The sequence below is a fragment of the Sorex araneus genome, chromosome X (genome assembly GCF_027595985.1).
Source record: "Sorex araneus isolate mSorAra2 chromosome X, mSorAra2.pri, whole genome shotgun sequence".
NCBI classification, from domain to species: domain Eukaryota; kingdom Metazoa; phylum Chordata; class Mammalia; order Eulipotyphla; family Soricidae; genus Sorex; species Sorex araneus.
In genome coordinates this window covers 14,734,845-14,879,023 of record NC_073313.1, presented here as the reverse complement: position 1 = coordinate 14,879,023, position 144,179 = coordinate 14,734,845, and the positions used below count along the sequence as shown (strand labels likewise).

General features: G+C 42.9%; 2 protein-coding genes across 2 annotated transcripts; one reads left to right on the top strand and one right to left on the bottom strand.

Moving 5' to 3' along the window:
• Window positions 1–25,026: 25,026 nt before the first annotated feature.
• On the bottom strand, window positions 25,027–78,570 carry MOSPD2 (motile sperm domain containing 2). The gene is made up of 15 exons (XM_004612201.2): window positions 78,464–78,570; window positions 78,262–78,331; window positions 58,895–59,050; window positions 57,243–57,329; window positions 54,660–54,814; window positions 51,152–51,212; window positions 49,116–49,154; window positions 44,936–45,060; window positions 39,585–39,761; window positions 38,702–38,799; window positions 35,851–35,947; window positions 34,809–34,905; window positions 33,861–33,990; window positions 27,960–28,062; window positions 25,027–27,453 (listed from the first exon to the last, which is right to left on the bottom strand). Exons 1-15 carry the CDS (start codon window positions 78,470–78,472, stop codon window positions 27,316–27,318), a joined length of 1,542 nt encoding a protein of 513 aa, XP_004612258.2. The 5' UTR covers window positions 78,473–78,570; the 3' UTR covers window positions 25,027–27,315.
• Window positions 78,571–78,879: 309 nt separating this feature from the next.
• Window positions 78,880–106,513, top strand: FANCB (FA complementation group B). The gene is made up of 9 exons (XM_055121866.1): window positions 78,880–78,983; window positions 82,667–83,684; window positions 90,291–90,443; window positions 91,505–91,597; window positions 97,451–97,579; window positions 101,265–101,428; window positions 102,101–102,528; window positions 103,224–103,461; window positions 104,223–106,513. Exons 2-9 carry the CDS (start codon window positions 82,761–82,763, stop codon window positions 104,635–104,637), a joined length of 2,544 nt encoding a protein of 847 aa, XP_054977841.1. The 5' UTR covers window positions 78,880–78,983; window positions 82,667–82,760; the 3' UTR covers window positions 104,638–106,513.
• Window positions 106,514–144,179: the final 37,666 nt, after the last annotated feature.

The following is a 144,179-nucleotide window of genomic DNA, read 5'->3' as shown; positions in this document are numbered from 1 at the left end:
CCCATCACCACTGACTACACCAATATTTTTTAAAATTAATTAATTAATTAATTTTTATTTTAGTTTTGCTTTTTGGGTCACACCTGGCGATGTACAGGGGTTACTCCTGGCTCTGCACTCAGGAATCACCACTGGCGGTGCTCAGGGGACCATATGGGATGCTGGGAATCGAACCTGGGTTGGCCGAGTGCAAAGCAAACGCCCTACCCACTGTGCTATTGCTCCAGCCCCTACACCAATATTTTAGAGAGAAGATGGAGGTGGAAGTACAACCAATCCTGATGAAACGAAGAAGCCTGTTTCATGTACATGGACAATATGAGAGACCAAAAGTAACCAGTAGGTGAAGGCATGCTTGGAGCATGGCCAAGAAGATATAAAAAAATAGCTAAAAATTAATAGAGGTTTAGAAAACACCAAAGATACAAGTTGTTAAGAAAACTGGTCATCAGGTCTGCTCGTATCCTTAAGTAACCTGGAATCAATATTGCAAACCATTATGATTCTGCAGTCAGATACTTTTAAGACGGAGACATGGACATCCACAGTAATTTACCTTTGCCAGTCTAGAATCTGACAGAAGATGACTGCGAATGCTGAAATGCTCATTAACACAAAACACAACAAAGGCTGTCTTTGGATGGAAATGTTAGTTGAACTTTATCTCACTGAAATTCAGAGTTGTCTAAGCCCTCCCAGTGAATCTGTCTGGCTACACTGGAATGTCGCAAAGACCCATAAGTCAGCTGCATACGACGTGTAACAAAGGACAGAATTCTAAGCAAGTAGAATTTTGCTTTCGCAAGCACCAGTCAGATTCAATCTACCTTTAAGAAGAAACACTTAGTTCAGTGGTTGTCCAACTTGAAGGCACTTAAGTATTTCAGATGCTAACAGGCTTCCTAATTTCCTGGAGGATTTTGACTCACGCAGCTTAAGTGGGGCTTGATGAGAACACCAAAGGGATAGGTTTGTCACAATGATTCAATGAGCGCGTGCTTAGAACAGTACCTGGCACAGGGTGAGCACTCAGAGTATTAGCTCTTGTTTTTATATCATACAACCCGAACACTTATTGTGGAAATAAGCATTATAATCAGTTGAGGGGATAAAAAATCTTCCACTCCAAAATCTGTCTTTTGTGAAAGAGATTTATTTCACAGGAGGAGTTATAAAAACCTGGTGGAATTTGTTTTGGGGGAAAGGTATTTATTTACATGTAACTTCCCTTAAAAGAGTTTTGCTTGGGTACACTGAAGGCCGAACCACCTTACTTTTGCTTTGGAAGGTGGAATTTACATGAGAACTTTTGCTTATAATGTCTTTCCGGATAACCTCCCTAACTGACCTTCCCTTTCATTTTCCCCAACGACCCCTGTCTTAGCTGAGATATATACCTCTGTTGCCAAGTAAAATGTGGGAAATCAGCCCCCTAACAACAAGAGACCCAGCCCAACCAAGGTTGGGATAGTCTCCTAGGTGAAATAGTTTAGGTCTTAGAATAAAATGCATTTGCAAAGTCTTAGAATACAAAGGTATACTCAGGAAAGAACAGAGTAGATAACAGGGCAAGCAAAAAAAATGTCCCAGAAAAGAATAGTATAATCAGTTCAGGGTCTTTCAGAAGGCTGAGGATTGGCTATGTGAAATACCCCCTGACTCTGCTCTTCATGTGCCTATCGTATGCCAACATGCTCACTAACTGTCCTTAATGTCTCTCTCAGCAATCCCGTTGGGAGCTGAGGTACGGAGAATGATGCTTGTATTGTTTGAATAAATGGCCTGCCTAGGAGAACACTGACTGACGGCTGCCCAGGTCCCCTTAAAGCCTGGTCAATCCACATGTGTTTGTCTCTTTCTCTGAGACTGACTTCTGCTGGGTGGAGGTGATATAGCCCTCATCAATTAAATTCCTAGTAAGTAATAGAACAAATTGTCCCAAGACTGCAAAAAGCCCACCCCACCTTTTGAGCTCCGAAACTAAGGCCTGATAAGATTTTTTCACTTAGCACTAACAGACCCAGAGAAGACTCGACCCACCCTCTGAGAGAAGCTCCAACAAGAACAAGCACTGTAGCACTGTCTTCCCGTTGTTCATTGATTTGCTCGAGCAGGCACCAGTAACGTCTGCATTGTGAGACTTGTTACTGTTTTTGGTATATCAATTATGCCATGGGTAGCTTGACAGGCTCTGCCGTGTGGGTGGGATACTCTCAGTGGCTTGCCGGGCTCTCTGAGAGGGACGGAGGAATCGAACCCGGGTCGGCCGAGTGCAAGGCAAACGCCCGACCTGCTGTGCTATAGCTCCAGTACAAAGGGCACAGAAAGGAATTTTCAAAGACAATCAACCAATCCCAACTCCACCCCCTTGGCAATCACACTAGCAATGGACTTTTACCTAGCTGGAAAACCCCATATAGGACAACTTGGGAAAAAACTTTTAAAAGCCAACTTGAACAAAGGAAGGGTATGCATATGGTATATGTTGCCCAAGCCCATGTGCTGTATGTATTCACGTGGCCAAGCACATGTGGCACCAAAGCATATGTGTTACCCGCATCTCCCCTCTTGATAATCATACTGGGGCTCAGTCTGCCTTTGGAGAAGCCCGCGTTCTCTCTTGAGCACGTTACTCTCTCCATTTCTCTCCCTTTCCTTTCCTCAAAAAGCTCCAGATGAAATCTGTTGATACTTCTCTGCTCCTGAAATTATTTCCTGTGAGAAAGACAATGACCCAGAAGCTCTGGGTAAGGCCAAAGACTGGCTTTCTTTTTTTGCAAAGAGTAATTCCTCGTTCCAGCCTGAGTCCACGGCTCCCTGAGAAATTGGGTGGTGGGGATTAATTTCTGTGCTATGTAGATCAAATGGGCTTGAGGTGTGGCTTGACGACTCCCCAGTGGGACTCCTGGTCCATGGGACCTGTGGTCCGTGCTGAAAAGGAGCTCAAAGCAGACTTTATCACTCCTAGTCTTCCCAGCCCGTCCCGGGGGGACAGATGTGGACAGAGGTGAACGTGGCCGTCTCACCTAAATCACCCATGGCAGCTCACCAATTTCAAAGGCCAAAGGCGCCAATCTGATAGGCTTCAGACTGGAGAATGACGCAGCTTTGCTGGGCCTTCTCCCGATCTGCCAAAGGTATTTATATTATTAAATTTTCTTCAGATTTGTTTCTCTCACCTTTCTTGATATTTGTTTAGATTCTGACCAACCCAGAGAGAATATGATGCTTTCCTAGGTATCCTGACCACCAGGTGCTTTTTAGTAAATCAATGAAGCAAAACATAAAAAGAATCATTATAAAAACATACCAACACTTGAAAACTCCTGGGTATAGCCCTGGTGGATCCTGCTACCATTGGATCTTAGCAACAGCACATAGCATTGAGTCATTTGTTGAGTATTGCGGGGAGGAACCCCTAACCCCCCTGAACACCAGCTGGAAGGCCTTCCTAACCAAAATACCAGGCAACAGCAGGAAAAGGAAAATATCTTTAAGAATAGCTTTAACGTAGATTGAAAGATCCTATTTAAAAGGACATTTGGAAATATATTGGAATGAAGTAAATTATTCAAATTCACTTATCAGCACAGATGCCAATGAGCATGTTTATGTTCAAATAACCAGTTGACCCTGCCATCAGTGAAGAAAAACGATCAAGTCATTGGGTGAAAACTAGCTGAAATTAAATGATTTCTGAAAGCAATAAAAATGCAAAGAGGCATAATCAGTGGATACATCACTTCGTATTTTTCTTTAGCACAACTTGTTAGAATCTATTTACATGTGTATGAAAAATTATTTTCCAAGAAGATTGAATACTAACTTCAAATCTAACAAGAAAAGAGTTAATTTAGTCCTGTTAGAGATGATTGCCAGAAGGGTGAACACGGAAATTTTTGTCATGTGCATTGCTTTCAAATTAGTGCTAGCCCTATTCTAAAATACAAGATTGAGAAACCAAAGAACTAGCTGTTAGGAAAACTGATGATAGGGCAAAAGAGTCATGGGACCTTGTAAATCCCATGATGAGCAAAATTATCATATCATCCTTTTCTTTTTGTATCAAGTATAGGGGAAGAAAAATCATTGCTCAAAGGTGAAGAGCAAAAAAGATTTTATCAAGTCTGTGTCACGTGAATTTTGTTTCTGATTCTGACAGGAAGAAGTAGCTCATTATCTGAGAAGAGTTGAAAGAGAAAAATGTTTTTAACCCTAAAGTTGGCTGAAGGTTCTGGGTTAGGTACATCGAAGTTAGACTTTCTCTGGATCAACGCTGTTGACAAGCTGGATGTTCTGTAATATTGGAGCTGTTTTGTGCACTATTGGCTTTTGAGCAATATCTTTGGAATCTACTCATTAGATTTTAGAGGAACCTTCTCTGACCCTCGGCATTGAGAGGACAAAAATGTTTCCAGACGTGGACAAATGTTCCATGTGGATTGAAAGCACCCCTAGTTGAGAACCACTGTTTTTTTTTTTGCTTTTTGGGTCACACCTGGTGATGCTCAGGGGTTACTCCTGGCTCTGCACTCAGGAATTACCTTGGGGCGGTACTCAGGGGACCATATGGGATGCTGGGAATCGAACCCGGGTCGGCCGCGTGCAAGGCAAACGCTCTACTCGCTATGCTATCGCTCCAGCCCCGAGAACCACTATTTTCCCCGAGAACTAATTCAATTTAGAATATTGAGAGCACTGATTCCCAGGTAAAGCCAGCTTTAAAAAGCATTATAATCCACTGTCAACTAATACATATTGAAATACAGAGACAAAATACCTAAGAATAGTCACAAAAGGACATGAAATATAATAATTATTAGATTCAAATGAAATAAGAATCTTCTGGAAAGTTGGAAAAATATTTTCAATTATGCATTCTCAGTTTCTATGGGACCAGTAGTGAAAATGGACTGCCCTAGTACTCAGTAGTAATATTTGGAGAAAATAATATCAGACCCCAGGTTGTTTGACTCTCAAGAAATAGAAATTTTCAAGAGGCCAGAACTTTTTTCTTGAAATTTTATTAGAGAAGGAGCTTGTGGAAGTGTGGAGCTGATGCCAAAACAAGGGAGGAAGCTCAGGACTGAGTGTCATGGGCGCAACCCCAAAAGGAATTTGGTCAGGGTTTTTAAGTTCTCTCTAGAGATTTGAAATCATTCTTCTAATCCACCAACTCCCTTTGTGTTGCCAGGAAATGTTGCACTCAGCCTTCAAAACTGTGCATGGCATGTTGGTCTGCACATGCATGATTAGGTTCTGCAGTGATACACGACACTACGGACAGTGCCTGCCTAGTAAAGATCAAGACACAGGGCCCAAGATGGCAGAGTTGTTCCTTACTTCCAGCTCAGGAATGCCAAGTAGTGGACTGGTTGTGCAAGAACCAAGACTTAGAAGGCTCCCCTACCTTGGCTGGGAAATTTGTCATCAACAAAGTGTGTTAGTTTCCCCTGATGGATTTGTAGACTGGGCAGTGTTTTGCAGCGAGACAAGGTCTCTGAAGAATTTAAAGGTTGGGCTCCATGACTGGCTCCATGATGGGTTCCATGATTTGGCTATACAGTCTTCTTTCTCTGTCAATTAAACTTAAAGAGAGGGAAATGTGTTCAATCAAGTAATACCTGTGGTCTCATAAGAAAGGCTGTGTTTTTTGCATCTTATTCAGTATTTTGTCACCTTTAAATGATATGATTTAAGTTAGCTTTAGTGGTTTTGTTGACAACCTCTATTTAGTTTCAAAAAGGAAGTAAATGCTGTCGGAAAAGCATGACAATATTTATAGCTGTTATTCACAGGAAAGCTGACAATGAAGGCTGAGATACTGCATTTGGCTATACATCATTGTATAGTACATCATGTATTTGATTGTCTCATTGATTAATCAATTCGACACGAATTTGTCCAATTACCTGCTGAGTGCCAGGCATTGTGCTGGGCCCTGAAGACCCAAAGGTCATTAAGGAAGAAATGCTACTGATGAAAAGGGAAGAGAGTGGCGGCCAGAAACCTTGCAAGAAGAATTGATGTTCAGATGATGATGCCCATGGAAAGAGTAACAATGTACATCGAAGCTGAGGAGGCTGGGGGCACATTTCAGCAGAAGGTACTGTGTGGGAGACGCTCAGCAATTAGTCATGAGTCTCTTCGGGAGAGGAAAGTAAAAACAGGCCTGAAATGCCAGGACACTGAAATTGAAAGGGGAGAAAGATGGATATGAGATGATTCTGTCAAAACACTGCAAGGACTCAATCATGAATCCTCTGACTTTCCCTGTGATGCCACGTATGAGGCTAAGGAATAGCAGCACTATGGTTACCTGGGATCTTGTCAGAAACGCAGGGGCCCTATTGCAGCCCTAGAGAATCTGAATCTGCATTTTCCTACGAATCCTAGGGAATTCCTGTGCTTGGTGGAGCTTGAGAAGCACTGCTCTGAGTGACATGAATTTGTTATGGGAACTTTTGCCCTAAGAGATATTATCATAAGGTTTATAGGCATTGAAAGTTGACTAAAGTAACACGATAACCAGGTACTTGCCTGCTTTGCCCTACGTACCAGGTGACAAGAATGTAGCTGGCTATTAACTTTTCCAGACCTCCTTGCTACTGGGAACAGTGCAAAATATCTCAAAATACACTGGGAGAAAAGCAATAGTTTAATCACAAGTCCTTCTTATGCCTACATGGAGGAAAACCAGGAAAACTGAGTTACGCCTCCAAACAGCCCAGACCATCACCTTAAACAACATCTTCAGCAAAAACAAAAGCTGCTGGAAGGGAGGAAGGGTTTGTGTGAAACTATCAGGAAATGCATGTCAAGTTTGCAGACTTGGCCCTTGCCTTCTTCATTAGTGTCTTTGTTTTCATGGCACTGAGAGGAAGGCGCCCTTCTAAACAAGATTTCCCTTATAAATGTATATATCTTCCACAAAAAAGAACAGGGTCTACTGTTTTTTTAAAATTCTGCTGTCTGCTGTTTCTTAAAATAGACAACTCAGGGGCCAGAAAGATAGTAAGGCAAGAGTTAAGGTGCTTGCTTTGCACATGATCCACCCTAGTTCGATCCCTGGCATTGCATATGGTCTTCTGAGGACCACTCGGAGTGATCCCTGAACACAGAGCTGGGAGAAAGCTCTGAATACTCCTGGCCAACCCCCCACCTGGGCTCATAATAACTAATGCCATAGAATCACCGTTGAGCTGTCTCCCATCTACTAACAAATGCAAGTCCAAATGGGAAAGCTCTTGTAAAACTTTGGGTTTATTATTATAGTTCATTGAGTAGGTAAACAACTACAAGTATTTGAGTCTTGACTTTGATGAATTTAAAAAAAAGAATTAAAGCCTATCACCTTTTGTTGTTGCAGTAAAGGCAGATCACACGTCAGGTTGTAGTGTTCACACACTTGGTGCTCATCGGGTTGCATGTCTTAATTGTGATGCTTGCACATGCACACACTTGGGATGACATTCTGTAGTTGTGGTGCCCATGGACATTCTAGTTGTACTGCTGCTGGGTGCAGCCATACACGGGTTTTCCAGGGCCTGTACTTTCTGATTGTGATGCATGCCCATTTTTACTGGAGCTCTTGGGGTCATATGCTTGTTGTCACGGACCCTGATGCACCCATCCCTAACTGTGATGAGCTAAAATTTGCTTTCAGTGCCATGGATCCCAGATAGCAGAGCTGCCAGAATCACCCACAGTTCCTTTCGCAGCAACAGGACTTAAACTTGCTACCTTACTTTTGTGTCGCAGGTACTTTAAGCCAGTAAATATTCCCCAGACCCCATTCCACTGGTGTTGCGTGAATGTTCTGCAATCGGAGGCGCTGAGATAGGAACGCGGAAGAAATGCATTGATTGGAGGACTAAGGCTCGCTCTGGCTCTTAGCAAAGGCAGAGGGCCTCGTGGACCTCCTTTTATTGATCATGGTACCTCTAAAGGGTGCAATATAGTGACGTCACCAAAGGCATCAAAAAATGTTACAGGGAGAACATTGAGACAATGGAACATATTGTTTCCTTGTATGGGTAGGCCTATAGCCTCCGGAAAAGAATACAGAACTGAGAAGGGAAAGATACAAAACCGAAACTGAAACCTTCTACAGGCACCTGGATTTACATCCCAAAGACAAAGCTGGGCCTGCACCTGAAATCTACAATTTACAATATCAAAGGTCAGGCCTGGCTAACGCCATCTGCATGTCAAAGACCAGCCAGGCTTCTGTGAGAGAAGGAAAAACTGCTCTTTTCAGTGTTCTGAAATTATTTTTCTGAAGGCAGCTTGAAAGGGGGAAAATGTTCAGCTTCATCCAAACCAGTCAGGACACACGAGAAATCTCGCCCATTTTCATGGGTCCCTATGTTCCTGTCCGTAGTACGGTACAGTATACATGGGCTCGCCCTGGTAGCTCAGTCCAGCCCCAACACACTGGTGCCTTTTTGAAGCAGGAAGATAATTAAATGAAAACAGTCTTCAATCAAATCATCTGCTTCTTGTCATGTGAGTTCCCTCCCTCTTTCTTTCAAGCTTCAAGTTCCTATCCCATTTTTTAGATAAGAATATACATGTATGTGACTCTATATCCTTATATACCATGGAATCCATATCTATGCAGCGTACATAGACAATTTGGTCTTTCTTCTACTAAGCTGCCTTGTGTTCATTGGGTTCTCAGGAAGATTGAGAAGAACACAGAAGGGTAGGGAAGAATTCTCCACTCTTCCCCTACACATGTATAGGTGACAAAGAATGTTACACTCTTCTAAGTTGTTTCACATACTTATTTGATGTTCGTGTGTATTGGAAATTGTCATCAAAGAGTCCAGTTTATGTTTGATCCAAAGCAGCTGCACAACGGCCAAGATCCAGAGACTATAAAACAAAGCTCCCAGAAGAGAGTGGTGCAGAATCTCACATGGCAGAGCCTGACAAGCTACCCGTGGTATATCCGATATGCCCAAACCAGTAACAATAATGAGCCTCATTCCCCTGACCCTGAACACCACAGGATGAATGGAGACGTTACTGTCGCCCGCTCAAGCAAATCAATGAGCAACAGGATGGACTACAGTGATATAGTGATATAGTGAAGATCTGCTTTGAGATCTGCTGTCTTAGCAAATTTTGGTATGATTAATTATGGTCACCATGTTGTACACTATACATACCCCAGGACATATTTATTTCGTAACTGGAAGCTTATGCCTTTTGATCTCCTTGATCACTCTCTCTGGCAACCACCAATCTCTTCTCTGCATTTATGAACTCAGTAGCCTTGGAGTTTTAAATTCTACACTTTTTGAGTTTCACATATAATGGAGATTCTACAGTATTTGCTCTTCTTGTGGTCATTTCACTCTGTGTAATGCCCTTAAGGTGCACATTTTCATGGAGGGCAAAATTGCAGATTTTTAATGGTTGAATAATATTCCAGTGCACACATATATACCACCTTTTTTGCTTAATTTTTGGATTATTTTGCTTTTGCGGGAGGTATGGGCACAGAGAGCAGTGTCAGGGAACAATCTTGGCAGCATTCAGGAGACTATATGCAGTGCCAGGGATCAAACCCAAGGCAGCCTTGTGTGAGACAACTAAGTTCCTTATTTCCTGTACTATCACTTTGGCCTTCACATTTTCTTTTATTTTTTTCTTTTTGGTTTTGGGATATACCTGGCATGCTCAAGGCTTACTCCTGACTTTGCTCCCAGGGATCACTCCTGGTGGTGCTCGGGGTATGGGGTCCCAGGGCTTTGCATATACAAAGTATGTGTTCTACCACTTGAGTCATATCCCTATCTGCAACTGGAATTTTGATAGAAATTTCACTGATTCTATATTCAATTGTTTTGGGTAGTGTAGTGTGGAGATTGTATCAACATTAATCCATTTCATAAGACGGAATATATTTCCATTATTTGCATCTGCAATTTCTCTCATCAGTGACTTGCAAATTTCATTGCCTTGGCCAATATCCTTGGTACATGAAAAAATTCTCATTAAAGGGGCTGGAGCAATAGCACAGCGGGTAGGGCGTTTGCCTTGCATGCGGCCGACCCGGGTTCGATTCACAGCATCCCATATGGTCCCCTGAGCACCTCCAGGGGTAATTCCTGAGTGCAGAGCCAGGAGTAACCCCTGTGCATCGCCGGGTGTGACCCAAAAAGAAAAAAAAAGAAAAAAGAAAAAAATTCTCAATAAAATTTAAAAATAATTTAATCAGTGATTTACTAATGGAATCATGTGGAGGAGCTAGAACATACCAGAAGTAATTGGAGCTTACTTCTGGTTCTGTCCTCTGGGATCACTCCTTGTGGTGCTCAGGGGAATCATATGTGACTTGGGAACAAACTGGGGTTGGCCATGGGCAATGCCATGGGCAAGTGCCTGAAGCAATATACTGTCTCTCTGGCCCCATTCAAAGGATTTTACACCAGAAGCAAGTGGTATTTATTCCAAGGATGCAAGGATGGCTTAACATTACAAATTAATGTGACATACTACATTAACCAAAAGGAAGACAAAAATCATGGGATCATCTCAAAGGATACATAGAAATCCTTGGAAAGTTCAGTATTTATGATAAAATAACTGAACAAAATGGCTATAAAGGAAAGTCAAAGGTCTTTCCTCTAAGTTTGTTTGTTCATTTGTTTGTAGAATCCTTGTATCAATAAAATTCTGGCATTATAAATTGACCTTGATAGTATTCCCTGTTCTCCTTGTTTTATTCTCCTGCAAGTGAAATTTATCTTATAATTTATAAAGTCAAACTGTAAGATCCAGGTTCAATCTCCAGCACCACATATAGTCCCCTAAGTACTGCCAAGCATGATTCTTTAGTGAAGAGCCAGGAGTAAGCCCCGAGCACTGATGGATGTGGTCCCCAAACCAAAATAAATGATGTAAGATTGTTGTCATGAAGCAATCCTTTTACTATATGTATTTTAATCTTTTCTTTATTAAAACTAAATTGTTATCGAACTTGTTTTTAGATGTCATAATGTGGCTTTGAAGAGTTATATGTTGTTACCTGTCTTTGCATCTCTCTTCCACTGTTGCTTTTTCTCCCTTGCTAAATTACTCTTCTAGAAGCCAGAATTTGCATTTATTGCAAGATTCCAATGATTGCTGATGATCTCCTCTTCTCCAAGGCACTTGTTTTGAATTTTATTTGACAATGCTTCTAGAGTGAAGCCATGCTGCTTTCTGTAAAGGACCCTGACATTTTAGGTTCTAACATTTTTTCATTATTATCTGCCAGATAGATCCCACAGGTTGACACTTCTGTCACTATTTAGAATCACCTGAGAAAGATCAAGGAATTTCTACCACTCTATAGTTTTCAACAATCTGTACATGTTTTGATTCTACTTTTTAAAAATTTTTGTTTAGTAGGTCACACCCAGTGGTGCTCAGAGTTTCTTTCCTGACTCTATGGTTCAGGGATCACTCTTGGTGCTTAGGGGTCACTTCTGGCAGTGCTTAGGGGACCATATTTGGTGCCAGAGATTTGAAGCAAGGTTGGCTACATGCAAGGCAAGAACCTTACCTCCTGTACTATCTCTATGACTCTATTTTAATTCTTGATGATTAGCTCCTAATTGTTGGTCATTCTTCTATACTTTTTAAAGAATTGGTATTGATAATTGAATGGCAGTTGAATTCACTAGTGAAATTGTCTGATGCTGGATTTTTATTTGTTGGAAGAGTTTTTATTATTGAGTCAATTTCCTTATTAGTATTTGGTCTATTCAGATGTTCTATTTCTTTCCTTTTTTGGCGGGGTCACACTCAGCAGCACTCTGGGGCTACTCCGGGTTTTGTGCTCAAGAGGCCATGTGTTGTCAGGCATTGAACCTGGGCCTCCTTGCATGAAAAACATGCACTGGCCTGGTAAGCTCTCTCTCTGGCCCCAGGTATTCTGTTTCTAATTTTATCCTACTCAGTTATGCTAGGTAACATGTTTCTAGGAATGTTTCTATTTATCTTCCACATTGTCTAATTTGTTGGTGTATAATTGTTCACATTCTCCTGAATCCTTGCGTTTCTTTGGTCTTCATAGTAGCATCTTCTCTCATGTCTGAGTTCTATTTTTTTCCAAATCTAGCTAAAGGATTGTAAATACATTTTGTAAAGTGCCAATTTCTAGTTTTGTTGGGCTTTTCTATCGTAGTTTTTAAAAAAATAGGAAAGATGGAATTTATGCAATATTATGAAACACTATTTTCCTATATTAATTTTAATATATATTAAAATACAAAAGGTAAACAAGAAATGAAGGCCACTCTGTCTGTGCTGGGTGGGACCTGGCGCAGGTCTCCCGATCAGGACTAAGTAGCACCTGCACTAACGCAGCAGTAACGCTGTGCAGGTGGTGTTGGGGTTCTGCGTCAGTCTCACTTATGCCAGCCAGGCACGCGCTCTCCCAATGCACTCTCCCACTGAGCTCTCGCCTCTGCCTTTTCAATTGTATTCTTCGTCTGTATTTCATTTTTTGCTACTGCTATATAGGGGGTGGGGCGATAGCATAGCGGGTAGAGCATTTGCCTTGCATGTGGCCAACCCAGCTTTGATTCCCAGCATCCCATAGCATCCCCTGAGCACCGCTGGGAGTAAATTCTGAGTGCAAAGCCAGGAGTAACCCCTATGCATCGCCAGGTGTGACCCAAAATGCAAAAAAAAAAAAAAAGAATATTGCTACTGCTATTTCCTTCCTCCTATTAACTTGGGCTTTGTACTTCATTTTTTGTTCCTTGAGGTGCAAAGTCGGTCGTTTACTGGAGACTTGTTTCCTGATGGAGGCATTTATCACTGTGATCTTCCCTCTTAGAACTTTCCTCTTGGATCCCCTAAGTCTGGGTATGCTGTATTTCCATTTTTCTTTCCCTGGAGGTATTCTTTGATTTCTCTTTTTTACTTTTCCTCTAACTTGTTGGTTGATCTAAAAAAACGTTTTAAAGTCTGAAACTAAAACTATCTTAGGAGGGGCTGGCATGATAGCACAGCGGGTAAGGCACTTGCCTCACACAGGGCCAACCCAGGTTTGATCCCCAGCATACCATATTGTCCTCCAAGCACTTTCAGGATTAATTCCTGAGTGCAGAGCCAGGAGTAACCCCTGAGCATTGCCAGGAATATACCCCAAACAAATAAAAATTACAAAAACAAACTATTCTATTAGGTCACAATTTTTAAAATTTGATTTTTATAATCATCAACATTTTAATTACAAGTTCATTTTGAAAAATGAAAATTGGGAAAAATGGAAAGAACTGCATACTACACCATTAGAAACAACTGTTGTTAATTCAGTGTATTCCCGCTTTTACTCCTCGCTGGAAAGATTAAACATTTGTGTTTTCTATACAGTTATGGAGACTGCGATTTCACCTAACTATAATTTTTCCTTTAATCATTATGGGACTGGAGCAATAGCACAGCGGGTAGGGCATTTGCCTTGCATGTGGCCGACCAGGGTTCGATTCCTCCCTCCCTCTCGGAGAGCCTGGCAAGCTACCGAGAGTATCTCTCCCACACAGCAGAGCCTGGCAAGCAATCATGGTGTATTAGATATGCCAAAAAGAGTAACAACAAGTCTCACAATGGAGACGTAACTGGTGCCTGCTGGAGCAAATCAATGAATGACAATGGGACGACAGTATTACAGTGCTACAGTGCATTATGGGATCTTCATTTGCATCATTAAAAACCTTATTATTAGTGAATCACCGTGAGGTACAGTTGCAGACATACAAACTTTCATGCTTGCGTTTCACTCATACAATTATCTGAGTACCCATCCCCCTACCAGTGCCCATTTTCCACCACCAATGGTCCCAGTATCCCTCCCCCGACCCCCACCCCGTCCTCTCCACCCCAGTTCAAAACAGTTTTGCAGATTTCTGGAAAATGCCTGGGTTTGTTTGCACAGGCATGTGTAAATTTCACAGTTTTTTTTTTTAAATTTCCTAATCAGGAGAGAGAAATCCTGACACTCAGTGGGAATTTGAGGGGGCTGGAACAATAGCACAGCGGGTAGGGCGTTTGCCTTGCATGAGGTGAACCCGGTTTGATTCCCAGCATCCCATATGGTACCCTGAGTATCGCCAGGAGTAATTCTTGAGTGCAAAGCCAGGAGGTAACCCCTGTGCATTGCCAGGTGTGACCCAAAAACCAAAAAAAAAAAAAAAAGGAATTTGAACCCATGAGCCTCTTCCATTATAACCCAGAACATTCCTCAATTTGGAAGAGAAAAGTCTAATCTTTGTATTGACAGCAAACTCTGGGAATAGGTGCTTTCTTGCAGTGACTATTTCTAGAACATATTTGTAGATGCAAACTTGCCCTTTTATTTTTTTACCTTACAAGTGTCAGACAGGGTTGCTATACCACAGAGAAACTCTTCATTCTCCGTCTGCCTTCCAGTGACATTTTTTTGAGATAAACCATCATCTAGGAGTCCAGCTCTTCTCTTATTGTGGGGATACTTTTTAATAGAATGAAAATTAAGGAGGGAAGTTAGTAGAGTTATAGGTATTCTAAAGGAATTGAACATGGAATGGAGTGATTTTTGTAAATCTAGCAAAATAAAATCTATTCAATTAGCACCCAAGTAAAATATGCTAGTTTAATAAGGTTGATTGCCAAGAGGGAATTGGAATCATTTTTTCTACTTCCAGGAAGTTGTGGCAGAAAGTTGTAAATGCACCTTTTGAGGTGCGTCTCATTCCAATGTGTTTTGGAGAGCTTCAGAATGTTGCATTACTGTCCCCTTGAATGAGCTGTTCTGCTAATGGGTTTCAAACATTAAAGTAATCCATTAATTCTTAATAGAACATTAAATGTGCAAATTCATTTTACAAAATGAATATTTAAAAGTTTTTGACATTAAAATACACTTAGAACATTTATTAAAGGTGCTCACAAGTTCGAACAACTCGACTCGTGTGCTCATCATTATAAGTGCCCTGAAGAACAGCTCAGGAATATGTTTGGTTAGTGTGCAAGACTGTTTTTTCTGGGGCTGGAGCGATTCCATAGCGGGTAGGGTGTTTGCCTTGCCATGCGGCCGACCTGGGTTCAATTCCTAGCATCCCATATGGTCCCCTGAGCACTGCCAGGAGTAATTCCTGAGTGCATGAGCCAGGTGTAACCCCTGTACATTACCGGGTGTGACAAAAAAAAGCAAAAAATAAGACTTTTTTGTGTAGATTTATGTTTGCATTCATTCATTCATTCATTCATTCATTCGCCAAGCATGTATTTAATGTGTACCTTGCTTCCGATGCTGTATTTCTAGGATGAAGTTTGATTAGGCCAATTACTTTTCTACAGAGTCCTTTTCGAAATGTATCAGACCCATTCTTCCTCTGCTGAGAAGCCCACAACTGACCTAGCTTCTCCTCCAAGCACAACTGAGCATAGAAGGAAGGCCCTAAGCAATTCAGCCCAGCTATTCCCACCTGGATGGAGAGAGAGGAGGGAAAGAGACACGAGCAGTTCTTGTAGATTTGATGGTCTTTGACAGGGGGGTGTCCTTATCCATAGGACGCTTCTGTTAGGGCCTGCCAGATCTGAACAGGCTTGCTGATGGTAAATACACATGGAATCCATGGAATCATAGGACAAGGCTGGTTGGAAAATATCAATGTTCTCCTTTTAACATTTCGGGTCAAAGAGAACTCCTTTTAAATCACACACTCCACCACTGCAACATGATGGAGCTGGAGAACATCCTGTTACCTGAAATAAGTCTGAGGAGGACAAACACCAGGTGATCTTGCTCATCTATGAAATGAGAGAGGCAAAATAAGGGAATAGACAGGATCAAACAGTGGCAAGCCCTGGGCCTTGGGCTACAAAACCGATTACCAAGTCGGAGAGGGGTTTAGCGGGGAAATGAAGATCAGACTAGCTCTGACATAGGAACACTGGTGGAATGTCATGGGCACTGTGGAGGTGGTGGGGTGCAGTAATGCTGTACATCAATACCATAAACTACACCATTATTGTCACCACCTAGCCTAAACTATTATTTAAGAAAGACTCCTTTTTTGGTGGTAACCCCCAAACTGGGCCACAGCTGCCCCACCAGAAGACTTCTGAGGAAGGAAGCCTATTCTATTCCACCTTGTAGCACCGTGCCCTGCAGGGTGCACATCACTGAGGGAGAACCCAGTATGTGCTTAGTTGACTTTTAAAGACTACACAGGCATAACTCACACAGTACTTAGCTAGCAGCATCCGGGAACAATCCACTTCTAATTGCAACTGTTGTGGCCAAAAGAGTGAGAAATAGCTTACTAAACTGGGAAGGCAGTTCAGAGTCAATGCCGCCTGATTCAGCCTTTTTGGAAAACAATATGGACGTTTCTCAAAACACTAGCTCCCATTTGACCCAGCAATACCACTTCTGGGAATATATCCCAGAGATGCAAAAACAAAAATACAGTAGAAATGACATCTGCACTTGTATGTTTATTGCAGCACTATTTACAATAGCCAGAATCTGGAAAAACCCCAAGTGCCCGAGAACAGATGACTGGTTAAAGAAACTTTGGTACACAATGGAATACTATGCAGCTGTTAGAAAAGATGAAATCATGAAATTTGCATATAAGTGGATCAACATGGAGAGTATTATGCTAAGTGAAATGAGTCAGAGAGAGAGGGACAGATATAGAATGACTGCACTCATTTGTGGAATATAAAGTAACAGAATCGAAGACTGGCACACAAGGACCAGATAAGGGCCAGGAAGATCACTCCATGGCTTGGAAGCCAGCCTCACATGCTGGGGGAAAAGGCAGCTGGGATAGAGAAGGGACCACTAAGTGAATGATGTTTGGAGGGCTCGCTGGGATAGGAGATGTGTGCTGAGAGTAGACTATTGACCAAACATGATGGCCACTTAGTACCCATATTGTTAACCGTAATAGCCCAAAAGGAGAGAGAGAGTAAAAGAGCATGTACCTGCCACAGAGGCGGTAGGGGGGATGGGATGGGGGTGGCAGGAGGGAAACTGGGAACATTGGTCGTGGAGAATGGGCACTGGTGGAGGGATGGGTACTCGATCATTGTATGACTGAAATGTAATCATGAAAGTTTGTAAGTCTGTAACTGTATCTCACGGTGGTGATTCATCAAAAATTATTTTTTTAAAATTGAAAAAGCCAAAGGTGGGAGTCCTTTAGCCAGTACTTCTGGCAATTCACTAACTATGACTGTGAAGTGCCTGTGGGTCTGGACATCTTGTGATGGCCAGATGTAGTTGAGCTCAGAGTGTCCTGGACCGAGAGTCTCACCTGAAATCTTATTCCTCACTATGTGGTCCTTGCACCGCGCCATGGACAAGACCTCCGCAGTTTGTTCAAAGGGCGTGAAGTTTAGTCTTGCCCCAGTCTTAATCAAATTCTGCCTCCTTTTTCTTTCATTGATTCCTGGTTCCTTGGAGTGCAGTCTTTGAGAAGGTCTAAATCTCCTTATTAAAAACGTTATTTAGGTTCTGGAGAGATAGCAAAATAGTAAGATGCTTGCCATGCATGTGGCAGACCTGATTTCAATCCCCAGCACCCCTTATGGTTTCCTGAGCCCCGCTAAGAGCGATCCCTGGGTGCATAGCCAGGAGTAAGCCCTGAGCACAGCTTGGGTGAGGCCCCAAAATAAAATTAAAAAAAATAGTTTAATTTATTTAAATTTTTTCCTTTAGGTTCCATAGTTTACAGTAATGCTCATAGTAAAGTTTCAGGCGTACAATGTTCCAATACTACACTCACCACCAGAGGACCCTCACCCCTCTACTGATGTCTGAAGTTTCCCTCCCAATCACCCCATCCCATATTCTTGGTAAACTCAGTTCTAAAACCATAAACTATCGACTTTTCAGTTCACTTGATTCAAGTCATGCTTCTTTAAGAACTGCCTGGCAATAGTTTAATACTATTATGCATATTGTTCACCAGTGAGCGAGAAAATACAAGACTAAGTGAGTCCCACGGGTAAGAAAAGGAATGTGCAGACTTCACCTGAAAATGTCTCAAAGGACATTAGGTTCAGTGGGTCTAGAGTGATGTTAGTGGGATACAAATAGAGCATTTTGGGGGTACATATCTCAACGTCATTTTCCCTTCCTAAAACTTTAATTAAAATGTCTATTGATTAAAAGCCATGACATGGAAGGGTTTTATAGGTCCAATTAACCAAATATCAGTGCCAAAGCCATTGAAATTCAAAGATGTAATCAGGACGAAACTACTGGAGCAAAATACTAGCAGAATTTCTGTCTTCAGAGAAACAGCAAGATGATAAAGGCTCAAAATTGAAATGTCAGTGATACACAGAGAGGTCTCTGAGATGAAGGGATTGTACTCAGTTCTCTCCAAGTTTGTCACTATTTAGATGACGACACTAAATGTAAGCATAATTACATTCAGTGCCAGTGATGAAATCATCTAAGTTACGCATTTCGTTAAGCCCCAGAGGGTACTCTGGATTTGCTCTTTGTGAAGGCAAGCTGACAAAGGAGGTGTGTTTCCCGGAGGTGACAATGGTCTCACAGCAATGAACCCAAGCTTTAGATGCTGCTGCCAAGTTTGGCCAACACTCTGCTGAGCAAAAGCAAGAACGACCAGCTTCTCTGCTGAGGTTCCAGCTCCGCGGGTCACAAACATATTTCACATGTTTAACCGATCCCAAGGAAAGATACAGCAAGTATGGGCCCAGATGGAGATTAGAAGGGAGAGTCTGATGTGGACGATTGGCCATGACTTGACATATGAAGTAAACATCATTCGGACATAGAAATGCAAAGCCACAGAGGTGTCTTAGGGATTGCATGCTATTTTCAACTCATTCTACAAACACAATTTAGAAAAAGAGAATATAGTCTCTGCTGGGCTTTATCGGTCTCCCCTGCTTTCTAAGTAAGTACCGTGGCATTATATCATTTATTTCTGTGGTTTTAAAATGTATTTTTTTACATTGAGGAAGCGTTGGTTTTATAGCACTGTGTATTATTTTCGGAGTACAAGTTCAAGTTCACACCTTCTGAAACATATGTGGCCACATGGCGTACAGTTGAACATGGGGTTTTAACCTTCGGCTATGACTTCAGTTCCCTATCAGAGGCTGCGCTGACAGGTGTAAGGTTCCATTCAACGTAGGTGAAAATTCCCACCACGATGTTTTCCCAGGTGTGTTCTCTGGGTACTAGTCCCAAAGTGTACTGCTTTAGAAAAGAGAATTTCACACTTTTATAAGTTTGAAAAATATGACCTAGTAAGCTCAGGTATTTGTCTTTCATATATATATATATATGCACATATATATATGTGCATTAAAAATTCTGAAAAATTTTGTGGGGGCGGACTTCAACTTTGTTTAACACAGTATTTCTCAGAATTATATAAATTCATTGGGTCCAAAGAAAGCTGTGAAATTAGTGTTGGAGCTTCTTGAAGAAATGCAGCTTAGAGACGAAAAATAAAAATAATCCTTGAGAAACTGTTCTGAAATGTTAATGGAGCCACGTGAGCCAGGTAAGAAAAATAGGGCAGTGGACAGAGGGAGAGTACAGTGAGTGAGTAGGGCATCTGCCCTGCACATGGCTTACCTGAGTTCCAACCCATATGGTCCCCCAGGCACAGGCACCAATGATCCTTGAGGCCAGAGCCAGGAGACTACCCTGAGCACAGCTGGGTGTGGCCCCCAATCAAAAAAAAGCAAAAAGCCAAGCCAAGCCAGGCCAAGCTCCCTGCTCACTCATCACTTGAGTGATCCCAAACATTATCCTGCTCTAGTGAGTGCTCAGGGGAGAGAACGACCCCACTGCCCTAATTCCTCGCCTGACTGCAGACCAGCTGTTTCATGCTCTTGGAGCACAGCCACTGTCTCTTAGATTTGCTGTTTTTCTTGCAGTTCTAAATGAAATGCTTTGAAATTTCTCTGCACTTAGTTATTAAAATACTAAAATACAGAAATCCAAAACCACGCGGCCGTTATTGCAGCTGCTCGACCTCATATCTCTTCATTCTCAGCAATAGAAAACAAATTATCAAATGCTTCCTTTTCAGCAGGTTCAACTTTGGGGGGAGAAACGCCAAACAATAATAGTTTTTTGTTGAAATATTAAATGTAATCAAAGTAATGTGAAAGTAAAGTGAAATTTATCAGCTACACAGGCAGGATGGGGGACTGGGGGGTTGGGGGGCTGGGGGGGAGGTATACCGTGATTCTTGGTGGTGGAATATGTGGACTGGTGAAGGGATGGGTGTTCGAGCATTGTATAACTGGGACTTAAACCTGAAAGCTTTGTAACTTTCCACATGGTGATTCAATTAAAAAAAATGAAATGCTTTGACTAAAGGATACTTTGTACATCTGTTTCACCTTCCTTCCTTTCATTTATTTTTTAACTGTTTTTCTTTTGGGTGCCATCCCATGGCTGTGTTCAGACCATATGTGATGCTGAGATCAACCTGGTAGGCTGCTAGTGCCTTACACCTGTGCTATCTCTCCTGAACACTTCTTCTCTTCTTCCTTTTCCTGTTCAGAGCCTCAGACTTGTGAGGCATGCAATTTGACACTGAACCACACCCCCAATCCTTCTTTGACCTTCCCTTTTAAGCAACTTAACAATTGAGCCACATTTTTCAAAATTACATTAGGTCATACTATTGTTATTGGCCTTAATATCCTCTTCCTTCTCTGGTCCCCAAAAGGAAGTGGCTGGAACCAGAGTTAGGCTATTGGAAAAGTACCTAAAACACACTTTGGCTGTTTGGTTTCTGACTGAGTAGTTATTTGGTGTTTGACTCAGGTTGTTTGAGTACAGTTGTGGGCTGTTGTGTGAAAACAGTTAAGGGCAAAGTTCACAGTAAAACGATCTCTTGAATTTATCTGTACGATAGCATGAAGCGATTGCCTGGAACAGGAATATAGAAGCATTGCATTGTCAAATACAAATGATTCTCTTATTTATAGTCCCAAATCCATCAATGGAGGGCTAGACAGGGTATTCATTTTGAGATTTCTTGCAATCAAAAATGAGAATAAATATGTAGAGGGGAGGTGACTCAAGTCTCAATTTGTGGGCCAAGAGCAATGAATGATAATCATAAGAGGATAGTTTTGGATGACTTCCAAAAATGAGTCAGGACATTAGAGAGGTTTTACAAAAACCCACACATTCAAAGCTCTGAATGACTGAGCAACCTGCAGAGAACTTCTCTATGTTAACAGAATCTAAGACATTGGAATTTGATCAAGATAACTGGACAATGCTGGGAAGTCTGATGCAGGTCTTTGAAAGAAATATTTTTTTCCCCATTCTTACTATTTGTGTAAATACCTTTATAGAACATATTCATGTCCAAGAAATGGATTTGAAATGAACTAATTGAAGTGAGTTATTCTGGGGGAAATGGGAATGTTTTTTTTGTTTCTTTTTTTGTTCTTTTTAAAATTTTTTAAATTTTTTTGTTCTTTTTTCTTTTTTTGTTTCTTTTTTAATTTTTTTCTTTTTTTATTATTTTTTTCTTTTTTTTGTTATTTTTTATTTATTTATTTTTTCTTTTAGGGAATGTTTTTTTTAAACAAAAAACATCTTTTTCACTCGAGTTTCATTTACAAAAGCACGCAATTCCTGGAAGTCCCCTGCCCTAGTACATGAAAATATCATGAGACTGTCTCAGTGGTTTTTTTATGATTGAACACATCTAAAACGTTGGTGCCATACTTCCCCTTAAGAGTTTATTTATAACAGTAGCAGTGTGAACTGAAACCATGGTACCAGAGAAATTCAAGTGTGATAGAGACCAACTAAACCCCAGGCTTGCCATTTGGTACCTAACACAGCAACTGTCGTTTTCCATGTTCAGCAGATCCTATTCAGTCATAAGAATGAGGAAGGAAAAAGCCATGGATGTTTGCTGGAATTGCTGTGTGGTTTTGCATATTCTTCTCATATCTGTGTAGGTTTTCTCCAGGACTGATTTCCTGGGGACCCCCCACATTCCAAAGGTATGACATAGGGTTCACTGCCTTGAATTGGTTGTGCAATGGAACGGCGTCCTGTCGGGTGGATTCTTGCCTTGATCGTAACTGACTTAGGGAGGTTTTGGCCACTGGCCACTGTGGACTGGAATCAGCCGGTTGTGAAATGAATGCTATTTACTGCTGAATATTAGACGTTTTTAAAGCAGTTTCCTGATTTTTTAGTACCTGGACATATGCTGTAGTAAATTTAACTTGTTCATATCATTGCCCCCGGTGAAATGGGTTTTGTTACATGTAAAGTTGGTTAAGTGAGAACTTCCTGTACAGGACAACCAGGATTGCAAAGCAATCAGTGGACAGAGAGGAAGACTGGGTTCTGATCCTTTGTCTATAAAAGGAGAAACGGATAGAATGGTTTTATAGATCCCACTTAACACGTACCCTCCATAGCTCTCTCCTCTTGAGGAGGGCTAGTTATTGGGGTAGAGCTCCCATAAAACAGGAGATTTAGCAGACATAAAGTTCCTTAATGTCAGCAGGATGGTTCTGACCCAATCAGAAGAGCCTTTAAGGGGACCTGAATCCTACTGGAAAGAAAACATTTGAAATGGAAGCCAGTTGTGTCCTGAGGTGCCGATGTGGGGTGGGGGGACAGCAAGCAGGGAAAGTGGGCAGGTAGTCAATACCTGAGAGTGGCTTCTAGGAGTTGAACATAGTTCCTGGCCAATAGCCAGTGAGAAGCCAAGGTCCTATGGCCACAAGAAAAGGAGGCCTGCCATCCATCTGACAGCACTTGCATCAGGGAGGATGCAGTGGGCTGACACCTTAGATTCAGCCTTCTGAGACCCCGAGCCCAGGATCCAGTCATGCTCATCTGAGATCAGCCCTTGCAGACAGTAGATGCTATTTGTGGTCCTTTGCTAACATGGCAACAGAACACATATATATTCTGATTTCATTCAACACACCAGTCGTTGTGGTTTCTAGGAGGTGGCTGAGTAAGGTGCAGTAGGCTGCTCTGAGAACTGGTCTTCCACAGTGATGCTAACCCATTCGGAAGGCTGATGTTGTATACTGGAACTGCCAGCAAAGCACACGGACCCATCCAGTTCCACCCTTCCTCAGGTTCTGCCTGTAGCTTAGAATACTAGGAAACCCACCTCTGAACTGAGGGTCTGGAGTGGCTACCACACCTTTTAACTTCTGCTTCTTAAATATTAGAATGCCATTCATGCTATTTGGTGGGGAACGTGCTCTCAGACCTGTCCATCCAACTGTTTTTTTTTTTTGTTTGTTTGTTTTGCTTTTTGGGTCACAGCTGGCGATGCACAGGAATTACTCCTGGAGGTGCTCAGGGAACCATATGGGATGCTGGGAATTGAACCCAGGTTGGCCGTGTGCATGGCAAACGCCCTACCTGCTGTGCTGTCACTGCAGCCCCCACCCAGCGTTTTTACCTGTTAACTCAGACGTGGTCACAGATGCTTAGCAGTGGAAGTAAGTTCAACCCTTAATTCTGAAACCACCTCACTCTGTGACCTCAGGAAAGCATGTCTTGTCCATGAAACAAGATGTTCAGAATGGAAGCATAAATAACGTGTAGTTTCATACCCCTGGTGGCACCATTCCTGGCTTAGGGCAAAAGGAAACTCTCTTTGGACATTATAGGAAGACAATTTTATTCAATTTGAGAGAGCTTAGAGGAAGAGCTAAGAAATGCAATACTTTTATCAAGTTCCTACAAATTGAAAGGGACATTTCTGAGGAAATACTGCTAGATGGACTCCAGGTGAGCAAGCATCAGAAGGTAGCATGGGGGGGGATGGGTCAGATGATGGAGCCAAACTTCTGGCCAAGCCTCCTCAGACCGGAAGGAGGATCTTTTGCAGGATTCCAGGGAGCCAGGCATCACTGGTCCTCTAGCTATGACCTTCACCTTGGCTCCAGACTTGAGATGCCCAGAAGGAGAGAATAGGGGGATATGAAGGCGGGAAACATTTGGAGAACTGGTGTTGGGTTCTGAATGAGGTGAGGGGGTTCAGAGAACTCTAGGGCTACGCGCAATGTATGCAGTTCTCTCACTCGGACCAGTACTGTGACTGTACGATGATGGAGCCTCACTTCCCGCCTGGAAGAGGTCACTGCACCTTCCCAAGTCAGACAGGTGGCAAACAGCAGAGTAGGGCATTGGACCCAGGCAGGCAGTCTCTTTAGAGCACCCATTTCTACCCACTACCATTGCCTCCGTGGGAACAAACAAGCTTTCTGTTGTGTTCTTGGGCCAGGGAGAGGAGCGGGGGTCATGCTGTTCTGGCGTCAGGAAACCTGGAGATGCTGGTGACCATTTAGGGAAGAGGGAGCTGAAGGCTGCATAAAGGAAGCCATCCCTCCCCTCTCAGCTGCTGATTTCCCTCTGGGGGTTCACCTCCTAGAAAATTGTATCCGGCCCTGGTGCGTCCTGGGAGGTTTCCTCTGTCTGTCTGGCTCTGTTCCGAATTTCTCTGATGAGGTTGTATCTCCACCTCTTTTGAGGTTCAGGAGCTTGGACCTGTCCTACTTGTTCTCTGAGGGAGTGGAGTGGCTAATCTGGGGGTGTATGTTGTTCCTGATGAGAGCGTCCCACCCACAATAATCCTTAGGGACTCTTCTGACACCTCCCCAGGCTTCTCTGCCACTTCTCCCTGAGCACACCCTAGTGCTCTGGCCCGCAGGGGGCCCAGGTGGGATTTCTCTCAAGGCTGCAGACTCCCATTGGGCTGCTGGGGGCATGTGAGTCCAAGGGGTGGGTGTGAAGCAATCGCCTGCGGGTCCAATGGTCAGTCCACGACACGGAGAGCTGCCACACCTTGGCTTGGTTCACTGAGCGCAGCAACTGCCTGGGAACCCTGAGTCTTTGTAAAGTCTTATGAAAATGCAAAATGGGGCCAGAATAAACACATAAAACATCCTTAGCAGGCCAAACAGAGTTTGCATATGTACTTTCCTTAAGGTGCCTTATCAATTAGAGACCAGAGATTTTTCCTGATGATATTTATTTCATAAATGTAATTATTTTTCTAAAACATATTAAAATAGAAAACATGTTCTTTTGATCAGTTTATACAAAGAAAATACCAATATAGTAATAAAAATACTGAAAAAATATGAAAAGCACCAGAACATTAGAGAAATTACACTGGCAACAATCCTAGGAATATATTTTTCTTGCAATTGTACAATAAAGTGCTATTAAGTCCAGTCAAAATTAGTGGCAAGATATAAAACGTTATGGTATTATGAACTTTGAGGCTGAGTTAACAGCAATTGGTAGTTTTTAGATTAACTTGCAGATCAAGCTAATGACATTTCACGAATGTTTTTGTGAAAAGTATTTCCATTCTTGGTGAAAACAACTCAATTTTTGTTGGTCCTTGGTAATTTGGTCATAAACAGGCAAATGATATGATTAAAATTAACTTAATTGTACATATTGTGACAAAAATCAACTGATAAACAAGAATCAAATCAAATTTAACAAAAAAGATCAGTCAAGAGATATAACAAAAGTTTAAATGCTTTTGATCTATAGTTCATTTTCAGCAATTCTGTTTAGTCACATATATTACACACAACACCAATGATAACATGACATTAGATTCATTTTGCCAGACAGCAAGGAAGACTTGTGAGTTGCCATATTTTTATATAAATCATTAAAAGGACACTGTTAGGACAAGTACATTCCAGTATTGACTGTTGCCTTGTTTATTTGCCAAGGAACATGAAACACACAAAGACCTTGGGATTCGATGGTACAAAAGCCAAGGATTTTAACATAGACGGGAAGCCCTGTGCAGTCACAGGGAGTTATTACAGATATTACTTAGGGTGAACTTCAGTCCCTTTCCCGTCTGGAGTTGGCAAACTGAAACAGAAAAACCCAAAGGAAGACAAAAGATCAGAGCAGTGTCCTTTTAAGGTTTTCTTTCTGAGGTTAATTTCAGAGGGATGTGACTGTATTATTCATTTTTGCATAATTCAACTTTGGAATTATCAGCCTCTCAAGATGAAAGACACCCAAACTATACCTCAGAATAAAAAAAAATCTCCAAACATAGCTCAATTGAAACTCAGAATTTATTTCACAGCCAGACTATATATTTTTTTGTTAAATCAGAGATTTACATGTGAAACCAGTCATACTAATGAGAAAAAAACTGATTTCATGACTCTGTGTTCCTGCCATGAAGTCCTTTTTAGGAATTTGGCCAACCTTTTCAATGTGATTAAAAAGGCTGAGTATCCAGCATGACAATTAGCCCTGATCTGAAGGGTTTACAGTCCATCATGAGTTCAATTTTTCTCTCTTTAATGGAGAGCTGACACTTGAGTCTCGACTCTTCCCCACTCCCTATAGATACATCATTCTTCTGTCAAGTGTCCTTCTCATGTGTGAAGTTAACAAGAAACTGAAATGAAAACTATATTGCGAGGCCTCTCAATAACTTTTCCAAACATCTTCGAAGTCTTTTCATTCAGAAAAGATGGAGGATCGAGCCAAAGGGGCACTGTCCAGCCAGTGAGCAACAAGAAGCTGAGGAAGAAGGGGAGACCCAAGGCTTCCCTTCTGGTCATTATTAACAGAATTCAAGGAAAACCCAACCAGACTCTTGGCTTTCCAAGTTCTACCCAAGTGGGTGTTCATGAAACATCTGAGATTAAAAGGCAGGCTATTAAGGAATACGGATAAGAAACAAAGGCTGAAAGTGGTTTGGCATTGAATGGTTTTACATTCCCAAAGAATATTAACTATCACCTGGAAGTAATTTCAAAATTACAAAGTCATGACTTACTTAAATTAGTCTATTCCCCCCCTCCAATGTACATGTTCTCTATTTACATAGTATAGTATAGAAAAGATACTAAGTTGGCTCCGCTACAATAATTCTACCCAAAAAAGCAGATTACATTTCTTGGCTGCAACAAAGCATGTTACTTATACTTTTCCATTTGGCTAACGTATATACATTACAAAACGTAAGCTTTACGACTACTCAAAAGGAAAAAATAAATTATATTTAAACAACTCATTCACATAACAAAAAAAAAATGCCTTACTAACTAGCCTCTGAAATAATCGGCTTCTTTAACATTTCCTTATTCTAGCAGATTATTGTCAAGACAGGTCTCGTTTCCGTTCTAAGTGGTTGCTCACACTTCCTGGTGGAAGCACACATGCGCAGCATGGTTAGTAGCATGGTGGAGTTTTGGCTCTGTTACTCTTTCCAACTAATGATCGAGGAGTCTTATTTCTATGGAGCACCACCTTCTTTAACTGTGCGACAAATAGAAGAGAGAGATGACGAAAGCAAGCAAGAGCACTGTTACTGAGAGCAACAGCTGCTGGAACCAGAGACAGCGCTGAACTTGGTCTTCAAGCTTCCTACTACTTTCTAGTATACGATTGAGCTAAAGAGGGAGAAAAAGATGAAAGATTCGAATCAATACAATGGTAATTATTCAGGTGAGTCACACACAGAAATATCAGAAATAAGAATTCCTAATTTTCCTGTCTGAAGGTGTCTCAGACAGGAATATTAGGAATTCAAACATTCAGGAGATGCGGGTCCTTCTACTCTGCAAGACTGGTAAGAGGAAATACAAGGAGAAATTAGTGATCAGAATGTACTTGCTCTCTCTGACATTCAAAGGCTCAGGAGATTAAATTCTTTGATCATCCCCCAAGCACCATATGCTTTTCTTTCCTGGTCCAGAGAAAAACTGGCTAGAATTCTGGCAATGTCACATTTCTAAGAATAACTCCAGCTTACCCCTGCTGAGTTGCCTTCCCTTCACAGAGAAGTGAGCACTTCTGTCATGTCTGTGTCAAAGGTTCTTCTTAAGTCAGTGTGAAAACTCGAGTTCTGGTGTCGATTAGCATGAACAACTTTTGGTTAGGAAGGAGGAGCACTTACTTGTAGAGCTATGTCTTCACTGGTTTTATCTGACCGGCCGAAGGAATGGTCTTTTAGTATGAGAGTGTTAGGCTTACTGCTCTCGATCACGTGGCATCTTAACCTGTGAAAGGAATTCCCAAAGGAATCACACTGGGTTTGGAGGGGGGGCACTTAAAGTAAGCACTCCAGTCTTTTAAGCTATTTTCTTTGAGTGAAAGTCAACTTCTTAACGTTGGGTGCCCAAGAGGTCCCAGAACCCCTTCCAGTGATTCGTAGCCAAAAAGGGTTGTTGGTCAAAGGCAAGGGCCTGAGTAACATACCATGGACCCTGTAGTGCCAGGGATTACCCAGTCTACCCCAGGATCAAATTGGGATTGGCTGCATGCAAGGCCTGCACCCTAACTTTCTGTCTCTGATTTCTGAAAAATTTTACTGTAATGTTTTTTTGGTTTGGTTTGGGGGCCTGGTGGTGCTCTGGGCTTACTCATGGCTGTGCCCAGGCATCACTCCTGGCTCTGTGCTCAGAGAACACTTTTGGCAGGCTTGGGGGACCTTATGGGGTGCCAGGGATTGAACCTGGGTCGGCGGCCACGTGCAAGGCAAATGCCCTACCTGCTGTAGTACTGCTCCAGCCCTTATTGTATTTTCTAATAGTAGTCAAATATTAAGATAAAAAGTTAAACAGAACTATATGCAACAGGAGGTGAAAAGATTCCTCTCCCCCTATATACCTGAGCTGCATCAAGCTTAGAGGGAAAGAGATCAGAATGTAGTAAGTAGATTATGCCTTCTTGATATAAGGATTATCTTGTATTTATCTATTGTAGGGTTTGGGGCTACACCTAGCAGTGCTTAGAGCTTATTCTTGCCTTTGTGCTCAGGGATTATTGCTGGTAGGGCTTGAAAAAGAATATTCAAAGACCTTGGCTGACTGCTTTTATAAGACTTTTAAAGGCATATTGCACGGAACCCAAAGCTCCAGAGCATGAAGTCATTTTGTTTTGTTTTAGTTGGAAATCTTCCTGATATCAAGCAGATCTTTATTTAAGGTGCAACACACTCTTCCCCAGATTAAGATGATGTAACTCACTTACTGGCTTCCCTCTCCTGAATCGTCTCTCTTTGGCCACTATTTTTTACTATAGCTAGGGCTGGGGAGAAGGCTCAAAGGGATGAGTGCACGCTTTCTACGTGGAAGTTCTGGGTTTAATTCCCTGCAGTGAACATGCTGCTCCTCCAAGTTCCCCCATAGGCTAAACTGGGCACATAGGTGGTGTAGAAGTGAGGTGTACCCAAAAAAAAAGAAGTGAGGTGCACATATATATCTAAGCCTCTGTGAGTATGAGACCCAAATGACAACAACCAAACTTTAATAAGTACCTGTTAAGGAGGCGGGGGAAAGGGGACCTAGGGACACCGGTGGAGGGAACTTGACACTAGTGGTGGGGTTGGTGTGGGAACATCGTCTACCTGAAAACCTATTATGAGCAACTTTGTAAACCAGGGTGCCTTAATAGAAAATTCTTAAAAACGATGTTGTTGCATAAGCAATCACTCCCTCAGTCCCCAATCAGGGCAATATTGGGATTAAAAGCAATTCTCTGTCTTGAAAATCTTTACAAAACCAGAAATGGAGCTCAAGGATTAATTCAAAGCCCACCTCGCTTTACCACTCCCCAAGCCCCCGCACTTCATTTCAAAATCCTTAATTATATTATAAAAGACCAGGACATTGAGAAAATAACTATCCGGCACTTACGTATAAAAGATAAATGTAAATAGTAATTAACTCAAAGTGTTTGATAATGAGCAACTATACCAAATACTCTTAGAAGAAAACCTGGATATATTCTTGTATCTTTTAAATATAAATTTTCCCTTTTTTACGTTTTTGGCCACATCAGCTGTGCTGAGGGCTTACTCCTGGCTCTGTGCTCAGGGGTCACTCTCCAGTCATTCTGTGCTCTGGGGACCTGGGGACCATATGCAGTGCCAAGGCATGGACTATATTAGCCATGCACACGGAATGTACCTATTTCCTATGTACTATCTCTCCAGCAACAGAAACATACAATTTCTTTTTTCTTTTTTTTTGTGTGTTTTGGGCCATATCTGGTGGTCCTCAGGGTTAACTTGGCTCTGCACTCAAGGATCACTGTTGAGAAGGCTGGGGGAACCATGCAGGGTGTCAGGGATCAAACCTGGGTTGCCTGTGTGCAAGGCTAGCACCCTCCCTGCTGTACTATTTCTCCAGCCCCTGAAACATAAATTTCTAGTCTCATTTTTTCTAGGTCCTAATATCCAGCTTTCTGAAATATGAACTTTTGGGAAACGATGCTCATCAAGGAACTATTTGAAAATGAGGCAAATGAAGAAACAGAAATAAACATATTATTTAAAAATAAAAACTCTAACCAGATGAGTAGGTAAACTTATTTCAACTGTCAGAAGCACAATTTATATCCAACCGTTCTTTTATATTAGTGAGTTGTGATTAATATACCTAATTGACGGCTAACATTTAGAGATGTGAAGTCTCTGTTTGTATATTTTTCTGTCTGTATATGTCATAAACGCGGTATTTTTCCATTTAAGGATGGTACTGCTAAAAACTTCAAAAGCTCTACTTAATTGGCTCCAAGAAAAAGAAGTGCTTATCAAATTAAGTAGTCCTAACCCTCTCAAAAAGACAGAAATTGAAAGAAATAACAAAATCTGAGAAAATCCTTAGTAAATAAAAGCTTGGTTAAGATGGCAGGATAAATTAAAATAGGCATGTCTATAGGGCTGTCAGCATGAGAAATAATGCAGACGTGCAACTTGAATCCTGGCTGGACTTCTCAATGGCAAGATATAAAATAAATTTTTGTTTTATCTGTCAGCAAGAAAAACAGCTTAGGCTGAAGGGGTGAATTTTTTGTCTGCTGGGACCAAGTGATTTGATAAAGGGAGATGCAAATCAAAACAACAATGAGATATCATCATATACCAGAGACTGGCACACATCAAAAAAGAACAAGAACAACCAGTGGTGACGTAGATGTGGGGAGAAAGGGACTCTCTTTTATTGTTGGTGGGGATTCCGACTGTCCCAGCCTTTTTGGAAAACAATATGGACATTCCTTAAAAAAACTAGAAATTGAGCTTCTGTATGACCGAGCAATACCACAATGGGAATATATCCTGAGGGTGCAAAAAGCACAGTAGAAATGACATCTAAACCTGTATGTTCATTGCAGCACTGTTCACAATAGCCAGAATCTGGAAACAACCCGAGTGACCAAGAACAGACGACTAGTTAAAGAAACTATGGTCCATCTACACAATGGAATACTATGCAGCTGTTAGGTAAGATGAAGTCATGAAATTTGCTTATAAGTGGACGGTCATGGAGAGTATCATGCTAAGTAAAATGAGTCAGAAAGAGAGGGACAGACAGAGAATGACTGCACTCACTTGTGGATATGAGACTGACACCCAAGGAGAATAGAGACAAGGGCTGGGAGGATTGGTCCATAGTTGGAAGCCTCCCTCAGGTCCTGGGATAGAAGGCAGTTGGGAAAGAGAAGGGACCACTAAGTCAATGATGGTTGGAGGGATTGGTGGGGATGGGAGAAGTGTGCTAAAAGTAGATAAAGAATCAAACATGATGGCCTCTCACTATCTGTATTGTAAACCCTAATACACATAAGAATAGAGAGTAAGAAGGAAACTGTCTGCCATAGAGGCAGGGAAAGGGGCAGGAGAGGGGTGGGAGGGGGAGGCAGGGATACTGGGGACATTGCTGGCAGAAAATGTACACTGGTGGAGGGATAGGTATTTTATCATTGTATGAGTGAAACTCATGAAAGCTTTTTAAGTGTGGCTCACGGTGATACAATAAAAAAGGTAAATGGGACAAGTTTTTTGTGAAATTTTCAGTCACCATGTTTTATGGTATGTCTATGTGAAAAAAAATCCAACTCTCTGGTAACTTGAAACCTTAGTATTGCCAAGTTAAATGAAATTGAAACACTATCTTCATCATTTTTAAATAGGTACTTAATCACTAAGCAGTTATCTACTCTGGTTTCTGATTACAGAGGAATAAAGTATCTTGTTAAAAAACATCTCTTGGGCCAAGTTGAAAAATTACACGAAGAGGAAGCATCAACTTTTAGAAAGGGGCCAATTTATCAGCACATTTTATAAACTAAAGAATAGTGGTGTGGGTTATTCGAAGTCTACCTGAACACCCGAGGATATTCATCAAAGACCTTCAAACTGCAAGATACTGTGACTCTGACAAATCTGGAAATTTGAGGCTGGTGGCCCTCATGCCAGGCTTAATGCTCAGCTTCCCTTCTTAACCTTAGCTTTCATGTACTTTGATAAAAACGCCTTACGCTATCCCTAATGTTTCACCCAGCTGCATCACTACCTCAGAAGTCAGATATAACTCCTCAACTGGCATTTTCAGGACCGAGACTAGTTCCACGATAGATGAAACACTTTACAAACTCTATTCCTGGCCTGTGACAATTCTTAGGGAAGTGTAAGGGGTAGAACTGGAGTAGAATTTGCCACCCTTGGCTATGCTGTGGCAGAAAGACTATTTTGAGTTGGAAGACGATCTTTTTGTTTTGTTTTGGGGCCACACCCAGTTGTGGTTTGGGGGAACCACGTGGTGCTGGGGAATCAAAGTTGTACTGAGGATAGAACCAGGGTTGGCCGTGGGCAAAGGAAGTGCCTTAAATCCTGTTCTATCTCTCCAGCCCCATTAATTCTTTTTTTTTGGGGTCACACCCAGTGATGCTCAGGGGTTATTCCTAGCTTTGCACTCAGGAATTAATCCTGGCGGTGCTTGGGGGACCATATGGGATGCCGGGGATCGAACCCGGGTCGGCCGCGTGCAAGGCAAATGCCCTACCCGCTATGCTATGGCTCCGGCCCCAGCCCCATTAATTCTTAATTACAAATTATTTTCATCCTTGAGGGACCACTTTCTAAGAACTTCAAATTAATTTCCATCTTTTATACCAGTGTTCCTTAAGTTTTTTTTTTTAATGAATCACCGTGAGATACTGTTACAGACTTACAAACTTTCATGCTTATGTTCCAGTCGTACAATGAACGAGTACCCATCCCTCCTCCTGTGCCCATTCTCCACCACCAATGTTCCCAGTATCCCTCCCACCACCCCCCTCTCAGCCTTTGTGGTGGGTGGATTCCCTTTTACTCTTTCCTTTAGGGTGTCGTGGTCTGCAATGCAGGTATCAAGTGGCCATCATGTTTGGTCTATAGTCTACTTTCGGTAGTTTTTCAATATTTTCCAAGCCATGACTTTGATGAAAATCAAAGTGAATGAATAAAGCAGGCTCTCTCTTCTCATCTGAAATTTTAAATCTGAACGTATCATCTAAAAAAAAAACAATTCAAATCGATCCCCACCTCTTATCCCTTGAGCCGTCCATGTGGCTACCTTCATTTCTGTATCTTGCAGCCTCCCCTTCTCAAAGGGCCCTGGCTAGAGTTGGATGTTCCAATCTCACCCAATACAAACCCCGAATCAAACCACCTTCCACCAATAGCACACCCTTCCCTCCCTAGGAGACCTCAGGCCCTCCCAGTGAGCACTCTAGGAGTTTCACGCTCCGTCTTCTCTGCATCCTGCTCTCCAACACAGAGCTCCTTGCCCCGGAAATGCTCTCCGTAAGGTCATCAGTGAGCTCTGTTGAACTCGGGCACATCCTAATTTGTGCCCTGACGAGTGAGCTTTATGAGGCCATGCCAGGCCCTGTATTCACCCCGCACTTGCTGCCTCTCACAGCCCCAGCCCCAAGGAGACACGTACAACCCTCAACCCTACCTAATGCGAGAAGGCATAGCTGCTTAACCATGGGGGTCTCCCTGTTTAGCCCCCGCGAGGAGAAAGCATACCTGTGCTCCATCACTTTGTTCCTTGGGACTTCTTTCCAGAAATTGCTCAGCTCAGCTGTGCCCGTGCCACATGGCTGCTCCATTTCCGCGGCCATGATGAGGAAGCGGTCTTGGGCAGAGACCGTTAAACCTGTGTTCCAAAAGCAGAGTTCATGGTGGGCCCGAGAGAAAGCCCTGCAGTTCTGGAGCTGGCCCTGTTCAACGCCCCGCAGCACACGGTCTCCCGAGCACTGAATCAGGAGTGGCTCTGAAGCACTGCTGTGACCCACCCCACAAGAACAGGGATCTTTCCGAAGATTTAGATATCTAATTTAAGGCCATCTAGAATGTAACGGCAAGGGGAAAAGGATATGGAATTACCTTCAAAGGGAAGAACCTTGGGGCCAAAGAGATCGTATATAGTACGGTGGGGAGCTTCATCCCCAGTGTCACTTGGAGTCCCCTGAGCCCACTATGAGCACTGCGGGGGATGGCTCCCACACAAAATGAAACTGAGAAAAGGAGAAACTTCTCCACAGCAGGGCTTTGCTTTCAGCTATCGTTGTGGTGCCAGGGATCGACCCCAGGGTCTCTCCTGCTGAGATAGACGCCCACACCGAGGAGGACTTGATTTTTAAAATTCAATTTCTTTTTTTTTCTTTTCTTTTTGAGTCACACTCAGCAATGCATAGGGGTCACTCCTGGCTCTGCACTCAGCAATTACTCCTGGCGGTGCTTGGGGGACCCTATGGGATGCTGGGAATCGAACCCGGGTCGGCCGCGTGCAAGGCAAACGTCCTACCTGCTGTGCTACCGCTCCAGCCCCTTGAAATTCAATTTCAAGTGGCATCAGTTTAAACAACTGTATTCCTTCAAAACGTTCTGACTGATTTTCCTGCTGCAAAGGCTTTGCAGAAGCTCCAGCCAGCCCTTCCCCCCACCCCCGCGCCCCCGCACGAGAACACGCACCCCCGTGGGGAGACACCACAATGTCAACTGACGCTCCAGGGTCACAGCTGCTGTTGCTGGGCTTGACTCGGTATTTTTCTGGTGCAGTGGTTCTCACCTGTTTAGAAACACAGTGCTCACCTATTAGCCTTTCTGCTTGGGGAGAAACAGCCAAAAAAAGAACTTCAAAAAAGCAGCCAGTTCATAACATTTATAAATCAAAGCAAAACCAAAACCAAGCAAAGGCTGGTGTAGGGGTTAAGGCACTTGTCTTAGGTATGGCAGACCTGCTACCCTCCACCCATCCCCGCCAAAACAACAACAACAACAACAACAACAACAACAACAACAACAACAACAACAACAACCAGAAAACCACTTTTGTGAGTCCAAAGAGAATGTGTCCTTCCCATTGAGAAGAAACAGGGCTCTCTATTTAAAAGAATTTGCTCTCAACTTAATCCATCTGGGTTAAATATTGTGTTAGCTAATTGCCTCCCTTTAACAAATGAAAATTGAATGCACATTAGAGTGCAAACTACAGAATGTTCAGGAAAGAAAAACAGTAGTTTAGCCAAAGGACATCCTAGGTAAATCTAAATTAGCTTATTTAAGGAAGCAGCACCTATGGTAAAGGCTCGTCTTCCTCCACTTAGCACTCAGGATCTGGTTGGTAACCAGTGGAAACTAGACTCTGAATATTCCACCGTTGGAAGAAAGTAGAGCTTCAGTTGTTACAGTTTTAGCTTTCACTGTGGTTGTGAATTAAATTATCCATTTAATGATGAGTGATTTTCTTTGGATTTTTAAATTATAACGAACATTAAATCGCTGGACTAAATTGCATATTTGCATAGTACTATGCATTAAAAACTGAGATGTTTATTCTAGGGAAAATTTTAGGTAAGCTACACTCCCCATGGTTAGAACTAGCAGGCAGTATAACACGTCTAAATAAAATCACAAATAAAAGCAAGTTCATAAAGGTTAGTCTTTGATTTAAGTGACATGTTTTAAAAATCACTTTCCATGTCATACCTCCATACATCTTCCAGATAGTTACCTTAAAAGCCACAATATTTTTAGTCACATTTGTCAATATTATTAAAGTTTTCTTCTCTCCAGAGTCTGCACTTCCAAAATACAATTCTTCCGCTGGGCTAAGTCATGACAAAGACATAAGTCATTTATATTACTCGAAACAAATGACAGTGTAATCATTTACAGACTAATACTCATGTTCATTTGTATACAGAGATTTCATCAAAGAAGAGAAGATTATAAAACAACTACCTAATATAGTTTGCCTCTTAATCCTATTGATTCAATGCCTGGTATATAAAAAGTCCTATGGCTTCCCTGAAGATCAAAGCAAAATAGGAAGGAACAGACAATAAAAAGATTTTGGATTTGGTCTATTATCAGCACTTTTCTCCCAACCCACGCCACTTTTATTGCAGTATTGTCTTCATGTGGCTAATTTATGAATAAATCTTCATCGCAGGTCAGTATGTATAGTAAAAGCCACGGTATACATAAGGCTCAGGACTGTCTAACGTTCCAGGCACCTGCTGGGGTCTTGGAAAGTGTGTCCCTATAACACTGCACTTTTAGAGCCGCAAGGACACTCCAGGGACCAAATATCTTTAGACTTTACATCATAGAGTTGTAGAGCCCATGAGACTGACATAGCCATACACTGTGACAAACATGTTTTTACATGTTGATATGATGATGCTTAGGAATTCCTTCTAAGATCTGCTTCTCTACGACCTCCTTGCTAGTTACTTGGAATTCTGTTTTCCTGCATCCTCTACCCAAACTTATAGCAATATCTTAAGCTTCATCAGTTTAGCTCTTTGGTTCCACAGGTAACGAGTCAGAGAAGGACATACCCTTATTTCAACTTTATCTAATGACAAGCAGATTAGGAGCAGATTTTCATATGCCAGCAGAGTGTCGCTTCCAAAGGAAGTTCATTGGAGGTATATTTAAGTAACAATTTCTTACTATCTAAAGCTATTTACTAACTGGGAATGAGAAAATTAAAGACAACAGTTGGGGTGGAAGAGTGCAGAAAACCTCATCAAAGAGTGAGTCTCAAATGTAAAAGTCACTCCCGGCTGCTGTAATGTCTGACCAAAAAACACAGTGAAGAGCCTCGAGCTGAGTTTGGAGAGCTGAATCACACTAGCCAGACTGGATCAGCTCTTTTCACACAAGGAGAAGGTCGGGAATTTCCTTTTAGACAGGCAGAGTCTTCAAGTAGCCCTTGACTCGGAAGTTCCCCTTGAAATAGATGCGCTTGGTATCAGGAAGGTGGGCCTAAAGGAGGGACTTATTCAGCCAGATCCCACTTTCTCAGGAGGGTTCTGGCCAGCCTTGGAGAGGAGGGTCACTCGGCATGTTTGCTGACTTCCTTCTCAGAGAGATCAAGTGGTTACAGAGCTCAGTAACCGGCAGAGACCCTGTGCAGCGCTGGGGAGACAGATGTTGGTTGGGCTGCGGAGCGTAAGAATCTGCTCTGGCTTTCCCTGGGGTGGTGACAGGGAGCAGCAGGGCCCAAGGTGCTGCCCCAGAGACTGTCCTGCCTCTGGCTTTCCCCAGCTCGACCTCACCCTTTCTAAACCAGGAGTGATGGTTCTGACAGACCTCCAAGGGCAAAAATGGAAGAAGCAACTTCCGCGCCAGTAGGGGGGCAAAATATATTTGCATATATTTATTATGCATGCACTATAGTTGCTTATATAAACTCTATATACTTGGAAATAAGCAACAAAGAAAACTTACAAGACAACAAAGTTTTTCTCTAAGATTCAGTTTTTTTAAAGTGTGGCTGTATTGTTCAGCAAAGACAAATGGGACAAAATTACATAGAAAGGTTTCAATATAAAGGATGAAATAATACATTCGGTTGTCACTAAATAAAGCTGGTATGGCAACAGGCTGAATAGATTACCCAAAAGAAGCATCATTAGCAAGAAAAAGGATCTTTACATAATGACAAAAACAATGTAGAATTTTTTTTTTGGTCAAATAACCTAGAAACAAAAATAGAGATAGGCTGAAACTTGAATTGAATAAAAACCTTTTTTTCCCCCTAATTCAGTCTTGGCTTCTGGAAGGTCAAATCGATAAATGCCATTTCTGGCATCCTCAAATTTTTGCAAGACTAATAATATCAGTAAAGAGAGAAATGGCATTTAGATTTATAGCTAATAATGAATATTCACTTTTATTGCATAATGTAGGATAAGGGCCCTTAAACACACTTAATGGAATGAACACCTTAAGTATCTACTATGTCTGGAGACCAAGGTAAATCTTCACATAACCATTATGTTTGTATTTCCATTCTTTAAAAAAAACCAGTACTGTGGGGGGAGGGCGGAGGGTAGGTAAGATAGAAAAGAGAACAGTATGACAATAATAGCTGGAAATGATCATGTTGGACAAGAACTGAGTGCTAAAAGCAGGTAAAGAGATATACATGACAACGTTTCAGTATATGTATTGCAAACCACAATGAGAGAGAGATGAGAGAGAGAGGAGAGAAGAGAGAAAGAGAGAGGAGACAAGAAAAGAGAGAGAGGAGAGGAGAAGAAAGAGAGAGAGAGAGAAGAAAAGTGCCCGAATTAGAGGCAGGCAGGGGGTAGGGGGTGGGGGTGATGGGAGGGAACCTGGGGACACTGGTGATGGGAAATGTACACTGTGGAGGGGTGGGTGTTGGAACACTGTAGGACTGAAATCTAACCATGAACAGCTTTGTAAGTGTCTATCTCACAGTGAGTATATAAAAGAAAACCTTAAAAAATAAATAAAAATTGAAAAAACTACAGAGGTTTGCTTGATTTCAAGTTCTTACATGATGGTAAAGTTATAAAAGCATAGCTAATAACATCCTTGAGTGTTACCTGATGTGTAGTAAGGGCCCTTTAAACACACTCAGTGGTTTCTTGAAAGTTTTCATTTTGGAATCAACTTTTTCGCTTTCTTCTTTAGTTACGCTGATCTGAAGACAAAACATGAAGGGAAGAAATTTTGTTTCACAATAACAGAGGAGTGAGTTATTAGGTAAAAAAGCAAATATAACAATCGGTTCAATGCAAATTGCACTCTGACAAATTTATTGTCTCAGTTACATGCTTAATGAACTTTATCATGACCATTCACATAGTTGAGAGCCTTTTATAAATAGGTCACTGTAGAAAATACAAATTGCTCCTTTCCTAAGGAGTCTTTAAATGCATTCTAAATTATATTTATTAAGCAGCTGATGATTCATAGAATGATGAGAATTAAGTGCTTATTTTATAAATGAGAGGGCTGGGATTTGGCAGGAGTGCTAAGAGCCCCACTGGGAGTTGCCCGCCCCCATCCCGGTCCCAGTTCTGTGGGTCCCCTAAAACAAAAAAAATAAATAAGAGGAAGTACTTGAAAGTAAAGTTCAGATGAATTCATTTTTCTTCTGCATAAATAAAAAGTATTTTAGGTAGAATGATCCCGTGATACCTGAATGATTCCAGGTACTTCCTGCCAATCTGATATGAGAAACAGAATCAGGTAAAACCATCCCCTCCATGTACTTCCTGGCGATTTTTCTACCGGGGATGGAATCAGTCTTCAACACTCTCGGGCTCTAGCGGCCACCAACTGCCATCTTCCTCTTTCTTGATACAGAGGCGAGGAAGGACAGCAAGGAAGTGGCTCAGCCCCCAGTGGCTGAGCCAGTTAAGTGGGAGGACTGGGGGCTAAGCCACATCATTTGGCTTAGTTTCATTTTACTGCCCAAATTACCTTTTTGGTAGCTGATGGTGGTTCTTCATTAGAAGCTGTTTCCAAGGTTTCTTTACTATCACTCTCAGTGTCTTCTTTACTGGATCCTTCATCCTCACTGGCGATCGGCCCATTTTCACACAGGGGGGTCTGAAAGTCGTCATCTACTAGGGGAGGGTAGCTGTATTTGAAAGGGTCCTACAAGAAAGGAATGTCAGACCGGCCTAGTAAGGAGCTGAGAGAGAAATCATCCCCTTGCGGAAGTTAAAACATATTCCATCCGCCAAGAGATCAGACTCGATTATATAGTGACACGTCAAACAAGAGGAGCATTTTCAAGTGGGAAGGACAGTAAGCGGTACGGGGACACAGGCCAACCTTTGGGGGAAATAGAAGTTGAATCTTTAAGCTCACTCTTTTTTTTCTTTCTGGGTCATACTCAGCGAAGCACAGGGGTTACTCCTGGCTCATGCACTCAGGAATTAGTCCTGGCAGTACTCAGGGGACCATCTGGGATGTTGGGAATCGAACCTGGATTGACCGAGTGCAAGGCAAACGCCCTACCCGCTGTGCTATCGCTCGAGCCCCTTTCAGCTCACTCTTAACACTAAAAAGAATTCCAAGAAGATAAAAGCTTTCAATGGGCATGTGCTTTCGATGTGCTTTCAATACAACTTGTATTGAGGGGGCACCCCTGGTGACGCCTGGGGGGGTCCATGTGGTTCGAGCAATCACACAAGGGCTCCCTGCCTACAAAGCATGTGCTCCAGTCCTTCAAGTGAGCAATGTGGTCCCTGTACATGTGTATGTTTAAAGCCACATAAATATAATAATGCTACATAAAGCAATTGAAGAAACAGTGGCATAACTCAGTAAACCGAATACCAACAAACTAAATACTCCCACTAGCTGAAAAATATTAAAAAGGACAGACAGAGTGGCCTGGGAGATGGCGCCAGGCGATAAGCACATGTTCTGCATGTGGGAACTCTGGGTTCGAGCCTCTGGTTCAATCCCAGGCAATGGTACCACGTGGCCATTGGAGCACTGCTAAGTTTGACTCAAAGAACAAAACTAGAAAGCAAAATATTGTGTTTTTGTTTTAAAAAAAAGAGCACAAGTGAGAAAATATGTACCACACATGCCAGGAATAGAAAAAAACGTTTTGTTAGCAAAAATGACCCTTAACCCATGAAGGTCAGGGGCACTTAGGGGTGCCAACACTGGCCCAAATATCCACATGCAAATTTTGACTTTCTTAAATCTTAAGGACAGTCACCCCTTGCAACTGCAGGGGATCGGTTCAGGACCTTTTTGCACCTATGGCTTCTAAGTTACCAATATTCTTGGTTGGCTGAGCCCATGATTATAAAACTTTCCTATACAGAAGACTGTAGGTAGCACTGTAGCACTGTCGTCCTGTTGTTCATCGATTTGCTCAAGCAGGCACCAGTAACATCTCCATTGTGAGTCTTGTTGTTACTGTTTTTGGCATATCGAATACACCACGGGTAGCTTGCCAGGCTCTGCCATGTGGGCGGGATACTCTCGGGAGCTTGCCAGGCTCTCCGAGAGGGACCGAGGAATCGAACCCGGGTCGGCTTCGTGCAAGGCAAACGCCCTACCTGCTGTGCTATTGCTCTAGTCCAGCAATACAGAAGACTACTTGTTGAAAAAAAATCTATATATGTGACTTGCACAGTCCATACTCAGGTGGCTCAAGTAGTAGCTTTACAGACAAATCGACCAAAGTCATAGATAACAGAACCAGGAAAAAAGAAATAATGAGTTTGTAGAAAAATCAAAACTTGTCTTTTAAATTATTTTTTAAACCCCCACAATATCGCTTATGGGAAATGTAAATGATTTTATTTCTAAGAGCTCATCTGTACAAACCACCATATGGGTGTACCAAGAGTTACTTACAGTGATAGTCATTTTGGCACCATTAGTAATGGCAAAAGATGAGAAAACAACTGATGGCCGTTGAAATGGAATTCATAAAATACACTGATATAGCCTCAAAGTTGAATCTTCTCCCACAGTTAAAAAAAAATCAGGTGCTGGAGAGATATTATAAGGCATATGGTGTTTGCCTTGGCTGAAGCTGGCCTGGATTTAATCCCCTGCACCATCCATGGTTCCCCGACCACCGCCAGAAATGATCCCGGAGCACAAGTCAGCAGTAAGACATGAGCATCACCAGATGTGACCCCAAAACCCAAACCAAAAAGAAGTCAGAAAAACAATCCGACCTCAGCTGGAGAGAGAGCACAGCGGGCCGGGGGCATGCCTTACATGCAGTGGGCCTCGCTTGGATTCCTGGCACCACAGGGTTCCCCGAGCACAGAGCCTGGAGTAGCTCTGAGCAGGACCAGGTGTGACCCCCCCCCCAAACAAACAAAAATCAGACTTCTAGAATCAAAATAGTACACCCTAAAATAAAATATGATCAGGACACAACAAAACAATATATGGGGTTCACTAGCTATTCTCGAACGAAGGAACAGTTAGAAAATCTCTGGGAGGAGGCAGAGCAGTGGCTGCCTGTAGGAAGTGGCAGTGCGGGGCGGGCTCTCACTGTGCGGCTAAACTGTGCTCATGCTTCGTTTCCTAACAGAGGCCACTTCTGGCAGTCCTGGACGGCCACGTGTGCTGAGGATCAAACTCAGGGCCTTAAAACACATCCTCTAGGCTCTGTAAAACATTGTGGGGTATCCTGCAAGCTAGAGAGCTCCTGGGCTCACCTCCTCCTCAGACACAACAAAGCTGTGAGTCTGTGGGGGGAAGAGAGAGAGAGACAGAGAGAGACAGAGAGAGAGGGAGAGAGAGGAAAGAGAGGAGAGAGAGCGAGGAGAGTGAGGAGAGAGAGGAGAGAGAGAGGAGAGAGAGAGGAGAGAGAGGAGAGAGAGAGGAGAGAGTGAGGAGAGTGAGGAGAGACAGTAGAGAGAGGAGAGAGGGAGAGAGAGAGACGAGAGGAGAGGAGAGAGAGGAGAGAGAGGAGAGAGAGCGAGGAGAGTGAGGAGAGTGAGGAGAGAGGAGAGAGAGGAAGAAAGAGAGGAGAGAGAGAGGAGACAGAGAGCGAGGAGTGAGGAGAGAGAGGAGAGAGAGTGAGGAGAGAGGAGAGAGAGAGGGAGAGAGAGAGGAGAGAGAGAGCGAGGAGAGTGAGGAGAGACAGGATAGAGAGGAGAGAGAGGGAGAGAGAGACAAGAGGAGAGGAGAGTGAGGAGAGAGAGGAGAGAGAGTGAGGAGAGTGAGGAGAGTGAGGAGAGTGAGGAGAGTGAGGAGAGAGAGGAGAGAGAGGGAGAGAGAGGGAGAGAGAGAGGGAGAGAGAGAGGAGAGAGAGAGGAGACAGAGCAAGGAGAGTGAGGAGAGAGGAGAGAGGGAGAGAGGAGAGAGTGAGAAGAGAGAGGAGAGAGCGAGAAAAGAGGAGAGAGGAGAGAGGAGAGAGAGAGAGAGAAGAGAGAGAGAGAGTCATCAGAAAGGAGGCCCTAGAGCTAGCACAGAGGTTAAGCCTAGCAGGAGGCTGCAGAAGTGACCCCCGGCCCCGAGCACCGCACTGCAGGGCACGGAGCCCAAACAAAAACCACAGAGCGAGCATCTGTGGGGAAGGAAAGGCTGACCAGCATCTTGCCACGCCCAGGCACAGAGTCCCCCCTCTCTGGGGACTGCGGGGCTGGTTGGCACGGTCCCCTCAGTGGGGCAGTGCGCAGGACTCAGCTCTAAGGAAATGTGCGCAGACCCCTGGGCAGGATTGACACAAGACAAGGAAGGAGGGACAGGTCTGCCCCCAGAACAGCGACACTGCACAGACACAGCTCAACCTGGCTGAAACATGGGAGCAGGGCCCTGTCCCTGCACTGTCTGTGGTTCGTAACCTGCTTGGGGCTTGGGGGGACCCCTGCATCTGGTCTGAGCTCCCTCTGAGGTCTGCGCGGGGAGCGCTGGTCCACAGCATCCCCGGAACGCCCCTCTCTCCCGCAGCTAGAGGCTCCATTATTCTAGTCCTGGCCTGCAGAAGCTGTGGGTCAGCCCCAGTCTGCAAAGGCCAAGGGAACGCCTCCCTCTGCAGAAGCTGAGGCCCGGAGCTGATGAGAGCTGACAAGAGCGTGCAGAGCCTTTCAGCAGCCCCTGGGGGGGCTGGTGCCCAAGGCACCCTGCAGCCAACGCCTAGGTTCCTGCAGCTCTGGAGGCTGGCTTCTCGGCAGCCACAGGGTGCTCGGGATTCAGCCTCCATAGCAGCAGAGAGACCAGCACGGGGGCCAACAAGTCAATACACCAAGAATGGAAAAGAGAGTGGTTTCACAGGACCCCTGGGAATAGAGTGCCAAGACAAAATGAGGGGACAGAGGTAGAAAGCCCAAATGACAGAAGGAGACAAAATCCTAGGGGGAGTTCCGAGGCCAAACAGAGACCATCAGCAGTGTGCTTGGATGAGCTGAAAAAACGAAGGTCAACTTTCTGCTCTGTACAGGAAGCCATCCAAGAGTCCAAGCAAAACACTCAGGACTGAAAAACAATCCTAGAAGCAAATGGGTACAAGATCCGTAAAAAAAGAGACTTGAATTAAAAAAAGTAAGAAGAAATATGGATGGATGTTGTATGTAAAATGAAGGGTCAATTCATCAAGAAGATACAACATGCGCTACTACATATTTACCAAATAGAGCAGTGTTGAAACATGTAATTATTAACAGAACTAGGGTTACTGACAATACCCAAGTAATAGGGTGTTGAACATTGCATTTAGATCAGGGGAACGTCAGCCAGACAGAAAACTGACAAGGAAACAATAAGCAGATGGACTGAGCAGACATATATAGAACGCATATGTGTTCACATTACACATTTATGATTCACTTCTAGACAATGAACTACTATACACAAGAGGAAGACAGCCTCTCACAAATTCATTTGAAATGCTAAGACAAGTTGTGAAGACAAGAAGATTTGCCAGATCACCTCCTGCTTATGAAAGATAGGGAAGAAAGGATACATGTATTTGCTTATATTTATCATGCAGGCACTACAATTGCTTCTATGGACAACCTATATTCTGGAAATAACTCTGAAGAATGGAACTTGAGAGAGGAACTAAATGTTTGGGAGAGCAGCAGAGAGACTTTGCCAAAGATGTGTTTCAGAATATTGGACACTTTTCCATTTAGAACCATGCAGATGTATAATCAATTTCAAACTGAAATGTTTAAAACAGAAACAGAATCTGTCAGTAACATTGCTTGCTGTGATAGAGTATCTGTGGTCTTTGTTTGCTAGGACACTGGTTTCCCTTTTCCCTTGAACGAAGGATACGGCCAAGACTGCCTTGTTAGGGTCTGACTTTGAAAAGCACTTCCCAGCACTCTACTTACAGTTCCGCCCATGTGCGGAGGCAGGTACTCAACGCTCACGTAGTCCTGAACTTCGTTTTTACCCGTAAACTTCAATAAACTCACTGCCTCAGGACCCAGCCAGGATTTCACAATTTTGAAAGCAGCTGAAGGGGGAAAAAATGTCACTTCATTATATTCTTTTCATTCATCCTTTTGCTTAATTTTTCCTACACGTGCCCTAACCCAAGTGCCCTAAAAGGAATTTTGTCTATACCTGTGTTTCTCTAAGGCTCCATACTTAGCACGCCACGGTTCCGGCGGACAGTTAGACTGTGAATGCTCCTGATGGGTTACGATTCTTTCAAGAGGATGGAGGAAGAGCCAATTACCCTGATGCTCATCAATAAACGAAGGCATCAGGGGTTTGGCCTCTGCTCAAATCCTTCAGGGATCCCACAGCTAAGATTTCCAGAAAATGAATCAAACTGCATTGTGATTTCAGAGAACAGTGATATCATAGTAAGCAAAGAGTCATTGCTTATGCTTCTCATACAGCCCTGATCTGAAATACCTCAGATGGGAGGGAGTTCTCCCTTCTTCTGGGGGTATGAGCAGGACCCAAACTTCTGTTCTAATGCTAACTTCTTCCTCTAAGCTCGGCAGTTTATGTAAATGTAGGGGAACTTTCAGGAGCTGCAGGAGGAAACTGTCTTCAAAGACACGGTACAATAATTTTCATCTCATTCTGTCATGCTGTTTCTTATTTCTACTTATTTTCTAAACCTTGGTTCCATCCTGACAGTCTAAGCCCCTTCTAAGGACATTAAGAGAGGAACATTATATTGCATTACATTTGTAAGAATGTCACTGGGAAAAAAATCTGGGGATAAAGTAGCATGATAAGCATTAAATAGTTCAGAAAATTGCCTTTTAACTTTAGCTAATCATGTTTCATTTTTTTTTACATAACACTTAACTTGTCATTTATTTCAATTAAAGTCTGCAAATTGACATGTTTGAAGCTATGCTACTGGAATAAACTAAAGTGTATAATTACATTTCTTAAGTTTTGAGATATGACTTGATTTATAAAATTCACCCTTTTAAAGTACATACTTCAAAGGTTTTCAGTATATCTGCAGAGTTCTACAATCTTTACTGGTATCTAATTGTAGGCAGTTTTTATCACACCAAAAAAGAAACCTTCACCCACTGGAAATCTCTACTTATTTTCCCCTTCTTTCATTCTCTGGCAATCACCCATTAATTTTCCATCTTGATGGGATGTGCCAGTTTTGGTTGGACATTTCATAAGTGGAGTAATGAAATATGTAGTTTTCCTAACATGGTTCATTTGATGTGTTTTCAAGGTTCCTGCATGATACAGCAAGTATGTATTCAGTTCATTGTTTTTTGAGGGGCCCACAACTGGTGGTGCTCAGGGGACCATATATAGTGCCAGGGATGGAACCTGGGTCAGTCACATGCAAGGTAAGCACCTAATCCCTATTAATCTACCTCTCCAGCTTTCAATTCTTTGTTTATGGCTGAAAAATATTTCATTTTCTTACTCTACAGCATTTGTTTATCCATCTGTTCATTGATGATCATTCTAGTTGCTACTACTTTGTACTTTTATGAATAAAGCTGCAACTGTTTGTGTGTGTGTGTGTTTATACTTTCCCTACGAGCATACCACAGTGTCCTACACTTACACTTAAAGTTCTAGAATGAGTTTTAAAATTAGGAAGTACAGGTCTTCAAGTTTTGTTCTTTTAGAAGTTCACTTTTTACTATTCTGTCTTGATTTGCTGTATAGATTATGCCACATGCAAATACAGATTTTATTCCTTCTCATCCTACTTAGATACCTGTTTTCTTTTGCTTCCTTCGGTGTTTTGATAATACAGATAACATTGCCATCTAAAATCTTAGAGCAAAAACATTTAGTCCTTCATTCCTAGGTAAGCATGGTATGTATTAGCTGTGGTTTTCATAGGTACAGTATTTACATGCATGCCCTTTATCAGGAGGGAGAAGAGAGCTTCTGTGAAGACTTAACCTTGCTCTAAGAAACATCTGCACTTTGCTTTGACTCCTGGGAAGTAATCTTCAAGCCTGGCGAAGGTGTCTTCGTTGCCTGGAGGTACAGGACCACACAGGAACACCAGGATTTCTGGTGAGGCTTTGGGTCACACAGCACCAATAACCCTCTGGAAAGGCTGGAGGCAGGAGATTTGCCATGTGGGCAATCCTTTGTTCATGCTTGCACCGTGGGGGCTTATATAACCTCTCGTCGCTGAGCTTTCTGTGAGCATCACTACAAGAAATATTCCACGCCTACTGCCACATATCTAGTCACGGGCTAGAACGGTGCTCTATTCTGTGTGCTGATGTGGATTCTGCCCTGGGTTTTCTTTCCCTCGGCTCAGTTAATCCAAACCCTTTCCTGTAATAAGCTATAACCATGAATCTGACAGCTCCCACTCAGTAGTGAGGGAACTGTAGGGGGTCTTAGAACCCCCAAACTTGCAACTGGTCTAAGAAATGAATGTATTTCTAGGTGGACTACCTTGGTCCCTCCAGTTCTGTAGTTGTTCTAACTGTTTGCACTTTATTAACAGTTTCTTGAGTGCTTTTGCTGTGAGAAGAGTAATCGATTTTGTCAGGTGTTTTTTTTTTCTGTGTCTGTTGAGATGTTCCCATTTCTTTTTTTCTTCAGTTGATTGATATACTGGATGGCCCTGATTCTCTTATACTGAGAATCTTTGCACTCTTTGCATTCTTCTCCTCAATTCTACCTGGCCCAAGCTGATAATCCTTTGTCTATGTTGCTAGCACTTTTCTAAATAGTTTGGTGGTACACCTACATTCATAAGGGGTACTGCTCTTTAGTTTTCCCTTCACGGCATCCTGACATCAGGGAGAGACTTGCCCCATGGGTTAGCAAAGGTTTGTTTTATTTTTGTGGCGGGGATCCCCAGGAGTACCATCACCTGGGGAAGTGGGGCGGGGGGAACTCTGTGGCGCTGGGGATCAAACTGGGATGAGCTACCTGCAAGGTGCGCACTGGAGCCGTGTACCATCTCTGGACCCTGGAAGATACTTTCCAGGGTCAGTGCTGATGCATTCTGTGTTTTATAGAAATTATGAGTGCAGCCCTTTGGCTCTAGATCTTACGAGAAGTTTTTAGATTATTATTTCAAGGGGTTTGTTACATACATTTAACTTCCTCTAGAATATTTCAGTAGTTTGTGTCTTTCAAGGAATGTCGATGTTAAGTCGATCATCTGTCACTTGGCATACATTTGTTCATAGTATTCCCTTATAAACCTTTTTTTAACGTCTATAGAATCATGAGTAACTTCCCCTTCTTTGACTCTTGGTTCTGGTACATCTTTCCCCTTTTTTTGGCTGGTTTTGGGGCTGCCTAGCAACAATAATCCCGCCTCTGTACTCAGGGATCACTCCTGTCAGGGCTTGGAGGACCACATGGGGTGCTAGGACGGAAACTGACTCAGCTGTGTGCAAGGCAAGCACCTCAACTACTGGACTATCTTTCTAGCTCTAAGTCTTCCGTTGTTTTTTTCTTGATTAGTGTCGGCTGAAGTTTAGTCCACTGTGCTGAACTTTCCAAAGAACGAAACTTTGGTTACATGGGGGTTCCCTGCTCTTTTCTAGTATAGCAACTGAATTTGGTAAACATAAAACTGTATGGTCTGAACACAAAATAAAATTTATAATCACATTAAAGTTAGCCAAGAATACTTTTCAATCCTTTAGACAAAGTTTTTTTCCCCAAAAAACATCATGACTGTCATAAGGATTATGTGACTTGAGATTTGGGGTACAATTTGGATTCTACCTGCTTTTTCAACACCTAAAGCCCAGAGAAAGCCTAGCCAAAGGCTGCATTTTGTGACATTGCTCATCTGTGGGTGACAAGCTGAGGCTTCTGGCTCTAGATTTATCTGAATAATTAAACATCTTGAAGCCCTTTTTAGAGAAAACTAATGGGGTTCTCAGAGCGTGCGGGCAGAATATTAGCCCGGTTTACTTAGGAGCAGCCGCGGTGCTTCCTGGCTTGGCCTCCGAGAGTGCATGCCAGTCATGGGAGAATCATTCAAAAAACAACAGCACATAGGAGCATGGATGGCTACATTGAGGAAATCAGGAAAGAAAAGACATTTTTAAAATGAAAATTTCAGTAGTTACTTACCATTCATTATCCAAGGCATATCATAGATCACTATTTTTGCTGAAAGATGAAAAAGATTCGTTGAAAGAGATTTAGTACCATGATCGCACTCTCACTTGTATCTGGCCTAGAAAAAAACTGGCGATCTAAATGTAACTAGCGACCGCATTGGTCGACTGCGCTTTAATTAATTCTGAAGAGTGAGTGGTGTTAGAATGAAATGAACTCCTTCGAAACAGTGAGGAGCCGACCCAGGCGGGTGGCTCTTGGAAAATGAATAATGTACAATCACCATCTTTTGGCAAACAGCCTATTCTTTGTTTTTTTTCCAACATTCCTAGCCCCAGTCTACTCTTTTGTTCATTTATGGCTTCTGCTGTTTTCAGAGAGGAACAAAATGAAATAGCTAAGTAGGTGAGTGAGGCCTTTGAATTTGACGTGTCATATTACTGAATTCCAATGAACTTTAAAACGATTTTCACATCATTTATGTTCTCACTTATAATTTTCTAGAGAGTCTACTGTTAAACCACTCACAGTTGGCCCTCCACTTTTAATAAATCATTATGTTTTAAACAACATTATTTTCACTTTTCCTAATATTATGAACACCAGGAAGCCAATACTTCTAAAGTATACACAAGTATTATTTGCATACTGAGATGAAGATATTAAACAGCCCCATTAACAATTGTGAGACACAACCAAAAACCACAAAGGGGATGTTTTATATCCAATTCATTCTTCATTCCAAGTGAATCAAAAAAAGTAATTTCATTCCTCTCTGAGCAGAGAACTCGTCAAATGATTGTATTAGTGAAAGACATGTAATGTGCATGTAGGAACAAGGTAACTGTGAAGAGAACCCCTGATTTCCTTTCAGACTTCAACGGGGATATGCCTAAATGATGTGAATTCAAGATATTAAGATGTAATAGTTACAGTTCCTGACAGATTTTGAAGCATCATCAACCTATGGCTTCACAAAATTTAGTATCTACAAAACACCACCTATGTAAATATATTTCCTCCATTTGATTGAAACGAGGTGCTCTAATTCATCTATACATAGTCCTTTGACTTTATTTTAAAAACACTGTTATACATGATTTATTATTAACGGACTGATCAAAAGAATCTTAAATGTATCTTGTCAGGTAATAATGATGCGGAGAAGTGTTTTTTTTTTTTTTTTTAAACACACGCCTTTGGCTATTTCAACTGACAAGTAGCTGTCTTTCAAACAAGCAGCTATGTACTTTCATTTTGCACCAAGGGAAAAACCAGCTAAGGGCTGTTGTTTAAGGCTTAGCTTTACTGTCATTAAATCCATGAGTTCCTAAAGCCCGTAACTGTGGTATTTGCCAGGGCTGTGCTCAGCAGACATGTGAATTTCCTTTTTTTCCCATGCCTCTGTTGTCTCCCTTCTGTCTTTTCAAATGTTGCAATCAATGGGGGTTGGATATATTTGGACTGTTCATGTGGGTTGGTGTCTTGATTTCCCAAGGAAGAAACTAGCAGATAGGTCCAATGAACAAAAAAATAAGGAGTTAAGATTTAGGCGCTCTTCACTTAGTTCCTTAATGGAAGAATCACAATTAAAAGCAAACTCACTCCAAATGCCAGATTTAAATGTAGTAACTTTAGTCAAGTATGTTATTAATGAAAATTTGTTTAGATATCAGCATTGCTTAGCACAGTGTGTATTACTTACCAATATGGTTTAACTATTCTTATCAGAAGTTGAGATAATGTTTTCAAAAGACATTTCTCCATCAAAAGATTAGGAAAATGGGAAAATATTGGAAGTAAATGATACTTTTATACCTATGTATGTGTGTTATAAGCTGTTTGAACTCTTAAAAATATGAGACAATGAAGTACTTTCCCATTTAGCTAGTAGGAAATGCACTTAAACTTCTGTGAACACATTTAAACTCTTCATCAGAAAATAATGTTTTAGGTATGAAAATCTAAACTAATATTAAGCTCAATAATTCTCATGCATTCTCTACAACTTTATTAGTATATTTTTATAAAAGGAGTAAGTTACTTACAGACATATTTAGGGTAGTATACCTTAAAGCAGTTAATGATGAAACGTACAAAGTCCATATCCTAAAAAAGAAATTACACATTTCAATCTTGAAGACTGTCTACACTCACAAATTTTAAATTGCACTTTGTAAAGATGACAGATTATAAAGTACAAATGAACAAATTGCCTGCCTTCACTTCTAGCTTCTTTCCTCTTACCTAAGGATCTAAAGTTATAATTTTTTTGTTCATATTCAAGTGTTGCTCACTGACTGTAGTTTCTGGGAGACTTTATAAATAGAGCTGTCTTGGTGGTTCTACTGCAATGAACACAGTCATAAAAAGAGACGAAATTAGGTTATTAGGGTTACTATCCACATGGATCATTTCACTCCAAGTTATTTCATGGCTACAGGCTGATTTACTAATCCTGATCAACCATCTTTTTATAAAGACCATGGGATGAAAGATATAATCAGAGAAACGTAATGTATCACTAATTAACAGGTTTTCTTAGAGAGTCTATAAAACCCATTCCTAGCATCTGAGTTAGAACATTTCTTTTAACTATAGTAAACAGAAAGTAACCTTAGCTATATAGGGTCTTTATTATGGGATAAAATCTAGTATATAATAATACCTTTATATCTAATCATTATATCCACTGTGAAGAAGGGTTCATCATTTGTAGTTAAGAGTCAAAGAATCAAAGAATATATCTCAAAAGAAGTATATAAAAGTGATTAGATAATTCCAGCAGGTTTGTCTTAAAAGTTTTCATCTGATATTCTTGTTTCCATCTCTTAATTGAACTATACTTGCTTATAAAATCTCAAGTTACTGCTTGTTCAAGTGCACTTAATAAGATGGCACTGATGCACAAACATTTGTGGTTATTACACTACATTCTGTAAGGATGTTTTCAAGGATATTCGTTTTTCTGACTACACCCTGTGATGCTAGGAGTTACTTCTGGCTCTGCACTCAGGAATCATTCCTGGTAGGGCTTGGGAGACCATATGGAATGCCAGGAATCGAACCTGAGTTGGTCACATTCATGGCAAGTGCCTTACCCACCCACTATACTATTTCTCTGGCCTCATGAAGGATATTAATAAAATGGCCTCCCTTTGAGGACCCATGAGACTTCTTGGCCCCACTAATTCAAGCATCTGGAATGGACACGCTTTCCCTAAGATACAGGTTTTTAAAAGTCTAGCTACTGAATTACTTAAAATTTTTTTTTCTGGCTTTTGGGGTGACACCTGGCGATGCTCAGGGGTTACTCCTGGCTTTGCACTCAAGAATTAGTCCTGGCGGTGCTCAGGGAACCATATGGGATGCTGGGAATTGAACCCGGATTGGCTGTGTGCAAGGCAAACGCCCTACCCGTTGTACTATCGCTCCAGCCCCTCAATTTTCAGGGTTTTTTTCTAAATAATTTTAAAACTCTCATTTCTTTTTTGTTGGTGGTGTTTGGGTCATGTCTAGCAGTGCTCAGGTCTTACTCCTGGCTCTGTGCTCAGGTCTTACTCCTGGCTCTGTGCTCAGGGGCTACTACTGGCTGGGTTCAGGGGACCATAATCGGTTGCAAGGATTAAACTGGCATTTATTGCGAGTACCTTAACCCCTGCAGAATCTCTCTGGCTCTGTGAACTGTTCATTTCTTTCAGGAATGCTGCTAAAACTAAGAGCTAAAGTGGAGGTCCACCTGACAAATAATTTTTTAAAAGTGCCTCACAATTCTATTCATCTTTATAAGCTGACTTAAGTCCTTTGTGAATCATGAGAGGCTCAAATGGAAAAATAACAAAACGAGTATTTCAACCATTAATAATGATTTAAAAACTTAGTAATGCAAATAAGCATGACCTATAAGGATAATAAAATAAACACAAAGTAGCTTTAAAAAGGACAGCTTAAGTCAAATGGGCAGCACAAAATATTAGTATTTCTCTTTGCGATCCTGAGTTCATTATGAAACTAGCACAGGTAACAGTAATGCCGAGTTTTTAAAAATCTAGGCAATATGCCTTAGATTTGGGAGTATAAAATGATTTAGTCTACAATCAAACTCAGTTTTAATGGAAGTTATATTGAAGAAAAATTCAAGGCAATGGACGTGGGAAATACAAACAGAAGGATGGAGATATAGTACAATGCTGGTCTTGGACCAACCCACATTCACTCTCCAGTGCCACATATAGTCCCCAAATCCCACCAGGAGTAATCCTTGAGCCCAGAGCCAGGAGCAAGCACTTAGCATAGATGGGTGTGGCCCCCAAACCAAAAAATAAATAGCAGCAGCAGACAGATACACAGAATGACAAAAATATCTGTAGTTCTGTCACCCTAAAACAACTCATGCTAACCACGCTGAGTAATCTGTTAGTCTAATGTACAAGGCATTTCTTTCTGAGGGGCTACACATCAGAATATCATTTTGCAGCCTTCTCCACTAAAAAAAATGTTTTTTTTTCTGATATTTTGGGGGTCACGCCTGGTGGCAGTGCTCAGGGACCTCTCTCGGCAGTGCTTGGGAACCAGATGGGGTGTGAGTGATGGGACCCAGGTTGGCTGTGTGCAGGGCAAGTGCCCTACCTGCTAGACTATCTCTTCAGTCCCCAAAAAGATATTTTCTAATAATACTCTTAAGACTTTTCTAAATATCTTTTTCCAGAGCTACACGGAATCCCTGACATTAGCCATGCCGGCATTTCCCATCTTGCTGTGTGAACACTGGCTCCCTTGGAATTTGTCATACTTTTCAATAATGCTCTGAAAACACATTTGGGTGAGCAATCCTTTTTCCATACTCGTGAAATAGGATACAGTTCCAGGAGTACGTTACCAGGCAGAGAGTATGATCACAAATACCTTTACGCCTTTTAATATATCTTGCCCCATGCATTTCCATAAAGGTTTCAATGCTGCGGTGAGAGCCAAGTGCCCTGGTAAATGTGTCAAAGGACCCTGGCACCTGCTGACGGCCTTGCTGCCACCAGGCTGTTGACAAGCGCCCACATGAAAGACTGCAAGGCTTCCTTTCTTTCTTGAGCTTGGCCTGACGGAAACTAGTTCCCCAAGCTAACCACACCAAGCAAATAAAACCAAACCCAAACAAGCAAACAGCACAAACCCCAATAAAAAAGCACAAAGTGCCCTGTCTGCAAGCGTCAGGTGGACACCTAGTACGGCAGAGCTGGCTGGACTCACACCGTATTGCTCCGAGCCGGGCCCATGATGGGCCGCTACAGACTGATGCTACTCAGTATCCTGCTGGCCTCAATGGCCTATCTCTACATCCTGTGCACCAGACAAGGAACACTGCTAGGAAACGCAGTTTCCCTGCCAAAGACTGAAGCAAACAAAATACTTTGCAAATGCTTCCCTAGGTCTGACTTCATTCACCGAGCAGGGAAAAACAGAAGGAACTCCCGTGGCCGCCAGCTGGGTCACGGTGCTGGGTCACACAGGAAGCAGAGGGCACGGCGCTCGAGACGACAGAGGGAATGGGAAGTTGCTTACTATGCTATTGATTCCCGTTTCTGACAGGTCAAACATAACTGTCAAAGGTTTCCCATTTTCTCTTCTGGAATAACGCTCCAACCAGAAAGCTATGAGCTTCTTTTTGTCCGATATGGTTTTATGGTCTTTTACATGATACTTCACCCTGATCCAGACTTGAAGCAGAACAAACGACAGAAAAGAGATAAAAAAAAAATGAGAAAAAGAATTATGGCATCGTTATAGATCTACAGAGATAAAAATCATTTCATTCCTTGACACCTTTAATTATAATACAACATGTTTTCTCAGATTAAAAAAATATCTCTTGGCTGAGGAGATAGTACAGGGTTTAAGGCAGTGAATCCCGTAGTGCTTTGTATATATAACCAACTGTGGTTCGACCCTCCCAGCACCATGTAGGGTCCCCCAGCGTTGTCAGGTGGAACCTCTGGGCACAGAGCCTGGACCAAGCTGAGCGCTGCTGGGTGTGGCCCCCAAGCAAATAAAATCTTTCCTTAAGTAAGCAGTAGTGCATACTCGGGAACCTTCAGCCAAGCCTCTCATTAGTGAGGAAGGCGGGGGTGGGGCAGACAGGTAAACAAACAGCATCTGGCAATGACCTGAAAGCACTCTTTGTGGTGCCGGAGAGAAGAGAAAGCCATTGTTCCCGCGCAGTGCTGGGAAAACGCTCCATCCAGAGGAGCAGCACAGACAGGCACGGCGCGGGCCGAGCGCTCACTGTGACTCTGGGTGGAGCAACGGGGCCGCTAAGCCGAAATGACAGGAGCGAGGAGAGACCCCCGGGAGACGCGGGCTGGTGGAGGAGCTCGGAGGGAAAAGCTGGTGCACTGCCTTTCCCGGGCCACGTGGTTTGGCTTGGTTTGGTTTGGGGCTTGCGAGGCCGGGGCGCAGGGGATGAAGCCACAGGCCCTGCTCTCTCCCCAGTGCGGACCCCCAGACTTGGAGCCGCTCTCGGGACATTCCGCTCTGGAAGCGCCTGAATCCCAACTTGGGCAGTGTCATTTCTTTCTGCTCCTTTGTGGGGCTCCCCCTTCTCTCGCGTACTTCCTAAATGGAAGTGCTTTACTTTCAACACCCAAAAGGAGAAAGTGAGCAAAAGGGAATGCCCTGCCACAGAGGCAGGGTGGGGGAGGGGGATGTGGTGGGGATGGTGGGATGGATGCTGGGACCACTGGTGGTGGAGAATGGGCAATGGTGGAGGGATGGATACTCGACCCTTGTATGACTGAAATGCAAGCACGGAAGTGTGTAAGTCTATAACTACCTCATGGTGATTCACTCATAAATAAAATAGCATGAAGTCTCTGGGGCAGCTGCGAGAGCACTGGCTGAAGAGCACAGAAGAGCCTCCGGAGGTGGTGATGACAGCCGAGCAGGAGAAAGGTTCAAGCCATTGAAGATGGAGTGGGTGACACAGGCATATTAGAAGCAAGAGCCAGGGCCGGATTGGGGCTGGGGGCTTCCAGATGCCCAGCTGTGTAACATAAAGGCGGCTGGGCCTCAACCACATGGTGCCCATCAGCAAGGCGGGGGGGTATGTATAGTATGTGATGATGGCCTGGGCATGCGGTGGGTGGGGTCACTGTTTTAGGGGAGGGAGTGATATCTGTGACCACCCAAGGAGACTGTGTCAGCTTAGAAGTGAAAGAGACCCACAAAGGAATAAAGCCTGGAAAGCACGTTTCAGGGAATGAGGAAAAGAGAGACAAGAAAAGCAGGTGGGAAAATCCGTAAAGACCTCAAGTGTCCACAGACACACACACAGACAGTAGATAAAGAAACTATGGTATGTGTACGCAAAGGAATACTACTCAGCCGTAAGAAAAGATGATGTCATAGAGTTGGCTGCTTATGTGGATGGATCTGGGAGGTTTAGTGTTGTGTGAAGTCAGTCAGAGAGAAGGACAGACACAGAATGATCTCTGTCTCATATAGAGAAACTAAGTAGAGGAATAACAAACACTCACAGACACAGAGAAGAGTGTGAATGGAGTACTAAAAGGAGGTAGAAGGTGCCCGCCACAGGCGCGGGCAGGGGCGTGAGGGTAAGTGGGGACACTGGTGGAGGGAAGTGGACCGTGGTGAAGCGGCTGGTGTTTTAACACTGCACACCTGAAACTTAGTCATGAACAACTTGGAAACTCTGTGATTCAATAAAACAAATTTTGAAAGAAAAGCAAAGCAGGCAGAAGAGGAGGAGGCTGTGCGGAGAGCATGGGCTGCAGGCCACGCAGGAGGCAGCGACCCACAGGACTCTGCCACACCAAGCTAGTCACGGCCTGGACAAAACCCAGTTGGACTGGAGGCCAGAGGAAGAGGAGCAAAGGTACTGGACACAGCGATAACTGTCACAGCTCCTCTTGCTATCATGCGGGCGAGGGAAAAGCCAGGGCAGAAGACGGGGACCAGACAAAACTCTACTGAGCAGCCTCGTGCGACAGGAAGGTTTCCCATCGAAATCCCGGGTAGAACTTTACCATTACAGTCAAATGAGAAAATAGTGACACTGAATGACACTGCTCTGTTTGACTGCTACCACAAAGGTCTCAAAAAGCCAATGGATAAGTTACACAAACTTACACAACTTGTTGCCTTCTTTGTCATAACCATGGAGATAAATACCACCAATTTCCAATAACCATCTAGGAATGGAAGATTCATTCAAATCTGAAAAAGTGACAAACTCTGATGAGTTAATTTTATGTAGCAGGCTAACGAAAAGGGTAAGGATTAAAGCTGGCTAGTAGGTTTGATATGCAAGCATATATGTCTGAAAGAAAGAGCTTATTCAAACATCTAGAAAGAACCTCTAGCAATAAAAAATGGTGCTTAATACTACAAAATCAAATAGATGAGAGAAATGAAAAAAAGGCATTTCCCTTGACAACTGCCATTTATTGCTGTGGCCCTATTTCCATGTTCCGGCTGTGTTTTACATACTGACTTATGAACAAATATTGCCATTATTGGACAGCTTCAAGAGAATATGCCAGCAAATATCCACATTGCAGCTTCATAGTTAACAACAACTCCCTCCTCCCTACTGTGGTGTTTCTACTAAAATAACATTTTTCTACAGTTTGACACCCAACTGAATTGGATGTATTATATAATCCTGGTTCAAGTGGAAAATATTTCAAAAGTGCTAGATGCTTTTATAGGAGATATAAACAAATAGGCCTCTATGAGGCCACGAACCAAGGCAGCAAATAGCCAGGCCTGTTTTACTTAAGCCCCCCTCTGACTTTTAAACCTTTCTGTTTGAAGGGGCAAGTTTTAACTTAGAAGTGGGTATCTCACAGTGATTCAATAAAATTAAAAAAAAAGAAGTTGGTTTTTAGGGGCTGGAGCAATAGCGCAGTGGGTAGGGCATTTGTCTTGCACACAGCTGACCCGGGTTCGCTTTCCAGCATCCCATAAGGTCCCCTGCGCACTGCCAGGAGTAATTCCTGAGTGCATGAGCCAGGAGTAACCCCTGTGCATTACCAGGTGTGACCCAAAAAGCCAAAAAAAGTGGGTTTTTAGAAGTGAGAGGAACCATTGGGGGCGGTTTTCTCTGGGGGCGGGGCTCCATTCATTTAGCAGATCTTTTGGGGAAGTGCTCCACAGCGGTGCTCACTATGCCGGGGACCCCCCCACCCCAGCTAGTGATTCTTGGTTAAACCAAACTGGCAGTTCAGTGTGAGGGCCTAGGAGTGGGTGCTGTTGAGGCCCTGCAGTGCAGGGATTACCCCCGCCACCCCAGCAGGGCTTGGGGACCTCCCGGATCACACCTGGTACTGCTCAGGGAACCACGTGGCATGATGGAGTGAACCAGGGTCAGCCACACACAAGGCAAGTGCCTTACCCCCTATGCTATCTCTCTAGCCCCTCACATGGTACGTCTACATGCATCACCTTTCAGGAACAGGAGCTGCAAGGGAAAAGGAAGACAATGCAGCCACGGAGCAGGCAGACACACGCCACACGTCTCCAGCCAGGCGGTGCAAACGCTGCCTCGCTGTTAACCGGGCACTGATGAGACTGTGCAGGGAGTGACGGATTGCATCGTGAGCCTTGGCAGCCTCACTGCCTCGTGAATACGGAGGTTAAGCCTCATTCCCTAAGTGCTACTGGGTCTCTAAGTGTGGCTGTTTATGATGCTTGCTAAGAACGATGGCAAAGACATTCTTTGAGCAATATGGAACGGGAACACTTAGCGGGAGTGTCAGGTGTGAGAGGGAACACCTTACCGTGAACAGACATTTCTTTCCTCCACTGAAAACTTTCATCAATCATCTTCAGCGTTTCATCCACCACATTATGTCGCCAAGATAAATAACTTTCAACCCAGTGATCATCCTGTTGCAGCCTTTCGATATCACGGGAGTCATATTTCTCCGGCTTATCTAGAGGAAAGCAGGGATAAATATCCAACCCAGATAAATTCTGCAGTGAATAATAACAAAAAGCACGAATGCCATAGGAGGAGACAAAGCGATCTAAACACAGACACAGAGCTATGTGTGGTTCAGACGAAAGAGCGGTTCCAATAAGGGCAGAATTCCTAAGTGGGAGACGGATGAGGTTATTGAAAGGTGGCAGGTTTACTAGACCACAAGAACATATTTGACCTGACCGTGAAACTACCAACGGACATCGGGGAAGACCGATGATGCCATCTGAACTTAAAATCATTACTCTGGCTACTGTACCAGACTTGTCTAAAGAACTTCTCCAAGTTGTACCTGAAAGAAACAGCTGGGGTTGGAGGGCCACTTCACAGAAACGGACCAGGTGCCGGGGAGACAGCCCGAAGGAATGGAGGACACTGGCGCGGCCTGCTACCCCACGGGGCTGAGCATTCCTGGAGGGGGTCCTGGGGCCCCTTGCACCGTTGCGGAAGCTCCTCTAAAACAGAACTAAGGCCAAAATGGGAAACAGACCACGTGTGCAGCGCGGCCAGGCCCTAAGAATCCACCACGTGCCTGGAATAACTGTCTCGAGTCACTTCGGCCGACTCCGAGGCCATGCTCTCACAACGTTCCTCCTTCCCACTCTGCTCTCGCTGTCGTGCAGTCGCCGATCTCTCTCCTTGTCTCCACACGTCCTCCTCCATCCACACCCAACAGTTTGGCAAAACCTTCCCTGCTGCCCAGATGGGCTCCTTCTCTCTGGTGAGCAGCAATTGCCCTAAGCCTTCCTTCCTTCCTCCTTTCCTTCCCTCCCTCCCGCTCTCTCTTTCTGTGCTCCGGGATCTCTTTTTTTTTCGCTTTTTGGGTCACACCCGGCGATGCACAGGGGTCACTCCTGGCTCATGCACTCAGGAACTACTCCTGGTGGTGTTCAGGGGACCATATGGTATGCTGGGAATCGAACCCGGGTCGGCCACGTGCAAGGCAAATGCCCTACCCGCTGTGCTATTGCTCCAGCCTCCCGGGATCATTTTTTAAAAAGAAGTTTTATTGGATCACCATGAGATCCAGTTACAAACTTGCATGGTTGCGTTTCATTGGAACAACGCTTGAGCACCCATCCCTCCACCAGTGCACATTTTCCACCACCATTGTTCCCAGTGTCCCACCCGCCACCCCTCCCCACCTCACTCTCTGCCTCGGTGGCAGTAAATCCTTCTTACTCTCTCTCATTTGGGGCATTATGATTTGCAATATAGATACTAAGAGGCCATCATGTTTGGCCCTTGGTCTACTTTCAGCACCCATCTCCCATCCCGGGAGATCCCTCCAATCATCATTGACTTAGTGGGTCCTTCTCCGTCCCAACTGCCTTTTCTCCCAGCCTGTGGGGCCGGCTTCCAAACCATGTTGTGATACTCCTGGCCCAGGGATCATTTTTGACAGAGCTCGGGAACCAGAGGGGGTGCCAGGGATCAAACCCGGCTCAGTCTCATGCAAAGCAGGTGCTCTGGAACTCGGCCTTTCCTCTGAAGGCGATCTGCCCTTTCCCGGACTATCAATTGTTGGCTTGCACGGCCAACTTCCCAAACGGACACCGTAAGAGGCCACGTCTGTACATGAAAGGAATAACCCAGAATATAGCAGTGCCATTGACAAGGCTTTTAGGAAAATGTTTGCTGCTGGAGTCTAATTCTCCTCTTTGCTTATTTTTTTTTTTGATTAACTGTATCTCCCCAGGAATGCAAACGAAAACGCTTCAGAAGAGCCCCTATATCATCACATCCGTTAAAAAAAAATTTTTTTGTATCTGTAAGTTGTCAGGTTTTATAGACTCTCTATCCTCTCCATTTTCTCTGCCTTATTTCAGGCCATCAGAGATAATAGCGGAAAGGGCAGGGAAATAAAAAGTGCACTCAGAAAATTATCTTCATCAAGTCTCAATTTCTTTCTCTTTGAGCTGCATTAAATACTTCCAGGATTGGGTGAGGAGCACATAAAAAGTACTTATGAAAATACCTAGGTGTTCCAAGACTCTAAAATTTAAGATCAGGCCATAAAGCAGGCACTGACAGAGTTCCCATGGAGGCGGCTTCCGGTGCCTGGGCTCCATTTCTCTTGTTTACAGGACGTGTGGCAGGTTTGGGTTTGCCTCTCAGCCAGGCCCAGGCTCCGCAGGCAGGGTCACTCCCAGCCGTGCTGCAGGACCAGATCTGGCCTCCGGGGCGTAAAGACCTAGCAGCCTTTTGAGCCATTTCCCCAGCCCTGGGGCACCTGAGTACCAGTATCCAGAGCACGAGCATCCTGGAAGTTCATAGAGTTGGAAATAAAAAAAGTTCCCATCATTTAACAGCCAGAGGGCCCCTGGATCTGGACATTATATTTTTGTACAAAAGGCATTTAGTAATATCAACAGGGTGCGCGGGGTGCCCGAGCAAATGTGTGGCCCGCTGCATATGGTCCCCTGCTGAGCTGTGGACTTTCATCTTAACTTCTGTGCTCTTGTGAGCACCTATCTTACCGCACCTCTCTCCCAACCTCCCTTTACTTCCCAATAAAACCTGTTTTTCCTTCAAAAATATATAACAATAGGGGCCAGCGAGATAGTACAGTGGATAGCGCGCTTGCCTTGCATATGGCTGGCCTAGGATCGATCCCTGACACCCCATATGCTCCCCCAATCACCTAAGAGTGATCCCTGAGCACAGAGCCAGGAGTAAGACCTGAGCACTGTCAGCTATAGCAAGACCTATAAATTTACAATATTTCAAAAAAAGATATTCTTTAAGGAAACCATCTGTAATCAAAATGACCATTACCTAGTAACATGAAAGGCTCCTTAATAAGTTGCATCATCTGCCCAAACAATGGTTTCCACTGGGACCTATCCTGTAACAATTAATTTTCACACATTGTCTCTTGAAGTAATGGTTCAGTTAAAAATTTCCACACACTAAAACCACAGTTTATAATCAGTAGGGATATAGAAATAGTTTTTCAGCTCATATAATGGATGGAATGACTATTTTTGTGAAAGGGAAAGCAACAAATTTATACACTGATGATTTAAAATGGTACAACACAGCTGCATCACAAATAGAAATTGTATTGCTTATTTGGTACAGTTATTGGTCCTCTAATCTATTTTGAGGCAAAGTACAGGCCAGTGTTGGGGTGGGGGAGTCAATAAATATTTCACATTTCATGGTGAAAAAGTGTCCTTGAGCGTGTCTTCCCACTACGGAAGGTGCATGCAATGCGGCCACTGGCGAGCTCTCTCCCAGCCGACCAAAATGACATTTCCCTAGAAATTACAGTCTGATTTCACTCATTTTAAAGAAAATTTTGGCCAAATACCATCTGTGAATAACCCATTTCTCAGCTATTCTTTTTTTTCCCTTTTCTGTTTTTGGGTCACACCCGGCGATGCTGAGGGAGGAGGGGGTGACCATATGAGATGAGGGGACTGAACACAAATCAGCTGCATGCAAGGCAAAGACACGACCCACAGTACTACCACTCCAGCCGACAGCTGCTCTTTCTACTTAGAAAAGGGGGGGGTCTATGAAAAAAATATTACTCAGATGGAACGCAGATACCCTAGTAACATGTACTTCTGATGTTTGTCACGCAGTACACTAAAAGGCTATGTTCTCAGGTAGGACAATAAACTAGACGGCTTTGTGAGGAACTTCCCAAGTTAAAAATGGCCTTTAGAAAAAGGAGTGTGCTGATAATCTGGATTATAGTGGCCACTAGCCTTTGACTTGGTGGCAGAACTGGTTGCTTTGCCCTCTTTGTGTGTGTGTGTGTGTTTGTGAGTGTGTGTGATATTGGTATAACTATAAACACAGTAGGGGGAAAAGGCAAAAATATTGTGGAAACAGTTTTGACCTCACAGATTTCTAAAATGTTCTGGGCATTCCCTGGACTTTCCCAGACTTAAATCTCAGAACCACTTACCTGAACACATCAGCCACGATGAGGGAACAACACCGCTGGCATGAGCATTTTCACTCTCATTGCTGGGATTCCCATTATGGCTACCATCAACAGCCCAGTGCCCAGGACTTAGGAACCCGAGCCTGTGGCCGGAACAACAGTGGGAGGGGCGCCTGCGCCTGCCTTGCCCGCCAACTCAGGGTCAAGCCCTGGCATTCCATAGGGCCCCCAGTAATGTCATCCTACATCTACTTTGTCCTCTCCCTCCTGCCCCCCAAGCACTGCCAGGAACGATCCCTGAGCACAGAGTCAGGAGTAAGCCCTGAGCACCAATGGGAGTGGCCCCAACACTCCTAAAATGAAACAAAACAGAAACATAAAGCCAACTGTTGTCCAAGAGTTTTCAGAAAGCACATGGATTTTTGGGAATAAGAAATTGTCGTTTGTATTACAAATGTTAGTCACTACTAATAAAATGTGTACTTCCATGTAGAATGTCTGGTGTCAGTCACTTATCCTTATATAGACACACGTAAAAGCAGAGCAAGAGGGGGAAAGACAAGATATTAAAACAGGTGTGGGGGAAGACGGAGGGAGGAATAGATACAGCATCTTCTGAAGTGGAAACAGGTAGGAGAGAAGAGGAGGAGCAGAAGAGAGCAGAGAACAAGGAGAAGAAGGAGAGGGGTGGAAGGCAGAGAGGGAAATGCAGAGACTCACAAAACTGAGAAGTCCAGGTGAGGTAAGGCCACAGGTAACAGCGACTCTGCTTTCAACAACACAGACTCTGCTTTCATCGGCAGCTCCCCGACGACTGGGAGTTTTCCGAAAAGACAAGGTGTCCCAGGAGCCAAATAGAAATCAGCAAAAGCTTTTATCTTAAGATCTCCAAGTATGAGTGCGTGCCCCTTGCGCCGTCTGCAGTGGTACCCATCTTGAAAGATGGCCCCGTGGTGATTAAAGCACAGACACGAGGAGGAGGCAGCAACATACATCTCTGGGTGATATGTACACGTTCATACTTGGTCTTTATTACTTTCATCTTGCTGAAGACCACTGAAAATTTCATCGCAAAGTAACACTCTTCTCCAGGGATGGGTTTGGAGCTTCATCCCTGTATTCCTTTGAAATAGCTCCAATTATAACTTGACCCCTGCTTCGCTAAGAAACCTTGTTAATGAATGATCAGTACACCCATGTCTTTTTTGTACTAGTCACTTCTGAAAAATTTTGCTTTGTAAAGCTGTCTTATATTTAGGCCACGCATCAGCAAATAAGTTCTATGTTTATATTATTACAAAGAGCTAAAGTGATAACAGCAATGATTCACCTCTTGTTGAAATAATGTCTCCCTTGATTAATTTTAATGAACATATGTTTGCATTTGGGTAAGTACAGAATAAGGAAATTAAACAAATATGGCTACTTGAAGAGGGAAAAGGAAGTGAAGAGGCAAGAGCAACAGACACTACCCCATGCTTATCCTTTTATGTAATTTTGATCACTGAACCACACCAATTCAAACATTTCACTGGGAAGCATTTTGAGGAAGTGGCAAATTCCTCATTGCATTTTCTGATTACAATTATCTTTGTATTCCTAGGACTAAGAATGGAGCAACAGCACGGCGGGTACGACGTTTGCCTTGCACGCGGCTGACCTGGGTTCGATTCCTCTGCCCCACTCGGAGAGCTGGGCAAGCTACCGAGAGTATCCCGCCTGCATGGCAGAGCCTGGCAAGCTCCCCGTGGCATATTCGATATGCCAAAAACACTAACAAGTCTCACAATGGAGACGTTACTGGTGCCCGCTGGAGCAAATCAATGAACAATGAGAGGACAGTGCTACAGTGCTCCCAGGACTAACAAAACTGCACAAGCCATTCTGAGTTCATGTCTACCTTTGTGCCAGTGAGGTGGGGAGAGCAAGGCAGAATCTGTGACCAATTTAATTTCTGTAATAACCACTGCTTTCTTTGGGTTCCTTATTTCTATTGGGATCAATGTGGGCGACTTCTTTACCCCTGCAAGTCTTTCTAACTTACCGGGATAAAACTGGTAATTGTATTCTCCTGGAGATTTTTTTTTAAATCTACAAACTCTACAACTGCATCTGCTTTTTATTCCTAGTGTATGTCTTTGCTATCTCCCTTTCTTAATCATCCTGGGCTTATAATCCTTTCAATTTAAACGTGTATAGTATCTAGAACCTTCTGCCTGCCATGACCCAAATATCTGCTCTTACCTGATTTCCTCTCTTCGACTTGCTATTTACTCATGTTTATTCTGCAGCTGCTTGAGCAGAATCCTTAGCTGATTTTTATCTGGTACTTGAATTCTGATGGGTATGTGTGAAACTATAGGTATTTTTGTATTTAATCTTTAAATAGTTTTTATGAATTTCATTTTGATAACATCTGTAACTCGTGGGAAGAGTTACAGAATACCAGGAAGAATTACACACAAGGCCGGGATGCTATTAACTTGTGGGTTATTTAGAGGTATGTCATTTTAGTTTCCTAACATTTGGTTTGTTTATAAGTACCTGTTTAGTGTCACTCCTAATAGAGCTGCTTAATGGTGTAAGAACCTGGTCTGTATGAGCTACCTGCTTTAAAATTGCACAGATTTCCTTTATGACTAATACGTGGTGCATGTTTGCAAAAGCTCCAAGAGAACACAGATATACAAAAGTGTACTCTCTGTGGGACAGGAAGGGTCTATACACACATACGTATATATACACACAGTATACACACAGTACATATATTTCTAGTCTCCCTTTGTCTAGTAGGGTTAAAACTTTAAGGGTTCCTTGCTTAGTTGCTCGTGTTTATCTGAAAGCGCTGAAATCATTCAACAAATCTGGATTTCTTTCCTTCTTTATAAAGGTTAAGCCATGTGCACATCGCTGACCCGGGTTCGATTCTTCTGTCCCTCTCGGAGAGGGATGGAAGCTCCCCGTGGCGTATTCGATATGCCAAAAACAGTAACAACAAGTCTCACCATGGAGACATTACTGGTGCCCGCTCCAGAAAATCGATGAACAATGGGGGGGGGGCAGTTAATTCTATAGTGCTTCTTTATTGAGGAATAGTTGAGTTTCAGGCATACTGTGTGCCAGCATCAGTTCCTCTACCAGCGTCAACCTCCAGCAGTATCCCCCGGTTTGCCCCTCCACCAGTGCCTCATAGACACACACAATTTCAAACTTGGTTGTTGTAGTTTGGCTCTCCTGCTTTCAGTGTTGACTTTGTGGTTTGGATATAGAGCTATATCCCTCCTCTACAAACCAACGGACCCCAGGCCCTTGCCCCCTGCCATTTCTTACTGCTCCCAATGGATTTCTTTGCTTTCTGTATTTTACACCTATGCAGTTACCTGATGTCGTTATGCCTAATCAGGGTCCTTTTTATCACCAGCAGTATCCCTTTTGAAATGTACGAAAGTTTTTCCAACCTAAGTAATATTTTGCCTAATGAAAGTACAGCCAACACATAATTATGACTGCTTTCGCTTCATACATCTTTTTTATTTCTACATTAATTTCTTTTAGGTCAGTCTCTTATAGGCCACATGCAATTAAGATTTTAATACCTATTACGATAAGTCTGTGGTAACTACTGATCAAACTAGGACGATTTCTACTTGTTACTCTAATTTCCTAGTCACTAGATGTTTTTCTCTTCATTTCCTGCTTTCTGTTGGAAAGGTATTTTCTTTATTCCTCTTTTCACAGGTTTGAATATAAACATTTTACTTCTGTCTGAATGGTTGGCTTTCTTCTAAATACTCATAACTAACTGACACTTAATATCTCTAATCTCTTTCTGGACAATACAAGTTCTTAACTTTTATTTCCATTCTCCAATTATTATTATTGATGTATTTTGTTTTGTCTTGGAGAAACACCCAGGGGTGCTCAGGGCTTCCTCCTGGCTGGGCACTCAAGGATCACTTCTGCTTGAGTTTGGAGGATCTTATGTGGTGCTGGGAATCCAAGCCCAGGTTGGCTGCTTGCAAGGCATGTGCCCTACCCACTATACTATTACTTCCGCCCCTGATCTATACTTGCTTCTCACAATCACCTGAGAGGTCTTCTTTACATTGCTTACCCATTTCTTTGCCTTTCCTTGGTTCTTGCATGCCTATTTCCATCTGGGTTCGATTCATTTGTTAGTGAAAAAGCATAGTAGTTCTTAAGATGATCAGCAACGACAACTTTTGAAGCCAAAAAGATAACTTTTATTTCTTTTCACCCAGAACCAAACCCTGGGCCTAGTATGTGTATGGCTCTCCTGAGCCGCAGCCTTTACCCCCCAAACTATACTTTTACTTTTGAATATTTTAAATGGGCAGCTATTTCCTTTGGCTTTTATGTAACATTTTGTTCGATTTTCCTGGCATTAATTGCTAATGGTAGGAAATAAATTATCAGTCTAATTTTTTGTAGATTGTCATTTTTCTCTGATTCTTAGATTTGTCTTTATTCTTGGTGTTTTAGATTGATGCGGTGAGGGGCTGTTTTCTTCTTTATGAGGCATAGATCTTATGTCTATTTGTGCTGATAACTAATGCAATTTTTGACCACACCCAGTGGTGCTCAGGGCTTACTTCTGGCTCTGTGCTCAGGGGTTATTCCTGGAAGGCTCAGGGACCAATATGGGATGCCGAGGATCTAACCCGGGTTGGCCACATGCAAAGCAAATGCCCCACCCACTGTACTATCATTCTGATTCCATAATGTTTTTAAAAAGTCCTTGAAAACTGTCAACTTTATTTCTTACAGTAGCATTGTCTCCATAATATTTTCCCTTCCGGAAGTCCAAATATAGACTTTGCTCATCTCTTTTATTTTGTCTTACATGTTTTTCTGTTTTCCTCTTCCTAATGATCTAGTAATCTAGTAAACTTAAAAATTGTCTGATTCTCCTCTTATCAGTTGCGACTCTCTAGTAGTATAATGAAGGGGGAAAAAGTTTTTCCAAATCATAATCCAACTGGCAAATCTTAAAATAACTACTATAAAAAAGGTCTACATATATGTGCCAACATTGCTACAATCAACACAAATTCAGCTAAAGAGTATTTTTTAATTGAAGTATACAAAACATTTTTGTCCTTCAATTTCTTGCAAAATAGCTACTGGAGAAAAACAGAATATTTCTCTGAATGCTACTTCATCTCCCAGAGAGGTCCTCAAAGTAAATATCTTATTAGGGATTACATTTTCGGTACTGAAAAATCAGTTTTTTCCTCTGCTCTTAAGAAGGCATCGATAACCAGACCACCCTGCTCATGCCATGGGTTTTCAAATGTCAATGACAAAACAAAGTGACGTCCTAAAAATGACAGCATTCGAGGAAAAGACCCTTTGAAGGCGCACGGCTCACTAAACATTCCGGATGGCTGGATATGAAGACCAGGCATCACAAACTCAAGAGATGGTGAAAGACATTTGCCAGCACTAATGACAGTCACTGCTGAGCCTGAAGACTGGGAAAAATAGCAGGTCTACCAAGTTTCTATCTCAGCAGAAATTCGCCCCTCAAATCTCCATGTAATGTTACAATTTTATAGTCGCAATAGCAGAGCCTTGCTATTTTTTTACAGTTAATATATGCAATGCAATAAAAGTGCCCACTGATAAAGATATTTTCCTGCTATTTCGACTATGACAACTTTATAAGGCGGACACTGAGAACATTAGTGATGAAGTGGAATTTAAGAAAATGCAGCGTTGATGCTGGCGTGCCTGTTTTATCTCTTAAAGGCGTCCTCTCTTGGGAATAAGTATATAACTCACTCATTATGAAGACTGATAACATGATCACCGTCACCTACCATATGCCATCCCAGAGCACCTCAAACTTATCTGGCTTACTGCTCTCTTGTCTGGGAAATAATTTTAAAAGGTAATTTAGCTCCCTGCTGGAAATTTACCTTCTCTCTGCAAACAAATACCCCCCACCTAACCCCACCACCAAGTTGCAACTGATGCTACACCCCCAGACCCCTTCAATGGGGCTATATTACTCACTCTGGAAAACACTGTGTTAGTCCAAAGAATAAGAGACTGCAGGTGGCAAGGTGAAGAAAGAGTGAGGGGATCCTGTGGGTGGTCCACAATTTACAGTTTAAGTTTCTGAGATCAATATTGAGGTAGAAAAGTCAAAGGCATCTTCTATAAACCAGCAGCAATCATTTACAAAAGAAATTCATATGAAATGTCATTTAAACAACAAAAGTAAAGCCTGTTCAAATACTGAACAAAAGTGAACTGACCTTTACAGGGCCGATTATAATTCTGCCAACAAGGAAGACCACAGAAGACAGAAATACCAGGCTCCTGAATAGGAAATCTCAACCATAATGTCATCTCCCCAAACTGAACTGACTGAACGCAACTCTGCTCAAAACATCACCACCACGATTAACAAAGAACACTTTTTGAAAATTTTGGCACAAATATGATAAGCTACAATTTATGTGGAAGTCAAAGGCCAAGAACCTAATAGAAGTGATTTTAAAATAAGTGGAAAGCAAATGGCCTTGGGCTAAAGCACATGCCTTGCATGTGGCCGACCCGGATTCAATCCTGGCACCACGTGCTCCCAGGTACCCCTGGGTGCAGTTCTGAAGGTCTGTGAGCACTGGGGCCCTGAGGACGGCTGAGAATAAACAGCTGGCAGCCCTCCCCCATTCGGAGCACTGCTGGTGAGGCCCTAGGACAACCAAAACCAAAAAGAAGAAATACTCATTCTTGCTGACAGACCAATGCAAACCAACACTACAATGCGATAACCCAATATTCGCAGCTGATGGGTGGGAAAAACCCACAAAATGAATGATACCAAAATGCAAGGTGCAGTGAAACGAGGTCACTAAAACACTGCTGCTGCAAGAAAAGGACAACCATGGTGGGAGCAGGAGAACCACCACCATGTCCGGGTTGAGTACAGACCAGAACCACAGCTGCCATATTTTTTGGTCTCAGGACCCCTTTCATTCCTGGAGGACCCTGAAACACTTTTTTTGTCTTTTAAAGTTACATGCATTGGAAGTTACTATATTAGGTACTGAAATGGCTAAGAAAAATCTTGTAAAACCTAGAAACAACCCCCTGTCCATCAACTTCCTTATTCATTCCATGGAGATCTAGAAAATGTAGATCTATGTTGATCTAGAAAAAGAAATCAAATACAGATATGCATTTATAGATACAGACATATTTGAAAGAGCAGTGAGCAACAGGATCAAGTGATGGGAAATACACGGAGCTTCCACTGCAAGCTTACAAAGCAGTTAAACTCAATAAAGTGCTGGTGCAGAATGCATCAGAGACGGCAAAGGGAACGGAAAGTCTGGACATCGGAGGAGTAACGCCAAATGCAAGACAGGCAGCTGCCCGCTGAGTACAGGGAGCGGCTGCAGGGCAAGTTGTTTTTGCCTGACCGGAGTATGTGTTGATGTTTAATGCATGGCATACATAAATATACTTTCAAATTTGAGCAGGGGAAAGAAAAATACAGCTAAAAACCTTAGAGACCAAAACCACCATTAGGACAAAAGCAAGCCACTGGGAAAGAGAAAATAATCAGACTCTGCAGCAATGGGAGAAACCACAAAGGAATGGCAAGTTTAAACACAAATTTATGAAGGAAAGAAGTAGGGGCAACATATTCAAGAAGAGCCCAACCAATAACAAAAACCCTGCTAAGGAAGTAACTGTTGAGACATGTAAGTTGAGTGCCAACAGGTGGAAGTTCGCTATCACAAGTATTCAAATGCACACAGAACAAGAGCCGTCAGTTAAGAAATGATGACACAGAAAGTGGGTGAGGGCGTGGTGAAACTGAGGCTCCTGAGTGCTGGTGGGAAGAAAGGCCGGTGGCAAGGAATCTCGGAGCCATTTTTACAGGCAAAGCTTAGCACACATGTAAGTGTCTTAAAATCATCCACATTCTTGGCTGCAGAGAACGCTTTGTATGTGAGAACGCTTTGTATGTTTAACCCCTTGGAACCTTTAGTAATGCCAAGCAGCAAGGTCACCAAGCACCAGACACCCTCACCTGTGGCTTATAAACAAACACAATACCCACACTCTTTTCATTTATTTATCTTTCTTGTTGGGTCACACCCAGCAATGCTGAGAGGTTATTCCTGGCTCTGCACTCAGGAATTACTCCTGGCGGTGCTTGGAGGACCATATAGGATGCTGGGGATTGAACCCGTGTCCGCCACATACAAGGCAAACGCCCTACCCGCTGTGCTATAGCTCCGGCCCAATACCCGCCTCTTGTTTTTTCGGTTTTTGGTTTGAGGCTCTTCCCAGCACTGCTCAGGGCTAAGTCCTCGCTCTACGCTCAGGGATCACTCTTGGTGGGCTCGGGGGACCATATGGGGTGCCAGAGATCAAACCTGGGTTGGCCACATGCAAGGCAAATGCCCCACCCGAGGTCCTATCCCTCTGGCCCCAAATACTTGCACTTTTTGCACTTTTAAAAACCAATACTTCTAACATGACTTGATAATCTGAAACCACTTTACCAAACAGTTGTATTAATAAAAAAGGTAGAAATGACCTCAATGTTTAAAATAGGAGATGGAAGATACAAGATAAGAACATTTCTCTTTCACTGAACCGAGCATTAAATGGAATGCAAAATCTGGCTTACTGCGTAAGTCTTGGAGGAGAGCTCACAGTAAAAAAATGAACGGCACATGGAATACTACGCAGAATGGTTTTTAACAATGTGTTTAAATGCACAGAAAAGAGACTGGCGGAAATGCATTCACTGTTCACAGAGATAGTGAGCTTTATGGGGGTATTCTTTGGACTTTTATATGATCCAAGTTCACGTATTTGTGAAGTCAGAAAATAATCCTAAAATAATGAATCCCACAAACCCCTCAACAATAGTTCTCCCAACTCACTCCCTCCGGTGTAAAAACACAGCCCGGGGTCCAAGGCCAGCTTCCTGATGTTCTCAGCCAAGTCCTGGCCCTTGAAAGTTCTCAGCAAAGTGGACTTCTTATGGCTTCCTGCGTGGGCCTCCACCCATCCCATTCACTATCCTGCTTGGCTCTAGCATCTTAAAAGCTCAGGAGAAAATACCTTTCCTATGACATCTTGTTCTATCTTCCTGTGAACCCAGTCACCCCAACCAATTGAGATTTTCTTTCTCTTTAACTCCTTAGAGGAATGATTTTTGCATTCTTGTTGCACTTGATCAATTTGTCTGAATGTGCATAGTTCTTTTTTTTTCCAAATGCCTCTCCAGATTCTAGTGGTTCAGGAAGGGACTCTGACCTTCTTTGGTGCTTTTCCTAATATTGACACACTGCTTCCTGGCATTAAGCACATAAGCAATTGAGGAATGGAAAAAGTTATTGTTGTGGATTCGTCTCTAGCTTTGGCCACAGGGGAAGGGAGAACAGAAAATCTTTCTGTTAATGACTTAGCATGGATTTTTCTTCTAAAAAAGTGAGGGAATAAAACAACTAGAAGCAATGCATGAGATCACTGTGGACTTACATTTTACTCCTTATGCGAGTTAAAAATCTATGCATAGGGCCAGAGAGATAGTATAGCACATAGGGCGTTTGCCTTGCACTTGGCTGACCTGGGTTCGATCCCCAGACCCCATAGGGTCCCCTGAGCCTGCCAGTGCCAGGAGTGATGGATTCCTGAGCACAGAGCCAGGAGTAACCCTCGAGCATTGCCAGTGTGTACAAAACAAACCAAAAAATTGTTTTAATCTATCCATAGCACAGGACTGGAGCAATAGCACAGCGGGTAGGGCATTTGCCTTGCACACAGCTGACCCACATTCGATTCCTCTGTCCCTCTCGGAGAGCCCGGCAAGCTACCAAGAGTATCCCGCCCGCACGGCAGAGCCTGGCAAGATACTTGTGGTGTATTCGATATGCCAAAAACAGTAACAAGTCTCACAATGGAGACATTACTGGTGCCCGCTCGAGCAAATCAATGAACAACAGGACGACAGTGCTACGACAGTGCTATCTCTAATGGGTAAGCTAATTTCTGTGGAAGCAGTGCTTTGAATTTCCAAGATCCTTCCTCCAGGAGAGTTATTGGAGAAGCCAGCGCTTCGAGTAATACAGGACACAGGGAACAATTGCTTACAGCTGCCTAAAGTCTCTTCTGCAAGGGAACATCATCAATGACAACAGAAAGGGAGAAGGAGAAGGGAGAGGAGGGCCAGAACACCTGCCATTACTGAGAAACAGCAAACTCGAGAGGCACAACACCAGCCTTCAGCTCACTGTGTAACACGGAGAGATTGCCAATCAAAACCGGGCAAGAGAACAACACTCTGCCCAAGAAGACATGCAGATGGCACAGAGACGCAAATATGCTCAATACCACTGACGGCAGGGAGATGCAAATCAAAGCCCCGGTGAGCTACCACCTCACACCTGTGAGCATGGCGGCTGTCTGTCAGACTGAAAACAAACGTTGGCGAGGCCGTGGAAAGAAGGGCACTTTGGTACACTGATGGTAGGCATGCAAATGAATGCAGCCGCTATGCAAAACAGTATGAAGATTCCATAAAAAAACCTGAAAATGGACGGGCCAAAGAGATAGTGCAGGGGGTAAGGTGCTTGCTCGATGCACGGTCAACCCCAGTTCTATCCCCTAGCATGGTAGATGGTCACATCACTGCTGGGTGTGTCCCCCGAACCAAAAACCAAACAAACTTAAAAATGGGGATACCCTGGTCCAGCAATACCACTCTGAGGCATTAGTTCAAAGGCTATGAAAACAGTAACTTAAAGGGCAGTTACGCCCTATATTTAGAGTAGCATTAGTCACAATAGCCAAGACAAGGAACCAACCTAAATGCCCAACAATGGATGGCTGGATAAAGAAACCGTGAACTGTACACTCCACGGGTTGGAAACCCTGCCTTGTGAAAAGATGAATCGAATCGGGCCATTTGATGGACTGTGGAAGGGCGCTGAGATGGTGATGCGCAGTGAAGTCAGTCGGGAAGTGAAGGACAATTGCCGGGAAGCTTTCCACCATGTGGGATATACATCAGCAAAGCAAATACATTAGCAAACAGCAGAACATACCCCCTAGGCTCTGAAAACTTCGGGGGTTCCCAGACTGGAAAGGGAGGGATGGGAGAATCGGTCAAAGCGCTCTTTTACGTGCTGGGGGGGCACTGGGAATAGAGGGGTTGGAGGCTGTGAGTTCCAGACACACATGGGTGCCCTGAGAATTTCATCAAATTGTTCAACAGGGATAGGTCAATAAGTAAAACAGAAAAAAAAAAAAACCCTTCTCACCACTTTCCTATTCTACCTGTATCTGGTGCCAGATTTCAGAAAACACACATTTTTCTTAAAAAAATAAAAATAGGGGCCACATCTGGCAGTGCTAGGGGTGCAGCGGGGTGAGCACAGCCACCGGAGGCTAGGATGCTCCGGGGAACGCATGCAGGGCCTCCCCACGCCCGGCGTGTACTTGAGCCACCACGCAGGCCCCAGCAAATACGACTGCAAGAAGAGAAAGGTCTGCAAGGCTTCCCTCTGCCTCTCCCATGCAGGCCTGGGACGAACCAGTTCAGACTGCCATGCCATGATCCAGCCGCGGGTTCCACAGCTCCCCACGCCTGTATGTCTAAGGACAAAACCCGCCCTCTCCTCGGGAGCACACTTGCTTAACTTCAACACGTTTGTTCTGGTGAAACCAAGAGGGTGGCTTGTTACAAGACTTAAGGGCTGCGGGGAGAGCCAGTGAGGCCAACTCTGACTTGGAGGATGGCCTTCATCTCCCCAGGCAAGCATGGATGCGCTGCTCTCCTGTCCCCGAGGTGCCAGGGCCCACACACCTCCATGCCACCGGGGCCAAAAGACCAATCAACGAACATAGGAACGAGGGGCCGGAGCGATAGAACAGCGGGGAGGGTTCGCTGTTGCATGCAGCAGACCCGGGTTCAATCCCCGGCATCCCATAGGGTCCCCCCAAGCACCGCCAGGAGTAATTCCTGAGTGCAGAGCCAGGAGTATCCCTGGAACATCGCTGGGTGTGGCCCAAAAAGGGGAAAAAAAACAAACATGGAGAAGCTGTGGTGAAAGAGCAGTCCATTAAAACAAAACAAAAAAACCACATGGATGAGGTCAGTAAGCGCTATCGAAGACACAATCTAGGCAAGAGGGGGAAGCAATTTTGAGAGCCAGCAAAGGTCTCTCAGAGACACTGAAACCAAGGTGGTGAAGAAGGCCCGTGTCGTGCACCCCTCCCGGGGAAGGGCAGTGAAGAAGTGGACTCTGCCCGTCTGAAGAGCGTGGAAGAGGCAGCGTGCTTACTTACGGCTTTGGAACTTCAGGGCACCTTGAGTCTGTGATGCCAAGTTTATGGGTTTTGGGATCAGGGAGTTAGAGTTTCTGAGGAAGTATTTCTTAAAAAAAACCTTTCCGGGGCTGGAGCAATAGTAGAGCGGAGAGGGCGTTTGCCTTGCATGTAGCCAACATGGGTTCGATCCCTGGCATCCCATATGGTCCCCTGGGCACCGCCAGGAATAATTCCTGAGTGCAGAGCCAAGAGGAACCCCTGAGAAGTACTGGGTGTGACCCAAAACGCAAAAATTAAAAAAAAAATAAAAACACCTTCTGGCTTGGTTACAGGTATGCGTGTGTACTTGATCACTTGTATTAAACGGCTTCTGGCCATGGGTGGTAGTAAGATCTGTGTGGAGCCAGAGGAGAGTAACAGAGGCCTTGCACCACAGACCATTATAAAGAACTGGGGTTTTCATCCTAAGCGTGGTGAGGAGGTACCGCAGCATTTCAGGTTGGGCAGTGACACGATCTAATTTGAGAAGATAAGTTGCTAAGATAGTGTTGCCAAAAGATCCTAATTGTGAAATTCAGAACACCTGAGCACCCACTCACGGCGATTCCATGCAAGTCACTTAATCGCTCCCGACCAATGTCTCTCAACGTTTTTCCAACCGTGGCTCCTTGCTGATCTTATTTCCTTCCTGTGGCACCCCAAAACCTACCAGCTGCCCCCCAGGTCTTAGGCCTTGCACAATCTCCCCCCTCCACCTAGTTTACAAAGATTTTTCACCTATGATCCCCTTGGTATTATCCTGGAAGCTCGCAGAGGAGCCATACGGTGGCTGGTTGGGAAAATGCTTTAGAATTTACTTTCTTTTATTACTATTATTGAATCACCATGAGATAGTTACAAACCTTTCATGATTGAGTTTCAGTCATACAATGATCAAACACCCATCCCTCCACCAGTGCGCATTTTCCAACACCAATGCCCCCAGTATTCCTCCCGCCACCCCTACCCCCTCCCACCCCCTGCTTCTATGGCACACAATTTTCTTCTTACTCTCTCTCTCTCTCTACTTTGGGGCCTTATGGTTTGCAATACAGATACTGAGAGGCCATCATGTTTGATCCTCTAGAATTTACTTTCTTCATTTTCAAAGGCAGAGGGCTGGACCAAGACCTTTCATATCTTATTTAGGGCATTTCTAATTTCTGGAACTATGTATACAGTGACATGCATTAAATTATTTGCTTTGATTGTATGTGTTTGAAAATATAAAAAAACAAACTGTCCCAAGAGACAATTTTTTTTTTGCTTTTTGGGTCACACCTGGCGATGCACAGGGGTTACTCCTGGCTCTGCACTCAGGAATTACCCCTGGCCGTGCTCAGGGGACCATATGGGATGCTGGGATTTGAACCCGGGTCGGCCGCGTGCAAGGCAAACGCCCTACCCGCTGTGCTATCTCTCCAGCCCCAAGAGACAATATTTTTGAAGCGTTTTTTCTGTTTGTTTTGGTTTGGGGCCACAAATGGCTTGGACCTCGAGAATCACTACTGGCAGGCTCAGGGTGAGAGTGATCTAACCTGGGCCAGATGCTTCCTACCTTGAGCAAAAGTAAACTCCTGGGTCAAGTTTTGCATTATTTAAAACATGACAAACCATGTAGCTATGTGTTACAATTCTAGAGAAAGTAACTTCCGGGAGAGATTCTTTTGCTGGACCCAGCTGTTACTAGAAACAAGATCTTTGCTAAAAGTCAATCAAGTTCATTGTATGACTAAAACCCAATTATGAACACCTTTGTAATGATCTATTTCATGGGTATCCAATTAAAAAAATTAAAAAGTAACGTGGAGTTTATGCCCAATTCAATCAGCTTAATCAATGGCTGAATAAATAGGAGTACTCCTACATTTAAAAAATAGTCAAGCAAGTGCTTTTGCAACTCTGTGGTACAAATTTTGAGACGTGAAGGAAACAGAAGGGGAAGAAAAAGATTTACTGATCAGGTTATTTGAAACAGATTTCCTTACTGATCCATCAACTGACATATAATCTACATCACTCTAAAATTACAGACAACCTCTGCTTAGTCCTCAAGAGAGGAAGTTTCATTCCACTCACAAAAACAAAATTGAAGCAAAATACTCAGTGAGAGTTACTAGATATTAACACAATCCTAGGCAGCTTGATACATGCTTCTTCATTTAGTCCTTGGAACCTAACATTCATGTTTCACAGCGAGGTAACAGAGGCTCAGGAAAGAAAAAGCAAACTAATAAAGAACAGGGCCAGCATTAGAGTAGTTGTTACATTATTTACATAAAGTCATCCTGCATGTTTTGTGTAATTACACACATGGATGAAATCATCATTTAAACACCAGAAAAGTCAAGTATTGGTAATGTTGGGACCAAGAAGGCTCAAACAAATCAATTCTGGACTCAACAGCTACTCTGCTAGGTAGTTTGGGATGAAGGGCAAGAATTTGTTTCACAATGGGAGGGCCAACTCGAGGCAGCATGCTGAGCTCTGCGACCTGGAATAAGGCAAAATATGCAAAGAATTTAGATCCCCAAGTAAGTCACTCGGACAGTATTATGGCAGATTCCAGGGTCGTTTTCTCAACTATTTTGGTGAAAGGTCAGCAGAGGAAGACGGGATGGAGAAATGTCACCTGTGCAAAGGGCTCTACAAGTGCCTTAAAACCATCATCCTGTATGTAACTCGGATGTCCAACTTAAGTTAACCCTCTAAAGGGAGCCAGGAATTGCACACCTGCACAATTGCAGAGGTGTGTGCGGAGAGAAAACCTTTGGAAAGGTGCAGAGCATTATTGCTCAAAGGGTCGAAATGACCCCCAGTGCCTCCCGCAAATATTCCAGCAAAGTTGTGGATGCCCACGGCACCTCTAGCCCAACACCGAGAATGTCAGTACCCACCTGTCACAAACTCAGCTTCGAACCTCTGCCGGGTCTCAGAAATGAGTTTGGCTTTATTCTGGGCGTTATTCTGGAAGAGAAACCGAGACGTACCCTTAAGCACAGCATCCCGCAGCCCACCCGGCCGCCCCGCACAGGACGCGAGTCCCCCGGGCGGCAGAGTCGCGGGGAGGTCAGGGCAGCGGTGTGATCAGCTGCTCACCTCGGCCATGATCACAGACGTGGATGTGATTGTACTGCGGCCACTTCCCTGGCTGCCTCCGGAATCTCACATCACCACTCGGGCCCGCCAGGAGGAAAAGAGGGAAGGGTGGGAGGGGGAGGTGGTCGCGTGATACCGGAAGGCGTGCGGAAGCGTCGCCACCTCGCCCAATCGGAAGCGGCGGCGGTGCCTTGGAGGCGGGAGCTGAGCCTCGGCCTGGCTTCTCATTGGTGTCCGCTCGGGGCCCCGCCCCGCAACGTCCGGGCACTGCGGGCCCGCCCCCTCCAGCTGCCGGCTCGCCGGCCGGTACCCGGCCCGGCCTCCTATCAGCTTTCACAACCTTGTCCGAGGCTCCGCCTTAGCCGCAGCCGCCCCGGAGCCCCGCCTCCCTCCAGGCTCCGCCTCCCGCGAGGTGCGGGCTCGCTTGGCTCCCAGGATCCCGCGCGCCGGCGGGAGGTTTGGAGCCGTGGGAAGCGGCCGCCGCCGCGTGGGGCGCCGGGAACTGGGGCGGCTCGGAGAGGTAGGGCCGGCGGGGGGCGAGCGGCCGGGCCGGGTCGGCGAGCGGGAAGGAAGGAAGCCGGCGGGCCGTGACCCGCTTCGGCCTTTAGTCCCCGGGGAACTTCCCTTAGCCCGAAAGCGGCTGCGACAACGGAGTCTTTGCAGCCGTCGAAGTAACTGCATCAAGTGGGTGAAGTGGAAGCTGAGAAGCGTCTTAGTGTGACTGAGGATGGTTCATCCTGGGGGAGCGAGGGGTCCGGGAGTTGATCCTTGCAGGGCAGGTCCGGGGACGTTTGGGGGAGGCACACGTAGGACTGGGGATGGGGGGGCGCCTGTCCTGCAATGGGGGCGGGGCCAAAGGCGCCGCTAAACTTCCCGCAGTGCTCAGGACGGGCCCGCTCGCAGGGCTGATGAGCACTGGGGATGGGGAGCAGACCTGGCTCGTTTCACAGTGAGAACTGGGAACTCCAAAGACGTTGGAAGAGCAAAGAGCAGGCCCCCATATTTCCCGCCATGCCCGGTTACTGACCCTCTGTAGCGTTGGTTCAAAATTTATGGTTAGTGGCTGGAGCGATAGCACAGCGGGTAGGGCATTTGCCTTGCATGTGGGCGACCCCGGTTCGATTCCCAGCATCCCACATGATCCCCGAGCACCGCCAGGAGTAACCCCCGTTCATCCCCGGGTGTGACCCAAAAAGAAAAACAAAAAACAACAAAAACCCACGCATAAAATTTATGGTTACTTTCGGAGAGGGGAGTCCCCACCCAGAGATTGAGCGCGAGGGCTTTATGATGTAAGGCCAGGGAGTAGAACCAGAGTCAGCCCTACGCTAGGGGCCTGCGCCTTCACTTCTAAGCTTCAGTCCTACCCTTGGGTACAGACTTTGTAAAAGAGCCATTGACACCATTGTCTAAGAATGATTTGCAGACATCCATAAAGTAACCTTTCCGATATACTTTCCTGCCCTTAAGGCCATCTCCAGCACGGTCACCAGTCATTCTGAATTGGGCTTGAGTCTTCACAGCTTTGCTTGCCCGAGTTCGAATCCTGCCTCTGTCACTTCCTCTGTAAGCCTTGAAAAGACCTTTCTGTGTCTTTGCTTCAGTGTCCCCAGGTACTGTGACCGTTGTCGGTATATAAATATAAATAGAAAATATAATTCTCTCCTCATCTCTTGCCTGTCATTAGCTTCTTTATAATTCAGAACTTGAGTGCTGTGATTCCATTTTGAAGTCTTTCAGAGGTTTGCATTAGAGAAAATTAAAAGTATGACGTAAACATAGAAAACCTCTGGGCGGGGGGGGGGGGGGGGGGCGCTCACCTGGCATGATCAGGGCCTGCTCCTGGCTCTTGTCCAGGGATCACTCATGGTGGTGCTTGGTGCTGTGGGTGGGGTACCCAGGATCAAAACCCTTCCCCGTGTGCTGTAAGCGCCTTCCCACCTCTGCTATCTCTCTGGTCCCTTAGATGAAAATTTTTAGTTCAGTTTCTTGATCTGCCTTTCCCCTAAAGATACTTTCCATTGGTCACAATTCGTAGTTTCATTTTTAGATTTCATCTGCAGATAATATAGTGTTGTTGGGGCTGGAGCAATAGCACAGCAGGTAGGGCATTTGCCTTGCACGCGGCCGACCTGGGTTCGATTCCCAGCATCCCATATGGTCCCCTGAGCACCGCCAGGAGTAATTCCTGAGTGCATGAGCCAAGCGTAACCCCTATGCAATGTCGGGTGTGACCCAAAAAGCATATATATATATACATATGCATATATATGTGCATATATATATATAATGTTCTTTTCAGATATTCCTGAATCAGACTGATAGTTTTGAACTTTTTTTTTCTTTTTGGGTCACACCCAGCAATGCACAGGGATTACCTCCTGGCTTTGCACTCAGGAGTTACTCCTGGCGGTGCTCAGGGGACCATATGGGATGCTGGGAATCGAACCCAGGTCAGCTGTGTGCAAGGCAAACGCCCTACCCGCTGTGCTATTGCTCCAGCCCCTAGTTTTGAACTTTTAAAGAGTTCTGAAATTTATAGTGCCAAAATGAATTGATTAGCATATGAAAGGAATACTTCATTTGGTTGGAGGAGAATAGAGTGGATAAGAATATAATTTATGATCCACCTACCCTATTTCATTAGCATGTTATTGTTTTTATTGTATATGCAAACATCTGTTTTTATTTTATGTGTAAAATTCATAGTATCAACTTTGTTTCTTAAGAAATAAAGCAAACATTTATTTGAAAAGTTAGAAGAGGCAAGTAAAGGAATCTAAGCACTCAGCAGGAATACATAATATCTGAGGATGAGGGAAAGAAAGACACGTCTGCAGGGGCGAGGAGTGGGGTTCCAAATAGGGAACACCCCATAGGATCGACATTGATGTATGGTCGCATAGAAATGAGAAATCTCAAATGAAATCATCTGCTTCCCTTTCCGCCCCACCCCCCACCGCAGCTGAAACAGGAATAAAAACTTTAATGATTTTCTTCTGTAGCCACTATTGTAATTAAGTACAAAAGTCAAATGACCGATGGATTAGAATGTTGACCTAATAATCACCATTTGATTAATCAGGGCTTGTTTGTATTACATTTTGAACCTCTAAATTGGACTTTAGTTTGATTTCTTTCCTGATACAGTCCTTTCTTTAAAAAATATCAGTAGGGCCATAGAGAGAGTAAAAGGAATGAGGCAGTTGCCTTGTATGAGACTGACTCACACACTAGCGCTGTATCTGGTCCCCCAAGCAGAGAGCCGAGAATAACAGCTTAACCCCTGAGCACTACAGGTGGGGCCCAAAAACAAAAAGAGAGAAAGGGCAAAGAAGGAAGAAAATTACCACTTTTTCCAGAGGCTTTAAGGTTTTGTTCTATAAACATATGCTAAAAACTTTCAGAGCACATGATAGCATCAGCATAAAATAAGGCAGAGAGACACTGGCAGGCAAATTTACTAAACCTTGAAATTATAGAAAGTTTGGGGAGCTAGTTTCTTTATAAATTAATATGTTAACATCTACTGACATGACACTACAAGGGTGCTCCATTTAAAACAAGATGTTATGCTCCAAAAATATTTGCATATTTCAATATATACATTGAAAAATGTGTGTGTGTTTTGCAATAGTATTTAAAATTTCTAAATGATCTTTCACAGAGCAGTTGCTTATGTTTTTAACATGTCCGTGGAAAATTTGAGATGAGTTAACTATTCATGCCTTTGTTATAATAGAACCAGTGTGTTTCCTGTAGAGCAAAAGATGGTTTCACACATCAAAGCCACGCCTTTGATTTACCTGTCTGCTCTGCTGATACTCTGAAGCTTCCCTGTACTACCTGTTGCCCCAGATCTTTGCATTCATTGCCTAACAACACACCAGTAAACCAGAGATTTCTGCTAGTCCAGTTCCTTAAGGTAATAGATTTGATGAAATTCTAACGAATGGTATCATCAATTTAATTTCAAGAACAAATTCCATAGTGAAATGTAACGATCCCTTGCTGGATAAGTATTGGCTTTTTTTTTTCTTTTTTTGGGTCATACCCAGTGATGTTCAGGGGTTACTCCTGGCTCTGGTTATTCATAGGCCACAAATGAGTGACATGCACGGTTGATACCTGTTGGTGGTTATTTAACTGAAGCACACACATGCTTTTCAGCTCTCCCAACCTGACATTCTTTTCTCTTTTCAGCTTTAGGTTTTAAAGCATCCAGTGAAATCTCTTCACGTTCAAAAGTCAGAGTAACATCAAAACTTGGTATTGAGAAAAGACTAGCAAATGAACAATGACATCAAACAAAGAATGGCTTTTGTGTCATAATGGGGATGTCCTTGGTTTTCGATTGTCTAAAGGACATTTTCCAGATAAAGGACATGCAGAACCACCCATGTTACATGTCAGAAGAATGACATTTGATAGAGAAAAAGGAACATTTGTTCAGAAGGCCACTGGATTCTTTCAAATGCAGGAAGGAAAGTGTCCTTTAAAAATCATATGGTGCAACTGTGTGTCAGATTGCAGAACTGGAATTAAACTCCCATGTGTTATGATACAAGGCACTAACAAGTGTAATGTTTTCACATATTTTCTACTAATTTTCCATAGTACCAGTCAGTTTGAAAAACGGTTATATTTAAGACTCAACTACCAGTTACATGAATTCAGAGTTCTCAATGGCCCTATGCTTTTATGGAAACATGTCAAAACTTTCTACCGTCTTTCTTCTAAAACCGACGAAGCTGTTGCTGTGCCCATCATGCTTTCGAGTATTGACTGGGCAGGGGAGATTGAAAATCTAGGTATGGCTTTATTAGGAATAAAGGAACATTCCTCTGGGGAAGAAGTACTTGCCGAAACGACTTCTGAATTAGATTTTGCAGTTCAGAATACCAAATTTTGCCTCTACTCTCTCGAAAGCCAGGAAAAGTTAAGCGAATCATACATTATCCCTGCTGGTTATACCAGTTCAGTAACCTCTGTGCTTGTCTGTTCAACTGAGTTTATCAACAACCAGTTAAGATTGTCCCTGATTGTCCTTACGGGAAAGAATCAACTGATTTTTTTCCAAAACGGAGCTCCTCAAGGTGTTTGCCAGCTTCCATTTGAAGAGCCTTGTGCGGTTCAGCTTATGGATGGAGGGGAAGACCTCCTCTACCTGGTATCCTTTAAGTCTAATAAAGCATGTGCTGTTTGGAATAAAAACTTTCAGGTACGGTACTTATTTTTAAAATCATTCCATTGATATAGATCTCTTAAGCGTCACTCCGTAGAATTCATCCCACGGTATTGTTATCTAACTCCACTTTTATTCTTATTTGTTTGTGGGGGCTACCCCTGGCTCTGCACTCAGGGATAACACCTGGCAGCGCTTATAGATGGTACTGGGGATCGAACTCGGGTTCTTCATGCCAAGGCATTAACCTCGGTACTGTTCAGGCCTCAGTCAACACTTGTTTTTATGGACAAAAAATATAAAAGGTTTTGTGCCTTGACTTTTTGGTTATAAAATCTTTGAGTTGTTTTCTAGTATGTAAATATATAACTAAAGAGTATATATTTGTTATATAGCATTGTAGCACTGTCCTCCCATTGTTCATCGGTTTGCTCGAGCGGGCACCACTAACATCTCCAATGAGACTTGTTGTTAACTGTTTTTGGCATATTGAACATGCCATGGGTAGCTTGCCAGGCTCTGCCGTGCGGGCGGGATACTCTTGGTAGCTTGCTGGGCTCTCCGAGAGGGACGGAGGAATCAAACCCTGGCCAGCTGTGTGCAAGGCAAATGCCCTACCCACTATGCTATCGCTATGTCTATTTCTAATTTTCATTGAGGTCTATTTGACATCACAGTTGTGTAATGAGTGAATATTTGCAAATATCGCAAAATGATCAGTACAGTAAATGAGGTAACATCTATTATCATAGTTAAATTGGGGGCTGGGGGTCGACCACACTTGGTGGCGCTCAGTGCTGATTTGGGCTTTGGCTGGGGGGTTGCTCCTGCAGGGCCCAGGGAACTGTGTGTTGCAGGGATCAAGCCCAGTCCCCTGCAGGTGCTTTTGCGCTACCTCTAAAACCCACGTTTTTCTTGGCTTTTGGACTGCTCCATTGCTCAGGGGTTCCTCCTGGCTCTGCACTCTGGCAACACGCCTTGCAGTGCTCAGGGGACCAAATGGGATCCTTGGCATCAAACCGGGGTCAGTTGTCTATAAGACAACTTATACCTCCCGAGTTGTCTATGACAGGTGCCTTACCTCCTGCACTATCTTTTCAGCCCAACCACAGTTTTTCTTAAGAGAACTCTTTTTACAGATCTACTCTCTTAGCAACAATTTCTAATTTGTACGCGTGTGCTAATAATTAGCTATGTCTTTGTAATTAGAATGATTGTTATGATTTGACTTGATTTCATAAGACTTTGTTAAAAAAAACACAAATTAGTTGTTCACATATTGAAAAGTTGGTGATTTCTTGAAACCTAAAATGAAATTTAGAGAATTTACTTAAAATATGTTGCATATATATATATATATATATATATATATATATATAACTGTTCCTCTAGAGAAAGATAGTTGCTATTGCTTAGAGAATTTGGTAGTGTTATATTTTGCAATTCTGAGTTGTCCATTGAGTAAACATTCCTATTTCATCTACATATAATTTTGTCTTTTAGCATAAGGTTTGGAAGTTGCTTTAAAATACTGGTGCTGAGCATTCCTTAACAGGTGAAAAGCACAGAAAATGAATAGGAAATTAAGGACTGTAATTGGTTATCTTCACTGATACTTCTCTGACTGATTTTTTGGTGACATTGCATCCTTACAGCCTAATATCATCACCTGATTTAGTCATGTTATCTGAAGTGTTTATAAAGTCTCTTACATGTGGATTATTAAGTACATTATTCAACTTTTTACCTTCTTGTGCTGCTTGGGTAAAGAAAGCAGGCACTGTCTTGTTTACTGTGTGTTCCAGCCGTTTAATTTGAAATTCAATGAAAATTTTCGTCACCATATTGTCAACTTCATGTAGTGAATACCGATTTGGGGAAATTGTTGGAAAGCCTGAGGAGCATTTTTTTATGCCAGTCATGATAATCTTGTATGTGTATGTGTCAGGTTGAAATTGCATGTTACCGGGTTTCATCTTATAAATTACCTTTATGTTTATAAGGATTATGTAACCATATTCAACATCTGCTCATACATAGGTGACTAAAATTATCAAAAGGAGAAGAATTAGAAAGAAATACAGTTTTATTTTTAAAGCAATCCTTTCAACGTACACTGCACTTTTATTTGAAGCTTATTGGGAATGAATATTTTCTGTCTCATTATACTCTCAAGAAGTAGGTCGAGAGCGGGCGTGGGAGAGTTAGACCGGCTTGCATACCTACTTGGGTAAGGGTAATGAAAAGGATTCGTTGAGCCTGGGTTCGAGTCCCAGCTGAGCCACTTGCCAGTGTTGATTTAAAGAATTATTACATTTCCGGGAACTCCCGGTCCGTCTTTACGAAATTGGGGGCATCCTGCTTCTGAGAGGGGACATGACAGCAGGTGACATTATAAAGTGCGCACGAGCCTGGTCTGGAGCAGAAGCTCAGTGGGAGCCATTGGATGAGGCCAGTGCCGGCGTTGTCATCAATAATTTACACCTGCTCCAGCGCCTCTTCTCAACTAGCATAAGGAAAAGCAGCCCCCGCTGCCTGGCCTCTGCCTGGCCCCTGCGCCCCCGCCCCCAGCCCCTCCCAGAGCGGGAGGCTGGACAGTCCACAAGGAGCAGGCCTGTAGCTGTTGGTTTCTCTGCCTTCTATAACTTTCTCTGTAATGGACCATCTTTTCTTCCCAGAAGTTAGCTAAGTCCCTTAACGCACCTGATCAGGGATTCTGCACGAAGTTCTGCGCAAGTGCCCTGTATTGAAAGCCTGGCCTTGACACTCTGGTGTCTACAAAGGAGTTTTCTCAGAGCCACCTGGCTGTCTGGAATTTCACGCTCTAGCCTCTGTGTTGGTGTTGCATTTACACGCACCTTACCAAAAACTGAGACATAGCTCAACAGCAGAGCACTTGCCTTGCCTGTGTGAGGCCCTGGGTTCCATCCCCAGAACTACCCAAAACAAAAGTTAGAGTAAAAAAATTGATCGCTTTTAAAATCGGCATAAAGGCTAAGGGTCTACAAGTAAAGGAACCAGGCAGATAATTGTATCCGGAAACTTGGGTTTTGAGCAGTAATGCTCATTTGTTGTTGTTGTTGTTGTTTTTGCTTTTTATATCACACCCAGCAATGCACAGGGGTCACTCCTGGCTCTGCACTTAGGAACCACCCCTGGCAGTGCCCAGGGGACCATATGGGATGCTGGGAATTGAACCTGGGTCGGCCACGTGCAAGGCAAACTACCCACTGTGCTATCGCTCCAGCCCCAGTAATGCTCATTTGAACAACTGCACTTGCACTTGAATAATTACATTCAAATAAGTAGTGAAGAACCACAAAATATTTTAAACCAAAGTAAATACATCATTTTTTTTGGCTTTTTGGGTCACACCTGGCGATGCATAGGGGTTACTCCTGGCTCATGTACTCAGGAATTATTCCTGGTGGTGCTCAGGGGACCATATGGGATGCTGGGAATTGAACCCGGGTCAGCCGTGTGCAAGGCAAACACCCTACCCGCTGTGCTATCGCTCCAGCCCCAACACATCATTTTTCATAATGCAGTGAAACGTGTTTAACCGAGAACACATTTTTGTCACACTAACAAAATGCATACTGAAGAATAAGAATATGAATATGTTTTGCCCCCAAATGGAGGAAACCATGCAGCGGGCTTCCTGTAGGTTGGCGGTGGGTCCTTCCTTCCTTTGGGGAAGTGCTGGCATGAAACCCAGGACTTCGTACATGGAAAATACATCCCCTACCACTGAGCCAGACCTCCAGCTATCCAATCAATTTTTTTACTACCTCATTCCATAGAGAATTGGGCAGCTCACGAGAAAGCAAGTGTAAGGAAGGAAAATCGGGATCGGCGAGTTCTCAGCTCAGCCCTTCAAAAATGCACCAGATACAGGGCGGAAACTCACATTTAGAGAAACACAGTTTTTCTCTTTGATTTTCTCTCTCCAATCTTCGCTAGCTTGTTGAGTGGCACTGTGTAAGTTTGAGGTGAACAACAACATGACGTGAATTATTATTGTGAAATGATTATCCCACGAAGTTAACCCATAGCATCTCATAGACCAAAAAAGGAAGCAAAGTTCTTTTCCTAATGGTGAGCTCGGATTGTTGGATTTAGAGGATTCATTCTCTGCCAACTTTGGAATGTACCAGAGAGCAGTGTTAGCTGAATTCATGGTGTTGTGCGTTCCATTCCCAGTTCTTATTTGTCTTCTAACCAGAAGCTTTTATCTTAAAACTGCTTTCCTTTAGTCCCTTCCGCCTCAGGCAAGCACAAATCTGGTCTCTTTTTCTGCCAGTTAAGTTTTAGGTTTTCTCTTCTGGGTGAAAATTGACTCAGCAAGTTTTGACCATCAGTGTGATAGGCATTTCAAAATCGAGACCATTGTCTCAGATTTGCAAAAGGATGGTGCTGGGTGGTAGAAATGAATGGGCCAGAGAGATCACGCTGATGCCACGGTCTCGCCTTGGACGCAGCCAATTCTGGCTCAGTCCCTCACACCACATATGGTCTCGTGATCGGTGCCAGGTGTAAGCCCTGAGCGCAATCGCTGTGGCCCAGAAACAAAAAATAACAACAACAAAAAAAACCCTCTGTGTTCTGGAAATGTGTGGTTTAATCCAATAATCAGTAGCCACGGGTGTTTATTCCACATTTGAATTGTACATTGGAAGAATTCGAATATTCTATAAATGTCAGATGCATAGGGGATTTCAGAGACAGTGACAAGTGAAAGTAAAGTGGATTAATAATCCTTTCTATTGATTGTGTTGAATTGAAATGATAGTTTTTTTTAATTAAAGAAATGTGATTTACAGTTATTGATAGTTGAGTTTTAGGCGTATCATATTTAAACCCCAATCCCACCGCCAGTGTCAACTTCTCTCCTCCAGTGTTCCCATAGTCCCTCTCCACCTGTACCCTGCCCCATCCCGCCTGTCACCTTGGCAGGCACATTATAAAGTTTCAGTGGCTGCAGCATAGATCTCATGTTTCAGTGTTGAGAGTCTGTGTTTTATATAGATGGCTGTACCGCTCACCCATATCCCTGGGATAACTGAAGCCCTCATGCCTGTTCGCCCATTACTTCCTGTTTCCTTCTTGCCCTCTTCATTTCTTTCCTTCTCTGTCCTCTCTAAACTCTAGGGTCAAGGGTGATCTGGGCATCCCCCTTTTCCTACAATACATTTCCTCATCCACTGTTCTGTGTTCCACAGATAAGTGCGATGCCCCTGTGTTTGTCCTTCTTGTAGCTGGCTTCACTCAACACAGTATCTTCCAGTTTAACCACATTGCCGCAAATTGCATGATGAAATGATAATTAGTATGTTGGAGTGAATCCATTTTATATTGTATCTGATTACTTGTATTTAACATAAAATGCAAGGTGATGCAATTTCCCCTTTCTCTCTTCACTGATACTAGAGCCTTCTCATTGGATACTGGAAAATTTCACATTATTTAAGCGCCTCGCCCTTGTGGCTTACCTATACGTCTTTCAGACAGTACAGTTCTAGAACTCTAGACTGCAAATGCGGGTGTCCCTGCACGAGCGAGCTCACAGCTCCCTGGTGTTTGCATGAGGAGCACATTCTTAATACTGATGTGTCTTCACATAGTTCATTATTCTCTGGGATCCTCCCGGCAGTGTGGTGGCAACAGAGGCAGAACAAATTAGCTTCCACACCATGCGAGGGAGAGATCACTCCTTTGGAAATGAGCTTTATAGGCGGAAGGCTGATATTTTAAGAAATGCAAGCCACCCTCCGGTATCATTTAAATAAGGGTATTCCAAAGTGGTGATATTACCGCTGGTGGGGGCAGAGGGGCCTTGCTGGACAGATCCATGGTGGGGGCAGTAATAGCTTGGGAGGGCACTTTCCTCTCTGTTCACATAGAGGATGGATTTCCAAGGCAGTGCTGAATCTCTCTCTCTCCCTCTCTCTCTTTCCATCTTTCTCTCCCCCTCCCTCGCCACCAATCAGTTTGTCACCTCTGGTTTAGGTGATGTGTCTGTGTGCCAGGAATTCCAAGTGGGCATTTGACCTTTTTCTGCCAGAGGGAGAAATATCCAATTCCCAGGGTGTTCGTTTCCTAGGGGACCAATCTTAAGATTTGGAGCTTTATGAGCTTTTAAGTCATTATCTTCTAATTTAAGTTGAGGGTCTCCCATTCTAGAATAAACTAATCAAAATGTTTCATTAGCCTGAGACGGTTCTTCTGACCCCTTAAGTCCTGCCTTCCAGTTATATAATGCAGTGCAATTAATTCCTTGTATAATTGGCCTGATCACAGATTCATACCTCTAAGACTTAGGAGAGTGGCAGTCATCCTGAAATTCATCGTATTAGAGAAAGAGCCTTCACTAGACTTACTCATGAGACATGTAAGAATCTCCAAAGTGTTTAGTCATGAGGAGTGTTTGAATTAATAAATTATAATCATCTTTAATATAGAAATCAGGCAGGCGACATTCCCTGGACACTGATAACTTAGAAAATCTAACAACCTTTCTGTTTATAAAGTAGTTGCAGCTCTATTTTAATACTGCTGTTTTAATGCTATTTAGTACTATGCAATATTATTCTAATAGTATTTGGTTCTATTTAATATTATCTTAAAACTGCTTTCCTTTAGGTTGCAGCTCAGTGGGAAAATATTGACTCTGTACTGATAGATGACTTTATTGGGACTGGATCTGAACAAGTGCTACTACTTTCTCCGGACTCCTGGAGTTCAGATTGCTTGAGTTCATTTAAAATAACAAATTTTGGTGACATAAACTATCCCGTAAGTTCTATTCACTTTTTATGCATTAAGAGCCATTTAAAAGTGTAAGTGCTTCATAGATTTTCACCCATCACTGACATTGTTGTAGTTTCATACTTGGAGTAACTATTATCAACTTCAAAATACAAAGATAAAAATTAGAAGTAGCTCAAAAGATTGTATAACTGAGACTTCAACCTGAAAGCTTTGTAAGTTTCCACATGGTGAATCAATAAAAGAATTTAAAAAATAAGAAGTAGCTCAAAAGAAAATACAAAGATTGAATCTTTTAAAATAATATGCAATGAGTCACTTTTCAACAAGTTAAGCATATTTGCTTGTGGCTTTTGCTTTGGGGCTACACCTGGTGCTGCTCGGGGACTACTCCTTTGGCAGTGCTCAGTGGACCCTGTGTGGTGCTGGGGATCTAAGAGAGACGGGCTGCACACAAGGGAAGTGTCTTCACCCTGTGCTATCCCTCTGGCCCCCTAAAAATGTGCTTTTGATATAAATTGGGAATATAAGTGTAATTTGTAGTTATTTAAATGACAGTTGCACAGTAAATTAACTCTATTACTGCTTCTAAAATTCATATTTTCGGGTACAGAGAGAGAATACAGTGTTTAGGGTGCTTTCCTTTTATACAGTGAAATCTGGTTTAATTCCTTGCACCACATGGGTCCGCTGAGCATTTCTGGGAAGGATCCCTGAACAGAGTCACGGGTAAGCCTTGAACCAACACAGGCCAGGTGTGGGCCCCCAAATTTAAAAAAATGACCCCGAAACACAAAAAGAAATAATTTTATACTAGTATTTCCAGGCAACCCCCCACCAATACCTGATGCTTTACTTTGAGATAGGAGAGAAAACAAAAAAAAGTGTGAGGTAGGGGGTAATAATGGTGAAAAGAGTTAATATTTTTCCAATTACAAGGAGATAGCGGGGAAGCATGTATTTATCTTGCAGTCTGTAACTTTGAAATTGCCCTTTGACTCGTTGCATTGGGTTTCTATTTTGTGAATCCTGAATTTTCACATGTAGTCATAATTTCAGTTTTAGTCTGTGTCTTTTTTTTTAATTAGATTGAACCTGTGGAATGCAATGAAAACGATTTACTGGAAGACAAAGAAAAGAATCGTTGCTTGGTGATCCCGCCTCTGAAGAGAAGAGTGGAAGTTAGTGTTTATGTCTCCTTCTTGTGCGGTTTTTCATGAGGAGATTCTAAATGGAGGCAAGAATGTTGAAAGGAAGGGCCTTACAGAATTAGCAGCAGACTGGTTGGGGGAGAAATGGTGTTTCAGGGGATCTACACGTTAGTACCTCTGCACGAACAATTATGACGTGACTCAGAAATCCGTCATCGAGTAGAGCTCACCGCATTTCTGTTACTGTTTCTTTCTGGGCCACATCCAGTGGTGTACAGGGTTTACTCCTGGCCCTGCACTCAGGGATCACTCCTAGCCGTGCTCAGGGGACCACACGGGATGCCAGGGATCAAACCCGGGTGGGCCACATACAAGGCAAATGCCTACCTGCTCTACTATCCCTAGACGTTGCTAGACGATGCTAGACGTTTTGTCATCAAAAGTTGTGGTGAGAAGCCACTAGAGGTGTCTGTAAATTTAACATGCTTCCTCAGATCAAAATGTGGGGAGCTCTCTTTTTTGCAGGGGGGGATCCCCCAAACAGTTCCCACTTGCCCCCTGTGCTTCCCGCGATTGCCTGGGCCGTCCCGTAGTGCCTGGAGCCTGCGGGGCTGCACCCAGCCATGCTCAGGAGGACACATGGTGGCACGATTGAAGGGGCTCAGGCCCTCGTGACGCGTGGCCCTCACAGCTCTGCACTGTCTCCTGGCCCCAAGGGGCTCACTTTTGAAAACACATTCTGACCTCTCAGGTCAGTGGACCACAGGACGTCTCTTTTTAGTTCTTTTGGTCAGTTCATTTGGGGGGCTACACCCCATAGCACGTGGAGGCTACTCCTAGCTTGGTGCTCAGGGGTTATTAACTGTGCTTGGCAGACCATGTGAAGCCGGGGATTCCATTGTGGCCTCCCACATGTGAGGTGTTTGCACTGTCTCCCTGCCCCCGCAGTAGCCCTCGCAGGAGAAGGAAGATTGTTGTAGTTGTTGCGATGTCAGTGGTTGCAGACTTGGTTGCATCGCCCCCTCTTTAATCACACCCATGGGAAGGATGTATCAAGTGGCCTTCCTAGTAGAGGTGTCAGTTTCAGTTTCCTTCTGGTATCATTTGCCTTTTTTCACTCTACCCCTGGATAACTTTATCTCTAAAGGGCCAGACAGCAAATATTTACCCTTTGCAAACCCTTTAAAACTACATTGCAGGGGCTGGAGCAATAGCACAGCGAGGAGGGTGTTTGCCTTGCACACGACCAACCCGGGTTCTATTTCCAGCATCCTATATGGTCCCCTGAGCACCGCCAGGGGTAATTCCTGAGTGCTGAGCCAGGAGTAACTCCTGTGTATCGCCAGGTATAACCCAGAAAGAAAAAAAAAACCCACATTGCCGCTTTCAAAAATAGTGAATTTACTACACACCTATTGAACATCTATTGAGTAATTAAGTATTGATGTGACTAATAGATTAAAATATGATAGTAGGCATAAAATCATATTTAGAATTTTGATGCTCTGAGCCAAGTAAGATAAATCTTGGAATAAAACAATTATGCCATGTGACAAAGGATTAATTTCTTTAGTATGAAACTGCATTCTGTGGGCTAGTACAGTGGGTAGGGTGCTTGCCTGGCACATGGCTCACCCGGCTTCCATTTCTGGTACCGTTGATGCCAGGAGTGATCCCTGAGTTCAGAGCTAGAAGGAAGCTCTGAACACTGCTAGGCGTGGGCCAAAAATAAGCAAAAACAACAATAGCAACCAAAACTCCCGTGCATTTTTTTTTGCTTTTTTTGGGTCACACCCAGCAATGCTCAGGGGTTATTCCTGGCTTTGCACTCAGGAATTACTCCTGGCGGTGCTTGGAGGACCATATGGGATGCCGGGGATCGAACCCTGGTCGGCCGCGTGCAAGGCAAACGCCCTACCCACTGTGCTATCACTCCGGCCCCCCAAAACTCCCTTGCATTTTGACACAGTATTGTTGAGAATGTAAAGTGACCCAACCTTGCTCAGTGGGAAACTTTTATACCTATTAAAACTTGAATTGCACTCTTTATTTGCACTGTTTCACTGCTCGAAATCTATTCCAAGGATTTACTTGTACATGTAACAGGCAACCATGACTTTCCTGTTTATATAGTATTTGAAAAAAATGAAACTCACCCACATAAAATCTAAATGTTACTGTAAGAATGGTAAATTATGATATACCTCCACCACGGAGTAAAAATGAACAGATTTATAAATTATGCCCATGTGATTTTAACTGAAGCATGACTAAGAAATTACACTTCCTTCTGCAATATGTTGTCTACTTCATTTGGACTAATTCCTGATAAGAAGTGCTTTAGGGCCTGAGAGATAGTCCAGCAGGCAGGGTGCTTGCCTTTCATGGGTCCAACCTGGGTTTGATCCCTACACTCCTTACTGGCTCTGAGCCCACCAGGACTGAGCCCTGAGCAAGCCAGGTGTGACCCCAAACTTTTAAAAGCGAGAATTGCCTAACATGATTATTTCCAAATCATAAAAGCATCAAAAGTCTGGTATTAAGAATGAATGAAGAAGAACTGCATGGAATACTGCCTAGAATAACTGCACTCATTTGTGTTTTGTAAAATAACATAGTTTGAGACTAACTCCCAAGGATAGTAGACACAGGGCCAGGAGGATTGGCCCACAGTGGGAGGCCTACCTTACGTGCTGGGGGAGAGGGCATTTGGGATAGCGAGAAGACCCCTGTGACAGTGATGGTTTGGAAGGGATGGCTCTGGAAGGGAAATGTGTGCCGAGAGTAGGTAAAGGACCAAACATGATGGCCTGTCAGCATCTGCATTACGAACCATAACGCCCCAGAGTGGAGAGAGTAAGAAGCAAAGTGCCCGCCATAGAGGCAGGCGGGGGTGGGGGGTGAGAGGGTGGCAGGAGGGAAACTGGGGGGACAGACATTGGTGGTGGGAAATGTCCACCGGTGGAGGGATGGGTTACGGAACACGGTATGACTGAAACCCAGTCATGAAAGCTTTGTAACTGTGTCTCACAGTGATTCAAGAAAAAAAAACATTTAAAAAAAAGAATAAATGATCAGGCAGCATCCAAAAACTGGAGTCCAGGGAGCAAAGGACCGAAGCCTGGTGCTGCTTTGCCCCCGAGCATATGTATTTTGCACCTCGAGCAGCACTGCCCAGCCAGAAACAAATTTTTCTCCTGAACTACAAATTCATCTTTGGCCTCTTCAAAATCTTCTAAGTAAGTGGGATCCGTGAGATTGTACAGCTCCTGGCTGTGCAATTATTATTATTATTATCACATATAATAATTGTTATCACAAAAATTATTATTATCACATATAGTAATCCCTGAACACAGGGTCCCCCGACCCCTATTCCAAGTGGTCCCTGAGCTGAGAGCTAGGGGGAAGCCATGAATAACAGTGGGTACAGCCCAGCCTCCCCGCACGTTCAAACAGGGGGAGTAAGTGTAGACTCCCCCCTTTGCACCTGAGAAAACAAGCGGAGAGGCAGAGATGAGTGCCTCCGAGAGCTGGGTTTAGAATCCTTTCATTGCCCCCCTCCCCACACACACACACATCCTTTCTGGTCCCAGCTGGGGGTAGTGGGGAGAACAGGAGCTGGAGCATGTGTGCACCAGCAGGGGTGTTTGAGCAGCCTGGTGTGCAGGCCTGCAGGAAAGCCAGCAGGGCAACGGAAAAGTAAGTCTGGTAGGCATCCTAGCCACGAAAGATGCCAGCTGCAGCTGCTCGCTTCTCTGAAACATCTTGCGCACAGAACGCTTAGTCAGAAGCCGAAGGCACACGCTGGAAAGCATTCTCGAGAGGTCCATACAATGGTGGTGCGTTAGGGAGGCAAACGAGGCAGTCTCCTGGAGGGGGCTGCCTGCAGTGGGTGGAGAGACTTTGGTAACGGAGGTGCCAGTCCCTTCAGCTCTAGTCTCGACTGGGGGCTTGACTTCACTATTATTCCGCACACCTCTGTAGCTACTGCAAACTCCTCTCTAGGTTGGACTGAGTTTGCAGTAGAAAGAATGAGAACTTCTCTGTGGTAGGCACCTGTTTTGGTTTTGTGTGAAGGAAGAAGAGAGAAAACGCATACATCAAAAACTTCTGGAAAAGGAAACACCAGTGGCTGTGCAAATGGGATTGAGGGTCGAGGGAGGGAAGGGAAGAAGCACCTTTTGGGGGGGTTGTTTTTGAGAAACACTCTGCGGTGCTTAGGGTTAATTCTGCCTCTCCGCTCAGGGATCACTCCTGGCTGGGCTCTGGGGCCCGTAGGGAATCTAACCCGGGGCGGCCGTGTGCAAGGCGAGTGTCCTACCTGCTGTATTATCGCTCTGGCCTGGAAGAAATACTTTCATATGGCTTCAGTCTCTTACCATGTGCTTATTTGGTGGGGGTTCATCATAAAATTGCTCAGTATAGAGTATTAAAGTGGCCCACTGATTAATCCTTTAGACTTTGCATTGGGCACGGAGCAGGGACGGGGGGTAGCAGGGGGATGTGTGTATAGGATTCCTGTGGAGGAAAGAAGGAGGGTGCCCTCCTTTTCACTCTGCCCCCATATTCCATTCACCGTCTCCCTAATGCTCAGCACACTCTTATTTAGTTTCTCCCCCCAATGGATACATCCTAAATCGTCAGTGGCTCCTTTGCCAAGGGGGTGCATCACTGCATCACTGTCACCCTGTTGGTCATCGATTTGCTCGAGTGGGCACCAGTAACGTCTCGATTGCAAGACTTGTCACTGTTTTTGGCACATTGAATGCGTAGCTTGCCGGGCTCTCCAAGAGGGACGGAGGAATCAAACCCAGGTCAGCCGCATGCAAGGCAAACTCCCTGCCCACTGTGCTACCGCTCACTGGAGGAAATGATGTGGCGCCCACAGAAATAGGTCAACAGATGAAGGTTCAAAATATTGCCGAGACACTTTACATGTATTGTCCAATAAGGAAATATATAATTCATCTCCACTCCCCAAGTTGTATCCATTGATAAAAGCAAAAGAAGTTGCCTGCCTTCAAATGGAATCTCAAAGAAAGGAATCCAAAACTAGGCTGCAATTTCTTTCATAATCGCCAAAAATCATGTTATATTAAAAGCTGTATTAATATTGAAGAGTCTCCGATATCCATCTGAAATGAAATAGCTTCAGTTCAATGATGCAACTCGTTAAACTTTCAGTAGCAAATATATTTCACGAATGTTTCATCCTTAGTACTGAAATCTGTTTATCTGGCATAATAAAAGAAACAGATCACTCCCTATCCAAGTAAAAGCCCCCCCACGCCCACCTTGTGTTTTTGTTCTGTAAGGAATTAACTCTGATGCTGAGTTTATTGGCACAGAAGAAACTTAAGACAGCGTGTGACCTGTCGGGTGTTATCTTTAATTTTTTTTTCTATAATAGGTTGTATGAATGAGGCTTTCAAAGCGCATCAAATTATAAATGACCATTTCTAGTCATGGTTGCCTTTGCTTTTGTGGATGCTCTGTTTTTGAAGCAGGAATTACTTCACCCACCAGAAAAACAGTTCTGTGTTGGCAAGCGTTGATTTGTATTCATATTCATCGGACTTTTCATATTCATATTGATTACTTAATTCAGTGGTGAAACAGATGCTAATGCATTGCCATTTGCTCAATTTGAAACTTAAATTCTATTGCAGTTATTTGCTGTGCCATTTTCCTGTGGAAGAAATAAATTTGCATATTTTGAGAACTAAAGACTTAAAATTGATTGGTAAAACAGTTTGCTTTAAGATAGATTCTCTGCTTCTCTGTAGGAAAATAAATTAATAAGCAACGTGGGAGAGAGTATCTCCTGAATTAGTGGTATGGCAGGTTTCATCTTCAATGATCTTTCTTTAAATTTTACAGATTGGTTTGACTTCTGTTCAGGACTGGAAACAGCATCTCTTGTTGAAGGAGAAATTTATTGCAAAATATTTCAAAACTTTCATAAACATCATTCAAGGCAAAGACGATTGTACTTCAACTACAGAGGAGGTAAAATTAACCCCGCAACTTTTAGAAATTGAAAATCTACAGGCGATTGAAGCATTATTTAAACTGGAATACTGGAATACACGGTAAAATGCTGTTCAGTAGATCAGGAAGAAAAGTGGCAGGGAGAATAATAATGGGCTTTTAAGACATTGAAAATGTTTAATTAAGGAGCCAATATTTTGCCAATTTGCCAATTACTCTGATTCGTAAGATATTAAAATCTCAGTTATTGAAGACCTTGGGCAATGAATTCTTTTGTTTAAAAAGGTTTAAACTACTGAACTTCCATTTGCATAGTCGAATAGAAATTATTAGTGCACTATATATTTCTGTCTCCTTAAACAAAATACTGAGCATTGTTTAATCTGTTTTGATGATGGCATAATTTTACCACTGTAATAATTGTACTTTTAATCTATAATGTAGAAAGTCAGCAAAAGCTGCCGTGACTTCATTAAAAAAATAGTATTTATGCAAATTCATTTCCGTGCGTAGAAAGACACGGCACCCCGCAAAATAATAGGAAAAGCTGGACATGGAGAAACTTCGTTGCCTTTTAATCCCTCAGACCCCTTTAGCACAGCGCTCAGGCTTGCTTGACTTTGCTGACTCTGGTCATGGTCTGTGCTTCGCTTCTGTGTTTCTCTGTGTTTTGTTTGGGAGCTTCACCCTCCAGACTTAGTCCTGCCCCTGCACTCGGCGATCACTGCTGGTGGGTCTCGGGGTCCCATAAGGGGTGTCCGGGATGGAGCCCAGGTCAGCTGCAGGCAAGGCTAATTCCTGCCCCTCCCCCTGTGTTTCCATCTTTAGAATATGAGGATTTGGGTCCCCACTCGATCTCTGTTAATATTAGAAATGTAACAGAAGCATATCATGTGCTGTTTCTGCATTGCCGTTCAAACTGGCGGCGGGGGGGCGGGGATCTCTGAAAACTCTCTGTTTAAAATCGTGTTTCCCTTCACTTCTTTGCCTCAACAATTTTGCCAGAAAGGGGGAAGAAATATTTTGAATTTAATGCATCGCAGCAACTGTGTGCCAGGCCCAGCTTTGAGCCCTGTCTGGGATTCTTCCACCAGGAACTTACCACTCGGGGGGCGGGGACACTGGGACAATGGTGGGGGAAGCAGACACTCTAGTGGAGGGTGAAGTGCTGGAATGTTCTATGGAGGAAACGGGACCACTAGCAGTTTTATAAGCCACTCAAATAAAAATTAGAAAAATGCAACCAATTCTGGCATACGGTCAAGATTATGCAGGTTGTGGGTAAATAGCCCACCTCGTCTCTCGTGGCCCTTTCCAGGAGCATCTGGCCCCGGGCGACATGTTGTGTCCCCTACTAAATAACTATATAGGTCTTTCCTTTGCATTTACCACCTAGAAGGACCCTAGCTAGAGCCCCTGGGCTCTGGGAGCAGACTGCCTTGGACCTGTGTGGCCTTGGGCACAATCTCCACCCTCCCTGTACTTAGCTACCCTGAGCTGGAGATTGTCGCTAGTCATTCACTAGTGCCTCTTGACATTGGACTGAACGTCTCCCCGGGCCCGCCCCACCTTCCTACGCTGGCTTCTGTGTCTCATTCTGTGGCTCCCTCCCCAGTTATGTGATTTTCTCACCTCTGTCCCTGTGGAACACCGTGGGGACCCCAAAGGGGACCATCAGAGCCTCAGTAGAGAAGTGCTGCTGCAAACCTAGGGTTATTATGAAGGTTAAACAAATGGCTGCATGAATGGGACTGCGGATGAACGCTGCTGACCCACGGGAAACATCCACCCAGCTACTATTTCTTACTTGCATAATAATGAGCGAGCACATGCCGGACTTTAAGAAGAAAACCTTAGCAGAAAAAAAAAATCCTCCACCCAAAGATAATCTAGATAATTCATACAAAATTTCATCACTGCGGGCTTAGAACAAATCGTGGATAAAATAAAGATTGATCCTCAGCACACCCGAGACACATATTTTCAAATTATTTGTTAAACTCCAGGATTCTGCCCCTCCTGGCTCTGTGCTAGACACAGCATCTTTTTTTTTCTTTTTGCATGTACAAATTTCTCTTTATTGTTACATTCCAAATAACTTTTGATATTGCACATCATAGCTTGAAAGGTCTTAGCACTTTATATTCAGATGAAACTTATTTTACCATGACTTATCAAGCCACCACTATATATATATATATATATACATGTATATATATAATGTTTCTCCATATATGTTTTTTAAAATTTTTTATTAGTGGATCACTGTGAGGTGGAATTACAGTTATAAACTTTCGTGCTTGCATTCCAGTCACACAATGATAGAGTACCCATCTCTCCACCAGTGCCCATTCTCCACCACCAATAATCCCAGTATCCCTCCCACCACAGTATCCCTTCCAACACCCCTCATCTCCCCTAACCCCCACACCCCGCCTCTGTGGCAGCGCATTACCTTTTGTTCTCTCTCTCCTTGAGGCTGTTTTGGCCTTCAATAGAGGTATTGAGTGGCCATCATGTTCGGTCTACAGCTTACTTTCAGCATGCATCTCCCATCCCAAGCAAGTCCTCCAAACACCCTTTTACTTGCTGTTGCCTTCACTATCTGAGCTGTCTTTTCCCCCAGCATGTGAGGCTGGCTTCAAGTCATGGGGCAAACCTCATGGTCCTTATCTCTACTATTCTTGGGTGTTAGTCTCCTATTCTGTTATTTTATATTCCACAGATGAGTGCAATCTTTCTATATCTGTCCCTCTGATTCATTTCACTTAGCATGATGCTTTTCATGTTGATCCACCTATATGCAAATTTCATGACTTTATCTTTTCTAACAGCTGCATAGAATTGCATTGTGTAGATGTACCAAAGTTTCTTTAACCAGTCATCTGTTCTCAGGCATTCGTTTTTTTCCCCCAGATTTTGGCGATTGTATACAGTGCTGCAACGAACATACAAGTGCAAATGTCATTTCAGCTATACTTTTTTTGCCTCTCCAGGATATATTCCCAGAAGTGGTATTGCTGGGTCAAATGGGAGCTCAATTTCTAATTTTTTGAGAATTTCCCATGCTGTTTTCCAAAAGGGCTGAACCAATCGGCATTCCCACCAGCAGTGAAGGAGAGTCCCTTTCTCCCCACATTTGCGCCAACCCTGGTTGTTTTTGTTCTTTTGGTTGTGGGCCAGTCTCTGTGGTGTGAGATGATATTTCATTGTTGTTTTGATCTGGATCTCCCTGATGATTAGTGATGAAGGAATTTTTTCATGTGCCTTTTTTCCATTCTGATTTCTTCTTTGAGAAAGTCTCTGTTCATTTCATCTCCCCATTTTCTGATGAGGTTGGATGTTTCCTTCTTGTAGAGTTCAACCAGTGCCTTGTATATCCTTGATATCAGCCCCTTGTCAGATGGCCAGTAGCGTAGGCACAGCATCTTGATCCCAATCGTCCGCGCTGCTTTGGAGTAGGCAGTCAATTAGACATGTTTCATGCATTTTCTTTTAGTGAATTTGATGCAGTGTATAAAAGGTGCATTTTAGAATACAGTTTAAAATGTTATGTTGTAAAGTCTGGACCCAAACTGATTCACATATATATATATATATATATGTATATATATATGTATATATATTTATATATATAAATTCTCAGCTTTGCTGCATTTGATATATTTTGGTAATCTGTTCTTTAAACGTGTTTTTCTATGAGGAATGCCTTGTTACTCTGTGTGGTGAAGAAGAAACTTCTGTCTGTGCCTTTGATGAACAGCCATCAGGCAATTTTCAACTTTCAGAGGCGATAGTAGAGAAGATATGGTATCGAGTTATAGACGATAACTTGGTTGTTGGAGTGAAAACCACATCTTCGCTGCTGTAAGTAAATACTAAAGAACATCTCGTTGCTCAGACTTGTGCCATCCAACACAAGTCAGAGGCAATTTGAAATATTCTAATCACCATTTTCCATGAAGAGAAATAGGAAAAATTAATGTCATTTTTTTTGTCCAAGATATTATTGAGGGATAGGCAATATTCTCTCTGAAAAAAGCAGAATTAATCCAAAGTCATTGAGTGAATAAAAACTCCAGTTTTTATTTAGAGATATTCTAAATCATTACTAATAATAAATTCTTAAAACTGGTTAGGTTTTTCCTTGTTTAAAAAGAAGTGGTGGAGAGGCTAGAGTGATAGCACAGTGGGTAGGGCGTTTGCCTTGCATGCGGCCAACCTGGGTTCAATTCCCAGCATCCCATATGATCCCCGAGCACCACCAGAAATAATTCCTGAGTGTATGAGCCAGGAGTTACCCCTGTGCATCGCCAGGTGTGACCCAAAAAGAAAAAAAAAAAACTGTGTTCAGTGTTGATGCTTAATTTTTAATTACTTTGATGTTCGATTCACTGTTGTTTGTCTGGCATTTAATCATCTGTTTTATTGTCTTTCTCAGTGGTGGCCATGGTCGTGCCTGGAAGGCACCTGCTGAGTGCCCCCCCCCAGACTATTTTGATTTTAAAGACTAACCTGAACTCTGTTTTTTTTTAACAGGTCCGAAAATCATGTGACTTTATCACTGTTAATGGCTCAAACCGATAGCTCCAACTTTCAGCCCATTACGTGTCAGAACAAGGTGCTCCAGCTGCGGAGACGCTCTCAGCCGGCTCCCGTGTGCATGCCCTATGCCGCAGGAGCCGGGCCAAAGAGGATCAAGTTGGCGGGTGCTGCTGAGGCCGGCGTCCTCCACAGCCAGCCCTCTGGGCCAGAGCACACCTGCATGGTCACGGCTGTAACATCTCTCCCACCACTTTTAAGATTTGGGGGCTTCTCTTGCCTCGTTCTGCTCCAGTGTAGCAGAGAGAGAGAACCCGGGCAGCATTCTGAAGAGGCTTCCCTTCGGTGTGGCAGGATTTCCATAACTCTAGCGGACCTTTCACGTGGGAAATCCCTAGTGCCGTTTCCAAAGGCAGAAACTTTAGGTAAGTCTTGTTGGAGACTTTTTACTCACGTGGAGCATGGCTAAGGGAATGAGACGGTGATGCCCCTTGAATTGGGGTTGCCTTGTTTATGATCTCCCTATTATTAACGCTGTTGGCTCTGAATTTAAATAAAAAGGGGGAGATGTGGAGCCTGGCAACAGGCGCCAGAGCAGAGAGGTCTGTCCCTGCATAGCAGATCAGGCCTGTCCCTGCAGAGTGAACCAGTGGGGAGCGTCTGGGTGCGTTTTACAGGCACCAGCTATTCAGCCTTGACTCTCACCCAAACCCCATGATTTGTCACCTAATTGCAGCATCTAGCCCTACATGGGACTGGGCCGGGGCCAAGCAGAGTTGGAAAGGCTCTGTAATTGCCTTTGGAAGTTGGAAGTTGGAAGGTCAGTAATGCTAAACTTTATGTGATTGGACCATCCTCTTAAGCCGAGATTCCTGTGAAATATGTGTGTGTTTGGCAGTAAAGTGAGTGGCCATCAGCTGTCTCCTGGGGTGGTTTCTCCGAGCACCCGTCATCCTTCGCCCCGTATCTGCCTGGACCCGGTGCGCAACGTGTCTGGACATGCTGGGGGAAAACGGTTCCCCAACAACTCATAAACCTCTTTTGGTCGTAACGTTTTAAGAACTTTCTTTAATAATGGGCCCAGATCAACAACAGAGTGGGTGACTTGTTTCTCTTGCAGAACACGTGGAAGATCTCTTTGCACTTCTTGCAGCCTGTCACAAAAATTGCTTCCAAATCACATCGCCTACCTATGCACTGACGTCAGTGACGCCCTGGCTTTCGGAACACATGCAGTGTGAAGTGTTCACAGAATTTCCCGAAATTTGGTTTTGCAAAAGGCCGGGAAGTTTCTACGGGACACTCTTCGAATGGAAACAAACAACACCGTTTGAAGGGATTTTATTAGTCTACTACAGGTAATACACATCAAATTAGAATCGGTCCAGAGAAGTCCATGTGTGTATGTGTGGCGTACAAGTAGTAGAATGGCAGTCCTCATAGTGGAGTGCCATCGTGGGACATATTCTGGTCACCGCCTGGTATAGTACAGATGGACAGGTGGCTTCATTTGGAAACTGAAGATCTGTTTTAGTTTTTAACTGCTTTGGCTTTTTATGGGTTGAATAGGGCCAAATAATTACTTGAAGATTTCCTCTTGGGGCCAGAGTGATACTGCAGCAGGTAGGGCACTTGCCTTGCATGCAGCTGACCTAAGTTTGATCCCTGGGACCAATATGGTCCCCTAAGCATGTCAGGAGTGTTCCTTGACTGCAGAGCCAGGAGTAAGCCCTGAGCACTGCTTACTCCTCTTACCTCTTCCTCACAACAAGTCTAAAAATATAGTATTGATCTTATTCTACAGAAGTTCAGGAAACAGCCTCGTTAATACTGCAATTCTGGGGATCAAATCCAGGTCTCCTGTGTTCAGAGTGTGTACTTTATCACAGAGTCACATCCCTGGCCCCCGGCTTAGTTAATATTAAGTAATATGATAGAGGATGTATTTCTCCAACTGCTATAGTCTGAATTTCATCAGTGGTAAGATGCATGCAATGTTAGTTCTGCTTATTACGGAGTGTTTATTAATGAACAATAATTGATTACTGCAGTATCCTGTGTATTGCCATTTTGTACTATCCTAATTTTTATGATAATGTATTTGGTGTTTTTATCCTAGGAATCAAACTGTTTTGTTCCAGTGCCTTCATGATCTCAGCACAGTTCTCCCTGTTAATGGTTTCATCAAAAATCTCAAATCAGAAAGAGAGGATATCCTAATTGCTCAATTGGCACGCAGTCTGGAGAAGGAGCTTGTTACCCTGAGTACTCTTTCTTCTCCCTTAGCTGAAAACATAAATGAAAACGCCTGGGTGCCAAGTGCCAAAGCAAGTGAAGAAACAAGTAGTGACAGTCCATCAGTGTTATCAAAGGAAGACATCCAGCTGATCAGAAAAGAACTTGAGAGTAAAAAGCAGCAAACCATGGCAATGGGTGAAAAAGTGAGTGGTGCTCTTTACAGAGAAAAGACTTTGAGATTAACTGAGATCCAGCTGCATTCAGACCTTATTGTGCAGAAGCTGAGTGATTTATAGTTAGCATCACAATTAATTGGATTATCTCTAAATTTTGGTTTTCCTTGTTGGATGTTTGGTTTCATTTTATATCCTGTTGCCTACTTTATAAAAGTAAAGTTGGAGACAGTGATCACAAAATAGCGTTCCTAGACCCATGTGGTTCCATGGGACTGGGCAGGGGTAGGGGTGTCGTTTTGTCACCCTGAGATATTCAGCATGACTGAAGATATTTCTTGTTAGGTCTCAGAATAAGCAGAGGTTGGGAAAGGGAGGTCGGGGGGCTAAATGGATCTAGTTGGAGACATGGACTAATGCTTAACACCCCTATGTTCTGAACAGCGCCCCCTAAACATGCATTGATCAGTTCCAAAGGTCTGTAATGCCGACTTTAGAGTTGTCACCAAGTGAAGATGAAAGTAATGTGACAATATTTAGTCAAAGGCTAAGAATAAAAAACCTAAGAGGGCTGGAGCCATAGCACAGCGGGTAGGGCGTTTGCCTTGCATGCAGCCGACTCAAGTTCGATTCCCAGCATCCCATATGGCCCCCGAGCACCGCCAGGAGTGATTCCTGAGTGCATGAGCCAGAAGTAACCCCCTTGTAATGCTAAGTGTCACCCAAAATGCAAAAGATATACAAAAATAAAAAAATAAGAGAGGCCAGAAAGATGGCACAGTGAGGAGGGCGCTTGCCTTGCACATGGCTGACCCGGGTTTGATCCCTGGCACCCCATGTGGTCTACCAGCCCACCAGGAGTGATGCCTGAGTGCAGAGCCAGGGGTAAGTCTTGAGCATCACAGGGTATGACCCCAGATCAAAACAAAACAAAAATTAAACAGCGCTTTTCTTGTATTCTTCTTAGTAAAACCCAAGTATGTAAAAATCAGCTTCCAGCAGCTAAATTAAACAAGGTTGTCAAGCTTCAGAGGTTTATGTAAGCATGAAGCTCCTGGGAAATTTAAGCGCTGAATATTTGGGTGAGACCTTGAAAGTGAAAGTGTTTGAAATGCTTGTTTCATTAAGTGTTAGTAGAAAGTTTCTCTGAAATTGTGGAAATCTATAGGAACGTGAAAATTTCACGGCATTTCTCCAAAAAGCATCTCTTTCAAAAGTCTCAGCATACCTCTCTGAGTTATGGAGTTCAGGAAAAAAACAAAGCAAGCAAAAAACCATCTGAAATTCCATGAGGCAAAACGAAAATGCAAAATTCTAGCTAAAATAGCATAAAGAACCCCGTGCTCTAGAGCTACTGAGTAGTATAAAAACACCTGAATGTTTGTAAAAGCAAATCCGTGCTCTCGTAGGGCTGTGTGAGTTCCTCACGAGAGTGAGGATGACTCGTGAAAGGATGTTCGTGGGCTCTCCGGGGGGCTCCCTCTCGCCGCCCGCGTTCAGGAGCCGCTTCTCCGTCCAGGAAGGCTGTTGCCTTGGACGGACGAAGGAAGAAGAAGGGCCACGCTGGTTGCTCATTAGTTGCCGTTTATCCGGTCTCTCATCTCTCCCAGCTCTCTCCAACCCCACCTCTCTCTGTCTCTCTCCAACTCTGCAATTCTTTCTTCCCAAGGTATCCGTCTGTCTCCTCTCTCTCCCTCTTGCTCTCTCTCTCTTCTGTCTCTCTGCCGTCTCCGTAACTGTCTCTCATTCAACCCATTTCTCTAACCATCAGTCCCCTTCTCTCAACAATCCCTCCTTTCTCCCCTCAGCTCTTTTTATCCTCTCACCACGCCTCCCCAACCATACCTCCCCACGGGACGCATGATCAAAAATGTTGGGAGGACCCATCCGGGTTGGAGGATGCGAATTGAAAGTAGACTATAGACCGAACATGAAGACCACTCAATACCTCTATTGCAAACTACAACACCCAAAAGGAGAGAGAACAAAAGGGAATGCCCTGCTGCAGAGGCAGGGTGGGGTGGTGGGGGATGGGTTGGGGGTGGTGAGAGGGACACTGGGATCATTGGCGGAGGAGAATGGGCACTGGTGGAGGGATGGGTAACCGATCACTGTATGACTGAAATGTAAACACAAAAGTTCGTAAGTTTGTAACTGTACATCACAGTGATTCACTAATAAAAAATTTTAAAAATGTTGGTCCAGACTTCTCGACCATCTTCAGCCCATGAGGGCAAAAAAGCCTTTAGGTGTGTTCTTCTCTCCTTAGTCCTGCAACTTAATTAGTGTCTTTAATTCTCCTAATATTTACCATTCTGTGTGGACACAGTAATAGATACTTTCAGGCTTGTAGGGTGACTCTCCTGGGGACATTTTACCATAGACTCAGACTACAGTGCTCAGGCCGGATCAATCATTCCTAACCCCAACAGGGTCCAAATCTAGTTATTACTTTTGGATCATGACAGAATTTGTCCATGAGCAAGCTCTTAACTTATAGTTAAGTAGTAGGGCACTTTGGCCAGGCCCATTTCGATGCAGGGTAGCTCATAGCTCACCGCTTGCCCTGGGTCCATCCAGTCCCTCGTCAGGACCCTGCTTTGGGCGATCTAGGAAGTAAGGGCAACTGAGGCTTAAGTTGAGAGAGCAGATGTCCAGGAGGTACATCATCTGGAGTCAGTCAACTCCCAAGCCACAGGCTTGTCTTTTTGGCTGTCTTCCTGTATCCATACAAAAAGCAACTGCTCTGAAATAATAACCATGCAATGGACATTAAGGAGAAAAGAAAGACAATATTTACAGGTCAGAGTCTGATCTGGAGACGAAGGTAATTGACAAGTTGGGGGGCAATCAACAAACACAAGCTTCCAGCGGCCAGGGAGGAAGGGCGTACCAGCCGTTATCCTACAAATATTGTTTGGGAGTCTTCCGAGTGGTCCTCAGGAAGGGGGAGGACACGACCCCACTGGCAATTATCTGCCAACCAGAGCAGTGTACCGATGCTGGGCCTGATGGAGTCATGCTGCTCCAGCCCCGAGGCGCAAGAAGTTCTCTGGGTCACCCTAGCGGTGCCTGGGGACCGGGTGGTGCTGAGAATTGAACCAGGGTCAGCCACGTGCACGGCAAGCGCCTTCAGCCCTGCACGATCTTTCCTACCCCTTCAAAAGTGGTTTTTAAAGGGGTCCAGTGAGAACATTTCCAAAGGGGAAAAAACTCAGCCTTGGAAGAATAAGATTTCTGGAATAATTAGAGAATGGGGAAGGAAGAAGACACAGAAGAAAGAATAAAGTCCAAAAGGAAATTTTCTGATTCCTTTTGCTCTGAAATCTTTAAGTGAGATGGAAGCTTCCATCTCCGCTGCCAGAGTAAGGATGATGATATATTATTGAAAGTGGCGTTTCGGGGGCTGGAGCAATAGCACAGCGGGTAGGGCATTTGCCTTGCACGAGGCTGATCCGGGTTCGAATCCCAGCATCCCATATGGTCCCCCAGCACCCGGCAGGAGTAATTCCTGAGTGCATGAGCCAGGAGTAACCCCTGTGTATCGCCTGGTGTGGTGACCCAAAGACAAAACAAAAGAAAAGTGGCACTTCATGCTTGCTACTATGATGTGCTTATCCCAGCCCCCAGCTGCCTTCTAATGTCCTTGGAGCTAATGATCTGGTATTGCAAATGGATTATGGAAAATGTAGGTTATTATTTTCTTGGCTCAAATTTTATGATTATTCATATAATATGCCTCATTTTAAAGGAATTCCTTGCAAATTGAGATAAAACTCTATAACTATTTCAATATGATGTCAATGGAAAATATTTCAGACTTTCTGGAAAGCAAACAATTTCTGGATTAACTGGAACCTGGAAGCACTGTGCGTCCATGTACTAGCTGTCGAAGCTGCCCATGACATGCTTCGAAAGAAAACCATGTATATATAATATTAGAACAATAGAAGACCGTAGAGATATTTACTCCATTTCCAATAAACCAATTTGAGATTCATTTTTGCTCAGCCATTCTCTGCCTTTTTCTTTTGTTTTTGGCATGTACACTAATAATCACGGAGTTCCTACTGAAATTCTCAACACCTTCGTACAGCTATGCTCGGGCTAATGAAATAGTAGTTCTTGCACCTGTTTTTCTATAATGGTAAACCTCTGCCATGGGTCCCACAGCATATTTCTTTTGTGTGTCATTGGAGCGATAGCACAGCGGGTAGGGCATTTGCCTTGCACTCAGCCGACCTGAGTTCGATTCCTCCACCCCACTCAGAGAGCCCGGCAAGCTACCGAGAGTATCTCGCCCTCAGGCAGAGCCTGGCAAGCTCCCCATGGCGTATTCCATATGTCAAAGACAGTAACAAGTCTCACAATGGACATGTTACTGGTGCCCGCTCGAGCAAATTGTTGAGCTATGGGGTGACAGTGATACAGTGATACAGTGATATAATATTAGAAGCTTATAAGTATAAATGGAACTTAATTGAAATAGTTTGAGAAAGTTTGGATAATAAAAATAGCATCCTGTGGGCCAGAGTGAAAGTACAGTGGGTAGGGTACTTGCCTTGCACATGGCTGGCTCATGTTCAATTCCCAGCACCCCATATGTTCCCCTGAGCCCTGCATGGAGTGATCCCTGAGCACAGAGCCAGGAGTTAGCTCTGAGCACCAACAGGGTGAACCGAGAACTACAAAATAAATAAAACTTATGCTTATATTTTTATAAAAGCAAGTCAGGGTGGGGAGCAGTAGTATAGCAGATCAGGTGCTTGCCTTATATGCAGCTGGCCCAGTTTTGATCCCTGGTACCTCATAGCCCACCGGAAATGATCTCTGGTACCTCAAGGCCACCAGGAGTGATCCTTGAAGTGCAGAGCCAGAGTAAGTCCTGAACACCGAGTGTGATCCCAAAACAACAACAAAAGAGCAATTCAGGTGTATTCATCTATGGGTGACAACTAATCTCTTTCCAGGTCCAGTCTTTCGTGGGGGGCTGAGGGGAGCATGCCTCCATGAGGGGGCCTGTGGTACCTGGACATCCAGTCCGGGCCTCCTGCTTGCGAAGTCTGTGCTCCGCTCTGTTGAATGCCCCTCTGTCTCCTGTGGTCTATTCTTTCCAGTTACTGCAAACCGGAAAGTGGGAGTTTTAAGACATACTGATCTCACCCCTCTGTCATGAGTCAGTTCCCTGCCTGCCTCTGTCAGCAAATTCCTCTTGTCACCACCCTTGTCATCAATATGGGGCTCTGGCAAACCATGATCCCCACCATATCCACCCTGTAAAGTGAAAATGAGTTTCACTAGGGGCCCGGTCCCTTTAAGGCCAGTGTATAGTGTCACTTCGGTGAGGCATTTAGTTTGATGATCAGGTTTAAAACAGGAAAACGGGCTGGAGCGATAGCACAGTGGGGAGGGCGTTTGCAGTGCACATGGCCGACCCGGGTTCGATTCCCAGCATCCCATAGGGTCCCCCAAGCGCTGCCAGAAGTAATTCCTGAGTGCAGAGCCAGGAGCAACCCCTGTGCATTGCCAGGCATGACCCAAAAAATCAAAAAAATAAATAAAATAGGAAAACATATGACATTCCTTGGCTCTCAGTTCTGAAATATATACGTGCACAACTGCACATTCATATCCATTTCCACACATACTCATCCATTTGTAAGGCTTAATTCTTTCCAACAGCCTATGGAGTATAATTATTAGTGTTGTCCCCAATGTGAACAAAAGCATTAAACCAAATTAAAGGGATCCATGAAAACAGCTGTTTTCAAGATCAGCAGACCCTTTAAGAATCTAAACTCCAGTGAGTTTTTTGTGATCCTTATGTCATAATCTTTCTTCTTTGGAATTGACACCTCACTTTTCTAGAGGCAAAGATCTAATGAACTTACTTTCTCCCTGCCCTCCCCAAGAAAAGCAGAGGTTTTCATTTTTCTGGGCTGGGAACCTCTGTAAAAGTTTGTTTTCATTACGCCTAAAATTTGGACAGTAACCAGAAGATGAGAGCCAACCTTTTTCTTCTTTGTACTCAAAATTTTGAAAGCATTTCCTTCCCTTCAAATCAGCCCTTTTTTGGCTAAACCCATCTGAGGACCTTGAGTGTTTTTATTGCTGGAGATTGGCTAGCAGAACGGAAACACACTGATCCAGAAATAGTGTTCTCGGGGAAGGCTTCGGGGCTTTGTTCTGTGGCCCCTTTCCACATATGCGCCCTGTCCTGTAACTCCTTCTGCCTGGAGTATCTTCACAGCGCTAATGATCTGGCCACTTGGGTGGACCTCTGGGACCCAGAGGAGTTGGCTCTTGGGTGAGGATCAGACCCTTCTTTCCCTTCCTGCTGGAAGGACGGACCCTAAATCTTAAGTGTGGGACTTATAGCCAGTCACAGATGGCGAGACCTTAGAATGAAGGTAAAACTGCCCTGCAAGGTGTTCTGTGCAGCCACTGACACAGACGTCAACCCCAGCCCCCCCGGGACCGCCTGTTCCTTGAGTCAGACTCCGTAGTAATAGACAACAAGGTGCCTTCCGCTGCACCACGGCTGACTGCTCCAAATGGGACAGAACAAGGCTCACTGTTGGACGCGTAGCATCCCAGCGCAGGAAGGAACATTTTCCTGCAGAAGCCCCAGCCCCGAAATGCACCTTCCCTTTCTGGGCGGTGCTTGCTAGGCTGTTGATTTTTAGTTTCAAAGTCAAATTGGTTCATACTGGAGATTGACTTTTTCCATCAAAGATATTTTTGTCGTTTGTTTCGGGGCTACACCTGGGGTGCTCAGGGCTTACTCCTGGCTCTGTGCTTAGGGACCGCTCCTAGTGGGCTTGGGGACCATATGGGATGCTGGGGAAAAATGCGTGCAGGGCAAGTGCCCTGCCGTCTGTATTATTACTCCAGCCCTAACTCTTTCATATCTTTTATTCTTTATCTGCTTTTCTCTATTCCTTAGCTTCCTTCTTGTATTCCCTCTTGTATTACATCAGTCCACTTGTTTACTTATGGGTTATAAGTAGATACCAGATTGTTTCATTTTAATGGTTTTCAGCTGCTTGTTCACAAGTGTGGAAAGGTTGGAAACTGCTGATTTAACCTGTTTCTCCATATTTTCTGCTTCAGAATGCAAAATTAGTAGGACCGTACCTAACAAGTTTCTGAGCTATCAGAAAAAGTCAATCTTTCAGTTTCCTCTGCTCTTGACAACTGTTCTCATCTTCTTACTTGTAGCAGGAAGAGGGTGAAGTCTAGCAGCGGTGATGGTTTTTGGAGTCTGGGCCAGGAAAGATGGATTCGTTATTATGAGCCTGTTTTGAAAACAATAGTATTTTACATCAGAAGCAGTGCATGGCATTATGGATTCAGGGCTTGCTGCCTTGCCAAAGGTAGCAAACACATGTCAGAACATGAGCAATTGCCTTTTAATGGATGCTAGGGAACAAGTGATAATCCCATTCGGCTTCATTCAAACTTCATAGAAAAACGAGATGAGGGGAATTTCTTGTGTAGGTTTTGTAAGCCTGCTGAGCTGTTTTAAGATTTAGGATAACTAAGTAATTTGGTTGTGTCAAGCACAATAATAAAATAGTCTTACAAGTGATCCAAAAGGGACATGAATATGTGCTAAGATTTGAAAGATTCTGATAAATGTAATAAAAGGCTGGGGGCTGGAGCAGGGGAGAGTTCCTGCAGAGAGCCAGTATCAGATATGTTCTTGATAGCCTGTAAAGTCTTCAGAGAAATGAGCTTGAAGTACTTATTTGGGGGCCAAGAAGAGGTAACAGCGTGATGTTTCAGGAGCTCTGAAATATTTATCTGGGAGGTGGGGCAGTTAACCAGGAACTATAAATGGGGGAGAAAAGAATGATACACAGGATCCCAGGAAAATAAGTGAAGAAAATTGTAGCTTATACTTGGCATGCCAGTCTTTTATGATGTGACATGCTGAGAATTATCAATAGTTAATTCTTATTGATTATAGGGCCCAAAACATTTATGCAAATGCTTAGGCTGTGTGATCCTCACAACCCTACACTCCTTCCCACAAGAAATTTGGCCTTTAATCAGATTTAATAATTTAAATTTGGTTTTAAGTCCATTAAAAATAAATCTTAAAAAGATCCATTTGTTAGTTACACTAGACACATTTTAGATGCTCGAGTTAGGGGAGAAAGTCCAGGGTTCTTGCTTTGCATGTGACCATCCCTGGTTTGCTCCCCAGCACCACATGTGGTCCCCTGAGCATCTCCAGTGTTCGAAGGGAGTTTTATGAAACATAGATGATCAGCAGTAAGAGAGGCCGAATTGGGAGTCTGTAACAAAAGTCAGCAAGTCAGCGTCCCAAAGAACTCTCGGTCCGAATGCCAGTCAGGGAGGAGTTTATAGAAGCAAAAATTCCATCCTACTCAGACAGCAGGTACAGTGGGTAAAGGGGCTGCAAGAGCCATGAGCAGCAAAGCAAGTCACAGAAGCAAAATAAGCTACTTAATGGCTAAGCTGAGTTATAGTCACAAGAAAAATACTAGTTTGTGATTATGGGGACAGTCATGATGACCGGCAGAGTGATTCTGGGAGCTGAGCAGTTTATTTATAGGTATAAATGGGTTATACTGACCCTCGGAACAATAGAGCGAAGTTCTCTTCCTGCTGACAGGCTAGGAGAGGAATAAAGATGGAGTGCCTTATGTCAGGAGCCCTTAGTTCACTGGAGTGGCCCTTGAGCACAGACCCAGGAGTCAGACTGCCAGTTGTGATCCCCCCAAAAAAATAAACAAAAATGCTTGAGTCAAAAGTAAGGTAGCTAGTATTTGGTTTCAACTTTTTTTTTTGCATGGGATGGTGTGGGGTGTGAGTGGAGGGGCAAGGTTTGGTCACATTGGCTGCAATTATCTCTGAACTATATCTCCAGCCCTATGTAGATAGTGTTTGTATTGGCTGACCATTTAGACATGCAGAGTGTGTTTCTGCATTATAGAGCATTCTCTAGGACAACACTGCTCTGAGATGTATATTATTAACTGTTTCTAATTCTTAGATCAAGAACCCGAGGCCCCACGTAATTTACCCAAAGACAGTAGCTAATAAGGAACAGAGTCAGGATGTACGTCCAGTCTAAACTCCATAGCCTTTGCTCTTTTCCCACAATGCTTTTCGACTTACAAAGTCAGTTGATAAGAAAACTGGGGTGAGGGAGGAGTCAGTTGGTAAGAAAAAAATAGAACAGTGTCATGTCTTATGACAATTTGATATTAATAAAATGCTTTTGTAAATAAGCAGGATTATGGAAATGTACTATTCAATGAAAAGATAAGTCTATTCATAAAATTCCAATCTGGAGGTGGGTCAAGTGGTCTTAAATACCATAAGAGGCAAGTTCTGATAGGTGATTGGTGCCCCTCATTTTATTTTTTTTAATTATTTGTTTTTAATTTTATTGAATCACCGTGAGATAGTTACAAGCTTTCATGTTTGGGTTACAATCTCACAATGATCAAACGCCCATCCCTCCACCAGTGCACATTTTCCACCACCAATATCCCAGGTATACCCCCCACTTTCCCACTCTCCCCCTGCCTCTATGGCAGACAATATTCCCCATACTCTCTCTACTTTTGATGTGCTCCTCGTTTTAATTTCCAACTATTCCCCTCTGCCTGTATCTAAGCACCTGAGTGTCTTCCTTGTTAGAATCGGCCCTTTCCAGAATTGTTGTGTTTCCCATGGCTCTTTCATATTTGGGATTTTTTTAATAGAAATGTTTGTTCTTTAAGTAACCATTCTCTCTGAGTAGCTTCTCTTGAAAATTTCTCTAGGAGGTCTTGAGATTCTCTGAAGTGTTTGGTATTGGCTAGAAATCACTATGGTACAGCTCAGAATTCCAGGAAAACTTGTGAGCCATGGTGGCAAAGATTTTATTTTATTTTTTCACAGAAGTCTTGTTGCATGAGGAGAAGAAAAAAACTGGAATTCTATTTTCTTTTTTCACCTTTTGTGTACGCCACTCTGAGTGATGTGCATATAGAATGCAGTGCATCCCCGGTAATATTGTGATGTATGCAGTGGAAGGGGACATAGAGATCATTCACTCAGTCATGTGTTTATTGATATTTTATTTAATAAGTTATTCTGCCAAGCAGTATAAGTACCTTCCAGAAATAGAAAGATAAATATGACTCTACTTTCACAAAATGTACTATCTTAATGGGAAGGAAAAGTGACACACATCCAATGTTTCACTGAGATCATTCATAAAAGAATTTCTAGGATTCCATGAGAATATTTTTACAGGGCATAGTGCCAATAGGATGCCATCTGAGATCACGAGTTCTTAATTTGGGGTAAAAGATTCTTGGGGGATCTGATCAAAGCTATGGCTCTTGTATTATATAATATAATGAAAATTGCCAAGTGATTCAGTGTGAGTTCACAAAATAAAATATGGGGGCTGCTGCTGTGACACATGTATTCGGTGGCCCAGAGCCACCTCCCCACCTCCCCAACAGAGAAAGGCAGGGAGACAGAGGACCACAGCCTGATGGTGAAAATGGCCCCTTAAATGCAGAGCTGCCAGCATATTTATAGAACATCTGAGGGGACTTGAGGTAAGGACTTAGGTGTGATTGATCATTTACGTAGATAAAAGTAGTCAAGTCTGACTTGGGGAACTGAGAGAATGAGAGGTGAAAGGAAAGGCTAAAGATAAACTTTAACTAAATTAGGGATGCTAGCAAGAGCATGATAAGCTCTGGGAGGAGGAAAAGGGGCAATTCACTGATGAAGCTTAAAACACTTAGGGTTAATATCCAATAATTCAGGGATTATTTCCTAAACCTGTTGCTGCTCCATGAAGAAAGGCCCAGGGAAACTAATACACAAAGATGTTTAAACCGGAACACATGAGGCAACTTTTTAAGTCTAAAGTATTTATTTGTTTTTAATTTTGTATTGATTTAGATTCTGTGGTTTACAATATTTTAATAGTGGTGTCTCATGCACATAATTTCAACTCCACACCTATCACCAGTGTACCCCAAGGACCCAACACCCCTCATTCTCATATCTCTGCCAGCCCACTGACTCAGTTATATGGATCAATTGATCCAGTTCTTTTCCAGATTGTAAAAGAAGTCAAACTATCACAATTTACTATCTCCTCCCCCCGTTTTGGTTGGCGGTTTTCTTGTTGTTTTCTCTCATTATGTTGCTTTCATCCCTTTATTTCGACTTTGTATCTTTAAGTGCCAGATATAACAGAGATCATCTATATCTATCCCTTTCCTTCTGGCTGACTTCACTTGACATGAAATCTTCTAGTTCCATCCATCTTGCTGCAAATTGCATGCTTTGTTCTTTCTTAAAGCTGCATAGTATTCCGTTGTGTATATATACCACAAATTCTTGATCTGTTCATCTGTTGTTGGGCATTTGGATTGTTTCTATATCTTGGCAGTTGGGGTCTACACTACTTTAATCATGTGATTTTGAGATATTTGACTTAAAAGAGGATTTATTAAATTAGTGAGTCTATAAACTAATTATAGTAACACTTTCAGAAATAAAATTTTAAAAGGGTTAGTACCGACCCTTTTAAAATAAAATCATGTAAGTTAAAGAAAATACTTTTAAATTGTTCTTTAGTCACCATGATTTACAATACTGTTAATTTTGGGTCACACTCGGCAATGCACAAGGATCACTCCTGGATCATGCACCCAGGAATTACTCCTGGCAGTACTCGGGGGACTATATGGGATGCTGGGAATCGAACCCGGGTCGGCCGTGTGCAAGGCAAATGCCCTACCCGCTGTACTATCGCTCCAGCCCCAGTACTGTTAATTTTGGAGCTTTATGGTACAATGTTCCAACCTCACACCCTCTACCAGAGTGTCCACTTTCCTCCACCATCGTCTCAGGTTCTTCTCCTAAATACTCTCCCTCACCTCCCTGCCATAGTAAAGTCAGTTCTGTAGACTAGTTTATAGATTCTGTTGCTTTGGCCCATTTATTATCCCTTGACTATGGTGCTTTATATTCCACATATGAAAGAGATCATTCTGCATCTCTCTCCTGCCTGACTTTTCTCACCATAACAACCTCCGGTTCCAGCCATATCCTGGCCCCATCTTAGCCATTTTTAATTGTATAGTCTTACAGAGTTATGTTTATTTGTATTGCACAATAGAGCTCTAAAATATTTTCATTTTGCAACAGTGAAACTATAAACCCAGTAAATATTATTACTTTCTCCACCCCGAACTCTTATTTTTGTTTGTGTGTTTTTCTCTTAACGCCTCCCCAGTGGTTCTGGGAGTCATCAGGGCTACACCGAAAGCTGCTTGAAAGGCCCCATTGGTGCTGGGGTAGAGTCTGGTGTGCTGTGCACGCCTGGTGCTGCTTCGGCCCTCTGAATCATTTCCATGGTTCCACCCTGAACTTTGTTCTTTTCTAATGATGCAACATATGACACCTGAGGATTTCATAAGATATTTTTTTATCCTATTCCTCATCCCCAGGAATTGATCCATTCACTTTATATTCTGCCCTGGGCCTTGGCAGCAGTGTAAATCACCAGGCAATCCTCACATACACCCAGGGTTTAGTCCCACCACTGTCCAACAAATACCAAACCAATTTGATCTTTTCAGGAGGCTTCATAGATTTTTTTTCTGTCAGTGGCATCTTACTTTTGACAATCTTATATGCTTAAACTTGAACACACATACAAATCACCTCAGATCTTATTCAACTCTATCTCAGATGGCACCTGAGACTGAATGTGACACTGACGCTGATGGTTCATTGAACATACTCAGAGAGACAAGGTGATAAGCAATGTCATGGCATTGTCAAAATCAAGGATTTTATGCTGCGGAAAATTCCAGTTTTCAGACAATCTTCTTCCCAGTAGTCCTCACAGTCTGATATGTTTTCTTAGTAGATAAAGAGAAGCCAAACCCTGGCATTGTCCTTCTGTGATAGAATCTGCACAAAGCCTTGCCCTGCAGTAGCTATGTTGGAGACCTCTGGCTGTGAAAGGAAAGGCAAGGGCTACATAACATCAAATTTCTTTGACTTTTTAAAAAAATTTAGATTAGTTTCCATGCCTTCTGCTCATAATCAGAGTTAACGCTCAAAAGTTAGTAGAAAGATGGTGATTTTCTAATGTCCTGTATCCACGGGTGTTTTTTTTTAAAGAACTCCAAACTGAAAACATATACCGTGATTCAGTTTTTGTAACAGGTGGGAGATTTTTCAAGCTTGAGTCAACTTGGATTTGATTCAGCATCTCAGCAAGATATCAGAAATGGCCTCTTAGGCTGGTTCCCCACATCCAAATTTAAAAGTTTACAGAAGATCAAGGAGCGTTTTTTCAAGAAAACTCTCCCTTCACTGCTAATTAGCCCTTTGTTGATTAGCTTAAGCTGAAGTATTGAGGGAAAAAAACTTTTCACAGATTACTACAATTTACATTACTGGTGCCTGCTCGAGCAAATCAATGAACAATGGAATGACAGTACTACAGTGCTACAGTACTAGTATAAGTAAAATGATTTGTGGGTTTTGTTGTAGTTTTTTGGTTTCAGGGCCACACCCAGCAATTCTTAGGGATAACTCCTGGCTTTGTGTTCAGTAATCACTTCTGGAGGTACATCAGAGACCATATGGGGTGCCAGGGATCAAACCTGAGTCAACAGTGTACAAGGCAAGCACGCTACCCTCTGTACTATCTCTTCAGCCCTTACTAAAATGTTTTTATGTAGGCATGTGTTCTGGATTGAGTTGTAACCCCCCACGAAATAGATCTTTGGCACTCCTACCATTCCCCCCATGCAACATATGTAAAAATGTTCCCTTGTTGGGAAATGGTCATAGCAGATGTGATTGCAGTCAGGTCTTTCTGGAGTGGGATGGGTCCCAAATCCAATACAACTTATCTGTGTAAGATGGCCATGTGAAGATTAGACATTCAGAGGGAATGCTCTTTAATAGTGATGAAAGAGGTTGGAGTTACTTAGCTGTGAGCCAAGGAAGGCTAACAGCAAATCAATGGAAGGTCAGAAGCTACAGGAAGGATTCCCATCAAGGTTTCATAGGGATCCCTACTTCCTACTTCAAAGCACACAGGATGGCCCCATTACCCGGGCTGCTCCCCAATCCTGCCCTCTCATCCCTGCCTATTCACTCTTTCAATCTCAGTTATTACTTCCCTTCCTCATAGAAACTTCTAACCTTCCAAAGTCAGGTCATGTCCCCTGCAATTTTGTAGTACAATGTACTTCTTCCCGGTGACTATAATCATAATTGTATAGCTTGTAGATGTAGGCAGATGCTATAATTAACTCCAACTCTTGAAATCAGAGCTGTTGATGCCAAAATGTTAAACCTGCGTGACTCCTACCTTCCTTATGGACAGCAACCCTTTTCTGTTTTAATCACCTCTATATCCCACCTAGAATAGTACTTTGTGGCTATGGGTTCTTATCTAATATTGGTTTAATTTTTTAAAAGAAAACATTGGTGAATGAGATATACATACAAGAAAGTCAGGTGAAGGGCCAATCCTGATTGTTTATGTGTGTGAGGGCAGGGTGAGAGACTTCTGGACCACGTTTTACATTAAAGAACTTATATTTAATTCTCCAGTTAGTGGTTTCCAAACTTTGATTGTGTGGGTGGGTTTAAAGTTAAAAATTGGCAAGGACAGGGACCAGAGCAATGGTACAGCAGGTACGGTGCTTGCCTTGCACATGGCTAACCCAGGTTCGATCGCTGACACTCTTTATCATCCTCTGATCCCCTCTGGGGTCAATTCCTGAATGTAGACTCAGGAATAAGCTTTGAGCACCCCCAGGTGTTGCCCCCAAACAAACAAACAAAAAATTTCAGAAGTACAGGGGACTGGATAAATAGTACAGAGGATAAGGCACTTGCTTTACATACAACTGAGGTTGCCATGAACATAGTTCAAATCCCTGGCCCCACATATGGTCCCTGAATATCACCAAGGATTCCTTGAACACAGCCAGGATTAGCACCTGGGCACCTCAAGTTCAGTCTAATCTATTATCTCCATAATGAGACTAAATAGGAAATCAGCTATGTTGTCCTTTAAGTACAGTAGAAAAGCACTCATAGCAAGAGATGCATAAGATGAATGAAGAAAACATGTAATTACTAAAGGATCTAAATAACTATGTATAATATAGTAGTATATAATATATATTTGTGTTATTAGGAGGATATCATTATGATGTCAGTTCTTTATGTTATTTGAATTTTATTAATTGACCAAGGCAGCGTCCCTGATCCTCAATTGTCGATGCAGGTTGGAACTCCGGATTCCTTCTCTCACTTGAGTGAAACGTGATACTCCAAGCATAGCTCTTTCCATTCCTCTTTGGGAGACCCTAATAGCGAATAGCGTTCTCAGTTCTCATCCTGTTTTCATAGGGCCCAGGTCTCTGAGGCGTATGTTAGTGTAGGAAGAATGGTGGAATTGAAAAGATGTACCTGGAGCCGGAGGTTATTCGTCACTAAATCTACAAAAAAGAAAAGATTTCATGGTTATAAATCATAATACTCAAACTGAAAGTTCCATTTAAGAATTTGCTAAAATTACCCTCATCAGTCTTTAGTTTATTAATACCATAGATTGTTTCATTTTAAACGAACCCTAAGGAGGGGAGGTTGCTTAGATTGCTGGGACATAGGGCCTTTCCTGGGCCTAGGCATGTTGATAGTATGGTTTATCTTTTATTTATTGCTTTTGAAAAGAAATGTTTTAAACTTTTGCAGTGTGTGTTGAGGGGAGAACCACATGTGTGCAGTTCACAAGACTCATTCTGGGCTCTTGGGCAGTGATGGGGGATTGAACTGAGGTCAACTGCATGCAAGGCAAGCTCCTTAACCCTGTTACTCTCTCTCTGGCATTCAAAAAATTTATTTTTAAATACCACACCCAGCTGTGCTCAGGATCAGGCATCACTCCTGGGGCCACTGTGTGGGTTGCTAGAGATCAGACCTAGGTTGTTTGCGTGCAAGCAAGTACCTTACCTATGCATGCGCACTCTCTCTGGTCCCGATACTAGCTTTTCATTTGTTTGTGTGTGCCGGGCTGGAGCGATAGCACAGCAGGTAGGGCATTTGCCATGCATGCGGCCGACCCAGCTTCGATTCCTCTGTCCCTCTCAGAGAGCCTGGCAAGCTACTGAGATTATCCCGCCTGCATGGCAGAGCCTGGCAAGCTACCCGTGGTGTATTTGATATGTGAAAAACAGTAACAACAAGTCTCACAATGGAGATGTCACTGGTGCCCGCTAGAGCAAATCGATGAACAACGGGATGACAGTTGATACAGTGATAAATTGAACCCAATCCAAATAAAAATGCCAATAGTTTTTCCTTGGAACAGGGCAAGCTTATTCTAAGTTTTTGTTGAAAATATGCAAGCCAAGAAAGCCACAGAAACTTTGAAACAGAAAAGCGGGTGAAATTCATACCACTGGATATTAAAATCTGTAGAAAGTAAAATACCATAAGTAAAAGTGTTTCTAGTGCAGAGACATACACCTCAGTAGAATACAATCGAAAAGTAAGAAATGGGGCCAGATGCATATAAAAAGTTAGGGCTGTATAATGAGACATTCCATTTTAGTAAGGAAAAGGTGTTCTTAGGAAATCCAATAGCCATCAGGTGAAAAAGAAGAGAAAGTGTCCATCACCAGGATCAATTTGATGTAAATCAAAGTTTTAAATATCAAAAGAAAAAGGAACAATAGTTGAAATAAATCTGGGATAACTTCCATGTGGTGGGATGGGGTCATCTAACTATGTCACAAAGTCCAGAAGCCATAAAATTCAGTCTCATTAAAGGAAAAAAGGTCAAATAATGAATCAAAAGACATCACTAGAAAAACATTAGTGACTTGTATGTCAGATAAGGGCCATAATACAGAGAAAATATGCTTAAAATAATAATGAATAAGTCGATAGAAAGGGGGACAGAAAAATTTTAAATAATGAAAAGGAATTGTAAACAAGAATTTCATTATATATAAAATGTCCCACAATAAACAAAATGTCAATTTATGTGACACTGGAAAAAACATTCCATGTAACCAGAAATAGGAGCCACAGGCCTACTTTCCTACTATACTGGACAAATGGTAAATATCAAATAGGTATCCGAAAACTGTGGAAATAAGGATTGGATGAACAAAATTACAGAAAAGGGAAAATTGTCCTAAAGCGACAGGCTAGTTGTTTATCCAAGCCAGGATGTGGACCAGTTTTGTTCCAGGTGAGGGGTTGCTCTTTGGGGTTAGAGAAGTCAGTGGCTTTTCAGCAGTGCTGTGGAGCTATGGTGACAAATCAAAACAGCAGGACTTAAATGCACACGATTTTCTTCTTGGGATCTTTCATAGTTCAGTGAATACACAAGAAGCGGAGAGCTTTCACTGTTCAGTGCTGCAAGGGAGGAGCTCTGCTTCAAACACAAAATTGGTTTTCTCTTCAAAATATTTGCTAAGGGTTGAAACCCAATGATGTGGAGGACTCAAGAACTAAGGGGGAGTCTTCTGATGGTCAGAATTGTCTCTGAGCTTTCAAGGCTGAGGTCATCTGCACTTTTAGAAAGTAGAAGAAAGAACATATCAGAGGTTTACTTAGTCTTGGTAAAATTGCAGTAGATCTCTGAACCAAACTGAGTTTCTTATTAGACTGAGTGACTTTCTCACTTGCCCTATAATTGCTTAATAAAAGGATGCATTGGAAACTTTGTGGCTCTTCTCTCCCACTCTCTGGTACACAATAAAATTATTTCTAGATACATTATATAGTTATGATTGCTAATCAGGAGAAAAAACTAGATGGAGATCCACAGAGGATGCTGGGTTTGAAGTTAGTGGATAAGTATATTACACCCAAAATGGAGTAAAACAAAGTAGAATAAATAATAAAAAAAACATGGAGTTTTAATAGCACTGTAGCACTGAAGTCCTGTTTGTTCATCTATTTGTTCAAGTGGGCATCAGTAACGTCTCCATTGTGAGATTTGTTGATACTGCTTTTGGCATATCGAATACGCCACAGGTAGCTTGCCAGGCTCTGCCGTGCAGGCGGGATACTCTCGGTAGCTTGCTGGACTCTCCGAGAGAGACAGAGGAATTGAACCAGGGTTGGCAGCATGCAAGGCAAACGCCCTACCCGCTGTGCTATCGCTCTAGCCCGGAGTTTTAATCACTGTATCACTGTATCACTATCATCCGATTGTTCATCGATTTGCTTGATCAGGCACCAGTAACATCTCCATTCATTCCTGTCGTGTGCTAATGTAGCCCAGTGGCATATTGAGGGCTCTTTCAGGGTCAGGGGAATGAGGACCGCCATTGTTACTGTTTTTGGCATATGGAGTATGCCACGGGTAGCTTGCCAGGCTCTGCCATGTGGGTGGGATATTCTCGGTAGTTTGCCGGGCTCTCCGAGAGGGATGGAGGCTTTTGGGGTTTCCTCTAATCACTTTTACAGGTGTAAAATCACTTGCCTCTAATCACTTTTACAGATTTACAGGTGTTCCCAGTGTACCAAATGCAAGCTTTTGGTCGACTGACAAGCCATAACGATCTGTATGCTAACAAATTAGTATGAAGTTTTAATAACCAAACAAATTCTAGAACTGAACTATCTGAAATAAACTCATTCCATAAGATTAGCAGCACAGGGATCACAACAATGTAAGATTGGTGATCTGAGATACGAGTCAATAAAAATACTAAAACTGAGGTGAAGGCATATGAAGCATACTTAAATGATCTGACATTCATGTAACGAAAACCTGAGAAGAAGAAAGAAGAAGAAAGAAAATGTGGCTTGCATGTGGAGAGCCTGGGTTTGATCCACTGGTACCATTAAAATTATGGAAGGAAGGATGGACATCGCATGTTCAAAAGACCAATAATATAGTGGACAGCCAGTATCTTATGAGAAAGTATTGAAATCAGCCAAGAATGGAATTACATTCTAAATGTTTATTTAAAGGGGCTGGAGAAATAGTAGGGGCTGGAGAAATAGTACAGCTGGTAGGCATTTGTCTTGCATATAGTCACCTCAAGTCCTGCCAGGAGTGATTCCTGAAGCCACCTGAGTGTACATTGACAGCCACGCTACCCGTGCACCTGGATCTGACCCTGACCTGCACTGTTGTGTATACCAACTGCTCAACGCATTTGCATGGTTCAATTCCAGCCCCTTACCAGCTTTGGGCTATAACAACAGGTATACATGCTGATAATTGAAGACCCATAGCTTGTGGGCACAGATATGGCTGTGACTTTCTCACTGGCCTGTATTGCACAGGCATATCAACACCCCAGGATCATGTAGCTCCTCATGTGCGCAGATCCTACCCACACCACTGATGAACGCATAGCTAGTGTCTGCAGCTGTGCTTCTATCCACTGCCAGCTCTCACTCCTGCTGCCAGTTTCTATTGCTTGTGTGTGGTCATCGCTGTCCCTGTCAACATCAGCAAAGACTCTCCCCACTGCTGTGAAGTAGCTGCTGGTCCTGACCTCGTCCTAGGTCTGCACCACTACTAGGCTGTAGGCAGCCCTTGCCTATATGCTGCTGGCCTGACTTGTTTCAGCCTCCATGTATTATAGCCTTGCTGGCTATCACAGCTACAGACCAAGCACCCTAGGTGCCCACTAGGTGCCCACACCTAGCCTGTGGGTTGTCCCTGCAGCTACATAAGGATATGTTGACAGTGATCGTGAGCCCGTAGTTGGCTCCAACTGCTGACAGTGGTCTTTGTCCTTGCTGCTTGTTTGTGCCTGCCACCAGCCCTTGCTTCCACACACATACCTGCAGCCACTCCCCACAGCTAAACAGACACATGTACTATTGTCTCTCACCAGAACTGCCACCTGCCCCAGACTCTTGCTGAGCTGGAAGTGCTGCTGAGGGCTCCCACATCCAGTGAGCCCCTGGGGCTCACTGCCAAGGAGCAGAGTCACCGTGGTGGCAACAGCTGCCTAAGCTAAAGAGAGACACACCCCTGCTCTGTTCCCCCACACTTGACTCTTCACCACTTCACCCAGGGTCACAGCTTCCTGATTCACAGGTGAATGTCTTCACTTATGTCCAAACAATGTTAATGCCCCAAATTATAAAGAACTCATGCAACTCCATAGCAAAAGAAGCCCAAATTTAATTAAAAACAACAACAAAGGATCTGAATAGCTATTTCGCTCAAGAAGACAGATAAATGGCTAACAGGCACCTGAAAAATGGTTCAATATCCCAGGTTAACTGGAAGGTGAAAATTCAAACACAGTGACGGTCCCCAGGGAGGGATAAGTGGTAGAGGACCTTCATTGAAGGGTTCCATCCCAGTACCCACCGCACACATCCCTAGCACAGTATGGCCAGCACTGTCACTTGTCATCCTGGTGGCACCACACACTGTGAGATTTCTAGTGCACCACAACTAAGGGGATATGGGCACCACAAGCAGGTACGCAACCCCAGTGAGCACAAGTGTGCGACCTTTGGTCATTTTAACACACCGGCAATGGCAACTAAGGGGAGCAAAAGGGAGAAGACACTAGATAGTCTATCATTTCATACCTGTTATGGTGTGCTTGCAAAAGGACAATTGACAGCAAGGTGTTTGCAAGGACGGTGTTTGCAAGGACTTGTGAAAAAACCACCATGTTTTGCTGTTGGTAGAATGTACATTGGTACAGTCATTATGGAAAACAGTGCAAATGTCTCAAAAAATAAAAATAGGTGCATTTCTTGCACGTGTTTGCCATGGTGTGATTCCTCAATACCAAAATTAAATTATTTTAATAGGAGTATAGATGGATAGCTCAGTGCCTGAGAACACCTATAGTTCAAGTGTGAAAATGCAAATCCAATGCCCAGGGTTGCCATATGCACTAAGCATAATGTTTGAAATTGGTAGGTAACTCTCCTTCCTGTTTTCCCAGTGCTGCCAGTGATTTTAGCCAAACTGTGGCCCAAGTGTGTGTGAGCACCACAACTAAAGGGGTGTGACCACCCCCAGCAAACACCACACCCTCTGATGAGCATGCGTGCAACCACCACAAGTAAAGGAGTACGACCTCCAGCAAACTCTCTGGCTGAGCGTGCAAGCACCTCAACCCCCAGCATGCACCACAATCAAAAGATAGCAGCACTGCCAACATTGTGTGACTCCAGTCCTCACAGCAAGGATGCTGCATGGAAGGGATGGGGGAAGTGGAAATTACACTTAATAAACTACAATTTAAAACTTTAAGTGATGCAGTAATCCCATTCTGGGCAATGGGAGAATATTCATCTTAGAGAGACAACTGCATTCTCGTGATGGCCACACCATTTCTTACAGCAGAGAAGATATTGAAACCAGCTAAATGTCTGTTGACTAACAGCCAAGTGAATAAGAAATGTGGAAGAATTACATCATGGAATATTAGTCAGCCTTTAAAAAGAAGCAAGTCCAATTGTTTATGACAACAGGAATGGCCTGGAAGACATTATGGTATGGGAAATGAGCCAGCACCAAAGGATGAATATCAGATGTTCTCTATATGTAAAAAAAAAGTAAAATTAAGGGGCCAGAGAGATAGTATGGCTGTGAGGGCACTTGCTTTGCACCTAGCCAATTTGGAATTGATCACTGGCACTTAATATGGTCCCCTGAGCACTACCAGGACTGATCCCTGAGTGCAAAGCCCTGAGCACAATAAGGTGTGGCCCCAAAACAACAACAGCAAAGCCAAAAAGTAAAACATAGAGTAAAATGATGTGTGCCACTCAACATGATGTATTCATATACTTGAAATTTGCTGAAAGGGGAGAACTCAAGCAGTTTTACCACGCACATGTAGGCGTAACTGTGAAAACTGTTATTTATACTAAGTGGTTGGACTGTGGTAATCTCTCTCCAATATATACCTATGTCAAAACATCACTTTGCTCACTTTAAACATATAGTTTCTGTCAAAAGGAAATAAAATATATAATCAAATGTGACCATTACAAAGCAGTATAAAGGCTACATGCATTTGCAGGGTTGGGATTGGGCTCCCAAATGATGCTCAGGAGGCCCAAGGAACTTCTCCTGGATATTCTCAGCCAATTGGACAGGTGGGTCAGTGCAGAAGCCTTAGGATGCAGTGCTGCATGTGTCCCGAGGTGCTGTGGATTCCCTGGACCACCCCAATTTTGCTTAAGAGCAACCAGATGTGCTTACAGACCTTCAAGGCCACATTCTGCAATGCTCAGGGGACCATGAGATGCTGGGGATTAAACGTGGTCGACTGCATGAAAGGCATGCGCCTTCACCCCTATACTCTCTCTGGCCTCAGGAGCGTGGATTTTAAGAATTATTAGGTTCCAAATGTATCTGGGAGGTGAAAATAATAATTTGAGAAGGGGTTGTAAATAGCCAAAAATGCATGTTAAACACTTAAAATTAATATAGACCTGTATGATCTAGCAAGTCAACTCCTAGGTTCTTACTCAAAATAAGTTGAAAAATGTGTCAACAGAAAGACTTTTATACCAATCAGTGTTCATGGTTGCTTTAGTATAATACCTCTTAAAGAAAACAAGTCACGTGCCATTTAGTAGGTGTCTAGGTAAACAAATTATGGCATTACATCTCTACCAGGAAATACTATTTAGAAATGAGAAGGAATGACATGAATTAAACATAACATGGGGGAAGAAAGAGCAAATGTGATTATCTATACATGAAGTTCTTGAACAGACTAAATCAGTCTGTGGGGAACTTGCTAACTGGAAGTAAACATGGAAACTTTCCGGATGCTAGAAATCTAAGTTGATTGGATTTTGGTACGTAAATATTGACATTGTTTAAAATCGCCAGAGCCCAAAATATGGCTCAGTGACTTAAAACTCTTGCCTAGCAACCACAGAACCAATGTTTCTCACAAAAGTTGAGGGAACCCTGATAGTTCTGCTTTTACAGATCTCCAGCAGAAAGGAGCTGGAAGGTGAACAAATGGTTTAGGAAGCATCCAGTTCTCTAGTGAGGCCATATTGTACATGTGCCCGTATGACCCTGACAACTCTACCCTCTATAGAGGCTAATGAGGGAAAACAGCCAAGTCCTACACTGGGCAAGAATTGAATGCTGAAAGTAGGTAAAGGGATACACATGATATCCTTACAGTACCTGTACCACAAACCATAATAATCAAAAGTGGAGAGAATGAGGGAGGGAGAGAGAGAGAGGGAGAGAGAGAGAAGTGTCTGCCATAGAAGCAGACTGAGGATGAGGGGCTGAAGGAGTAAGATTGGGGACACTGGTGTTGGGAAATATACACTAGTGAAGAAACGGGTGTTGGAACATTGTATGACTGAAACCAAATCATGGACAACTTTGTAACTGTTTATCTCACAGTGATTTAATTTAATTTAAACTTATTTAATTTAAATAAACCCTACGCTATAGCTTTAAATCTGTATATTTTATTTTGTGTTAATTGACCTTGATTAAAAATTGGTAGAATATCAAGGGAAAGGTAGCGAACATTTCATAATGAAAAAGAAGGCAAGTAAAGAGGGAAGAGATAAACCTGGTAAATCAAATAGAATAGAGAGAGTAAATGAGAGATATAAAATCCAACTTAATGGGTAATCACACTAAATGTAAATGAAATGAATATGATAGGTATAAGAGTCATTTTGCATGTTACTTTTTTATAGGGGCCACATCTGGGCATGAGGTGCTGGGGGTCTCACCCAGGTGAGGAATAGTTCTACCACTTCAGCCATATTCTTGGCCCTTCTAGACTTTATTGAGAATTTAGATTATGGGGCTTAAGTGACAGTACCGGGGTTAAGGTGCTCGCTTTGCATGCAGCACATCCCAGTTCAGTCCCTGGCATTGCATATGGTTCTCTGAACTTTCCAGGAGTGATTCCTGAGCACAGATACAGGAATAAGCCCTGAGTCCCACCAGGTGTGGCCCAGGCCTCCACCCTCAAGCATATACACAGAAAAGTACAAGTAGTGTTTATGTGTGCCATGTCAAAAGTTTGGAAATAGCCACAGTGAAATGAATAAATCCCTAACTGTAGTCAAGAGCTTTGTTGATTGTGCACACACTGAAGAGTGAGTTTTCAAATCCAGGAGTACTCAAAAGCAAAACATGGAATAAGACTCAGGAGCATGTTTATCTACTGAGAAGATAGTGTGATTCTTTAATCTTCATACGAATGGATTCTATTAGAATTATCTACAAAGCTAAGAAATTGCTCAGTGGTTCTCTCATATCAACCTTGAGAAAAAGTTTAAACTTTTGCTTATGATTTTCAACAATAAAAACAAGAAATGACCTTGGTCAATTTAGCCTGGCAAAATCAGCTCAGTTAAGCTGTGTTTATCTGATTTCACTGGTTTTGTCGGCTCAGAAAATTTTCAAGCCTGTTCTCCTTTGTTTTTTACTTTACTACTGCAAACAAGAAGCAAACTTTAAATAGTAAGATACAAAAAGGTAAGCACTAAATGGGTAGACCAAGATTTGCCATGAAAACTTTAACCCAAAGCAGACTAACAGAGAGATAATAATCATCATATTATAAGAACTTTTCAGGCTTCCTGTTGTGAGAAAGCTACAGAACATACCCTGCTATAAAGTTAACACCACATATAATGTGATCCTCACTTTCATAATAGAAACGACCATGGTTCAGATGAGTGGGAGATCATTATTTTCAAGGAAACAAGAGCAGGGAACACTTTGTAGACGTTAGTGTGACACAACACTAGAAACACAGTTGAGGAGCACTTCTCTAGAGTTTGTAGAACTAAGAAAGAGTCATTGCTCTCAACCGCACACTCAGCTTCAGGAAGTGTCAGGTAAAAATATCACACCAGCATCCTGTGTTATTATTTTCAATGAGAAAAAAAAGTCTTAAAGTTTACCATATCATAAGCCCTGTGTGGAATACCCTGTTTTGGATTTAATTACTCTCGACCACTCATGCATACCATTTTTGTTTGTTTGAGGGCCACGCCCAACTATGTACAGATTACTTCTGGCTCTGTGCTCAGGGATCATCCTGGCAGTACTTGGAGGACAAGATATGGTGCTAGGGATTGAACCAGGGTTGGCTGACTACAGGGCAAGCACCTTAACCCTTGTACTTTCTCTCTGGCCCCATGCATGTGATTCTTAGTTTTGAAAACAGCTGAGGTTCCAATCTGGGATCCTCCCCTTATTAGCTTGGAACATGAGGCTAGTTATGTAACCTCAGTCTGTCTAGAGTTCAGCTGAGCTGGAGAGAGCTGGGCTGCCAGGTGGCAGAGTACTGATTAAGAAGGGCCAAACTACTCATTTACTATGATAAGATCAGTACCAGGCTGTTAGTCTGACTCTCGTGGAATGCATCAGTGCCCAGATCTCCACAAAGATCCTCAAAAAGCTTGTACAACACAACATTAAGGCAAAGAACCAACTGTTGAGCCAGAGGAAGCGGGGAAAGTGCTTGCTTTGCATACAGCCAACGAGGCTTGACTACCCATCACCCCACATGTTCCCCTGAATTCCACTGGGAGTGATGTCTGAGCATGGATCCAGGACTAAGCACAGTCTTGTGGCCCAAAAGGACCCCCGACACTAAGAACTTACAGTGGGGTGAACTGCTATTTCTGGCAGGGGCAGATGACGCAGAAACCTGGGGAAGAAAGTAAGGGTGAGATTATGAAGGTCTTGTGAAATCGTATCATGGGGGGTCACTAGATGATGGGAGACATGTGATTGGTTTTAAACAACGAGGTGACATGATGGGATTTGTGTTCGTAAGGAGCTCTCTGGCTGTTTTTGGAGGGCGGACTGAAGAGAAGCATTGCCAAGCAGGCAGCCTCAGCCGTCCAAGTGAAAGCTGTGTCCTGACCAAGGCAGGGGTGAGTGGGCAAATGAATGCAATTGGGAAATCTTTTGGCATGTGGAATGGTGGAATTTCGTGATTGTTTGTGTTAGAGCAGGTACTGAGTGGAGTGCTGGTGGTAGGTGGTGTCCTTGAAGCGGGTCTTTATTGTTCTCTAAAACCAGTTGAAATCCTTTGTTTTTATACATTTCAGAGAAAAGGTGCCATTATTCACTTTGGAAAACATACTTGAACTTAATACCTGTTTCGCATGATTCAAAGCTAGGGAAACTTGTAAACATCAGCCAGAAAGACTTCTGAGATGTCACGTGAGAGAGAGAGACAAATCATATCATGACAGTAAAAAGAAGTTGCCGAGCAGAGACTAAGATGAGGATTTTGAAGTTGGTAGAGAAAAGCTCTTAAGGATAGCCTGTGACTTTCACTGTCTTTCCAGCAGCCATCAACTGTGTAGGACTTGATTACAACAACAAAATTGTTGGGAGGAATCTGACATACAGCAGTTCTTTAGGTGAGAAATGGCAGATGAGCACTTGATGTTTGGCAAGATCACTTTTTCCACCCTGGTTGCCTCCTGGGATGGGGTAAGCCCTGATGGCCATGGTTAATTACTAGGAGACGTGATGCCGAGGGAGGAAGGGTGCTTGCTACAGCAGGAGAGTTGGAGGCTTAGAGAATTGCTCATACTTGTACCTCATACAGTTCATACTTGGACTGGAGCGATAGCACAGTGGGTAGGGTGTTTGCCTTGCATGCAGCTGACCCAGGTTCTATTCCTCCGTCCCTCTCAGAGAGCCTGGCAAGCTACCAAGAGTATCCCTCCCACACGGCAGAGCCTGGAAAGCTACTCATAGCGTATTCAATATGCCCAAAACAGTAACACCAAGTCTCAAATGGAAACGTTACTGGTGCCCGCTCAAGCAAATTGATGAACAACGGGACGACAGTGCTACATTACTAGCCTCTGTGACAGAGCAACAGGTGCTACTGGTTCTCTCTCATTGAAATCAGCGTGGATGTTTGTAGTCAAGGAGGCCAGGATATTCTTCAAGGCCATGTCTGAGGATTTGCATCTGCACTGACAGCATTGCCTGACGCATGAAATTGGCTTCTTCTTTCTGTCCTACCCTTGGTAGGTTTCCTATTTCCGCCCAGGCATCAGACAATAATATTTGTGTGGCGCTTTACTGGCTATCAGGAACATTCGCACATATATGTGATGTTCTCCCATCCCCTGAGAATTCTGCTAGGCTGACATGGTAGTTCTCTTTTCTACCACAATGAAATTGAAACCTGGATATGTGGACTGTATTGTTCAAGGCAACACAATAAGAATTTAAGTTCAGAGGGCTGGAGAGATAGTATAGGAGGTAAGGTGCTTGCCTTGCAAGCATGCAGCTGACCCTAGTTTGATCCCTGGCACCACATATGGTCCCTTGAGCACCTCCCAGAAGTTACTTCTGAGCACAGAACAAGAACCAGGAATAGCCCACTAAGCATTGCTGGTTGTGGTCAACTCCCAAATTTAAGCTGATTCAAAATCTTAAATTTCAGTAATTTGCTCATTTATCCACACCTTCTTAAATATCCACCGGTTGTTTTGAAGACCGGTTACTGGACTAATCTCTGGAGATATCGTATGGCATGTCAATCAGAAGAACTGGCACCGGCAGATGTGTTCACGCTGATAAGCAACTCAAACAGATTTCTCCATGAGAGCGAGGTGCTTGCTATAAGGGCACAGAGTAGTCTCTACATGAGGCAGTTCCTTTTCCCCGGAGGTGACGTTTCAATTGGCACATAGAGGATGTTGAGATGTCAGATGAAGAGAGAAGGAAGATGACACTCCAGGCAACTGCTTTTCCTTATTGTGTATTCCATGGTTCTCTGATTTCAGAATCTTGAATGTCACAAATAAGTGTCAAGTTAATGAGACTGTGTAATACCTTTCATGAAAAGTTGGGAAGAAAGAAGGATCAACTTCAGTAAAATTGTTGTTTTCTGCAAGTATATAGATTTAACTAACAAATCCTTTAGTTAAAGTCCTTTCTTTTCTCAACTATGCAAAAAAAGGAAATATGTTCCTAGATAATTCATTTTCTATATCACATGTCACAGTTTCAACTCAGAGTACTAAACATTCCTCCAAATTACAAAGCAAAGGTGAAAGAAGCTTCATAACTAACAAATGTAAAATTCTGTTGTTTACTAGGATAGCATATAAAACTGATTGCTAGTACAGGTGTGAATATGGTTGTCCTTTTGATCCTTAGTGGAAAGTATTTTGATATTTCTATGGAAAGAGAAGTTACAAAATTAGATGTTTCCATTCTAATTCATTATGATCACTATTCCCTGTAAAACTCAAACGGTTTAATGTGTCATCAAATCATACTGAGTTGGAGTGTCTTCTCAATTTTTGTTGTCATAATTTCCTTTTTTTTCTATACTTACACACCCTTTTCATCGTTGTAGCTAAAGAATGGTCATTGAACACCTGTGCCCCTTCCCAAATCCTGGCTCTGCCTTTGGCAGCACCACTATTCCTATAAACGAAAAGATTTCTTCATCATCCTAAATCATTCCTTCCTTTTTCCATTTGGGCTATGAATCTAATGACATTGGCTCATAACTAATAACTAACAACTAATGATGGTTAGTAAAAGTAAGACCTTCCTTGAAGAGCACTTTAAAGATGTGCAAAGAAATAAAGAGAACAAGATACAATTTAGACTGCTCTGTCTCCAAGGCTGGTACCTGCTAGTGACAGAGAATTCATTATTCTATTGTCAAAGAACCTTATGCAGACAGAGGTCACTGGGGTTCAGTCCTAGCCATGACTCTAGCAGTATATTTGTCTGTGAACCCACCTCACTTGCATCTAGATTCTTAGCACCTAGGTCTTTGTTTTTACGAGTGGGGTTAAGTGAATGATACCGTGGATGAAACACTTAAAAGTCTCTTTCCACACTGAAGGATTCCTTTGAAATCTTCTCCATTCCTAGAAAAATGTTGCTCCTTGAATTACTTCTATTTTTTCACTCTATATACTTCCCTGGGTTACCTTACTCAGGTGGTTTATTCTATTTCGCATGTTTTGGTAAATCCTAGATTTGAGATTGATAATCAATCTCCCCTTTCCCATCTCCTCCTCACCTCTATTTTCTTGCTCTCCATAATAGTGGCAATTTCTTTTTTCAATGTTCAAGATTCCGTGCACTCCTAAAAACAAGTCCCCTGTTAAATGGGTGGAAATCAGAGAATAGCAAACAAATAAAAATCAAAGCCCTCAACAAAGCAAGCAAAACAGAGTAGGTTTAAGCTGATTCCAAAGTACTTGATTTTCTGAAGTACTATTGTGAAGGGAATCTTTTATCTTTCTGTCTCTTTCTTCTCTTTCATTATTTGTATGTAAGAAAGCCATGGACTTTTGGGTGTTGATTTTATAGCCTGCTACTTTATTATATCGACCTACTGTTTTTAGGAGCTTTTCTGTAGCGTCTTTAGGGTTTTCTAAGTATAGTATCATATTGTCTCCAAATAGTGATAATTTGACTTTTTTCCTTGTCTAACTGCTATGGCCAGGACTTCCAGTACTATATTAAATAGGAATGGCGAAAGCGGGCAACCTTGTCTTGTGCCCGAACATAGAGGGAAGGCTTTTAGTTTTTCCCCATTGAGAATGATACTTGAGGTGGGCTTGTGGTAGATGGCTTTGACTATATTGAGGAAAATTCCTTCAATTCCCATTTTGCTGAGAGTTTTCATCATAAACGGGTGCTGGATCTTGTCAAATGCTTTCTCTGCATCTATTGATATGATCATATGGTTTTTAGTATTTCTTTTATTGATATGATGAATTATATTGATTGATTTGTGAATGTTAAACCATCCTTGCATCCCTGGGATGAATCCTACTTGGTCATGGTGTATGATCTTTTTGATGACTCTCTGTATTCTATTTGCTAATATTTTGTTGAGGATTTTTGCGTATGTGTTCATCAGGGATATTAGTCTGTAAAATTCTCTTTCTTTGTGGTATCTCTGTCTGCTTTTGGTATCAGGATAATATTTGCTTCGTAGAAACTGTTTGGAGTGTTTTTGATACTTCAATTTCCTGGAAAAGCTTAAAGAGGATTGGGAGTAAGTCCTCTTTAAAGGTTTGGAAGAATTCACTGGTATTCCCATCTGGGCCAGGACTTTTGTGCTTGGGGAGACTTTTTATTACCATTTCAATTTCCTTGATGGTGATAGGTCTGTTCAGGTATTCCAGGTCTTCTTGGTTCAGCCTTGGGAGGCTATAGTAATCCAGGAATTTATCCATTTCCTCGAGGTTTTCATATTTTGTGGCATAAAGATTCTCAAAGTAATCTCTGAGGATCCTTTTAATTTCTGTAGTTTCTGTTTTAATGTCCCCCTTTTCATTTCTGGTTTGGTTTATTAGGGTTTTCTCTCTACTTTTTTGGTGAGTCTTGCTAGGGGTTTATCAATCTTGTTTATTTTTTCAAAGAACAAGTTCTTGTTTTCATTGATCTTTTGGATTGTTTTTTTTTTGTTTCCATCTCATTGATTTCTGCTCTGAGTTTTATTATTTCCTTCCTCCTGTTCGGATGGGGCTCCTTTCGTTGGTCATTCTCCACGCTCTTAAACTGTGAGGTTAGGCTACTTATGTGGGCTCTCTCATCCTTCATGAGGAATGCTTATAGAGATATAAACTTTCCTCTTAACAAAGCTTTTGCTGTGTCCCATAAGTTTTGGTAACTAACATCCTCATTTTCATTCGTTTCCAGGAATCTTGATTTCCTCTTTGATTTCCTTTCTAAGCCACTCATTGTCCAATAGTGAGCTGTTTAATTTCCAGCTGTTTGATTTAGTTTTCTGTTTGTGTGTGTGATTTATTTCTAATTTCAGCACATCATGGTCTGAGAATGTCGTTGATACAATCTCTATCTTTTTAATTTTATGGAGGTATGTTTTGTGGCTCAACATGTGGTCTATCTTGGAGAATGTTCCATGCACACTTGAGAAGATTGTGTATTTAGCTTTTTGAGGATGAAGTACCCTGTATATATCTACTAAGTCCCTTTCTTCCATTTCTTCCGTCATATGAAGTATGTCCTTGCTAAGCTTGAGTCTGGTTGATCTATCAAGAAGTGATAAAGTGGTGTTGAAGTCTCCCACTAGTATTGTGTTGCTATCGATGTCTTTCTTCGAGTCTACGAGTAGTTGTTCTAAGTACTTTGCTGGGCCCTCATTAGGTGCACATGTATTTAGTATTATTAGTTCTTCCTGTTGTACAGTTCCCTTTATCAATAAGAAATAACCTTCACTGTCTCTTGTGACCTTCTTCAGTCTGAAATCAAATTGGTCTGATACTACGATGGCTACCCCAGATTTCTTTTGGGAGTTGTTTGCCTGTAGGATTGTTTTCCAGGCTTTGACTTCGAGCCTGTGTCTGTTCTGACTGTTGATATGTATTTCTTGCTGGCAGCAGAATGTTGGGTTCAACTTTCTAATCCATCCTGCCACTCTGTGTCTTTTAATTGGTGTGTTTAGCCCATTGACATTGAAAGAGATTATTGTTATAAAATTACAAAACACTACTTCAAGAAATAAAAGAGGACACTAGGAAATAGAGACACATCCCCTGCTCATTGATAGGGAGAATTAACATGATCAAAATGACAATACTGCCAAAGCACTATACAAATTTAGTGCTGTCCCTATCAGGATACCCATGACATTCTTCAAAGAAATAGATAAAACACTCCTGAAATTCATATGGAGCAATAAACCCCCACGAATAGCTAAAGCAATCCTTGGGGGGAAAAAGATGGGTGGCGTCACCTTCCCCAACTTCAAACTCTACTACAAAGCAGTAGTAATTAAAACAGCATGGTATTGGTCTAAAAACATAACTGCAGACCAATGGAACAGAGTGGAATATCCTGTCACAGACCCCCAAATATATGGCCACTTAATCTTTGACAAAGGAGCAAGAAATGCAAAGTGGAACATGGAAAGCCTCTTCAGCAAGTGGTGCTAGGAAAACTGGATAGCTACCTGCAAGAAATGAATTCTGTCCTCCGTCTAATGCAGAGCACAAAAGTCAGATCAAAGTGGATTAAAGACCTCAATATCAGACATGAATCTATAAGGTACATAGAGGAAAATGTAGGCAGAACTCTCCATGACATTGAAGCTAAAAGCATCTTTAAGGATGAAACACCACTGACTATGCAATTGGAAGCAAACATAAAGAAATGGGACTACATCAAACTAAGAAGCTTCTGCACTTCAAAAGAAACAGTGACCAAAATACAGAAAGAGCCCACAGAATGGGAAAGAATATTTACCCAATACCCATCTGATAAAGGATTAATATCCAGGATATACAAGACACTAGTAGAATTGCACAAGAAAAAACCTTCAACCCCATCAAATACTGGGGAGAATAAATGAACAGAAGTTTCCTCAAAAAGGCACATGAAAAAAATGCTCCACATCACTAGGCATCAGGGAGATGCAAATCAAAACAGCAATGAGATATCATTTAACTCCACAGAGACTGGCACACATTCAAAAGAACAAAAGCAACCAGTGCTGGCGTGGATGTGAGGGAAAAGGGATGCTCCTTCACTGTTGGTGGGAATGCTGACTGGTCCAGCCCCTTTCTGGAAAAAATATGGACAGTCCTTCAAAAACTAGAAATTGAGCTACCATATGACCCTGCAATACCACTTCTGGGACTATATGCAAAAAAGTACAGTAGAAATGACATCTCTACCTATATGTTCATTGTAGCACTGTTCACAATAACCAAAATATGGAAACAACCCAAGTGCCCTAGAACAGATAACTGATTAAAGAAACTTTGTTACATCTATACAATGGAATACTATGCAGCTGTTAGGAGAGATGAAGTCATGAAATTTGCTTATAAATGGATAGACATGGAGAGTATCATGCTAATTGAAAAGAGTCAGAAACAGATGGACAGACATAGAAGGACTGCACTCATTTGTGGAGTATAAAATAACATCACATGAGTCTGACACCCAAGGACACAGATACAAGGGCCAGGAGGATTGCCCCATAGCTGGAAGCCTGCCTCATGAGCAGAGGGGAGGAGGCAGATGGAATAGAGAAGGGATCACTAAGAAAATGATGGCTGGAGGAATCAGTCGGGATGGGAGATGCGTGTTGAAAGTTAATAATGTACCAAACATGATAACCTCTCAGTGTCTGTGTTTCAAGCCATAATGCCCAAAAGTAGAGAGAGAGTATGGGGAATATTGTCTGTAATGGAGGCACGGGGAGGGTGGGATTGGAGGGGGGACATACTGGGGATATTGGTGGTGGGGAATGTGCACTGGTGGAGGAATGGGTGTTTGATCATCGTGTGATTGTAACCCAAACACGAAAGTGTGTAACTATCTCACGGTGATTCAATAAAATTTTTTAAAATAAAAAAAAACATAGCAGTTTTTTCTGGTATATTGGATATGCCAAAAACAGTAACAATAAGTCTCTCAATGACTCTCTCAATGAGAGACTTTACTGGTGCCCGCTCAAACAAATAAATGAGCAACGGGATGACAGTGACAGTGACAGTTTTTTTCTGACACCTTTCCCCAGGAATAGCATTTTTATCTGTGCTATTCCTCTGTCTTCCAATTCTTCCGTCCCCTACACCCTCCTTCCTGATTTCAGTTCTCATAACTTTGCATTTTATTCCTTATAATGAAGTATCCACTAAGCAATCTGACTAGTTTTATTGTTGTTTTTTTTCTTTATTCTCTGTTGCAGAATTTAGAACTTTTTTTGTCTTGTCAATTTCTTCCTTCTTGGAGGCGCTGTTTTGTCATTTACAGAGTCAACCTAAGCCAGCCCAGGCGCATCTGCCACCTTGTAAGACCTACAGCCACGAAGCAGGTGTTATTGGGCCCTTGAAATTGGTCCCCTGGGTTGTAGAAACTGAACTTTCAGTTTCTTTACTTTTAATGATCTTGACATTTAAATTTGAGAAGTGAAGCGATTTTGTCAATGAGGATGCAAAAATAGAACATGATTTGGTTTGGTATTTTACTCAGTTATTGAAAACTGTTAAATATGTTTAGTGCAACTTGGGTATGCTAATTTGTCTCTAAGTTACTGTAACAAATATTGAATTAATTATATTTTAATCTTGAAGTACTTAAGTGAAGATAAATACTTTTGATGAATTTAGTTTCTAAATTGAGATATACGGTAAGCATGAAATGCACATTTGCTCTCAGAGACTTAGAATGAAAGCTAAGTAAAAGGAAGTAAAATATCTCATTAATAATTTTTACATTTTATTTTATTAAGCCCTGTGACTTCCAAAGTTATTTATGGTTGGGTTTTATACGTACTTAGTTCCAGCACCAGTCCCACCACCAGTGTCTTTCTTCCTCCACCAGGGTTCTCAGGCTCCCTCCCACCCCTGCCCACCCCTCCCCCCCTCCCCCCACTCCTCTATTTCCAGACTGCAACTTTTCACAAGCACCTTCCTAAATTTGGTAGCTGAAGTTTGGATTTCTTGTTTTCAGTTTGTTGGCTGTGTTTTTATATTTAACTCTACCACTCCTTTACCCACCTATGTACTCAGATGCCCTTGACCCTCGCTCCCTGTTGCTTCCTGTCTAGCTTTTCTTCCCTCCTCTATTGCTTTCCTTCTTTGCCCTTCTCCCTATATTCTGGGGCTAAGGGTGATCTAGGCACCCGCTCCCATTCAAACATTGCATTCCCTCGCCCAGTTATTCTATGAACCACATGTAAGTGGGATCATTCTGTGTTTGTCCTTCTTCTGTCTTAATTTAACATGGTATCTTTCAGTTTCATTCATGTTGCAGCAAACTACATAACTTCATCTTTCCTTATAGGTATGTAATATTTGATTATGTGTATATACCACATCTTCAGGAGCTACTTATCTATTGATAGGCCCCTAGGTTGATTCTATATCTCATTAATAATTTTATACATTGATTTTATGTTGAAATTATAACATTTTGGATATGTTCCATTAGAAATATATTATTTTAGATAAGATCTCTTATAAAATGAATTTCATATGTTTCTCTTTGTCGTTATGGAATGGCTAGAAAAAACCCACATGCATGGCATATATTTTTATGAGATAATACAGTTCTAGAGCAGTTAGACCATTTTCCTTATTCTTTCATCCATTCAACTTAGATTTCTCAAGGAAACATCAGTTTTGACTATTTCCTTTAACCACAACACCATTTCCATAAATAAGTCATGCTTGTTGGACAGCTGTTTGAATTTGTGGTTCAGAAACTATGATTCAGACATTAACCCCTTGCTAATATTTCCTCTGGAGGAGGTAGGGGGAACACACCCGGTGGTGCTCAGGGCTTATGCCTGGCTCTGTGTTCAAGGGTCTCACCTAGTGGTGTTCAGGGATCATATTTGCTGATAGGGACCCACTGGGGTCAGCTGTTATATAAGGCATCTGTCCTAGCCTCTGTGCTGTCTCTCTGCACCTCCCCCCACCACTAGTATTTCATAATGTTTTTTGTAGCTGGAACTTTCTTGCATACTCTTTGAAAGGCTACATATAAATATATCTGGATAGGTCCCACTTCCCCCCTGTACTCTCCTTAACTGTTTGACGTAGGATGATGCTTACTATCTTCCAATTCCAAGAGAACCCAGAGCTAGTTTTAGGACACTTACTCATTGCTATATTCCACTCTGATTTGCATTCTGACTTACATGTAAATTTCCCTTCCTTTATAGAAAGTTCAGAAATTTGAGTCAAGCATCATGCCTCCTCTCTTTTTTTGACCAACTAAACAGATCCAAACTAATTTTTTAGCCACTCTAAGGCTCGCTAAGGACCAGTGGTTTAATAACAAGAAACTTTCATTTAGTTTGATTGGTTATTGAGTTGCCAAATATTAAATTAGTTCTTTTTAATAAATTAAAGAAATACTTTGTGAATGTAAATGTACATTTGACTAAATTTTATTTTACTGTATATGAAATTAAATGAGTATATTTTGTTCAGAATATAAATTTATTTCTGCCATAGTGGAAAAAGACAGGGCAGTGGGATAAGAAAAGTAAGGCTTTTGTTCCAATTTTGCATCTCTGGCTGCCTGACCTTGGACAGGCACACTTCACCTTTCTGGAACTGACTTCTTTATCTGGAAAAGAGACTAGTAGTCCCTAAGGTATACTGCAAATCAAATACTTTCTAAGTCCTTGTTGGAAATCTTTCTCAAATGCTTTACACACTACCCTGAATCTCTAAAAATAGAAACTGCTGAACAGAAATTAGCATTTTTTAAAATGTCAGAGTCATTATTAGGGATGTCACTTATTATGCATGACAGTGTAATGCAGCTAAGGGGTTATTGTGATGTGTATGGCTGCTTACTCTCTGGAGTATGTGGCTTTTATTTTGTAATTACTGCCTGCCCTTTAATTTCCTTTTTTAATGTCAGATTGTCAGCTGTCATTTATTGCTGACGCTGGTCCTGCCTGTATTAATACCTTCCCTGTCCCCATCCCTAGTCTGTGATTTCTAACTTACAGTGATAAGGGGAACCCCAGTAATGATGCCTTGTTTGACTTATGTTGGAAATGGGTCACTTAGTCCCTCAGCAACCATTCATAGGTTGATAATACCTGTGTTCGAGGCATGTTAGAGGGCTTCATGATGACAATGGGTCATCAACACAGTGACATAGTCTCTCACTAAGATGCAAAGAGACATGCAGAACAGAACAAAAAATTCAAAGATAGGGTACACATGTATATATGTATGTATGTATCTTAACCATGTATATGCAGAAAGTTTTCTAAAATAAATGTTATTTTATGTCTCATTTAATTCTTATAATAAGCTTGTAAATCAAAGTGACATTCTTCTCATATCATAGATCATGTAAGGAGAGGTTCAGAAAATTGCCCCAAGTCATGGGGGAGTGATTGACAGATGTGTAAAAAAGTTTGTCCTCATTACCCAGCCTCAATTTTGGGTTATCACATTTATATCTCATATGCTAGAGATTGGACTCTTTGCTACATCTCTCTACTGATCACAGGAATCAAATAGAAAAGTGGTTCTCAACCAGGAAACATTTAATCCCTGGGACGCTGAACAATGTCTGTAGACATTTTTAGAAACTAATTCATTTTCTTTTTGGTACTGTGATTTACAATACTGTTAATGATAATGTTTCATGCATAGCACATCCCAGAACCACACTCTCCACCACAGTTTCTGCTCCCGTCCATCATTGTCCTAGTGTGCCCAGCTCCACCTGGTTCTATTCTCCCCACTTCCCTATTTCTCCCCATCCCCCGCCCTGGTACACTTCCTACTATAGACCAGGTCTCAATTTCTGTTGTCTTTGGTCATTTGTTATTTCCTTACCATGTTTCATTATATCCCAAATATGAGAGACGTTATTCTGTATCTCTCTTCCTTCTAACTAACTTCATACAGCAGGATACCCTCCAAATCCATTTACATAGCAGTAAATTTCATGATTTCATAATTGAGTAGTATTTTATTGTGTATATGTACCATAGTTTTTTTTTTCTCAATCCAGTCATCTATTCTTGGTCATGGATAGTTTCCAGATCTTTGATGCTCACAACTGGGGGTACAAAGGGCATCTAGAGGTTAGTAGCCAGGGATGCTGCTAAAGATTTATTAATACATTACAGCCTAAATAATATAGTCCTAAGTTTGATAAAGCTGAATATGGGAAGCCCTACAGCAGGTAAGAAAAAGCTTTTATTTTTAAAATGTATTTATTTTTAAAATTTATTTTCTATTGGGGGCTGGAGCAACAGCACAGCAGGTAGGGCGTTTGTCTTGCACGTGGCCAACCGGGGTTCAATCCCTGGTATCCCATATGGTCCACCAAGCACCGCCAGGAGTAATTCCTGAGTGCAAATCCAGGAGTAACCCCTGAGCATCGCTGGGTGTGACCCAAAAAGCAAAAAAAATTATTTTCTATTGAATCACTGTGAGATAGAGTTACAAAGCTTTCATGAGAGAGTTTCACTCATACAATGATCGAACACACATCCATATACCAGTGTACATTTTTCCACCACCAATGTCCCCAGTATCCCTCCCCCACCCTTACCCTATCCCACCTCTTGCCTCTATTGCAGACACTTTCATTCTTTCTTACTCTTTCTATACTTTGGGGCATTATGATTTGCAATACAGATACTGAGAGGCCATCATGTTTGGTCCTTTGTCTACTTTCAATACACATCTCCCATCCCTAGCGATCCCTCCAACCATCTTTGACTTAGTGGTCTCTTCTCTATCCCAACTGCCTTTTCCCCCAGCACATGAGACAGGATTCCAACCATGGAGCAATTCTCCTAGGCCTTGTGTCTACTGTCCTTGGGTGCTAGTCTCATACTATGGTATTTTATATTCCACAAATGAGTTCACCTTCATGTCTGCCCCTCTCTTTCTAATTCATTTCATTTAGCATGATACTCTCCATGCCATCCACTTATATGCAAATTTTGTGACTATATTTTCTAACAGCTGCATAGTATTCCATTGTGTAGATGTATCATGGTTTCTTTAAGCAGTCATCTGTTCTTAGGCACTTGGGTTGTTTCCAGATTCTAACTATTGTGAACAGTGCTGCAATGAATATACAAGTGCAGATGGCATTTCTACTGTGCTTTTTTGCACCCCTGGGATATATTCCCAGAAGTAGTATTCCTAGGTCATATGGAAGCTTAATTTCTAGTTTTTTGAGGAATTCCCATAATGTTTTCCAAAAAGGCTGGACCAGTTGGCATTCCCACCAAAATAAATAAGAGTCCCTTTCTCCCTGCATCCTCTCCAGCACAGGTTGTTCTTGTTCTTTTCAATGTGTGCCGGTCTGTGGTGTAAGTTAGTATCTCATTGTTCTTTGATTTGCATATCTTTGGTGATTAGCGATGTAGAACATTTATTCATGTGCCTTTTGGCCATTTGTATTTATTTTTAAGGATGTTTTCTGTTCATTTTTTCTCTGAGATTTTTCATGGGGTTCGAGGTTTTTTTCTTGTAACGATCTTCCAGTGCCATATATATCTTAAATATTAACCCCTTATCTTATGAGTATTAGATGAATAATTTTCCCATTCTGTGGTCTGTCTCTGTATCTTGGTCACCATTTCTTTTGAGGTGCAGAAGCTTTACTGTAGCCCCATTTGTTTATCTTTGCTTCCACTTGCTTGGTCAGTGGGGTTTCATCTTTAAGAGGGAGCAGTGTGATGGATTAAATTTTCTGATAAATTCAGCTGCTCTATGTCTCTTAATTGGCGTGTTTAGTCCATTGACATTCAGAGAGATTGTTGTTATGGGGTTTTGTCCCATCTTTCTTATGGAGTTTGGTATTTTAGAGAGGCTTGTCTTGTCTTAAAGTAGCTCAATTAGTTGGTTTATTTTTTGTAACCATGGTTTTGAGCCCATGGAATTCCTGAGTTGTTTGTCTGCGAAGCTGTGTATTTTTCCTTCAAGTATGAATGATAATCTAGCTGAGTGAAATATTCTTGGTGAAGGATTTATCTCATTGAGTTTTTCCACTGTCTTTGGGCCCAGATGGTTTCATCAGATAAGTCTGCCGTAAATCTTAAGGATGCTCCTTTATAAACAAGTTCCTTGTTTGATCTTGCTGCTTTCAGTATTCCACCTCTACCTATGATTTTCATCATTTTGATTAG

Coding starts and splice junctions, on each gene's coding strand:
- MOSPD2 (XM_004612201.2), bottom strand. Junction 51,213..54,659: donor AAACGGGAATCAATAGCATA/GTAAGCAACTTC, acceptor TTTCTTTTTTAG/GATATGGACTTTGTACGTTT. Junction 49,155..51,151: donor ATACTACCCTAAATATGTCT/GTAAGTAACTTA, acceptor TTCATCTTTCAG/CAAAAATAGTGATCTATGAT.
- FANCB (XM_055121866.1), top strand. CDS start 82,761: ATGACATCAAACAAAGAATGGCTTTTGTGTCATAATGGGGATGTCCTT. Junction 83,685..90,290: donor TTTGGAATAAAAACTTTCAG/GTACGGTACTTA, acceptor GCTTTCCTTTAG/GTTGCAGCTCAGTGGGAAAA. Junction 103,462..104,222: donor ATTTTATTAGTCTACTACAG/GTAATACACATC, acceptor TTTTTATCCTAG/GAATCAAACTGTTTTGTTCC.